Genomic DNA, 144,179 nt, shown 5'->3' on the forward strand with positions numbered 1-144,179 from the left:
AGCTACTTCGTTTTGACCTATGGAATTTGTCACTAAGATTTACACTGCAAGATTAAACCTCTTCGAAATCTTCATCTGTGTCTTCCATTGAGTCGCCTATCTGTGGATACTGCCCTTATGTAAGTTATTGCCATTCCATTGGGACTTGGGATAGTCTACGGATCAGTAATTACATAGCTACAGCAGCTGAAACAGAATAGTGTAATTTATTCAAGTGATTAACAATAAACAAACAGACCAACTATTGTAATGACTATGAATATATAGAGCCCAGTAGTGTTCAATTTCTATGTATACCATATCACAACACCTTTTAATACTAGGGGTTGACTAACTAAGCCTCATCGCTGGCACAAGTTTGTAATTACATGCATCCACTTAATATCCAGCATTGGCAGTAAGAATGGGTTTTACTGAAATAACTTTAAACAGGGCGCCTTTACAAGTCAGTTTGTCTAATTTTTGCCTTTCTGCTGCTGTCAACTGTACAAAAAATATTATTAAAACACTTGGGAGGTTATTTACTAATTACTTGGGCGGATGGAGATGCAAATATACATTCTTTAATTTTGTATAAATACATTTTTTTTAAAATTAATTTTCTCTGGTCCTGTGGATCCGTTTGAGTGCCGGTCAGCCCTGCTTCTTCTTCATAGGTTATTTACTAACAGTCATTTTTTTCTGGTTGGACTTTTGTGGTAAAAAACCAAAAAGTCCAAATTCAAAAACCCAGCATCTCAAATCTCTCAAGGTCATATATAAGTCAGTGGTAGATGTCCCTATCCCAATTTGAATATATTGTAAGTTTAGCCTGAAAATCTGAGAAATTCAGGGTTAATGGGCAATGACCTGAAAAAATTGAGCGATTCAGGAGTAAAGTCCAAAAAATTCATGTGATTCAAGCTTTATTTTATCGAGTTTTTTCTCAGCCCGACTTTTTTGAGTTATTTTATGTATAAATAACGTAAAATCGTGGATGTAAAAAAATTAGATACATTCAGTATTTAGTAAATAATCCCCTAGGAAAAACAACAGTTTAGTTTCAAATTGTTAGGATATATAAACTCACATGAAGCAATACATGCTTAAGCATGTAGTAAGTAAAAATGTTCTTTGCTGGAACACTCACTGTGGCTCATTTATAAACACTGGGCAGATTTACACATGGTTAGTAGCCCTTAGCAATCAATCAGCGATTCGCTCTTTTTCAGCCAGCTGCAGATAGAAAAATTGATTTGTTGCCATGTGTTGCTGTCAATGGGATTTTTGGCCAGTATTTATAAATGACCCAATCTGTCACAAGTCTAACATCAATGGGTACAATGCACTGCTTTGTATAGAGTGGTATAAAGGTTGCCTCCATTCAGAGCCGTATTATGATCCTATGGGGCCCTATGTAGTATAATAGTTTGGTGTTTTTTTAGCCCAACAATCCATAAACTAGTGTAATATATTTAATGTGTATGTTACTGGGACTACAAATAGTAACTAGCACTAACCTATAGCAGCTATTGCAACAGTTGCTGTCATGGTAACCGTGCTTTTGAAAACTAATTGCTGATTGGTTCTTATGTGGTACCTTAGTAGAAAACTTGCATCAAAGTGAAATCTGCACCATGATGGGAAATTTTTACACAAAAAGCCTCTCTGTATGCTTATGCTTCCCTGTGTCTGTGAACTTCTTTGCCCAGAACTTGGACAGTCCTAGTTTAATTATTTCCTAGCCTGCTTTGCAGACTGATGGCACACAGGGAGTTGTCTGCCAGTGTGTTTGACCCAGCATAGCTCAAACCCCATGGTGGAGAACATGCCCTATTTGCTATACAGTAGCTCTCCCACAGGGCATATTATTTTTTTCCACAATGTATTGTGGATGGAAGAGAATATATTCCTTAAAGGAATTGTTCAGTATAAAAATAAAAACTGGGTAAATAGCTGTAAAGGCTGTGCAAAATATAAAATGTTTTCAATATACTGTATTAGTTAGGCAAAAATGTAATCTATAAAGGCTGGAGTGACCGGATGCCTAACATAATAGCCAGAACACCACTTCCTGCTTTGCAGCTCTCTTGCTTTCCACTGATTGGTTACCAGGCAGTAACCAATCAGTGACTTGGGGGGGCACACGGGTCATATCTGTTTGCTTTTGAATCTGAGCTGCATGTCCCATGTGGCCCCCCTTAAAGTTGCTGACTAACTCAGAGCTGAAAAGCAGGAAGTTGTGTTCTGTTATGTTAAGTTAGACATCCAGTCACTCCAGCCTTTATACATTACATTTTTGGCTAACTAACTATATAAAAAACATTTTTTATTTTGCACAGCCTATCTATTTACCCAGTTTTTATTTTTACACTGAATTGTTCCTTTAATGGTTTACCACCTTGTTGTTATATAGTAGCAGTAGAGCCAATGTCATATTAATACCCTTGTGGAATAAGGTGTTAGATAAGCAGTTGTCCAGATAGCATATGTGTGCAAAACAGATTCTTTGCCAAGTTAGGATGAGTGGGTCACATTTTAAAATTTCTTGCATTTGTTCTGCCTAACATCTTTGTAAGACACGCTGGGATATCTGCCTCCTGGCGTGCCTCTCTGCCAGCTCATGTGCGCAAGCGCGCACTTTCGGGATAGGAGATCCCGACCTTTCATCTACATCTAAATGTAATTTGGAATTCTGTCTTGTTGTGCAACATCATATGTTATCAAGCCACATTCATGATCTTGTAAAACTAGTGGTTTATTTTATCTACAGTTCCAACATGACAAATTTTAGCCAAAGGCAATTGGGATTAATTCCTAAAGACTATAAGATAAGATACCTTGACAATTCCGTAACTGCGGAATAACAGTATTTTAATAAAAAAAAGTCCAACTAAACTAGAATCCACAATTGGACGTTATTCATTATTAAAAAAGCACAATTTAATTGGACATGGACAAACTCGATAAAACCTAGCGAAAATTTGTATGGTAAGATTTTTTCCTGAATCACTCAAGTTTTTTGGGCTTTTTCCAGAAAAGTTCACATTTTTTGCCTGAAATAGTCGGCTTTTTGGGCTAAATCAAGCGAAGACCACAGAAACTTGGAGGATGCAATGGAGGATATTTGGATTTGGACTTTTTCCATCTTTAAAAAAAGATCTTTAAATCTCAAAAAAAGTTTTTTCCACTAAAATTTGGACTTTATATTTAAAAAACAAAACAAAACAAATTTTTCGAGTTTTTTTCATTCGCATTTTAATAACCCCCTAAAAGCTGGCTTTTGGTGTTGTGTTTTTGTAGTAAAAACAGATGTGCCTCCCGGCGTGCCTCTCTGCCAGCTCTTGTGCGCAGGCGCGCACTTCCGGGGTAGAAGATCCTGACGCTGGTGTTTGACACCAAGTGTCTTGACGCTGAAGTCATGATGTCACTATTGAGCACTGAATTTGAATCTTTGGCGCCAATTCTTCTTTTATTTTAGAGGTAGATGCCTCCAAGGTGGGCATAGGTGCTGTCCTCTCCCAGAGAGTGGACTTCCAAGGAACTTTTCACCCGTGTGCTTATTTATCCCACAGACTTTCTCCAGCAGAGAGCAATTATGATATGGCAATCGCGAATTATTGCCAGTAAAACTCGCTCTGGAGGAATGGCGTCACTTGTTGGAGGGTGCTAATCAACCTATTACCATTCTGACAGATCACAAGAATCTAGAATATATTTCTTCTGCCAGAAGCACCCTCCAACAAGTGACGCCATTCCTCCAGAGTGAGTTTTAAGGTGGCCATACACGGGCCGATAAAAGCTGCCGACAGACCGTGTCGGCAGCTTATTGGCCCGTGTATGGGGCCCCCCCGACAGGACAAAAAATCCCGTCGGATCGCGGCCGCATCTATTCGTTGATGCGGTCCCGCGATCCGACCGCCCATTAGGCATCGTTAGGATCCGATCGTTGGGCCCTAGGGCCCACGATCGGATCAGCCCGATATTGTCCACCTCAGGGTGGGCATATCGGAGGGAGATCCGCTCGTTTGGCGACATTGCCAAACGAGTGGATATCTCAGTGTATGGGCACCTTTACTCTAGCAAAAGAAATATATTCTAGATTCTTGTGACCTACGCCCACCTCGGAGGCATCCACCTCTTAGATAAAAGAAGAATTGGTGCCAAAGTATCAAATTTGGCACTCAAGGCGCTCGGCGTCAAACGCCAGCATCGGGATCTCCTATCCCGGAAGTGCGCGCCTGCGCACACGAGCTGGCAGATCTCTCGGCGCTTCTTACAATTTCATGGACAGAGGACCCATTGACACCTGTTTGTAAATTAAAAATGAAAAAATAGCTTGTGCCTGGTATAAGAAATGCCTATTTGTATCCTCTTATACAAGGGGGCAGCTCATACTCTATATCACTGTAGCAAGACTAGCACATTTATATATAGGTGCATATGCTTTAAAGCAAAGGCAAAGCACTTAAGCTTAACCATAGTATAATTCCTTATGCAAAGAGCCAAAAAACAGTTGCATGGCCTGTCTTGCTTAATACTCATCTGGGGTTTTCTTTTAAACAGAGGTGTTCAAATGCACTAGTTTATTTATACTTTGCTTTTAAGAAGGAATGACAATTTAATGTCTTAAAAGCGGCATGTTGCAATATTAATACTAGTAAAAGTTTGATTAGATGTAGTAATAGGGGGTTATGTTGAGATATATATAAACACAAATCAGGTCATATGATTGATTTTGTTCTTTTTTGAGTGTTTAAATGAATCTTAGCAATATCAACTTTTATTCTCAAATTAAAAAATGCAATAAGTAATTCCACTTAATTACTATATAATTAAAGAACTGCTATTGAAGTATCTTATACCAGTGTCACATGATATGATTTTATTTAAGTTATAGATGTAGTTTAAACATAAAAGTAGGGTGGTGATAGGACTGTTAGCATCAGGGTGGATTGTTATAAGGAATTAAAACTTTGTCTGCTAAATAAAGCTTTGTGTTCAGGTATTTATTAGGAAGAAAAGGCTGGCATGGTGGGGAGCCCATAGGAAAGTTGAGCTCCTTTGTCCAGATAAACATAGAATTGAATAAGAAGGAAAATATACTTTACTGACATAGGTGGCAACATAAAAAATAACAGCACTTAAGGGGACGTGATTTAAAGTCCCATGTAATAACAAACTTGAATGACATTCATTTACTGTGTCAATGTGACAAACTTATAGAAATGTCTGTGAAAATAGTGACTTTTTCAGAAGGTGCCGCGGGTAAAATATCTGCCCTATTCTATCTGCCTTATTTCACTGCTATTCAGATAATGTGGAATAACTAAACCATAACTAAAGCATCAACTGGCCTCATATAGGCAATGATGTGGTGATATCTATGGAGGATATTAAGAGGCGATTAACTGAAGAGAACTAAACTTAGTTAATATTACCAAGGCCATGCCAGTCAGGGTATATGTGTGTTTGTAAATCTTTGGCAAGGTGATATATAAGTCTTACAGAGTGAGTAACTAATAAAAGATTGTGCACTTTGAGAATAATTAGGTATTTTTAGAGGGTTATTTATCAAAGTCTGAATTTATCTCAATATTTTATGCTACAAACTCCAATCAAATCTCTGTTTTTTACGCTTATTTATTATTACATTTCCCAGAAATTAGCTTTGCGTAAAAAAAAATCAGGTTTTCATGATTTTTTCGGATTTTTCACCCAGAAACCCGGGGTATTGCACAAAACCCAGCGCACATCAAAAAATCATTGGGACTTCTCCCACTGACTTATATGCAACCTCGACAGGTCTGAGATGCCAGATTTTCAGATTCTGACTTTTCCATCCTCGGGGGTTTAATAAATTCCAAAAAAAAGTCAGATTTTATAAAAAAATAAATAAATCTAAATCTTTTTGTGATCTTTGCATACAGAGTTTAGTAAATAACCCCCTTAATGTGGCCATATATATACTCTCATGTTTTAATTTTTCTGTTTATCTTTATCTATGTACTAAGACTGTCCCAAGTCGAACTTATTTGGTATTTATTTTCCATTTACTTTTCCCCCCTAGTTTCTATGAAAGTATTTCTGTCTCACCTTGCAAGTAGCTGTTGTTTCTCTGTCAAGCTGACGGGTTACTTATCACCGTCCTATATGCCCCCTGTTGCAAAAAAACCAAAAGAGAGCAGGCCTGTTTTTTCACATAGCCTTCACAGAGTTATAGGATAAGTCTGTGTATGCAATATTTTCTGCACAAATCACAATTTTGCAAGATGGTTGGTGAGTATAATATGCTTGGCTGAATATAATGGAAACTACAGATCTCAGAATCTAATATAAACATATAGAAAATTAGATATACAGGTATGGGATCCCTTACCAGAAACCCATTATCCAGAAAACTCAAAATAATGGGAAGGCAATCTCTAGTAGAGTTCATTTTAATCAAATAATTCAAATTTAAAATAATTTTTTTTCTCTGTAATAACAAAACTGTACCTTGTACTTGATCCAAATTATTCTGAATGAATCCATATTGGTGGTGAAAAAAAATCTTATTGGATTTATTTAATTTTTTCAAATTTTTTAGCAAAGTTAAGGTATGGTGATCCAAAACACAGAAAGATCTCCAAACCCCAGGCCCCAAAGATTCTGGATAATAGATCTTATATCTGAATCGGTTGCTCGGTTAGGTATATCCCATGAGTGAAAATAACTATCCAATATAAACTATCCCTAATCCTCAAAAATGCCTTGACACAGGCAATCTCAGAGAAACTTATAATAACTGAAGACAAGTTCATAGGCTCACTGGAGTCTAACCCACATGAGAGTATAAATGTTCAGGTTGGTTGGAGGTCATTCCTAAAATACTAGCTGCAGGCTGAACTGTATTTGCATAGTATTTCCTGACTTTTACATACACTTTCATGAATTATTTATAACTTTGCGTTCAGAAAATATTAGTTAACCACAGTTTGTGCTAAGTTCAGCCTGAAATGTTCAGTAAAAGCTGCCATTGATTGGCTGACTTTCTTGTGATCCTGTCAAAATCAGGAGAAGCTCATATAACTATACTGAACTTAGTAGAACTGGTTTATGGCAAGTACAGAATTCAATGGAGATTTAAAATCTTTAAAGCTGACACTTTTGCACCCCCAAGCTCTCAATTTCTCTTAATTGCAGATGCTAAAGGACATTCCAATACAAATTATCTGTACTAGTGTTATGGCAGTAAGCTAGTTACCTGACCCGCTGTAAGAATTTTTCAGTTTTAGCTTGTTAATATAACAATGTAAAAACTTCAGCTCTGGAATTATAGCGCTGTGTAGAGCTGTAAAAATGTTTTAAGGAATTTTGGCAACTGAAACCAAGAAAACAGTCAATTGTAAGCAGAGCAGAAAGGATTTTAAGCAAATAATTATTTTTTTAAATTATTTATCGTTTTCTCTGTTACGATAACAGTACTTATACTTGACTGTAACCGAACTGCATAAACCAATATTAGTGACAAATAAATCTTTGCATTTATTTAAGGTTTTAATCTTTTTTAGTAGACAAAAAGTATGGAGATCTAAAAAACAGTACAATCCCTTTACTCATTAGGTAAATATACCTTGGTGTGCATAATTTTGTACTGGTAGTGTGTTGAATTAAAATGTCTGATGTTCTAATTTTTCCATACAGTAGTTACTTAGTTTACAAAATAGAGGAGGCAAAGTTGCATACAGCAGTATAAAACTTAAATCAATTTCCTAGTAATCATTAATGTGCAGTGGGCAATTTTTATTTACCACCCAAAGGAAGAAATTAATGATTTTCTACTGAAGTCCTATATGTTCACTAATAGATACAATACTGGTGTTGTTCCTTTGCTGACAGTTGTTGAGTCAAGAGTTTTAACTCTCTTGAAATGTACTCAAGGTTTTGAATGGTGAATTGTACAGTGTGCTTTAAGAATCCATCCCTGTGATTTTCATAGTATGCATCATATATTCCTACAATGCTTTCACTGTGGGTCAGAAAACATTGAAAAAATACATTTATTATCTTTTACTATTAAACATCACGGGGCACATTTACTTAGCTCGAGTGAAGGATTAGAAGGAAAAATACTTCGAATTTTGAAGTATTTTTTTGGCTACTTCGACCAATCGAATTGGCTACTTCAAGGTAAAAATCGTTCGACTATTCGACCATTCGATAGTCGAAGTACTTCGACCACCTACTTCGCCACCTAAAACCTACCGAGCACAATGATTCGAACTATGGGGGAAGGTCCCCATAGGCTTTCTAGGCAATTTGTGATCGAAGGAAAATCGTTCGATCAATGGATTAAAATCCTTCGATTGAACGATTCAATGGATTTAATCATTCGATTGAACGATTTTTCCTTCCATTGTTCGGTCGAATGAATTGCGGTAAATCCTTCGACTTCTATATTCAAGGTCAAAGGATTTAACTTCGATGGTCGAATATCGAGGGTTAATTAACCCTCGATATCCGACCCATAGTAAATGTGCCCCCACATATCATGGCTTTCATGATCATAACTTTTTTTTTGAGAATTTAAGTTATATACAACTGTAAATTATAAGGATGTTATAAGTCACAGAGGAGTTCCATGATCAGGTCATGAAACTCTGAAGTGACTTCTGATATTAAACTAAGTACTATTTAATAAGTATGTATTTACAGTATTTATTGTATCTGATATACTGTTATATTTACATGATTATTGTGAATAAGATACTGTTATTAGCGACTTCAGTGGGTACAATTAACTAAATATGTAGAAATCAGATTAAATTGACATTTTGAATATTATTCAATAGTCCACAATAAAAGTTAATTGGGGTTATTTAGTATTCCCCCAGGCAGATGTGGAAGAGGCCAAACATGCAGGAAGGATACTCATTAGAGGATATCAGTTGGACCACACACTTGTAGGACTTTGAAGCGGTTACTGTGCACTGTTGCTTTATGAATCAATCTGTATGGTTGTTAGACTACAAACCCCATCATGTTTGATAAAACACTAGAGACATTGGAAAACTCATTCATGTTGTCAGTAAGTTACCAAAAGCTATATCTGATGGACACAACTTGGTACCTAACTCTAACTCTTAGTCCATACAGAGCATAGAACAGAGCCCTATAATTACAGAATTTTGCTTCCTTGATCACAGTTGCCTTAAGCTTAAGACACTGGCCCAAAGAGGAAGGATCTTAAGACCCGACTTTCCGATCCCACCTGATATATATAAGAACAAATGTTCAAAACTAAAGGAGCTTTTCTTGTGACTATAAAAGCCCTATTATATGATCAGACTTAAAAGAGGTATCAGATTTGTCTTTGGAAAAGAAAGCAGGGAGAGATCTTGTCAAAGGAAATACATTCATTAAATATCCTACGCAAACAGACCTGCCGCACTGAAGTCATGCATGGATAAGCACTGTGCAAATATTCAGTTCATAAAACATATGCAGAAATATTCTGGGATGTGTTGTATTTGTACAAGCTAAACAGTAGGTTATACTCTTTCTCATTCTGAACATTTTGGCACCTTCCAATAGGATTAGCAATTCTAATCACCAGAACATATAAAAAATTGTATTTTAATTGTTAAGCCGTTTCTTTATTGTTGAGATCATATAACTGCAAATATTTAAAAGATCCAAATTTGTGTATTGGTAGGGTTCTTGCAAATGTGATTGCATTTATCTTTAACACGTAAGTTTTTCTCTGTAATGATAAAAAGCCTTGTTATTAGCAAAGCAGAATTCTTACCTACCATTTTTCTGAATTTATCAAAATATATTTATGTCTAAAATGGGCAATCACTGATATTCATTATAAGGCATTTATCTTATAACACAGTTGCTGTGTAGCTGCTCTGCAGGGAAATGATCATACTTTCAAATGGCAGGAGGGAGCCCCCCCCACCTTACTTCCCAGAACTCGAGCAGCTTTGTTTGTTTCCCTATAGAGCAGCCGGCGACCATGTAGAGATTTGTATCCACAGACCCAGTGCAATCTGCATATTCTGATTATTAATCAGTCTTTCTGTATCAGCTACTATGGCAGAAATTATTTGACTTGTGCTGTCTTGATAATTTATTACGATCTCTAACATTAACTCCCAACAGACGTCCAGGCCACACGGAGCATGTGCGTGGTCTTGGTCTTGCAAAGATGTTTAACAAAGAAACAAGATGAATACCCCCTGCGGCCAACTTTGAAAACAAAAATCATTTGTTTAACTAGGTTTCTGATGCAGTAAGTTCATGTTTATGTTTAGTATACAAAATACAGCATTTTTAGCATTATTCTATTTTAGACTTTAGTTCCCCTTTAAGTGCCTCTTCTCTAGCGTTAACAACTCTAATTTGGACAGTCTTTCTTCATAACTGAGACTTTCCATACCCTTTACCAGCTTGGTTGCCATTCTTTGAACCCTCTCTAATTCAGAAATATTCAGTTTGAAAACTGGAGACCAAAACAGCACAGCAAATTCTTGATGGGACCTTATCAGTGCTCTGTAAAGTAGGAGATTGACCCCTTCCTCCCTCCCTCAAATCTATGCCCCTTTTAATAGAGCTCAAAACTGTATGTGCTTTGGCAGCTGCTGACTGGCATTGCTTTCTACAGCCAAGCTTATTATCTACAAGGACTCCAAGGGGGAAATTTACTAAAGGGCGAAGTGGCGAAAATTCACCAGCGTGACATCATTTCTGCACTTTGCGGATTTACTAACGGTAGCTGGCGTAAATTTGCTGGCGTAATTTCGCCAAGGAGATAGACACTGGCGCGAATTCTCACTCTAACGCCAGGCGAATTTTCGGTCTGGCGAAAGAGCATTACTACGCAAATTCACTGAGTTTTTGATTTTACTGAACGTTACCTCTATCGCCAGACTTGCACTCGCCACCTCAGACCAGGCGAAGTGCAATAGAGTCGATAGGAGTTCCTCAAAAAAAAGTTTTAAAATTTTTCTAAGTCCCAAAAAACACTGGCGTTTTTTCCTATTTAAAGGGTGATAGACTGAAAAAAATCTTTATTTTGTTTTTGGGGTACCCTCCTTCCGCCCCACATTTGCTAACATATGGCACCTAAACTATACTGTGGGCACATGTGTAGGGCATTATAACAACTTTATATAATTTTATTAAGGTTCCCCGGCCTTGTGTAGTGTAATGTATTTGCTGCAGCATATACGTCCATTGTACTTTAACTGCACACCGTATGCTAATTAGCCAATGCTAATGAACTTTGAACTGCTGAGTGTAATTTCGCTGGTGTAATTTCGCCAGCTTTCGGTACCCTGTGCGCAACTTCAGATCTTCGTGAATCTGTGTTGTCCAGGCGAATATACGCCTGGCGAAGTGTTGTGATGTGCGCGAAGCCAGCGCTGGCGACTTTTTGTCAGTTAGTGTATTTGCCCCCAAGGCTCTACTCCTTTTTCAAGTCCAATTAGGCATTTACATTTTACTTTTTCTTGCTGATTTCATAGAATATGACTAAAGGTATTAAACATTCTGAACACCTAAACACCAGTATGTGATGACAGAGGTAATATTGGCAAGCAATAATTGCATTCTCAGTTGACTACTGACGTAATGTTGGCAAGGCTGATTCCCACCGGAGAATCTTCTTGCATCTGGTAATGAAGTTTGGGATGTTAACTTTGGAGAGCTTTGGTGAGGAAAAGACAGTTCTAGGGAAAACTCCTTCCACTCCACTCCTTCACATACACAACTTTGCCCAGCTCTAGAAACCCAAAGCAACCAGATGTTAGTCAAAAACTTTGCACTTTTTTTTCATTTCTCCCATTGTTGGCTAGCAGACATGATTCTGAATAAATCACAAATCATGACATGATCAAATAGCTATAAAAAACTGGGTTTAAAGTTGTGTGGTATCACAAAACTAGAGATATAAGTTTCACTAAAAACATCGTCTGTATTATTCTGTAGTAAAAACACACTCATGGACATCATTGTTATTCCTTTATGTTCCAAAGAAAACAAGGTCATGCATTATGAGGGTCATCACCATTGCAAATAACCTTGTGAACAGGACGTGAACAAAAAAAATCAGAGAATTCTGATAGCATATGATCCAACCTATTTGTTTACAAAAATGAAAAGCAATAGCACATATACATGACAGGGCCATAAAAACAGATTGATTAATAGCTAGCCATTGTATAGTTAACAAAATAAATATTGAGAACACACTGAAACCATTAACATTTGCTATTGTTCTGTTTGGCTGAATCCTAAATTCTGTGCTTGTTTCAGAAATGCTTTGTCAGTGTCCAGAGATACAGTGTTCATCCCGCAAGATTTTTAATTATGAGAAATCTGATATGATTTATTCTATTCTATTTCCACTTTTACAAATACATTTTAAAGTTATGGAACTGTGTGTACCATGTGTATACTACTGACTATTTGTCTGTTATAGCAGCATTAAAGGAGAATTCAACCCTAAAGTTAAAAGTCCCCTACCCCCCTACCCTATAGAGACCCCCTCCCTCCCCCCGAGCCTAGCTGCTACCCCGGGCAAATGCCCCTTAGTCTCTACTTACCCTTCCGAGCAGATTCTGTAAAGTGGAGTTCAAGGCAGCCATCTTCAGCCGCTTCCCTAATCTTCGGAATGAGATCGGTGCTTCTGCAATTTTCGTGGGATTCGCCGCATACGCAGTTGTCACGAAATAGGAAATTGCTCCAACTGTGCATGCATTGGAAGATTAAGAGAAGAAAATGGCTGCCGTGAACTCCTCTGGATAGAATCTGCACAGAGGGGTAAGTAAAGACTTAGGGGCATTTGAACGGGGTAGCAGCTATACTGGGGGGGGAGGGGGGTCTATGTAGGCTAGGGGGTAGGGTTTGTTTAACTTTAGGGTTTAGTTCTCCTTTAAGCAGTGGCGTAACTAGATGTTGCTGGGCCCCACAGCAAATTAATTTTAGGGCCCCAAACATATCCAGTGTTTGTCCTGTTTTACCAATATATGTTCAAATTGCTCATCAATGAGAGCCTCATGGGGCCCCCTGTACCTCCTGGGCCCCCCTGCAGCCGCAGGGTCTGCTTCCTCTGTAGTTACGCCCCTGCCTTTAAGGCTTACACTACACAAGGCTTATTCTCGGCATGCTGAAAAATGCAGTAGATCCTGTGAAGGTGGCTAGTGAACATGAAACTAAAGTCAATTTGAAACTGGCAGACTAGTAAAAATATATCAGTGTTGTGGCTAGTGAGCTAAGAAGAACTTTATGTTGGAGTGTAGGATGCCTCTGGGCTGTGGGTGGCTTCCAATTTTCATAGGAACGTGCCAGTATCACTTGAACTAGGCACAAATGAAATGTGAATGGCAACCAACTTAATCCCCTTAAAGCTTAATATATTTGACTAACTGACATGTAGGCTGAGATTACAGGTGAGAAAACAAGCATTCGTCTCAAATGTGATGCTAAATTGCATTCCAGTCCACCCCTTCAGTCTGTCAGCCTTGGAAGATAGGTACCACCGTTTTTAATCTACTGGACTAGATGGCAGAGAGCCGCAACTTTAGGTATGTTGCAGTACACAAGAAAGTACATATATATACAATGGCGACTGCAGACCTGCAAAATATTTCATACAGATTTAGGTTTCAACTATACTTTTACCACAGAATAATGGTCATAAAATGATTACAATCAGCTGCACATTTCAACATTTTTCAGAGTGCATTGTGAAAGAGATGATAGATTACTTAAAGAATAGCTGGGAAACATTTATCCTATCTGGAATCAACCCTTGTTCTTAAAAAAAATTATTACCAAATATTGCAATATCACTTTCAGTACAAATGTGAACTATTTCTTTTGCCTCAGACTTGATACCAGTCAAGGTGGAATTAGACAATAAATCCTGGCACCTTCAATTGAAGAAAAAGGGTTACTTCCTTTAGAAAATATTTCATTTTCAGTGGTTCATTTTGTTTTTATTTCTCTGCCTCCCTTGGCCTAACAACATGCCACTGATAATCCAATTGTATGTGCTATTTCTAAAGCTCACAGGTTTATGACCTGCCCACATGGCTATCCTCGCCCATGGACAGGAGCGAAGACTGTTCAAATGGTTGGCTGTACCCAAATGGAAAGGGTGTTAAGAATTATTATTTTAGTCCACTGAGTTAAAGGGAATGGATTAAATTAGAGACACCAATGATACAACTAGTGTACTGGAGGGAAGTGAATAACAAGTGAATTTGCAAAGTGAATTTAGAAATAAAAAAGTATTAAAAAAAAGTTATTGTGACATATTGTAGACCACAGGTCTTTAAAGTTTCATGATTCAAACAACCAATAACCTTGAGGCTGAAGATTATCTCTGTATCCCTAAAACCATACATGGTATGCTTTGTTTTTGACTGTAGTGAACTCTGGAATTACTGACAGCATGCGCACAATAAACAAAAAAATGCATGCTAATGAATCAACATAACAATTTGTCTTCCCAAAAATACTTAGACAATGTAATAAGAATTGTATCATATGCTGTGAGCTCCTCATTCACCTGAAGTTACTGCATGCTATTGTTTTAAAAACACAAAAAGGACAGGGAGGTTCTACCCCTCCCAAAAAAACTTGTAACTTATGCGGCTTATCTATTTTAAGGTATACTACTTCTATAAACTATATACCCTGTTCTTCTTAGCCAGTCCCCAAGAAGAGTTCTTCTTGATAATGCTGCACCTCTTCACATTGAACAACTGCATCTTCCTAATAAATAAACTTGATATTGCAGGACTGCCTTTTCATCTGACATTGCTGTTGTCTGTTGCCACTAAAAGGATACAGGACATGCCTTCGACCCATGTCTCTACACCAGTTTTCACTTCCCCTCAATAACTGTCCCTATAAACCTATCACTCCTAAGTCTATTTCTAGTCCTACCTCTATCCCTTTTCCTATGTGTCCCCCTTATACCTGTCCTAACACCTGGCCATATCCCCATCCCTCTATCACTGACCATATACCTATCAAAAAATCTAGATACCTAGATGTGTTGCAGTACTCATCACTGTCTCTATATCGCTCCCTGTCCCTCAAAGACCAATGCCAAACCCCCCAACAGAAGCCTCCCCAAACTATTTCTCCTATTTTTAAAGCTCCCCTACTTAAAAAGACCTCCAGAGCAGGGATTTTTTAAGTAACCATGTGCTGAATGTTATAAAAAATGAATTTGTTTGACTTTTCTTAATTATTTTTAGACATTCAAACATCTTAAATATGGATTCTTTCAGGGTTCCCCAGGGTACACTGTATTTAACCTCTACCGCATGAACATTACATTTTTGCCCTACTCGCAAAAAAAAGGGAAACTCAAAAAACAAAAGTCAAACTTTTGTAGAGCTGTCCCAGATTTTATACATTTAGGAAAAAGAAAAATCTGCTTAGTAACTGTTACTTTCTGTGGTACTACTCATAAATATTGATTATGCTGTGATTTAATGCAGAAATATTTCTTGGGCATTTTTAGATTCATATTAATTATTTGGGGATGTTGCTTCTTGTATTACATTCCATAAACTGAGAATTTTCTTGCTGTTGCATACTGGGCTAAGCAAGATTGCTTTGGATTGTGAGAATGAATTAGTAAAATCTGTTGGGGTTAACATAGCCCATCATTATATTATTGGGTACTGAGATAAGTTCTGATTTATGTAAGTCAATACAATCTTAATTTTTGTTTAACAAAAATATTTGAAAGATGAAACACTTGTTTATACAGCTGTGCTAACAATTTCTTGTTCCTAAAACCCAATCGTTTTGTTATTCCATAATATTGCGTTTAACAAATGTGTTGGGGTGGTAGCTGTAGCACAGCAATATGAAAAATAGCAAAATGAAAATGCCTAAATGCTTTCACAAACCAAACATTCTGGATTTCACTTTATTACCTCTCCCATTTCAGAAGGATTTTGGAGTCTTAATGTGTTATTAAGAAACTGCCAGATGTAAAAAATCTGTTGCATCATTGGGAGCACAATGGAGCGGAAGGTGTTGAGTGCGTGTGTGCTTCTGCCTGCTCATATAGTGGAGATTATGCCTCAATGATTGAGCTGCCTCTCTGCCTGTGCTGGGATTCCACTGCAGCCTTTAAATATGCTGGTTATTTTTATCCTCCTACGTAGTATCTCCAAAGACCTGCCTACCAGACAACAGCCAAACAATGTTCCTCTTTAGTCGGGAGGGGAAATGGAGGCTGGCCAGGTTTCCAGCAGTCACATGGTGCAAAAATCAATGATTAAAAAAAAAAGTAGAAGAAAAATCCCTTCTTTCGCATTTTTTCCTCTCTTTCATAGCAGGCTGGTCTCCATCTAAAAAAACTCAGTACAGGAACATGGGAAAGGGGTGGGAGGCAGAGGGGGAAGCAGCTTGACATGAATCAGGACCCAAAAAACAACGTGAGAGGGAAAAAAACTAAGTAAACACAAGTTTCTGGCAAATCAGCAGCAGCAAGCAGAGCATTAAGGAAATGAGAGGCTTGCACTGCCCATCAGCCCATGAGAGGCGAGGTGATGTCAGACTGCTGTCCAGGATTAGTAACCCTTAAAAGCTGGTCATCTCACGGAGGAGCAACATTCGCAATAGCTTTTAATGAAAAAGGGAAAGGACATATGTTGTAGGCTGTAGGCTGTAGCCTCTCTAGGTTTTTACAGATCCTGCAAAAGTTATATTTCCACATTTCAGAACTCCATGGAAATAAGAAAATAAAACAAAACAGTTTTTATTTTCAGTAAAGGTGTCTGTTTTTAGATATTAGAGCTCATTTACAATGTACTATGGATATGGTACAAGTCATTAGCTATGGATATGGTGCAGTCCATAAAGCCCCGTAAACTTGCACTTGAGCTGTATACATAACCAGTGTTTCTTGAGGGGGTCTCAGACAGGCATGATTATGCACGCCAGGGCTCTCTGAAAATATTTTTGTCATGGGGCCCGGCAGGCTCTTGTTATGCCCCTGCAAATGACATAAGAAGTATTGATGTGTGGGCAGGCTTTGGGTCGACTGCCATACAAATTTTGAGGGCTGTGGGCAGGCTGAAATTTAGCCTGCATCCACCCTGCCCGTGAACTCCTAGTGCCCCACTTCCGTTGGATGCTTGCCGGCGTGCATCGCCTCCTTCTGTGACATTTTGGCGGGGTGGAGCGGGTATATAAATAGAAGCACACTGCGGGTTAGGGCTGGTGCGGGTTCTTGGGGGTTGGGTAAGGGTCATGGACAGGTTGAGTTTTTCTCGACCTGCACATCACTAATAGGAAAGGACATGCTAGGGGACTTCCACACCTTATGTCTGTGAATCAGTCCTATGGTACACTCTGCAAACTGGTGCAGTATTTTGTGGCAAATTTCAGATTTTTAAGCAGGCAAATATCATAAAAATTAGTTCTGCCAGACCACCCATCAAATTGACATCACATGCAGGTTTTTGTCATGTCACTTTTGAGTGAGCGGGTAGCAGATTGAAATGCAACAGAACCTCCTGCTGGTCTGGTTGAGCAGCAGGCTTCTGGAGTATAATTCTGGGTCTGACCCACATAACCATCAATGGAGTGAACCAGTCTTTACACCAAAAAATTAGTCACCCCATAGCTCAGACTAACTAATCATCAGGATGGGCTCTTAGAGAGAGAGAAAATATGTAACTCACCTTAAGATGCCATCAAGTTGGAATGCCCAGCCAGGAATCGTTTATTTATAACTGTAATCAATGTATTTACTAGCAGTTGTAAGTTAATTTGTCTAGGATACATTTATTATTTACAGAGATAATTGCTGTCCTTGAGTTAAACATTGTCTGTAAAGGGCAGAAAAAAAATTCAGAGCTTCAGTTTCTCAAATTGTATACAAGTGTTTTATTGCCAACATTAGACAATTTTCACCACAATTTGAAATGTATGCATTAAAAAGTTTAAAAATGTTCTATATGTATTCAAACTACATTTATTACATACACAGACATGTACTGTATATATCAGCATTGGTTCTGAAAACAACAATTTTATCTCTTCATTGTACCTTTTCTCCAAGACTGAGGCAGACATACAATATGTCTATCAGTGTAAATTTTTAATTATTTGACTATATGTGTGTATTTGTTGATGAATCAGTGACATTGGGCGAGTAGAAAACTTCCTTGTCCTTGTGTGACAGCAACTTGAATTGGCCAAATCAATGATTTTTAATTTAGTCAAGATGGTTGCTATAGTAGGGGTCTGGGGAATCTCCCTCAGGCCTAGCAGAACAGCAACAATGTTGCTTTTGTGTGCTCGGGTACAACACCTTTAGTAAGGGCAACTGTGTGCTTGAATAGTTTGAAACACTCAAGCAGTAAGTGTTACTCTCACAAGTCGCAAATTGTGTGTGGAGTTGCATTTTTGTGTCATCCCTGACAGCTTTGTAGCTTTTAAATATGTGTGTACATGTAGGTTTGTGCATGTCCATCTGATTAACTAGGTTACAAAGCAAATAGATCTTTCCTCAAAATTTTAGGCCAAATCACAGCCACCTTAATTTTCAGCCATTGTACTAATAATCATATTAGCAGTTTGGACCAGTAACATGGCATAGTAGATTAAATACACAAACAGATGCATGCTATGGTGTCCATTTTTTTTCAAGAATTACTTAAATTGCTAATTGTATTTTCTATTTTAACTGTTTGATATTAGAATGGCCCTGTAAGGAACTTACCCTGGTGGTCTAGCGGCAGCGGGGTCCACGCCGCGTCCTCGGCGTGGACACCCGCTGTGCTGCTTTCTTCCTGTGCCGGCTCCCAAGCGCGCACGCGCGCATGCGCACTCTGATTTAAAGGCGCAGGCGCGCTGACGTAATGACGTCAGCGCGAGAGGCGCGAAATTCAAAAGTATAAGAGGGGAATTTGGTTTTTAGCAAATTGCCCGTTGTTAGGTTCAAATTAGCTTGTTCCTGGGTGCTATTACTTTATTCCTGATATCTCTGCCGTGTTTGACCCTTGCCTGCCTGATTTACTACGCTGATCTCTCTAATCCTGACCCTGCTAGCCTGTGACTATTCTGATATCTCCAATCCTGACCTTGCCTGCTTTCCGACTATTCTACGATCTCTAATCCTGATTCCGGCCTGTCTGACTATTCTAACTGCTTGTGCTGGCCCGGCCTGCCTGTTCCTGGTGGCTTCCTATCTTCCAGTATCCTTGTAAACAGTCGTGCCCCATTGCCTGCCAGAACTTATGCCTTACACCTCTCGTTAAGTCCAGGTGGCATCTGAGTACGCCGAGGGCTCCTCCCGAGGCCAAAGGCGGTCACTTAACTGGTGAAGTCGAGCCCAGACCAGGGTGCTTGGCATCTGTTCTGGTGTAGGGTGCCGACCGTGACAGGCCCCAGTCAAGTAAGAATTCTAGAAGAAATATGAATGCTATACACAGGCACAGGGCCACCATTAGAATTCATGGGGCCTGTACATCAACATTTTCTGGGCTCCCCACACAAGTTATAAAAAGCCATTGACGGTGAGGGGCCCCCCTATAAGTTAAAAAAAACATTGGTGCTAGGGCCACCCTTACAAGTTAAAAAGAAACATTGGGGCCCCAGAGAATAGTTTTTAAAAAAAAAAAAACATTGGTGGCAGGGGCCTATAGAGTATTAAAATAATACCTTCAGGGGTTTAATAAAATAAAAAAAAACACATTGGTGTTCAGTACAACTGAACTTGTGGTTTCAGGACTTCAACTTCGGCTAATTTTGCAGCTTCAGGACTTCAATATCGGCTCCTTTCGTAGCTTCAGGTCTTTTCGCGGCTTCAGGACTTCAACTTTGGCTCCTTTCGTGGTTTCGGGTCTTTTCACGGCTTTGGGACTTTGGCTCTCCAGCTCTTCGAAACATCGGCTCTGTCAAGGGGGCCCGGCTATTTCGAAAAGTGCAGCATAGCCGGGCCCCCTTTTAGGCCTGGGCCCGGTACAGCAGTACCCCCTGTGCCCCCCCCCCCGAAGGCTGCCCTGCACAGGCAAATGAGATTCAATTTTAGTCATAGTTATCAGAACTGGCCCTCTGCCTGTATATAGGCATTTTAGGTTTCTTAAGCTGTACAAATAAATGATGTGTAGTTGTACATATGTATGTCAATATGCACATGTGTGTTTGTAAATGTGAAAAGTAGTAAACCTATAAACTCACCTAAGCGGTTGCATGTACCACCAATATAAGTATTTTTTTTAATTTTTTTTTTAGATCAGAACAAATCTGCTGTAATGTGTGCTACTTACATGTACAGAAATCTGCCAGACCATCCCTATTTAAAATATTATTGTAAGAAAAGTCGATTACTGGAAAAATTAGATGACATGACTGCCTAAAATGATCTAATTTCTCATTGTTATACAACTTGCTGGCATGCTTATAGAAGTGCGTTAAATAAACAGTTATTAAATGTAACATAATGTTAATCGTGTGCAGGTAAGAATGACAGTTGTTTAATATAAGCCATTCCATGGCAGTGAATGTTGACAAGGATGTGTTCTTTGCTTTTGTTGAACAGGTGTGAGATGGTTAATACTAAAGCCGAGACACTGTAAACTTCCATATTTGCTGATTAGAATGAGCATATATGTATTTTGCTGTCAAATGTTATCATTCTACAAATACTGCAGTTCATATAGTCATATTAGCACTGAAGATTAGAGATACAATAAAATTGTGCATTTGTGTCATCTAGTCCGATGTCCACATCAACTGGGAAAACACCCCACCCCACTGCAGAATTGTTCATTTAGGCAACCTTTTTCTTCGTCTATTTAAGCCACAATAGAGACCGCTATATATTATTTTCCTAGGCAGTTTGTAGGACATTGATCCTGTGGATTTGACTTGTCCTTGGCCAGAGTACACGCAGACCTTCCAATATAGTACCTTAGGGGTAATTGCAGCATGAGATGGATGCTTGCAGCAGAGAAAAGATGAAACTTGCACAACCTATGTCTGGCACAGTTATGCAGTTTGTGGTGCACCAGTGCTGCTTTTAAAAATTTAAAAGTTGGGTGCAGATTTATATATTCTTTTTGTAAAAGTTATAGCAAAACAGAGGGTTGATTCTGACACTGCATTTCATGAACTGTATTACTGTCTTTTGACCTCTTGGTCATTTGGCCACACCCCCTGCTTATTTCTTGGAATTCTGACAAATGCAACATCAGGTCAGTGACTCAGACAAGACAAAGTCAGTAATATTTTTATAAGTTAGGAAAGCATACATGTAGTAATATAATTAAATGTACATGTGCAAAATACAAAGTTCAAAAAGTTTTTTTAAGAAATGATTTAAATATTAAAATACTAGAGCTTTTAAAACTTTAAGACTGGCTCCCATGTAAGCATGCAGTACACTGAGTGAGCATTTATTTGCTTCCTTGGATATATTAATAGAACTATAACAGGGTGACTGTTGTGACCTTATCTATATAATTGTAACCTTGCTAGAAACTAAGGGGCTTGACTGAAAGCGTTTATTTACTGGCAATTTAAGAAAAGGCACTATAGGGCTCATTTGCAAATGCAATGTGCAAAGTGCCAAAATAGATGAAAATCATCATGCTCATCACTGCAACTTGCAAGCAAATTTACCAAAGCAAAGTTGCTGTGTCATAAGTTTGTAAGGAGCACGTATAGGAGCAAAGTACCTTTGGGTATAATAGTTAAGCTCGCAAAATGTGAATGCATTTTAGTGCTTTGCACTTGTGCTTGCATTTATAAAGGAGCTTTTCATCATTTTATTAATTAAGAGCTGTGTTTGCACAGACTTAAAACGCTAAATGATAATTCACCACACGTCACCAGGCTTTGCCATGTAAAATACGTCATTACACATTTTTTCTTAGAGGGACTTCCTTCGGAACTTACTTTCAAAGGTCTGAAGCAATGTAAAATAATGGTGGCAAACCTGGCGTTCATATGGTTTACAATAAAACACATAAATAAATCCGCCATTTATTTTACACAGCTTTTTTTGGTAAATTTCATCTTGCACGGCATAATACTGCGGAGCTTCAATTTTACATCCCCTGATTTTAAGTTTTCCCTCATTTTACATTGTTGTTTTATGGTCCAACCTATATTTTAGGCATAATACATTTGTAGGGGACTGGTAAATTAGTCTCCCAGTATTATTACCAGGCAGTCCCCTAATGTTATGGATGCCTAACTGGGTCCTAAAATACAGTTAGGAGGGGGGGACCTGTTCCTATTCCTGCTTAAAGCTATGGAGTAGTGACCAGTAGATGGCACTGTGCTGAAGTATAAAGTCCTGGGCAGCCATGTGCTCAGGGTCCATTTTGTGCTCGCTGTGCTTGAGCTGGCAGGCAGAGCTCCAGTGGAAGCTAGACAGATCAGGTCTAGTAAGGATAGGCTACTCACCTTAAGAGGTCACTCTAGGAGTGATAGATAGACAGGCTATTTAGCTGAGCAGCTTGAGGCTCCTCCGAGGATTTTGAGTGGAATTATGATCCCAGGTACCAGTTGCCTAGAAGTAGGGACTAAGGGGCCCATTTACTTAGTTCAAGTGAAGGAATAGAGGAAAAAAAGTTTGAATTTCGAATGGTCGAATATGGCTACTTCGACCATCGAATGGGCTACTTCGACCATCGACTACGACCTTCGATATTTCAAACTAAATATCGTTCAACTATTCGACCATTCGATAGTCGAAGTACTGTCTCTTTAAAAAATTCTTCGACCCTCTAGTTCGCCACCTAAAACCTACCGAGGCCAATGTTAGCCTATGGGGAAGGTCCCCATAGGCTTCCTAACAATTTCCTGATTGAAGAATATCCTTCGATCGATGGATTAAAATCCTTCGAATTGTTCGATTCGAAGGATTTAATCGTTCAATCGAATGATTATTCCTTTGATCGTTAATTAACCCTCGATATTTGACCTTAGGTAAATGTGCCCCTAAGTGTACAGACCTAGGGATGTGAGTTTCCCCTCATGTTCCACATAGGGAAAAGGCTAAAAGCTGGGTGTCCCAGAGCAGCTGCTGTGTACATGTTCTCATTCCTGTGGGGACAGATACTGACCAAAGGCGCTGTGAGTATAAACCTATCCACTGTTGATATATGATACTGCTTGCTCTGTATGTACACTCAATAGAGGATTGTTATTGCTCAATAAATTTGTTTTTTGGTTAAGTTATAAGAACCACTGGCGCCCAATTATTGCACCCCGCATAAAGTTACAGTTACACTACACCCTGCCTCCACATCGTTTGTCAGGGCTTACTCCCTAAGATTTAAGGTCTCATCCAGAGCACAGTATTGGGAGTGGAGCTCATAGTCAGAGAACGGTGCACTCAATTTACTATAGCACTACACATTTCAGTGATTTTACATTTTTCTTGGATTTTACACAGTTTTTTTCTGTTCTCCTGAAAACGTAAAATGGGGGTCCTACTGTAAATATGCCCCTAATTGTATGTTTATTCCTGAGGCTTGTTCATCATGTTTTTTTACTGCAATATAGATAATTGGAGTGTTAAGATGCCCAAGCAATCGATGATCTATTTCCTAATTACCGTATATACATCTAGGGGCCTATTTATCATGCTGTGTAAAAAGTGGTGTTGCCCAAAGCAACCAATCAGCAATTAGATTTCAACAGTTAGAAAATAAAAGCAAAGATCTGATTGGTTGCTATGGGCAACATCACCAGTAATGTTTCACTCCAACTTTTGCACAGAATGATAAATAAACCCCTTAATGTGAAGCAGTATAATGTCCATAGTTCTCCAGTTTAGCATTACAAAGGCTCTTGGTAATTTTAGCTTGATTATGTGTTCACAACTCACTTAAGAATGAAAACAGGGTAAGACACTAATTTACATGGTAGTCGTTACAAATGTCATTGCTAAAATATTTTACTAACATTTTCTTAATATCCACCCTGGAAGATGTGACTAATGGGTTCAGTGCAGCACATTTAAATAAATGTGGTCTCCATTTATTTTAAAAAGAATAATGATTTTCAAACCAACAAAAGAACGCACTGTTCATATTATGTTAAGACCTCACAATAAATGTAATATCATTCTGATTAGCTGTTATTGAGTCTCATTGCACATTTGGTGTGGCTAGATTAGTCAATTTTCCTTAAAAAGCCACAACATAAACATATTTTTAAGGGATACCTTCATTAAAAATGTATTTGAAGGGCATTAGAGATGCATAAAAATGACAGAAACATATTTAAAGTGATACCTGCACATTGGACACTAGTAAAGATCCAAATTACGGAAAAATTCTGGATAACAAGTCCTATACCTGTATTTCGAAAATGAAGAAACAGAAGGGGACTCTGCCCCATAGAGTTCCAGTGTATTTCTTTATGCACCATACATTGAAAGGTAATTAGAATAATTGTATAAATAAACCTTACAATGTTTATGCATGTTTAAAATGTTAGTAATGATACAAAATAAATGTGTCCCCTGAACTATGTAGTATTGTTTTTTTCTTTTTTAATATGTTCCACTGTATACTTTGTGGAATATGCATTTGCTGTGGTATAAAAACGGAGAAATAACAATACTCTTGTTATCAGTAAGAATCTGACCAAACATTAGCAATGTGGAGTTCATTAAAAACACCTGCTGGAGCTTGTTTTGAGAACTTTGCCATTTTGTGCCTCTCTTTCTCACTATCCCTCTAAATGACTTAAGGCTTGTGTTTAACTGCTTGCCCTTATTTTTCAAGGAAAACTTAAGTGGGTTACTGAGCTTTTGGTTTATTTTCAGAAGTGTCAAGTCAGTACAGTGCGTTTGCCTCCCTGTTCCTAACTGAGTGTTCAAGACTACCAATATTAAATATATAAAGACAGGTAATGAAATCAACCCCCTCTGAAAATCTTCTGTGTGTTGGTCATAAGCTGGCCATACACTATACAAGATCCACTCGTTTGGCGATCTTTGCCCATCAAGGCAGGGCTATATTCCGAACGTTCGGCCCTAGGGCAATGGGCTCTGCTGGGTCGATCGCCTGAAATATTAAACCTTCCCGATCTATATCGTGGCCAGATATCTATTGGGAAAACCTGTCGGAAGCCCCCATACGTGGTCAGATAAGCTGCCAAATTGGCGATATCAGCAGCTTTAATCTTCCCGTGTATGGCCAGCATTATTCATTAATAAGATTACTTGACAATCTGTTTTCTATAGCTGTAAAACTTGTATATATATATATTTTTTTTTCTTTCTAAAAACGTGTTTAGTTTATTCTATAGAGATACCTCAGCTGACTTGTAGGGTAGAATGTTTCAACCCTTATGATGTGGTAGTCAAAACCATAGAGACTATATATACAGAGTGCACAGAGGGGTGCAAAGTGCAAAAATAACATGTTCATGTTGCATACTGTATGTGCACCTTGCCCTTTACATTTATGAATTGCAATTCATGTACCCTATGAATACAGCATACCTAGGAATCCCCTCTCCCGCACCCTACACCCCTAATTTATGAGTCAATGAAACAGAGTTATGTGGGCACAGGCTGCAACAGAGTCTTTACTGATTACCTATGACAAGTGATAAGGACAGAACTACCTAGCGCTGGATTTTCTACCCAGCAATAGATGCAGAGTGCAGCCAGACCCTGGACATGAGCTCTGTTTGTATGCTTTTGCTTATATTCTATACTTCTAAATGAGACCTAGATTGTTCTAGCCTAGGCATGTTGATCTGAAATCCCAACATATCCTGCGATTCAAAAGCTGAGAAACATTTAAGGATCTGAAGTTTTTCCATGTCTTGGAGGGCTTAGGTTAGTATTGATTTGATTTGCGAGATGGCTCTGGGAACAAATAAATGCAAAGGACTATGACTTGCAGTTAGCACAGATAATGTTTTTGCTTTGGTTTCAACAAGGAAATTATTTGCATGGAATTAGTGGGCCTGTTTTTATTATTATCAGGTACAGCTATTTACCCAAACATGTCATACATAAAGCATTTGTCCCATGCCAGCGCTTAGATTCAGTATTCTTATTCTGCCTATGTTATTTTGAATCAGGTACAAGGACAGGGTACAGCACTACGGGGCACAAAGGTTAATTTACACCTGCTACTGAGCAGGAGTATAATGCAGGTATTCCTGAGAATCTGGGAAGGAACTCTGCATTGTGGGGAAAATATCAAACATTATTTCTAAAACAAACCTTTAACCTTATCCCTATTAATAAATAAGGCTCTATGTGATATTCATGTTTGTATGTGATATATTCCCACAGTTTGAATCACACCCTAGTATTTGTTTGTCTGTGGTATTGGACTCAACCTGGTCAGGAAAGGACTTATGTGGGGGCTAAAAAACTTTTGCTGAGGGATATGTCAGCACTAAACACTATAAATACAGCATACAAACAAGACTTGGGCCACATTCAGTTTGAGGAGTAAAATATATATCTTAATTCAGTAGTATTAGATTTTCCCACACACTTCAGCAAAGTTTTTTAAGAGACAAACCGTGACTTGAGTTTTTCTCGCTAAATTACATCTGCCTCTTTGTTCCTTCAGTGAGTTCATATTAAGTAGCAAAAGGATGGGAAATAATTATTCAGAATTCTCACATTGGATTGGTTGTATCAGAATATGTTTTCAGCTGAAACGTTCAAATTTAAATAAACTTCCCTCTTTCAATCCTATTTGGCACTGCTAAATATCTACTGCATTTAAATAAGATGCTGACAGGAATCACTAAATCTTGAGAATAATTTAGGGGGAAAAAAATGTGGTTTTCATATAGTTTTTCGGTTCTCTTGTAATATTTGCAATAGTTGTGCAATGTGTGCAGCTGCCTTTCCAGATGGGTAACAAAACATGAGTTTCATTTCCATTAATATCACAGAATTCCTTTAGTCGTGTAAACCACTAAGAAGCCACTTTAGAACTTACAGACCCAATGACTCACTATCACAAGCTTTAAATTATTTTCTATCTTCCTGACAGTTACCACTGGCTTCTTTTTTTGAGGAATATAAGGCTTTAAGTAATATTACATTGAAGGCTCCTTATTTCAGCATCTCAGATCTTACAAATGGATGTAAAGTAGTTTATTGTTTAGATTGCTTCCACATCATACTCTTGGGGGGTTATTTACTAAAAATGTATCCCATTTTTTTAATTAAAACACAGTCGACCTAACTCCCATCCACAAATTTAACTCCTTTATCAAAAGATCAGCTTGAAAAAGTCGCTGCGGGAAAATTCTTGACAAAATCATGTGACAATACCAATCATACAACTATTTCGAGTTGACGCCTGAAAACCGCAACTTTTTTTGAATTATTGTACGAAAACCAGCACAGATGAAGATTCTAAAAAACGTCTGACTTCTACTTCTACATAGCTGGAGTATTTTCAGATTTTTAGCACCTTTGGGGTTTAATAAATCTCTAAAACCTGCATTTCTAGAAATCGCACTGAATTAATTGTGTTTATTGCTGTATGGGATTAGCCTAAAGAGAAGCCCTAGAATGAGCAAACTGGTTTAAAGTCTATATTCTGTTACTTTACTAGCATAACGTAATGGAATATAGACCCTAAACTAGTTTCTGAATGTACATGTTTGCTAAACTTCTTTTGGGGTTAGGAAAATGTTTATTTTCCCATGCATGCTGTTGAGGTTCTTCCCATGCATGCTGTTTATTATCAATACAAAATATGCTTTTTGAACTGAATTAAATAAGTAATCCTATGTCAAGACTACTTCACGCTAAAAGAAGCACTAAATATTTACAAAAGGGAGGAATTTGACACAGAAAGAGAGGAAGAGAGACACAAAAGAAAAATAGCCATAGGAACACACAGGGGCTTATTTGCACCTGGGCAGTAACCCATGGCAATCACTGATTGGTTGCTATGGGTTACTGCCAGGTCCAAACTTGCCCACTGTTTATAAATGAGCCCCATAGTGTTGCAGAGCTTATGCATTCCAACACTGACCTGCTCCAGGGGTGACTGTTTCACCTTTCTATAATACTTTTATCACATACATTAGTAAATGTCATAAATTTGTTCAAAATAAGTAAGTCTTGACCTACTCTTTATCTAAATCAGTGTGGTAAATACTGCACGTTCAATTATATCAATTCACATTTTCCTGCCATGCAAAAACAAATAACCAATTAGAAAAGTTCCATTTACAAAATGTAAATGGACTAAGTGGATGTTCAAGTAACGTAAAACGCTCTGTATTTATTTATTCTAGCTCTCTACACCTATTACACATCTCCAGATTTAGTCCTCCGGCCGCATAATGCAGAGTTGAACTGAAGCCACATCTTCCATTTAACCAACATTTCTTTTCACTTTAACTTAACATCATTTTATATATTTATTTTAATGTGCACCTTTAAACTACAGCAAGATGTAAAAACATTGCACGGTGATATTGTAACAATGATTTTTGACTTAATTTATTAGTACAAGATAGAGTGTAATGTTTTTTGAGTGATAAAAAATATTATTGTATAGAGACCTACAAGCTAAGGTGCTGCAACTTAACCAGTGATTTTCCCATATTTATATTTTGCACACGTGAGGTTTGAGCTGCAATGCAGTTTGACTAGGAAGGTGGGAGCTCTATTACATAGCTGCCTGATCTGCCTCCCCTTTCATCTACAGTAGTGGGGAATCCTAATGCTTTTAGTAAGTAAGTCGACTCACATTGTAATAGAAGGTTGAGGAGATACAAGAGGGATCATTTATGATAATAAAGACTATGGGGCCCATTTACTTAGCTCGAGTGTAGGAATAGAGGAAAAAAACTTTGAATTTCGAATGTTTTCTTTGGCTACTTCGACCATCAAATGGGCTACGTCGACCTTCGACTTCGAATCGAACGATTCAAACTAAAAATCGTTCGACTATTCGACCATTCGATAGTCGAAGTACTGTCTCTTTAAGAAAAAACTTCGACCCCCTAGTTCGCCACCTAAAAGCTACCGAAGTCAAAGTTAGCCTATGGGGAAGGTCCCCATAGGCTTTGCCAGCTTTTTTGGGTCTAAGAAAAATCGTTCGATCGATGGATTAAAATCGATTGAGCGATTTTTCGTTCGATCGAACTATTTGCGCTAAATCCTTCGACTTCGATATTCGAAGGATTTAACTTAGATGGTCGAATATCGAGGGTTAATTAACCCTCAATATTCGACCCTATGTAAATCTGCCCCCGTGTGTAATGTCTATTAACAGTTGTAGTCATGCACTCCCAGGTGTCATGGAGCCATATATACTAAACATTCATAAAATAAGTGCCAAATGTAATGTACCTGATGTTTTTAAAAAATGTTTAATTAGCAGGGACAAATTCACTAATAGGCGCATTTTCCCCAGCAAAGGATCCGCCACACTTTGCACCACTTTGCATATTCGCTAACACTACACTAATTCACTAAAATGCATAGTTGCATCTCTGTAGCGGTTTCGCTAGCGTTAATTTGTCAGAGCGAGCATTTCATAGCGAATTTTGCTAGTGTTCAATTCTGCCTAGCAAAACTTTGTTAATACTTTTACACTAAGGTCAATTTGAATAGGACAGGTACGTATATGTCGTATAGACGCCTTTATTAGAGATGTTGGTGCAAATGCTTGAAGTGGCCACATATTATTACAAATGTCCAAGGAGGCAAAATAAAGACAAAAGAGATCCTCTAATGCCCTAGACATGAGCCTACCCTAAAACAAATGTGGCATGCCCCTTAAATAGTTGGAAAAAACGTTAACACATAAATCTTTCATAGTTAGGACTTTTGAAGGCAATTCCACTTTAAAATATGAAAAAACGCCAGCATTTCTTTAGAACTTTTATGACAATCCGGCAAACAGGATATGATATCACTGAAATAAGATTGAGGAGGATGTAGCTTCATCTTATCCGTTCACCAGGTCTAAGGTGGCGAAGGAAACTCTGGCGAAAGAGGTAACATTCTGTAAAATTTGCACTTTACTGAATTTGCGTAGTATTGATCGTTCGCCGGAGCGAAAATTCACCTGTCGATAAGACGCAAAACTGCGCTAGCGACGGTCTCTTTTGCTAGCGAATTGTCCTCTATGCCTGTTAGTAAATTGCGATGTCCGTGCGGATGATATTTCTGCGGAATTTTCGCTAGTGACTGCCACTACACCCTTTACTAAATCTGCCCCACAATCAGCAAATAGCAGAGACCTGTCAATGTAGAAATGTAAATGTATTCCATACACGTGTTGAGACACAAGATTTCTGCAGTCAATTTGTAATGCTACCACTTATTCTTTGTTTTGGAGGAGCCACATTTTGCTTTCATCAACTGGTGCTAAAGCATAAAGAATCTATGGGCGTCATTTTCACAGCGAAACATGGAAAAAAATGTCACTCATCACTAGAGATGAATTATTCCGTTTTTTTCCTTTGATTGCTTGTGCATGTTTGTCTATTCTCCATATACTGCAGACCTCAATCAAGAAAACCTCCTTCCTTTAAGCTAAAATTATGCTATAGAGGCAAAAATAAATGTTTTCCTCCCTTGCAAAATGTAAATGTATGTTTTTAAACCAAATAAGAATTGGTTCAAAATAACAAGCTTCCTTTTTTTTTTTTTTTGAAAATAATCTTTATTCAATTTTCAAGGAAATACAGAAAACAAAAAAAAAAGGCAATGGAAAGAGAAAAAAAAATGACAGTTGGCAATATGACAATATCCAACAAAATGCAGTATAAACAGGGATACACATTACGTTAGTACAGAGTCAGCATATCAAGTCAACATAGCCATAATGGAACAATTGCCCTAGGAAACTTCCCATGCCATGGAAGGAAGAAAGAAAACAAGGGACAGTAAAGATAGAGAGAGAAAGAAAGAAAAAAAAAAAAAAACAAAAAAAAAAAAATAAAAAAATAAAAAAATATATATATAGTCTCAACTCTTACAGCGAACCATCTCAAAGCAGTAACAGCCGTGGTGGTATACATTGTATAGGCATGATATAGGTAAGGTGGTATTTAGGTCAAGGGCTGTATTTTCTAAGAAAGGGCAACAGGACTGGAGTCAAATAGTAAGTCCTCTATATCGGAGCCACGGGTCCCAGATCCCATGAAAAGTATCAATCTCGTCACTAGCCAGCATGGTAAGCTTCTCCATCACCATGTAACCATCTAATCTGGACTTAACCAAAGGTATATCAAGAGTAGGTGTTTTCCATGCTTTAGCTATAATTTGTTTGGCGGCCGAAAAAATACGGCATATCAATTTTTTCACATATTTATTACATCCTGTAATTCCGCCGTGAAGCAGTGCCACTGCAGGAAGCTTAGTTAAAGTGAGCCCTGTGATGCTAGTGATCATGGTATAAATACGTGTCCAATATCTAATTGCTTTGGGACAGGACCACCATACATGTAGGTAAGATCCTACCTGTCCACATCCCCGAAAACAGGTGGGAGATGTAGCAGGATACCATGCAGAAATTTTCTCAGGGACCAGGTACCAACGGGACATAACCTTTTGAGAAGTTTCTTGAATCAAGATACTGGGAGAACATTTAGTTATATCTAGGAACCTATCTAACCAATCATCCTCCTCCAAAGTGACATGAAGCTCCCGTTCCCATTGCCTAATGTATAGTAAGTCCTTTAATGGCTGTTGATGAGCTAACTGATCATAGATTCTGGAAATGGCACCCTTATGTGGGAGTGAATGGAGGCACAATTGTTCAAACATAGTGGGGGGAGGTAAAGAGCGAGATTCATTTCCTATTATGGAGAGGAAATAATGTCGCATCTGGGCATACCGGAATATCTCGGAGGGAGGCATATGATATTTGGCTGTCAAAGTGGGAACATCTATAAACTTGTGATTCGGAGTCAGTTGGGCTATCATAGACAAATTGTTCATGTGCCACCACTGAAAAGTCGACCCTGCCTGACCAGGAAGAAACTCCGAATTCCGTAACATAGACAGGGCTGGGCGGTAATATGAGGATAACGGGTATTGAGACCGGATACTCCTCCATAGCGACAGAGAGTGGATCACAGTGGGGGGTAGTGTGAGGTTTGCGTTCCCTTTGGTCCAGATGAGATTGCTAAGTAACAGATTGCCAACCTGCGACTGTTCTATATCTATCCAAAGAGGAGAGTGAGAAGTGACATGCCATTCCGACATCTGGGCCAATTGTGCTGCGATATAATACAGTCGGAAATTTGGGGCCCCAAGTCCTCCCCTCCGTCTACTCCTATAAGTCACACTTGCTTTCATCCTTCCTTTTTTAACTCTCCTTAGGTCTACTGAAGCCAGAACCACTATTCCTCTTGAGGCTTAACCTATGTTTCAAGTGCATATTCTCATTGATCATGAACTGATGTATTAACATAGATTCACCACTTCCACAAGCTATATTTTGTTAGATAAACTGTGCCAAAAATCCAGATTATCTGCAAGTTGGCAAAGGAAAAAACCCTTATTATTATAAAAACACTTATTTCACGCAACAAAAAGCAAATGAACCAGTTGATTTTGTGAGCAATTTTAGATTGCAATATAAACACTGCATCAGCCTTAATGGAATGCTTATGGAAACCTGCTGATTCACACACAAGTGAGACTGGTTTTAGGTATTAAACACATTTTTTATTGTATAGGCAGTTTTATTTACTATACTTTTTATATTGTTTGACCCTTAAATTTATAGTCATGCTGAACTTACTTTACATTGTCAAAAGTATCTGGATACCTCTTACCCCACTTCTCTCTGCCTGTGTTTTGCAGGTAGACCAAGAGAAGCAGGTCTGCTCCTATATGCTTCTGTGTTTAGCTTCACTGAAGGGCACAGCATTGACCTGAGTGCAGCTCCATGTAATTGCACTCAGGCTCACACTGGGCCTGTCAAAAACAGGCAGAAAAAAGAAGCGCATATGCTTAGGGGGTTATTTATTAAAAGTGCAATTTTATCTCAACATTTTCTGCTACAAACTCCGATCAAATCAGCCCGTGTTTTTTTACACTTATTTATTATTACATTTTCTAGAAAATTGCTATGTGGGCAAAAAATCTGATTTTCATGTTTTTTTTTTTGTTTTTTTTTTCACCCGAAAACTCAAATTTCTAATGCCTTTTTGCCAGAAAACTCAGAAAACTTCGGGTTACTGCACGAAACCCAGTGCACATCAAAAAAATATTGGGACTTCTCCCATTGACTTATATGCAACCTCGAGAGGTCTGAGATACTAGATTTTCTGATTCTGACTTTTCCATCCTCTGGGTTTAATAAATTCCGAAAAATTCATGATTTTTTAAAAGTCTGATTTTATTAAAAAAAAATCACACATTTTTAGGGATTTTTGCATTCAGAGTTTAGTAAATAACCCCCACTCGGGTTATTTATCATAGTCCGATTTTACCTCAACATTTTCTGCTAAAAACTCAGATTTTCGGGTTTTTTACACCGATTTATTAATACATTTTCCCGAAAATTAGCTTTGGAGGAAAAAAATCTGATTTTCACAATTTTTTTTTCGGATTTTTAACCCGAAAACTCAGTTTCTTCTTTTTGCCGGAAAACTCAGAAAACTTTGGGGTATTGCACGAAACCCAGAGCACATAAAAAAATCATTGGGACTTCTGCCATTGACTTATATGCAACCTCAACAGGTCTGAGATGCCGGATTTTCTAATTTGATTTTCTTATTCGGACTCTTCCATCCTCGGGGTTTAATAAATTCCGAAAAATTCTTGATTTTTTAAAAGTCAGATTTTATAAAAAAATAACTAAATCTCAGCAGACCAAGGGACAAATTTACTAACCGGCGAGAATTTGCTTTGCTTTACAGCAAACAGTTCGCGAAGAGTAAATTCGCTAGGACAACACTAATTTACTAAAATGCGAAGTTGCGTCCAGGGCTCCGAAACGCTGGCGAAGTATTGCTAACATTACTTTGGCAATCAAACCAAAGATTTGCTAGCGTTAGCTAATTTGCATACGGCTGGAAATGATAAAGTTGCATGGACGTATATGTTGCAGCAAATCCAGTGAACCTTAATAAAGAAAATATAGTTCTTAATAATGCCCTACACATGAGCCCACTGTATAGTTTATGTTCAATATGTTAGAAAATGTATGGGGGAACCTGGTTACCCCAAAAAAAATTTACCAGACTTTTGCAGGCTATCACTCCGAAAAAAGGAAAAGACAACAGTGTTTAGTCATTTATTTTGCCTTGGGCACCAGGTCTGGTGAACCAATGTATACTTATAGCCAAAAAAAACCATCAACCCATAGTAGAGACAATGTTAGTGGATTACAGGAAACTGTGACACTTGATAAGTACAGATACATTTCAGTCAACACAAAAGTCTGATGGTTTAAACTTTGTATTAGAAAAATCCACATATTGTTTTGAAAGCATAATGAGAGCTATCAGTGAAGACCAGATGATCTTTCCTATTATTATTGAAAAACTGCATAGACAATAGAAAAGGTCTTTTTTTACTTAGGATGCCAAAAGCAGGATGATAAAGACGTCAATTCACACGCATTAGCATTGGTTGATACTTTGCTTATGTGGTATTCATTTTGTTCTGAAGTCTAGTAACATACATAGTAACATAGTAAGTTAGGTTGAAAAAAGACACACGTCCATCAGGTTCAACCTTTTAACTTTTTTTAACCTGCCTAACTGCTAGTTGATCCAGAGGAAGGCAAAAAACACATCTGAAGCCTCTCCAATTTGCCTCAGAGGGGGACAAAATTCCTTCCAGACTCCAAAATGGCAATCGGACTAGTCCCTGGATCAACTTGTACTATGAGCTATCTCCCATAACCCTGTATTCCCTCACTTGCTAAAAAGCTATCCAACCCCTTCTTAAAGCTATCTAATGTATCAGCCTGTACAACTGATTCAGGGAGAGAATTCCACATCTTCACAGCTCTCACTGTAAAACCCTTCCGAATATTTAGGCAGAACCTCTTTTCTTCTGAATGGAATGGATGACCTTGTGTCAGCTGGAAAGACCTACTAGTAAATAAAGCATTAGAGAGATAATTATATGATCCCCTAATAAATTTATAAATAGTTATTATATCTCCCCTTAAATGCCTCTTTTCCAGCGTGAACATCCACAATTTGGCCAGTCTTTCCTCATAGCTAAGATTTTCCATACCTTTTACCAGCTTAGTTGCCCTTCTCTGTACCCTCTCTAATACAATAATGTCCTGTTTGAGTGATGGAGACCAAAACTGTACGGCATATTCTAGATGGGGCCTTACAAGTGCTCTATACAGTGGAAGAATGACCCCCTCCTCCCGTGACTCTATGCCCCTTTTAATACAGATCAAGACCTTATTTGCCCTTGATGCTGCTGACTGGCATTGCTTGCTACAGCCAAGTTTATCATCTACAAGGACTCCAAGGTCCTTTTCCATAATGGATTTGCCTAGTGCAGTCCCATTAAGGGTATGTGTTTGTGTCATCTGCAAACACTGATACATTACTTACAATACCCTCCCCTAAGTCATTAATAAACAAGTTAAATAAAAGTGGACCCAATACCGAGCCCTGGGGGACCCCACTAAGAACCTTACTTCAAGTAGAGAATGTCCCATTAACAACCACCCTCTGTACCCGATCTTCTAGCCAGTTTCCTATCCACGTGCAAACGACTTCATTAAGCCCAACAGAGCTTAGTTTAGAAAGCAGTCGTTTGTATATTGAGAAAACAGAAAACAATTTGGCTATAATAAGTGAGTTGATGTTTATTCAGTGCTAACATAAGGGAAAAGCCATACATATCAAAAGCAGACAAATATTTCAACCAAAATTTGTTTATTCTAAAATACAATTTATATCTGTAAACAGTTATATAATAGAGCTCTTAGAATAACTCTGCTACAGGGAAAACAAGAAGTCATTTAGAAGCACTTTCTTTAAATGCTAAAGAGACATCAGCCAATAAGAAGCCAGTACTGGTGCTTGGTACTGTAATGTCGGCTGACTCATGGAATCAAATGCAGAACTTGGTCATCAGAATTTAGAGCACTGATATGGCTAAGATAAGCCTTCACACTGCTTCTACTGAAAATATTTTAAAAATCAACTACTGGTAAATAAATATGCTACTGTATTTTAAACTTGGGAAACTATAGAATAGGAATTCAGAAGCTGCTAACTTTATATGTATTTTCCTCCCGGTTGCTTTATATATCAGAAAGATGTACCAATAAGTCTTGTTATAACTTTAATTTATTATACTATCTCACACAGCACAAGGTGATCACAAGAAGCCTTGGAGCCATGACCTGTAGGCATGAGACCTGTTATTCAGAATGTTCGGTACCTGGGTTTTTCCGGATAATGGATCTTTCTGTAATTTGGATCTTCATACCCTAAAGGAGCAACAAACCCTTTACCAAAAAAAACCCTTTAAAAAAACCCATTGACTGTGCAGTTGGAGCAATTTATCGGTTTGCCGGTTTACCGGAAGTTGCCAAATCGCCGAAGACACGAAGGGGTAAGTAAAAAGTTAGGGGCATTTCCCCAGGAGGGGGGCAGCTAGGCTGGGGGGAGGCAGTAGGGGGTCTATGTGGGAACGGGGTAGGGCTTTTTTTGGTAAAGGGTTTGTTTCTAGTGATGGGCGAATTTATTCAGCAGGCACAAATTTGCTGTGAATTCCAGCGTTTCGCCACCGGCGAATAAATTTGTGGAACCGTGAAATTTCGCAAATTTTTTGCTGTTTTGCGGATTTCACAGGAAATTTGCAAAACGGGACAAATTTGCCCATCAATTTTGTTTCTCTTTTAAGTCTACTAGAAAATCATTAAATAAACCCAATTGCCTGGTTTTGCTCCCAATAAGGATTAATCATATCTTAGTTTGGATCAAGTACAAGGTACTGTTTTATTATTACATAGAAAACAACATTGATTTTTATAAATTTGGATTATTTGAGTATAATGGAGTCTATGGCAGACAGCCTTTCCATAATTCAGAGCTTTCTGGATAACAGGTTTCCGGATAACGGATCCCATACCTATACCAGTTATGTCAATAGTGAAAGGCAAAAATAGTCCACTTATACTTTTAAAGAACTGGCAAGCAATCCCAATTTGATTTTCCAAAAGCAGACACTTTGTGAAGCATTGTACTTTAGCTTGGCTTTGATGCACCTGTAGTTGTGTCACTTCCTAATGGAATATGTGCTCGAAGAATAACACACTGTCCCTGCAACTCTTCACCCACAGTGCTGGCATTTCTTTTACTTAATGTTTAAAATCTTAGTACTGCTTCGCGTAGTTTGAAAAAAAAGGAAGTTTTTCAGTGTCTTTGTATCGAAGCTTCCTTTGGTGGTCAGCTCTGTACTCTTAAGCTGCCAGTGTTTGTCATCATGACCATATTTTCTGAACAGTTTCTTCCTGAAAATGAACATAGAAAACATGATATGAGGTAACTTATAATGACTTTGCAAAGGGTAGATTAGAGGAACTGTGACTTCTGAAGAAATGCTTTTTATGTACACCTGATACATCAAAACCACACTGCTCTTACGCAACACTTTATTTTTAGTGTACAGTATTAACCCATCAAGTAGACATATACTCTCTGTATGCATTCTTACTTATGCTTAGTGATGACTGAGTGAATCTGTCCCATTTGGCTGAAAAATTCCCACACCTGTGGGAAAATTCACAAAGCGCATGTGAATCAGCAACTTTTTTCACGCAAAATATATTGAAGTCAATGGATGTTTATGCAGTAACTTTTTCTGTACGCAAATGCAATAAAGTCAGTGGGCGTTTTTTCATGGCGACTTTTTCTGTGCAAAATAGAGTGACGTCAATGGCTTTTTTTGCAGCAATTTTTTTTCATTACATTGTGGTCAATGTGCATTTTGTTGCTGCGTTTCTTTGCAATGAAAATTTCACTGTGGCAGTTTGCCACGTTTTTGTGAAAACTTTTGCCACACATCTATGCCTGCTGAAATATTTCACACATCACTCCTAATACTGCTTGTATTTAATGGAGGTGGTTATTATAAATTAACTTGTATTGTACAATACTTGTATTATGTATTGAAATCCCTTGTCTCTTCAAGTAATGCTGAAACTACACAATCATTTGCCCTCCTGAAATTTGTGTACAAAATAACATTATGCAGCAGCCCATGTCAAATGTTTGCTTTCATTGATTTTTCTGCAGCTAACTAATTGCAGTTACTGTACAGGTACAGATTTAAATTTATCCAGGGGGTTATTTATTAAGTTTTCAAGGGTAGTTTCAGTAAAAACTCGAATTTTTCAGGTTAAAAACAAACTCAAATTTTTCGAGATTTATTATGCTGCAAAAAGCTCATATCTGAAAATACCCCAGCTAAAACCTTTTGAGATCATGTAGAAGTCCATGTCAGAGGTCCTTTGAACTGTTGAAGATGTTTTTAGCCTTCATGATTTTCAGGGTTTTTTTTGGGGTGGTTTGCGCTCTAAAACTAGACCAATTTGAGCTGTTTAAGTTTTTTTTCACCGACAACATGAACAATTCAAGTATTTGAGTTTTCCCCATGATTGCATTAATTTGAGTTTTTTGCATTCAAGTTTTTTCATAAGTAAGCAAACCATTTGAATTGTGAGTTTATTCGAGGTAGAAAAAACCTCACAAACCTTACAAACCCAACCTTTGATAAATACCCTCCCCCCGTGTTCATGAATGAGTCTGATGGCATTACATGCATAACTGTAACCCTTGTTTCAGATGTACTTAAAGGAGAAGGAAAGGCTTGGTGCACTTGGGGGTTCCAAATGTTACGCACCCCAAGTGATTGCATTGACTTTCCTGAAACCCCGGGCCGGTGCTCCTATCAGCAGAAAACTCCACCTGCCCGGGGTTATACCAGTGAGCACCACAGAGTGATCCTCTTCCGTCTTCTTCTGTCTTCAAACAAAATAGCCGACTTTTTAGTTAAAGTTGACTTTTTGTTCTACTGCTCATGCGCAACCGCGCGAAGGAAAGAGGAAGACGGAAGAGGATCAATCCGTGGTGCTCACTGGGATGGGGTTTCAGGTAAGTCAATACAATCACCAAGCACCAAGCCTTTCTCCTTTAAAAAATAAGGAGAATACAGTGCAATGGCAAGGCCACACTGCACAGATAGAGGAGGAAGGGGTTTCAATAGGCAATCCTCTGAAAGGAGGGTGAGCTGCTGGCAACAGAAACCGGGTGGCACAGAGGCATAGGCAGCCCAAGGCCACTGATTTAGAGATTTTTCTAAATCAGTAGCTCAAGAAGGAGTTTACTTTTTAGCAAGTAAAGAAATACAAGGTTACTGAATATAACTGTTAGTACAGGGACTGGTCCGATTGCCATTTTAGAGTTAGGAAGGATTTTTCCCCTTTTGAGGCAAGTTGGAGAGGGTTCATAGGGCGTTTTTGACTTCCTCTGGATCAACTAGCAGTAAGGCAGGTTTCTCTAAGACATAAAAGGCTGAACTCATTCAACTTATGTTACTATATTAAATGGGCTGCTGGCTCATACTATGCTGTGGTATGCTTCTGCTGTAGTCCGACAACATTGCTACAGAAGATTTTTGTACTCTTTATTACAAACCTTAATACATTACATCCCTATTCTTAGTTCTTGTAGTCTTGAGTTTGATTCTGTTCAGGACATTATTTGCTTGGTATGTTCTCATAGTTGCATGATGGTGCTCCAGTTTTCTTCCATGGTCCAAAAAACATATCAGGGGCTAGGGAAATAAAATGTATTACAGTAGCAGTTGCAGTATTGTACAGTTCATTCCTGATTGTTGGGTTGGATGTTTCTGGCACCTTAGTAGAAGCACATGTGCCCTTCAAATGCACAGCAGAACCCTGTATGGAAATTGTGCATGCACTCCGTCTCTTAAAATGTCATAATGAAGAGATGCCCAGCGTGTCTTATCACCACAATTCCCAGCACCTTTCACAGCCATTCCTAATTTTAAATTCCATTACCTAATTGTAAAAATCTAGACTGCTTAATATTTAGAACACTGCAAATCATTTATAATTTGTTATTTCAATGAACAAAATTTCCTCTCTCCCCACGTAGCGTTGACAAATACGTCTGATGATGAAATATCTTAGAAGCCTGGTAGTACTATAAAATATGTGCCACATTTCTTATACCTCAGGGGAGGATTGCAAAGTGTCCATACACCCACAACATAAACACACAAATAACCACCTCACACTTAGGGAATGTCCAGGACACTATGCCATCGTGTAATTTGTTCTATTCATAAGTATCCACACTTGGATCAGCACTTATTCATCATTTCTATTTTGTTATTACAATTTTTTTTCATTTTTAACTATTTGCTTAATGTTTGCACACTGCTATTGGCTAATATCTGCTTTATCTCTATTTTAAATAATTTTGGGAGAGCAATCTGTTTTTTGTTTATTAGTAACACCACAACTGCCTTTTGTTTATGCAAACTCCTACTGCATCCATCCATAATCTGCCCCACACTCTCTCCTCATGTACACTATCCTATCTCAGACTTCTTTTTTGCGAACACATTCTGTTGTCTCAATCTTTAAACGTTCTTGCATGGATCCAAGTGTGAAATCCTTATTCTCCCCCTCCCATAATGCTTTATGGATTTTACTCTCTGTTACTTCCAGTAGATGCAGATGAGATTGCATTAAAATGGTTAGTGTTATGTTTTAATCCCTTAATTTATTAAAGGACAAATAAACCCTAAAAATGAACATGGCTAAAAATGCCATATTTAATATACTGGACTTATTGCACCAGCCTAAAGTTTCAGCTTCTCAATAGCAGCAATGATCCAGGACTTCAAACTTGTTACAGGGGGTCACCATCTTGGAAAGTGTATGCGACACTTAAATGCTCAGTGGGCTCTGAGCAGCTGTTGAGAAGCTAAGCTTAGGGGTCGTCACAAATCATCAAGCAGAAAATTAGGTTTGTCTGTACTATAAGCTGACGCTACAGGGCTGATTATTCAAATTTGACACTAATTGCACTGGTTTCTGAGCTGCCATGTAGTTATTATCTCCATTAATTACTAATCAGTTTTATATTGTGACATTTATATTCTATGTGTACTGTATATTGTGAGTTAGTCCCTAAGCTCAGTAAGTGACAGCAGCACAGAGCATGTGCAGTGAATCAGTAGAAAAGAAGATGGGGAGCTACTGGGACATCTTTGGAGGCACAGATCTTTACTGCTAAAGTGATGTAATTGCCTTAGGCTGGTACAGAAGACTAAAACATAATGTACAACATTTATAGCCTACTTTTTTAGTTAAGATTTAGTTCCCCTTTGAAAATTAGCGTAATCTATCTTCTCACCCCAACCCACAGTGGGGTGTCCTGACTGATAAAGTTGTTCAGTATACCATATCTCTTAAAAAACCATCTTCCCTCAAATTGCCCAAAATTATTCTATTTATGCCACACCATCCATTCTGATTGGGCTGTTTGGAAACAGTACTTCAGAAAAGTACTGTGAAATGTAACAGTTTTTCTATATTATATTTTTATTCTTGATGACCTTTAGTACAGGTGTTTCACCAAAAAAAGACAATAGGAACAACAAATAGGGGCAACAAAAGTTAGGAATGTGTAAGGCCACATTTGTAGAACAAGTACAGTGAACAGTGTTTCAAGTTGAGAACCCTTCCTCATGTGAAAAAATGTACAAATGATTGGGCCTAAGGTGTCCTTATACCCGGTGCTCCACAATCATGCCCAAATGGGTCTGGAGCTATAACAAAAATTTAACTAGCTCTGTTCAAAGGTGAACACAGTGAAAAATAGTCCACATTATTTGTCCATCAAAAAGTCCACAGATAAATAAGTCCATATTTTGTGAAAATCAACATTAAAAAGCTCCACGAATGATAGACATTCAAAAATGTGAATAATTCGATTTGCATTCAACAAGGAAAACTTAGAATCAGAAATTTGTACCTTTTTTCACCTGAAGAAGGGTTCTCACCCCAAAAAAACATTGTGCACTGTACTTTTTCATCAATAAATGTGGCTATAAGCCTTGCACCTTCCTAACCTGTGTTGCCCAAAGTGTTGCCCTATTTTATTTGTTTGGTGAAGTACTTCTAAAGCGATTTCAGACATCACCAGTGAAAATAGATGGAAGGAGAGGTGTGCTTATTCTATTATTTATGCTTTAGTGCAGGTGTGCTGCAAATATTGATTGATAATATCATTCATTGTGGGTTAGAGAAAAACAGAACAGTTAAAGGGGAACTAAAGTCTAAAATAGAATGTTAGAAATGCCGATTTTGTATACTAAACATAAACATGAACTTACTGCACCAGAAGCCTAATTAAACAAATGATTTATTTTTTCAAACTTAGTTGCAGGGGGTCATCATTTTGTAACTGTTAAACCATCTTTGCAAGACCAAGACTACGCACATGCTCAGTGTGATCTGGGCTTCAATTGGAAGGTTAAGCTTAGGGATCGTCATAAATGATCAAAACAGCACAAGTCAAATAATTTCTGCCATAGAAGCCAATACAGCAAGACTGCAAGAATACGCAGACTGCACTGGTTCTGTAGATACAAATCTCTACACACTCGCCGGCTGTTCTACAGGGAAACAGATACAGCTGCTCAAGTTCTGTGAAGTAAGGTGGGAGGTTCCCCCCTACCGTTTGAAAGTATGATTATTTCCCTGCAATTAGGTTTCTATCTGCAGCTGCCAGAGCAAGTAAAACAAGGGGGAATTTCACTGCATACAGTCAGGTTTCTTATAAAAAAAACAGTTTTTTTACACATTTTTTAATTAAAGTATATTGGAGATGGATAGTAAAAATGGGATTATATTTTTTTGCCTTTAAATCCCCTTTAAGCTGTATAGCAAACCACGAGTCTGCCAGATTGTAGGTGAGCAAGAAAATAAACTGGGGTCGATTATCTCAAGGGGTCTACCTTACAAGATACAAAGGTACAAGTATGCAAGGGTACAGTATACCCTTGGTTCATGCTTCTGTGTAACCCATAATGTTGTGTAAGTTGGGTAATTAAGATCAGAGCTACTGCGTAAAATGATGGAAGCTATTACAAAACAGCAGGGAACCATTAAAAACATCCCCCAGTACTTCACCACACTTCTTTTATTTTTGTTTTATCCATACACAATAAACAAGCTACTTAAACACTTGCCTATCTGTGTGATGAAGTCAAAATGCTGTTTTTTTTAACATATGAAACCTATTTATTGCCATTCCATGTGCTTTTCCATTGGGGTTCTCAAGCCAGACTATTAACTCCAATCATAACCAATTACTAGTGTTTATAAGTGAGCCCTGTGAAATCAATTAGGTCAGTCTTTTTTGAGATGGGTAATCACATTGAAGACCAGAGTAAAATGTAAAAACAGTCATGGGGAATTAAATCACAGAATGATGTAATTCCCTGAGGAAAGAAAGTTTCTGTTGTATAGTGTAGCAAGCGAGCCTCTAACCTGGAAATCCTTCAAAGCTCATTTTAAATTAAATAAGTCTGTGATAGAGGCCAGTATCCTCTGCATGCTGTCAGCAGACAACAGCCGTGTATTACCTGTGATTTCTTACTACATACAGTATGTTCTATATTCCTTTCTTAATATAACAATATAAATTGTTTTCCTAAATAATAATAAGACATTGCAAAGAAAACATATTAGACATTAAATCATGCAATACAGAGTAATCTATAGGTGCTATGCTATCATAATAATGTATGCCTGAATCCTCCAGGGTGAAAGCACTGTTTTATGCATGTTTTCCTTCATTATCAACATCTGAAGGTGCCTGAACACATTAGAAACTTCTACTTTTCAATCAATATCTTTCTATTATTAATAGGGATTTACTGTGTGAGTATAAGGACTGAACAGTAATCATTAGCTGCCTTAGTGTAAACCATTGACTTAAGGTGCACCTAAAAATATGCAAGGGTGACTTTAGATTTAATTTCCTTTAACAAAAGTGTAAAAAAAAAAAGTAGAGATTTCTTCTACTCCACTCCGCCACCAGAGTTAATGCATTTTGATAATCTTCAAGATTTCAAATCTTTATTCTGAAATTACACTTTTGGAACTAGTGCTATTACTATTACCATACCTAACGACTGTCCTGATTTGCACAGGGCAGTCCTGAATTTTTATTAAAATGTCCCAAGTTTCTCTTTGATCTGCTGATGCCAGAAAAAGATACAACGTTTCTGAAAGTTAAAGGGGAACCATCACAAAAATGAAGATTTAATATACTAATCATACTGAAATAAAACACTTTGTAAATACAATCAATTAAATATTCTGCATCGTTTCTGGAATAATCAAGTTTATGTTCACTATCCCTCTCTCAGCATCTGTCTCTCTTCATTCTGTCTTCTTGCAGCAGTTGGGTGTCAGTCATTGACAGTATATCTTATAGGGGGGCTTCCTTTCCTAGCAGATGTGTTAAAGCTCATTCAAATACAAACAAAATAACATCTTCTAGGCCAAAGGAGCCCCCCCTATAAGATATATTGGATCAAACTGTCAATGAATATCTGACACCCAACTACTGCAAGAAGACAGAATGAAGAGAAACAGATGCTGAGAGAGGAATAGTGAACATAAACTTGATTATTTCAGAAACAGTACAGCATTTTTAATTGATTGTGATTAGAAAGTTTCTTAATTCAGTATGCTGGAGCTTATATTGAATTTAAATTTTTGTGATAGTTCCCCTTTAATTAAATAAGAGTCTTTTGGCAGAGAGCCCAGGATACTCAGCACCTGAAAATTGATGCAATTGTAACTAATAAGATATGCAGGTCTCTTGGGGGAACTGAGAGTGACAGCTTAAAGGGCAAGTTCACCTGAACTGAAATAACACAGCACTTCGGCAGCTTTCAGGTGGCGAATGGTCGAAGTTGAAGTTTTAAAGAGACAGTACATGATAAGTTTTTTTCAACTTCCAATCGAAGTTGGACTATCCCCTAGTCGAAGTACACAAAAAAAATTCGATATTCGAAGTTTTCAACTTCGTAAACTCACTTCGAACCAAAATCTCTATATAGTGAATTTCCCATGATTTGGAGATTCCTTACTAATTTCATAAAAATCAATGATCCAGTGTCGTCTTTATTGCTCTTACTGATGTATTGGTTGAAGTTCTTGCTTTAAACAGCTCTTCATCACTTTTTTTTTTCTAAAATTCTCTGTGAATTACACCAATCAGTTGTGAACTATATAATCTGTCATTTCACTTTTATCCATAGAATACAGCCTCTTTTCTTTTTTATTTTTATCCATTAATTAGGTTATCCTCTTTGCCTGAAAAAATTCCAAAAGACATGCAAAGAAATCACCTTAATGTACAGCATATAGAGCAATTAGAGTCCATGAGATATGTGCCTTTGGCATTCAATAAACTTTTACTGGAAGTATATTTCCACCCCTTTTTTTAGTCAAAAGTGGGGCAAGGCAAAGCAGCAAATGAGCTTATTGACACAGCAAGTCCCCCCTCAAAAAACTTTCATTAAATTAACACAGTGCTCTTCAGTGGTCGGAATTTCCCAATGTATTCAAATAATTTGCCTCATTGATAAAAAGTGCATTCAAGCCACTTAATATTTTTATGAGCGGTAACAAACATCTCTGTCTTGAATACTAACTCAATAAACCAATTCTTACAAATTCAGCAAAGATTCCATTATTGCAGAGCAAATACTTGGATTATAGATGTTGCTTCAAGGATTATTAAATTGAATAGTGGTTAATATCTAATAAGTGCGATTATAAATTAGGGGACCCCGATAAAGATATTCATATATGTCAACAAATTTCTTGTTGATGTAAGTCAAAAAAACATATACTTGACTGGATATCGGCTTTTTAGCCTGTAAGGGACTGTACAACCTCTGTGATTTGTTAGATATTTGACTAACCAATAACTGCCAAAATTGGATAATAAGGAAATAGCAAGAGAAGCAGGCAGAGGCACCATTGTAAAACATTGCAGCTATAAATAAGAGCCAGTTTATGCATAAAACATGTCGGGTCATTGTTTATGGTATTTTGCTTTAATGGATGATAGAAAAACTTTAAATTGCGCAACAAAAAACCGTCTGACCTAAACTTGTAATTCTTTTCACAGGGCCCATTACAAGCTTTTAAAACCAGGCTGTTGCCACAGCAACGTAGAATATGTAGAAAATCCTCATTTAAGTGAATGAACCATGAAGTGAGCGGGGGCATCTGAGGTGCTGTACTGAAAACTCCACTTTGTATATTGCTGCTTTGTAAATCGAGTCAAAGCCTGGGCATTGAGTCATAATAGTTGTGCACATAATAATAATAATAATAAACTGGGAAAACCTGTTTTTACTATATAAAAATTCTAAGTAGAAAAATTAAAGCCGACATTGGCTGGGGAAGAATAGAAGTTCTTTTGAAACGCTGCCAAGACAAATCCTTATCCATCCAAACAGCAAAAAGATTAGAATTTATTCACAGTGTATGGTTTCCTACATGCCTGGAATAGTTTACATCTGTTGTTTTTACATTGTTGTGGAAATAAAATCTGTGCATGAAAAGAAATCCTTACTTGATGAGTTATATGATAATGTTGGTGGAGTTTCTAGTATCAAAATAAGTCTGTTTTATGCAATGCAAGAGCTGCCATCTTAATCCTTTGTAAGCAGTGCAAATATACCCAACACAGCTCAAGTGTAAATATTCTTACACTTAATCGCCTATTCTTTTGGGTGATACCCTGGATACTAATCTTCCTGCTCTACTTGTTGGAGCTTCAGGCTGCAGCACGCTATAACAAAGTCTATCTTCACACTAGCTGCTCCTACTAAGGCCCACCTCCACCTCAGGCTCTTCAGCATCGCTTAGACGAATGATTGTTACTCCACAAATTCATTAAAATGCGAATTTTACAGAATGTTACCTTTTTTCGCAAGTTTCATTCGCCGTCTTAGACCAGGAGAACTAATAAAACTAAGCTATATCCTCCTCAATCTTATGTCAGTGACATCATATCCTGTATGCCGGAAAGTCATAAAAGTTGTAAAAAAACATTTTTCATTTTTTATAGTGGAATTGCCTTCAAAAGTCCAAAATATTAAAGATTTTTGTGTTAACAATTTTTTTAACCAATTGGAGGGGCATGCCACATTTGTTTTAGGGTGGGCTCATGTCTAGGGCATTAGAGGATCTCTTTAGTCTTTATTTTGCTTCCTTGGACATTTGTAATAATAAGTAGACACTTCAAGCATTTTAACCAACATCTCTAATAAAGTCGTCTATACGACTTATATGTACCCGCCCAATTCCAGTTGACCTAAGCGACAGATTACTAACGAAGTTTCGCTAGGCAGAATTGACAAATTAACGCTAGCGAACCTTCGCCAGTGTTCGGCTGTTGAGACAACAAATTGGCTCCAATTGAAATGGCGTGAAGTGTGGTGGAGCATTTGCTGGTGAAACCTCGCCCTTTTAATGAATTTGCCCCATAGTCTTTTAATGCATCAGCTAGTAATTATTTGGATAACTTATACCATAACAATGTTGTTTAGGAGTAAATAAACTATATAATGAAGAATAACTGGGCATATGTTGATCAATGTGCATATACAACTCGCTATGGACTGCTTTGCAAATGATGTATAATCATATCAAACACTGTTTTACAGGTATAGGATCCATTATCCAGAAACCTGTTATCCATAAAGCTCCAACTTACGGGAAAACCATCTCGCCGTGAATTCATTTTAATCAAATAATTCAAACTGTAAAACACATTTCCTTTTTCTGTGTAATAATAAAACAGTACACTGTAGTTGGTCCCACCTAAGATATAATTAATCGGTATACAAGGCAAAACTATCCTATTGGGTTTATTTAATGATTAATTGATTTTTAATTAGAATGTATGGTGATCCAAATTATGGAAAGATCCCTTATCCGGAAAACACCAGGTCCTGAGCATTCTGTGCACGTCCCATACCTGTATAATGAGCACAATGACTTCTGCTCTAATGTGTTTGCATATATTGTGAGATTAAGGTTAGCAAGGATCATAAACACAGCACTGTCTTAGCACAAAACATGAGTCAAGGGCCACTTCAAACAGTTTTATGCAGCTTAGCTGGTTTTTATCATAAACAAAATTAACAGGTTCAGCCTGCTGGCTTCAAATCAGGAATAGCAGTCCTGCTTCAACACCCATATTGGTGTATACAGAAATAAAAATGTGTCCAGCACTTACATCATTAGCATTAGAGACCCACTGTTAAACATTCACACAAAGTCTCTTAGGAGGGAAACCTGGAAAGAGTCACAGAAGAAGGCAAATAATTAAAAAACTATACAAAATAAATAAGGAAGACCAATTGAAAATTTCTTAGATTTGGCAATTCTATAACATACTAAAATCTTACTTAAAGGTCAACCACCCTTTTATTTATAGGATTGTTTGACTTTCCCATTATTAAGGAAATTATATTTATAATAAAATAATACGATTGACTGTACTAAGAAAGTGGAAAAAAGCTTTGCAACAATTCACAGTGTACCTTTTAAGAGGCAATACAGGTATGATAAAAGTCAAATGAACAATGTTACATTGCAATATGGGATTTTTAGTTCTTATTTATGCACATTTTTACAGTTTATGACCTTTATAAAAAATTTTGTTCTAGCAACCACATAGGACAGAAAAGAGAAAGAAAGACTAAAACAAGACCAGATCGGGTTTTAAAAGGCAGGGCATATTTTACAAAAACTCAGACTTGGCCTGGAACTAGACATGACATGTTATTCAGTGGAACAGATATGAGGAGCTTTTATAAATAGGCATGGGGATAGAAAAGATTAAATGAAGTAATGCCATTACATTTGTATTATGAGTAATAGCTGACCTCCCTGCTTGGACCAATCCTGTGGCTGTTGAACATGACCATAGTCACACGTTATCAGATCTACATGACTTAAAATATGGAAGCAAGTGCTGGTGGGTGGAGGGAGGCTCAGTTATCCCAAACTGAGCTCGATTGGATGCAGCATTATTTTTACCATAGCTTTTTCAGTGATAACACAAAATGAAAGAAACTGTTGACTTAGACAAAAGCACTAAACACTGTTGCAACTGATGCCTCCTACATTTTTGTGTTACGTCTTTCATGTTCCTATATGTTGCTGTACATTGCCAACTATTTCTCCATTCAACATTCCTGTATCATTTCATCAGATAAGCTGACCCCACCAACATTTCCAATAAAACCTGTTGCAAAACATGTATAATTATTCCATAAGGAAAATACATTTCCATCACTAAGCATGATAAATTCTTCTTTAAAAAAGAAAACACATTCATCTTGCGTTGAAAGGGGAACAGGCCCCTGGCAACCCTTTCACTGTATGGGAAGTATTTATTAATAATTACAAGAAATGAGTCACCATGCTTCAGCAACTGACTTAGGTTAGTCATGTCAGCTTTACCAAAAGGTTATCTTATATTGTAACTTAACAGAACAGGGGGAAATGTGGGAGTTTGTTTTAGAAGTGGCTGCTTTTGTTGGTTATTGTTTATAATGAGTTTGAGTATATGTAATAAAGGGTGACGTGTCCATTCACTAATACATAAGCCAAATGAGTTCAGAGTGACTATAAAAATGCTGTACACAATAAGCTTAAATCTATTTGTGCTTATTTGCCATTGTGCTAAGCACCACTATAGAGGAAATTTATGATCACATGTGCAGTTGGCAAAATTGTATTTGTCAGTGGGAGCTGCACCCACTGCAAAATTGATGCAGTCGCAAGGGGCAAATTCACGAAACGACGAAGCGCCTAACGCTAGCGTAAATGTGCCAGCGTAGCGCATTTTCATTAATTCGCCGATTCACTAACGGACGCTGGCGTAAATTCGCTAGTGTTACTTCGCACCCTTACGCCTGGCGAATTTGCGCAATGGACGTAACTACGCAAATTCACTAACGTGCGCATTTTTCCGAATGCTACCTTTTGCGCCAGACTTCCTTCGCCACCTCAGACCAGGCGAAGTGCAATAGAGTAGATAGGGATTGCTTCAAAAAAAGTTAACATTTCTTCTAAGTCCCGAAAAACGCTGGCGTTTTTTCATTTTTTATGGGTGATAGGCTGAAAAAGATCGTAAATTTTTTTGGGGCTACCCTCCTTCCCCCCTACATTTCCTAACTCATGGCACCTTACCTATACAGTGGGCACATGTGTAGGGCAAAATAAAAATTTTATTTGCTGTTTTGAAGGTTTCCCAGGCTTGTGTAGTGCTGCTACATATACCTCCATTGTAACTTGAATTTGGCGCCATATGCAAATTAACCATCGCTAGCGTAACTTTGCTTTGCTTGGCGAATTAACGCTAGCGCAACTTCGCAACGTTACGCTTCCCCTGAGCGCAATTTCGGATTTTAGTGAATTTGCGTAGCGCTGGCAAAAATACACCTGGCGAAGTGTGGCGAAGCGTAATAACGAATCTTAGTGAATGTCCCACACAGACTTACGCATACTTGGCACAATTAAGCTAAAAAGTGTGGTTGGTGGAGTGATGTGTTCACCATATTATTTTGGTTCACTGCAGCAATTGTTACAGGCTGCTGTGGGAATCCTGGGGAGGTAGTGGTAGAGCCAGGGTTCCACTGTAACAATATGTGCTATAATATGTAAAACTCAGAAAAGGAAGCAGGAGAAATGCAGCAATCACATGACAATTTACAATGACATTTTTGTTGTGCCAGTGCAATCACAAGAAATTTAAGAGCATGTTATGCCTCCCACATGATATTCCTTAAGCTGCAGGTGCAAGTTGCATCCATTTGCATGTAGTTTACTAACTGGTATTGTAAATCTGTAAACCACTAATGTCTGCTTCAAAATTTTGCACCTGTGTGTGGAGATGCAATGGGATGTTTTACTGTAGGGAAAAAACTGCACATTGCAATAATTTCTATACACTTTGCACTTTTAAGCGTTCATTTATGATTAGAAGGTACATTGCAAGTTCAAATATTAAGGCAAAGCTGTGCTACACAAATACTTGTATACAGATGAAGCCACTTTGGTTTGTGTGTTTAACACAGAATAGCTAAACCCAGATAACTTACATCCCATTTAACACAGATAATTGCGTCACAGCATCTCATGTGAACAATGGTAGTATTGTATTGTTCTTAGAAAGGTTACATGCATTAAATGAGTTTAGATGACTTTAGATAATACGTTTTTTTCAGTTTATCTCGAGTCATGGCACATTTCACACAGGAATCCAAGTGGCTTCATCTGTACATCTATACATGCTCTACTGTATTAGGTGCAAGGTGACAAGTGCAGGACAAGGTGACAAGATGCAATTGTTTTGAGGAGAAGCTACTTCCAGCACTGCATCTACACACACAAGCGTGCATGGACAATGGCATGCAAAATGCGTATTGCATATTGCACTTACCATCTTATATAGTCCTATAGTCTTTATTAATGTTCATAGTTTTTGACAGGACTCATTTATTAACATGATAAATTGCACAAGTGCAGTTCCCAAGAGAAACTAATCATAATTTAGAACATCTGTGAGTAACTGTATGGGTATTATTTATCACCTATATTAGGAAAATAGCCCTCCTTACGCCTGTACATACTGCCTCCATAGATTGAGTCCTACACGGTGTGAAAGGATTTCAGAAAACTAGTAAGCTAAATAGTCTTTTCAAAAGGAAATATCACTGGTTTCCAACATTATAATACATGAACTTCATAGCTGACCATATTCTTTTCATTACTTTTACTATCCACCAGACTTTAAAACTATAATAAGATTAAGCTAAAGTTGTGACATCTGTCATGTTTTACAAGAGATAATATATTCCAGCCAAAATAAAGGCTACAAGGAACTGGTCTTCTGTTTGCTGTGAACTATAAGTCCCTGCTAATTCTAAAACAAATACCACAGTAGAGATAACTTTTGTGTTAAAAGGAATAATCCAAATAAAAATACAATTCAAAAGTTTTTAAAGGGACAGTATACCCCCTTGTTAAACATATAATCAATGCATATAATGCATATTTAGACTAAGAAACTTTTATTAAATTAAAATGATAGGCTGAATACATTTTCAATATTATTATTATTAATAATAATAATAATGATAATATTTATTGTACATATGTTGGAGGTGTATATAAGAATACACTGCCTATTAAGACAGGTATCCAACCAGTCCTCTAATGGTTCCAACACGCTTTTAAAGCCAACACTGAGCTATGTTGGAGAATTATTGTACTCTAAAAACTCTAATGATGAATGAGTCCAAACCCTAAAGGCTAATTCAAGTTGAACTTACAACTGGAATGTTTTCTGATTTAGGAAAAAACTCTAATGTGAAAAACTTGAATCAGTGAATTCGGGATGAAAAACCTGAAAACTCGAACTAATCTGGTTTTCAGCAGTAAAAACTTGAATCGCTCAAATTAATCAAGTTTCCTAGCGCAAACCCACTGGAAAAAACTAAACATAATGAAGGCTACAAACATCTGCAAATGGTTCTTCAAGTGACCTCTGCCATTGACTTCTACATGACCTTGCCAGTATTTAGCTGGATTTTCGAATTCAAGCTATTTTCAGGGTCAGGATTTTTTTTACAAAGGGATCTAAACTTTCCCTAAACCTTTGTGTTTTTTGCCCCTTTGTTCTTTATATAAAACTTTATTATAGTAGTAAAATTCAGCTAAATCTACACTTGAATAAAAAATCCTCCACTCTCTGGAGAGTTGGGAAATGTTTTGTAACATTGCCGGACTAGAATTCCCACTCAGAATTCTCCAGAATGTTATAAAGGGCTAAGGCATGATAAGAACTTCAGTCCAGGACCTTAATGATTGAATTGGATGACTAGATTAAGATGCACTAGAGGTAGAGTCCTGCAATGGGTCAGGTACATGAGGGTTGCAGCTAGAACTACAGTATCAGATGCTGGGATACATGCAGGTCATGGGTCTGTGAATAGGGGGTAGCAGATTATATCTTTATTTCTTAATTTATATTATCTATATTTTACTCCTTTAAGCATGTTTTAAATTTTTTTCTGCCCCTGCCCACTTCTGATGATGTCACTTCCAGTGCAACAGCACTTCATGTTTAATGGTGGTTGGCAGGTTTTGCACCATCACTTCTCCTTTTTCTTTTCTTGAGCACTGTGTTCCACTGTAAATTGTATGCCTTTTCCTCCATCCACATTCAGTTTTGTTTAGCCTTTTCCTCCATCCACATTCAGTTTTGTTTAAAGCTGTTCTACCCATGAAACACTTACTCATCATTCCATACATTGCAGCAATGACGCATCTACATCCAATCTAATCTGCATACACAATTAAATGTGGTGTGTATTTATAGCCTTCTCCTCTCCAATGCAACGGAATCTGATCCTGCATACGTTCCGCAATGTGAACAAGACTTATACCTGGAAATAACTCCAAAGGACTGGCTGGAACAATATTTGGGATAAAACTAGATTGTCATCGAAGAACACTGCAACCAAGGAATTATCATTCAAACAATTGACAAGATGGTATGTGAACCCTCAGTGGAAACCTAAAATAAAGGCAACCGCTTCCCCCTCTCTGTTTTAGCTGGTGTTCAGACACTGGCTCTCTGATACATATCTGGTGGTCTCGTCCCATTTTTAAAGAATTCTGGAAGTTACAGCATTCCAAAATCAGCACTCCATCTACTTCTTAATTTACCACTAATGGCTGAATACGGCAGTTTTTTCTGTGGTCCAATAGACTCTTGCCTCACTTTGGCTGAGGGACTGCCTTGAGTTTCAGCCCTGTTTAACAAAAATTCAACAAATCTTTACTCCTTGAAACTGTATCATGTTATGTCACCTACAGAATTCTTCTAAAATGCAACCATCCATTAACCAAAATGCTACCAAAGTCTAATTCACTCATCATTTCAGGTATTTATTACAGCAGTGATCCCCAACCAGTAGCTGGTGCACAGCGTGTTGCTCTCCAACCCATTGGATGTTGCTACCAGTGGCTTCAAAGCAGATGGCTATTTTTGAATTCCTAGCTTGAAGTCAAGCTTTAGATGCAAAAAACAATGTGTACTGCCAAACAAAGCCTCCTTTAGGCTATGAGCCCTCATAGGGGCTAACAATAGCCAATACTTAAACATTTTTGCATGCTTGTATTGCTCTCCACGGGTTCAGACATTTAATAATATCTTATTATGTATATACTTAGTATTCCATAATGTACAATTTGATACACTAGAAGCAACTGCCCCCTGTTCAGTTCTATGTTCAATGAAACATATCTGATTCTGTTGACTCATGAGCTTGCTCAGCCCCAACCTTGTGTCTCATATCCCCTTCTCAGTTTAGATTGTAAGAGCCATGTAGTTATAGTATCAATCCTTTTGTTGTACAGCAACATACCAATCTTTTTCTTTGTGTCATGAAAGACAATACTATTTCTGTAAACAAAGTTCTGTTGTTTGTCCTATCATATGCAATGTATTAGCCTGTGTTTTGTTCATGGCAAAAAACACTAGATTAGTCAAGTTCCCTTTATAGTGCAGAGCTCCAAGGCCATGAATTTTCCATGATTTTATTGCGCTGGAATAGTTGAGTCCCTAAACCCTAGCAGCCTAGGCTGAAGTCCATGTTTTTATAATGCCACCATCTAAAGCAATTAAATCGACTACAGTTTCATTTTATGCCAGAAACCTTTATAGCAAATGGGCATGTTAAATGTTATAAATTCCAAAGCCAAAACTGGGATATTTGTTTGCTAACATTCAGGCATGGGATATCAGCTTACCCAAAGAAATAAGGCGCCATATATTTGCTTAACTAGCAGCCAGTGTCCAGCATTTAGAAAGCTATTTACAAGCACAAACAAATTCAACCTGTTTTCTCTCAACAATTATCTGTGGTCTAAATTGCATTTTATGTCTAAAATGACTGCCAAGGCTGCCTTGGGTCCATGTGGGATGAACTTTGCAATTTACACCTTATTCAGAAAGTGGAACCAACCAGTGTTTTGTAGAAGGTGCAGATATAAAGAAGTGTGAAAAGACATTCTACCTTTTTTCCCCACAAACTTGACACGCACACGCGATTGGGTTTTGGTAAGTCCTTCTGTATAACATTATTGTGTAGCAGCTGTTTCATTTAGAGATTTGTATCTCCTTAAAACTTCTCCCCCTACTTCTCTAATGTAGATGACCAAAAGCTTAATTACGGATGCAAGGAAACTGACCAGCGAGGATGCAAGCAAACTCACCAATTAACATGCTGCTAACCAGCATGGTTAGCCATTTTGTCATCATCTTACAAATGGAAATTATTGTGTAAAATTGGCTTCATGACATTATAAAATAATTAGTAGGAAGGTTTTACAGCTTATATATATACTATGCATAGAATGTGCAATTGAGGCAAAAAAAAAGATCAACATAAAAAAACACAACTGTATTTAATTGTTATACTCATGGTTAGTTATCAGTTAGCCTCATGAGGTGGGACTCTCATTGGAGGATTCCTTTGCATTTTAATTGGGTTGCCCTAGAGAGCTTGCTGGAGAATTTTACAGTGAACTACAGGTATAGGATCCCTTATCCGGAAACCTGATATCCAGAAAGCTCCGAATTACAGAATGGCTGTCTCCCATAGACTCCATTTTATCCAAATAATCCAAATTTTTAAAAATGCTTTCCTTTTTCTGTGTAAAAATAAAACAGCAGCTTGTACTTGATCCCAACTAAGATATAATTAATCCTTATTGGAAGCAAAACCAGCCTATTGGCTTTATTTTTTAAATGAATTTCTAGTAGACTTAAGGTATGAAAACCCAAATTAAGGAAAGATCTGTTATCCGGAAAACCCCAGGTCCCGAGCATTCTGGATAACAGGTCTCATACCTGTATTACTTTAAACATACACTTTGGTGCATGCTGTAATTTGGAGTCCAGTAAAGTTTGATTGTGCGAACAGAGTTTACGTCCTATTCACATTATGTTTACACCCAGTTTAAGATGAATACTGCTCACCAGCTCTATGTCAGTCATCGTACTGTTATCTTATGGAAATTATAGAGTAATTTTGGCTTCATGGTATGTTATACACAGATCAGGCTAGGCCCTCAAAAAAGTTTTATTGAGCTATATTGCTTTAAGAATATAATCTGAATAAAGCTTCATGATATTCTCAGGGTTTAACCCTTGATAATATGTTAAGGCATGCTGAGATTTGCAGTCCAGCGTCAATCAAGTCGTTTGCTGTGAGTTGTAGACCAGCAATGCTGTGAAAAAACACAAATTAATACCACATACAGTGCCCCTTAATCCAACTAAAGCCCCAAATGTGAGCCATTCCAATTCATGGCACAACATTTTGAGGCAAGTAGTTGTGCCAAAAATCTATCTTCACCCAAATTACCATCCATTCAGTAATTCCTACTTGTCTACATTGGGCCTACTAGGGGATAGACAAAACCTATACTCCCGATCATTTCACCCCTATTGCAGCTTTATTATGGGCATAAGTGTAGCAAGAATTACTCATTGGGTGGGAATTTGGGGTAAAGTTGAACTTTTGGCGCAATTACCTGCCACACATTTTTGAGCAATGACTACAAAATTCTCAAAAAATCATTTGAATCAATTACAAAGGAGAGAGGAAATTTATACAGTTTACTTGTGGCTCCATGTGAGGAGTGAGCCAAAGCACCAGAGCAGGCTGGTAGTTTCTAAGGAAGGAGAAAGATACAAGAGACAATGTCTTCTGCTCCTACTGTCCTTGTTCATCTATTTATCATCTATCTATTATCTATCTAGTTATCATTTATCAATTTATCATCTATGTGCACATACTGTAAATATAATTGCATATGTTTTAAGAGATTTACTGTTCCAAAAATGAAATATAAAAGTCCCCTTGTTTAGATATTGTTTTGCCTCATAAAATGTTTAGAGCATTAAAGCATGTGGCCAGAGCATGCAACATCTGGGTGATAGAAACAAAAAAAAAGGACACAAGATATAAAACCGCAATCACATTTATGGGAAACTTTTAGTACATTTTCTTCCAAGGATTTCAATGCCTCTGTTATATTATGTTAAAGCAAATTGGATTTGGAACAATGCATTCTTTTTCAAGACACATTCAGATTCAAAATTCAGAGGTACTGGGATAGTGGTAGGTTTAAAGCAATGAACATTTCCACAGTCTTTTAATGAAGCCGGAAAGTGAAAAATATTTGCCATTTTTAAACAACTATTTATAAAACTAGTGAGGCTTAGTAAATCATTTTTTTTGTAGCAATAACTAATGCCTTCAGGGAGTTTTCTTTGTAGTTTTAGTTAGTAAGCAGCTCACATTCACACAGAAAAACAAATGATTTACGATTAGGCAAGGTTATTATTCATATTGCTATTATTTGATTTTTAGGCCATAAATATTTCTTTGCTGAACATGGAAAGCAGTGGCACTAGAAGATAGAATAGAATAACCTACATCTAATTACCTGGTTGAGAAATAGTTAAGGTTTTTAATTATAAATTTTCACATCAAACTAGGATAGGTTGAAGGACAGTGTATTCGTATTCGATTGGTATGCCCATATATGCCATCATTCATAGCAATTATACAATAGATAAATTAAATAGATACAAATCACAGTAGGTGTTGTGGAGTTCTAACCAGATGAAACATTAGAAAATGATCATTTAATGATAAAGAAGACAGTGTCCTAGTTATACAAGCCTGGTTTTATCCTCAATTTCCATACTTTATCATATCCTCTAGCAAAACAAGTTATCTGTATCAGCCATAGGATATTTTTAACCAGTTCTTATCAGATGGACAAGTCCATCTAACAGGACTTACGTTATCCTCCTGTCATTCCTTAATGCCAGATCATCTTTTACTCCTCAAAACACAGACCAATGGGGATTATATTTTTTAAAAACTAAGTTTGCTTTGTAGGTTACATAGAAGATAATGTTGAGAAAAAAGGCACATGTACATCAACTTCACCCATTGCACAAGAATATCCTGACTAACTTCTATCTAAACTAAAGGAAGGTGAACATAAAATCTGAAGTCATCTCCAGTTTGTCTCAAAGGAGGAGAAAACATCTCCCTGATTCACTGGAGTCGACATTAATGCACACATATGGAGCATATTTCAGCATATATATATGGATTAGTAAATTTACCCAGCATAAGATTAGTTTTGAATCAAGTTTTTCTCTGAAAAAAAACTCCAATATCAGGAAGACTATTAACTTCTTCAAATAGGTCAGGTGACCTCTGCCATTGACTTCTACATGAACTCGACAGGTTTTAGGTGGCAACCTATTGAATTCGAGTTACTTCCAGGGTAGGGGATTAGAAATCTCAGATTCAAGATGGAGGTTTTAAATGCAAAATCCTGGTGTTTTTTTGGAGGCAGGGAGGATATACAGTAGCTTTTACTACTAAATGTTACCTGCCAGACAGCACTAATAATTCTACAAGATCAATTGTTGTTAGTACAACTCTCTATTTTATGCCGTGCTATTCCTGCATTTGATGAGGAAACATGAACACAGTTTCCTCTCTGTTTATTCAAAAAGACATTTACGTACAAGTACTATAATTATATTTTCCCTTGAATTGGTTTAATGTAGCACCAGTCACAAATATTGTATTGACCATTGAGGTGTTTGGCAGCATGACCATAGACGTATGATCTCGTATCTTATTACTGTGCACATTATATATTTATTTACTTAATATTTAAATAGTAATGAGTAAAACCAGTGTATATGTTTCATTATATTAGACCCAAAACTCACAGTACTATGCAAAAATGATCCCAATATGAATAGTGAGACTGACTAGTGAGACGGTTAGGAACAGATTGTCACAAGATGCACACTAATCAGCTGTTGGGATAATGAAAGAGAAGTAACTATGGTAAAATCAGTTTCACATGGCTTTAATAACATGCAGTACATCCATTCCTAGATACTGTTTTCTAAAAAAAAAGTTCAAGACATGTGATAGTGCTGATGAATTAAAAAAGGTAAGGAAGTAATTGAAATAAAGTAGATGATGCTCAGGATATTACTAATGCCCTTTAAACAATACAGGGATTGCTGTATATACAGTATATTGCTGTGTATTCTAGTCCTACACTTACTTTCACAGCCTCACTGTACCCTAGCCTAATGGCTTAAAATTCAATGGTGAGCACAACTTTCCCTTTCCTTAAATCTACAATAAGGGGCCTATTTATTATTGCTCAAGCTTCAGCTAAAAACCAACAGTTGCAAAAGTTTTTGCTTGCTTCCAAAACTCTTTTTTGGGGAAAATTACAGGAATTGTACTTGGGACTTTTTGGCCCAAAATCTAATGTGATTATGGAAAAAAGACAAAAAGCTTGAGCAATCACAAAAAGGCCCCTTACTTTAGCCCTTGAGATTACTGTAGCCCTCGATATTATGCCTGTCCAATAAGACATACACGCCCCTTGTAAATATGATTTGCTATTATCTGCACAGGTAATAATTATATTTTCTTCAGATGCACTATTACTAAATAAGATGACTGCATGGAGCAGTCTTTGGACTGTTAGGCACAAGTTTAGATTGCAAGTAACAGATCATCTGTATGCATTTATAGTATATTTTACAGTGTTGTACAACAAAACAATACATTATTAGAACAGACAGGATACAATTAAACAATAGAATGTAAATAAGTGTAAAAATACAATTGCATTCAAGGTTAATTGAGAAGTGTTACAGGACAAGAGGAAATAGAATACAATTATTTTAGTTCTTACACAGGAAGATAAACAGATGCCAAATGTAAGTGATGTCTCTCTTCAGGACAATGGAATGAAAACCTTTTGCATAGCAAGTAAGACATTTGCTGTCAAAGAAAACAAACATTTGTACACTAATAAAAATAGGTCCAAGATGCTGACATTGATCATTTACATCGATCATTTTGATGTGGAGACTAAAAAGTAAACTATTTAAAATGCATTATTCATAAAGAGGAGTTTCTTTCATAATCAAAAAAATGTTTTATTGACTCCATAGTAATAATCTTTTTAGTATCCATACATGCTGTCATTTTTGCCTCTCATTATATAGAGAAAGGGGTAAGGTCATGTATGTTTTTTTTTAGCTACATGTCCATGCCTGTATACTGGAGCCTCAGTCTCTGGAGAGCTGGGGTAAAGTATTGTTGTTTAATATTGCTTTAAGCAACCCTGATGTTGCTGGACTACAGCTCCCACTATTGCTAAAATGTTGGTGCATGCTGAATCTTTTAGTTGGTGCAGTTTGAATTTGAACAAAAAATGTTTCCATCCTCTTTAAGGATCCATCTCTGTAGTTCATATATCACATCTTTCATCATGCATTTGCGTTGTGGTCCAGTAACAAATGAAGCAATTCTGCAGGTTCTGCAGTTGAGGATATATTAACAGCACATTGCCAACCACAGCAGAAATTAGGGAACAAGATTGTTTGGAATTAAAAAATGTATTAGAAGAAAAAGTATTGCAATGATATGTGAAGTATGGAGTCATAGTTACAAACACTGGCTAAATATTCAATCAAGTGCCATGATTCCAAGACAACTGACAAGATCTTCTTTGTTTTTATAAATTTACATTGTTTAGGACTATATTTTAAACAAAAGCTCTTTATAAAACAAGAAATCCTAAGAATAAAAGAGTATTGTAGCAAGTGAGCACTCAGTGACTAGATCTAGTAAGTTAATCATATGCAGTTTAAATTACAAGCAACATAAAATATTTTACATTTGTCAATCCAAGTCACAAAGCTAGCTTTAATGGTATTAATGCAATATGCAATCAAAACTTCATCTGGCAGGGAATTTCGCAACCTCGTTGTCTTCATCATAAAGAGACCATTTGCACTGTTATAATTGAAAGTTCTCTTCATCAAATAGGTGGCCTCTAGTTCTTTGTTCTAGGTATAGAACCTATTAGTGGGATTCTTGGGACCTGAAGTTTTGTAAATCTTTTAATAATTTGGATCACCATACCTTAAATCTGCTAAAAATCATTTAAATATTAAATAACCCCAACAGGATTGTTTTGCAACCATTATGGATTCATGAAGCTCATTTAGGAGCAAGTACCAGGTACTGTTTTTTACTACAAAGAAAAAGGAAATCATTTTTAACACTTAGATTTTTTTCTATAATGGAGTCTATGAGAGGTGGCCTTCTCGTAACTTTGATCCTTGTGGATAATGGGTTTCTGGATAAGGAATCACATATTTGTACTTGTAAAGCATAATCATGGTCTCTTGCAAGTGCCTTTTCTTCAGACAAAGACATCCTGTCTTTTTAACAGTTTAGTTGCAGGATTCCAGCTGATTTATATCCTTCCTAAGAACTGGCACATAAAACTTGTCCAAATATTCAATGTGAGGCTTTACCAGGATACTGGGTAAAATGGGGATCCTTCCCATGCAAATATATTTATGTGTATATTAGGGATGCACCGAATCCAGGGTTCATATGCAAATTAGGGGTAGGAGGGAAATTGCGTGACTTTTTGTCACAAAACAAGGAAGTAAAAATTGTTTTCCCCTTCCTACCTCTGATTTGCATATGCAAATTAGGATTCAGATTCGGTTCAGTATTCGGTCGAATTTTTTGTGAAGGATTCGGGGGTGCGGCCGAATCCAAAAAAGTGGATTCGGTGCATCCCTAGTGTATATATGAAGAGACATATATCTGTATAGATTTTTCATTACCACACAATTTAACAGATTATCAGATGTTTTTGCTCAACCATGGTCTCTCTTCATCAGGGGTCTCCAATCTTTTTTACCAGTGAGCCACATACAAATGTAAAAAGTGTTGGGGAGCAACACAAGCATGTAAAAGTCCCTTGGGGTGTCAAATAAGTGCTGTGATTGGCTATTTGGTAGCCCCTATGTGGACTGGCAGCCTACAGGAGGCTTTACTTGGCACTATACTTAGTTTTTATGCAATTAAAACTTGCTTCCAAGCCAGGAATTCAAAAAAAGGCACCTGCTTTGAGGCCACTGGGAGCAACATCCAAGGGGTCGGAGAGCAACATGTTGCTCACGAGCTACTGGTTGGGGATCACTGCTCTACATGCAGGATCGTGTTACATTTTGTTTGTGCAAACCTCATATCCCTAGCAACAATGCATTGATTTGTATAAGAGACTGGATTATGAGTAGGAGAGGGTCTGAATAGAAAGCGGAGTAAAAGTAGCAATGACAATACATTTGTAGCCTTACAGAGTAAAGCTGGAAAAGCTGGAAAGAGTCAGAAGAAAAAGGGAAATAATTGAAGAATGATAAAAAATAAATAATGAAGCCCAACAGAAAAGTTGCTTAGAATAAGCCTTTCTATAACATACTAAAAGTTTACTTAAAGGTTAACCATCCCTTTAAGGCTTAAGTACTTGACTATTGCTCTTGTTGATCACAAGCTGGTAGTATTTAGGAAAGTATTTACAGTAAACTTCTGTACACCTATCATTTCTTAACTTGTTTGTATGTATAACATTATAATTGCAATGAACATTTTGTTGTCTGAGATGTATTTACAGTACAGGTATTGGCGACTTTTCGCTAGCACTACTTCGGCAATGCAAGCAATTCAAAGCGCAGATGCGCCAGCATTAATTTCTGCCGAGCACAAATTCGCTAGAGGTCTTGTGCTCAGGATCATTTGCATGCCTTGGGAATTTTAAAGTTGAATGGACATCTTTATGTTATATGTTGCAGCAAACACATTACATTTCCACTCTTAAGTACACATGTCCAGGGAACCTTAATAAAGACAATAGGGTTGTTATAATGCCCTACACATGAGGCCACTGTATAGTTTATGTTCGATACGTTAGAAAATGTATGGGGGAAACCAGTTACCTCCAAAAAAAAATTTTTAGGACTTTTGCAGGCTATCACTCTGAAAAAAGGAAAAGACGCCATTGTTTTTTGAACTTAGATGCTTTCTCCACTTACATAATATGATGTAAGTAACAGTAGATTGAGGAAGATCTATGAAATCTAGTGCACTTCGCCTGGTCTGAGCAGGTGAAGGCCAGTCTGGTGAAAGAGGTTACGTTCAGTAAAATCTGCATTTTAGTGAATTTGCAGAGTAACATCCATTCGCCAGAGCGCATTGTCGCCTGGTAATAGAGTGCGAATGACCTCTAGCATCTATCTCTTTCGCTAGCAAATTGGCACCTGCGCCCATTAGTAAATTTGCAAAGTCCCTGTGGGTGTTAACACTGGCAAACTGACGCCAGCGTTTGCCACTTCGCCCTTTAGTGAATCTGCCCCCTTGTCTACTAAAATCTTTTTTTTTTTAATTTGAATTATTTGGTTAAAATGGAGTCTGTGGGAGATGGCCTTTCTGTAATTCTGAGCTTTCTGGATAACTGGTTTTCAGATAATGGATCCCATACCTGTACAATGAACTGCCAGAAGCTGAGGGGCTAACAAATTATGGCCAATGATGTAAACAATTACAGACAAGATGTTTCTGACTTTATCCCTGAAATTATAGGTGGGGCCAGCCTGAAAGTGAGTTATGGTGACATCTGGTGTGAATTTCTTAATTATAGCACTTGGTACCCTTAGAAAAACAGTAGGGTGAATATTTCACCAATGTTTTTAAATTTCTGAAAAAGCTATCTATTATTATATGAAAAGTTGTCAACCCATTCTCACTTGGCTTTGTGATTCGAGCCTATAGACAACAGTAATAACTTGACTTTATGGAATTGAAAGCATGAAAACGAGGTTCTCATCCAGTAAAATGTGCTTAAAATGTGCTTTTTTCATCAGACACTTCCTTTACTACTTGTAAATGTGCACTCCTGTCCTGAATAAGAATGTTTCCTTGCCCATTCCAAATTAACGAGAAGCATGTTTTCAGTTCAGTTATTTAGTTCATGCACTCGTAAGTCATTCTTGTATGAAACAGTTCCCAGAAAAAGCTTAACATGAAGTTTCAGCAGAAAAGTGTATACAACAACATTAAACAGCACAGTTTAAAGACATATTACTGACATATTACTGACTCAGACCTTCTGATTCAGTCTGTGGTTTTTCTTGTGTACTCCAGTATCCTGAATAAAATATTCAGTATGTTTTTTTCTCTTCACTAGACTCTTGTAAGATAAACAATACAAACATTTTGAGAATTTATAACTTTTAAAAAAATGCACCATTACAAAGTTATGGCAAATTATTGAAGCAGCCTCCCATCCCCCACTCTCCAGAATCTCTGGCTGGTGTCAGTGAGTGAGAAAGGTTTGAGTGACGAAGCAGAGTGAAAGTTGATTTGCTGTGACATGCCATGAGGCCAAACTCCCCAATAACAAACATGTGCAGGGGGCAAGTAAAGGAATGGAGCCAGGCTGGACTTGGTGCTTATGAAATTGCACTTGTACATATAACAGTAAAGAGACTTGCTCCATACCAGGAACAGAAACACATCTCATGCACATCAATTCTAACACCTTCTAAAAGCCCAGAACTACCTAAACTTTGTTTTCTTTTATTTTGGCAATTTATTGGATTTATTATATCTTTGAAAACTCACTTGCTTATAACTAAGATTATCAAAATGAATAACACACTGCAGCAACATTTCTGAGGTAGTATGGCAGCAGGTTGAAAAACAAAAGCAATTTTTTTCCATTAACAGATCAGAACAGCAAAAATAACTTTTAGACGCAATAACAGCTCAATGGCAACAACAAGACAGGAAACTGTGTGTGTACAAGCACATGGACTTCTACATGTTGGTTTCAGAGACACCTCTCTATTGGGCAGATTTACTAAAGGGCGAAGTGGCTAATGCTAGTAACATTTCACCAGCGTTGCCACCCGCAGGGACATTGCCAGTCTACTTATGGGCGCAGGCGCCAATTCACTAGCGAAAGAGACTGGCAATATCGGTCATTCACACTCATATCGCCAGGCGACTTTTCGCTCTGGTGAGCGGACACTACTCCACAAACTCACTAAAATGCAGATTTTACTGAACGTTAACTCTTATGCCAGAGTTGCCTTTGCCACCTCAGACCAGGGGAAGTGCTAAAAATCTTCTGTCACTTACATTATATTCGGTGAGACAAAAATGCATTAAAGTCCAAAAAATGCTGGTGTATTTTCCTTTTTCCAGCCTGATTTCCTGCAAAAGACCTTACAAACTTTTTTTGGGTAACCGGTTTTCACCATACTTTTGCTAACATATGGAACATTAATTTTACAGTGGGCTCATGTGTAGGGACATACAGTCGCCAGCATTCGGAACGAAACTCCGCATTTAAGTGAATTAGCGTAGTCTGAGTGCTTTTGCGCCTGGCAAATTGTATCGATGGGTGCGAATCAGTCGCTGGCAACAATTCGCCCTTTAGTAAATCTGCCCCTAGGTCTGTCTCAGTCAGAGCTCCCTGTAGACTGACTAGCCAGGCTTTAAGGCTTCTTGTTTAGACATCTGAGGCTAATCAGACCCAGTGAGTCAATGTATAGTATTTACTCTGCTACAGGGAGGGATTTTTTGCCCAGCCCATTAGACCTGGGGAGAGGTTCAGGGAGAGGCTGAACTGTGCTGGACAGTATTTGTAAGCAAAACAAAGGAAACCTCTGCAAAAATACTATATTTCTTCCCAGACATGCTGACTTGCATAAGCAAAGTGATTGACACTCCGTTCTACGGTTTTCTGTCTCACTATAATAAATAGATCCCCACTCAGTTTGTGTATGTATTCTTAGGAAATAGTTGTATATTCTGTTATATAGCTCGAATACATATAAAGAATGACTACAATGTGCTATTGCACAAACAGTAACGCAAACATTTATTTACATAAGGAAAATTGTAATTTTATGGGAATGTGCAAGTGGATGCTCTAGTCTAGAGTTATTGTTTAACAACAACTGGCAGCATCACCTGCTAGCTTACTTGGCGCATGTATGTATTAAACTGCTAGGCCTTTGTGCCAAATAACTCAATTGCTGCTGCTCAGAAAAGAAAAATTAAGTGATATCATAAATATACAAGAAATAAAGTTTGTTAGATTTTTAGACCTTCTTCAAAGTCTTTTCCAGGTTTTCTATCAAATAGGAAAGATGGGCAGGTAAGGGTGAAAATTTAAATGTCAGTCAAGAATGGTTGGACCACTCCCACTCCTCTCTGCTCAGAACAAAAACTAGGCCAAGTTAAATTAATAGTTCAGTATAAAAATAAAAACTGGGTAAATTGATAGGCTGTACAAAATAAAATAAATTCTAATATAGTTAGTTAGGCAAAAATGTAATGTATAAAGACTGGAGTGACTGGATGTGTAACATAATAGCCAGAACACAACTTCCTACTTTTCAGCTCTCTTGGTTTCTCGTGCATCCGTCATGACACAACTGTCGGATGAAAACACAAAATGCAGTGTTTGTATCCGACAGTTGTGTCGTGTCGGATGCACGCTGCAACAACGTCCGACATTCCTATTACTTACCTTCGATTTGGTGCATCTGACGTGATACCTGCTCTTCCTCACGTTGTGTCGGAACGGAAGTTGTCGGATGTCAAAATGCCCGTGTAGTTCTACCCTTAGACATCCAGTCACTTCAGCCTTTATACATTACATTTTCGGCTAACTAACTATATTAGAAACATTTTTTATTTTGCACATACAATCCATTTACCAATTTATTTTATTTGTACACTGAACTGTTCCTTTAAGCAGATTCCTATTCATGATAGTTCCCCTTTAAGAAACAGTACATAACTTTTAATTGATTGTATTTAGTTTATTATTTCAGTATGATGAAGCTTATATTACATTTTAATTTTTGAGATAGTTCTTCTTTAAATATTTGTAAAGCTTTATGCTAGATGGAACATGGTGCTTAATATGCTTGTGAAATGAATGTCCTTTTATATTTTTAAATTTGAACAGGAAATGGAAAAAGATACTAGAAATGGGTACTTCTGTGTACAGTTCTTCTTTTTAGCCCAGACAGAGCTTGCATGAAAAATTATGCAATGACACTAAAAATAATTATTGTATTTAATATTTAAGCCAGGGTTGCCTGGGCAAAGATTCATGTATATATTTTTAGTGGGGAAAATTTTTGTGAATCTGCACCAGAATTTTGCCATGTGTTCTGTTTCGCTGGAAAAAATTGTGTTTTTGTTATAAAAGTATTTTTTGCATTTCTTTCCTCCAGAAAAAAGCGATCCCAGCTGATCCAGGTATCCTGGTAGGGAATCAAACCTATATAAACATTCTTAACGTAACAAACATAAAAATAATTGATATTTGATTTTAACTTTTGCTGTAGAATGCACAGTTTTTAGAGTTAATTGAACAACATCTGGATCTAATATTTAAAAATGACTAAATGCACTAAATCAGGGCAGGCTTCTTTAATCCAACTGGTACAGTGGTTGCACACAGCACCCCAATGATTTCAGTAGGGGAAAAGGTGTGGCTGTGTGTGCTCAATGCTTCAAGCTTGCTTTATCTATCTTTCCATAGATACCCTCCTCCTCAAAATGAATCAGCATATTAATAAAGAGCATGTCAGGGAGCACATTGGGATTGGGATATACAAAGTACCATAAATAAACAGCATCAATAACACTAAAATTGGGCTGAACAGCCTCCCTAATAAAAACACATTCATATATATAAGTGTAAGAAGCCCAGAAATACAATTGTATAGAATCTCTTGAAAGAAGTAACCAAGAATCTGTCCTTGTTTATATATCAAAAAGAGTAGCTGTTTAGTCTCCAATAAGAATATAGCAAAATTGGCGGTAAGATAATTCATCAGTATCCACCCATCTTGTACTACTACAAATTCCACTTCAACATTCAGAGCTCCCAGACTTATCTCATTACTTTTTACCTGGTTACACAATGGAATGAAACGGAACCCCCTTGAGAAAGGACTTAGTGTCCGATACGTTGGGGTATTTTCCCACACACCAACTTGTCTGCCTTACTAGCCTGAGTGCTGTTGTTTTTTTGGACACTGTGTTTGGTATGTGCTAAATTATATGTTTAATGTCTTTGTATTTATACATTGTTGTAATTATATGCTTTAATAAACCATGTATTTGCTTACCTTAAAGGAGAACTAAACTCCCCAATTAGAAAAGCCCCTACCTACTACCCTAGATAGTTCATTACCCCTGAAAGAGTCCCGAACACATTGCTCACATATCAGTGCTGTAACGAATAGAGCTTACCCTGGTGGTCCAGCGGCTCTCCCTTGTGGGCTAGTGACAGGTGGGTGCGTCCGCCGTATCTCTAGCGGGGACACCCGCCGCGTGTGCCTTTCTCCCTCCTGTGCCACGGCGCGCACTTCCGGGTTTCATAGGCGTAACGACGCCGGTGTGATGACGTCATTGCGCAATGACGCGAAATTCAAACAGTATTTAAAGGGATTTCAGTTTACAGCACATTGCCCGTTGTTCGGTTTGATTAGTTTGTTCCTGGTGCTATTCCTATGTGAATCCTGATTGATCTTCTGGTGTTTGACCTTTGCTTTGTCTGACTATCCTGTACTCTGTATCCTGACCCTTGCCTGCCTAGGTATTCTGACCTCTTCCAGCTGATCCTTGCCTGTCTGACTATTCTATGCTCTCCAATCCTGTTTCTGGCCTGTCTGACTATTCTACGCTCTCCGATTAGCTTAGCTTTGGTTCTGGATTTAGGGTGCTGTTCGTGACAGGTGCAGAGTAAGCACAGTGGCGCTCTTGGGCACCACCTTTCGGATCTTTGGTGTTCATCTATAAGCATCTCTGTATTGGCGCATGCATAGTTGGAGCAGTCTGCCTGTTCGTAGCAACTGGGCATGTGCCTAAAGTGCCGTGAATTGCCGATGGGAAGGAAGAGGACCGAAGATCCGGAAGATGTCGCCCATGAGCTCCGCTGCACTTACTCTGCACCGATATGTGAGCAATGTATTTGGGACATTTTCAGGGGTAATTAACTATGCAGGGGGACAATCTAGGGTAGTAGGTAGGGGCTTTTCTCATTGGGAGGGTTTAGTTCTCCTTTAAATGTACTAATGTTGTGGTGTGCAGAGTAACTTTTGTACCTCAATGGAAATATAGTTAAAAGATAGAAAGCCACAGTAAAGAATTCACAGCATTGCTTTTAGCTTAGAAATTCTATCTCTGTTTCCTCTCGAACTCAAAATAAGTTTAAAGGGGACTTTTGTCCCACTGTGCATTCCACTCCGTGTGCAGGCTCATGGTAATTCATTGATTCATTTCTTTAGTAGATCTATAAAGATTCAGCTACTTCGTTTAGACGCCGATATTTCGTTAAGACGCAGCAATGCTGCTCTTTAAGTCAATACCGTTATGAAAAATGTATAATGAATATATAATGAATAAGAATTTAGCATTAGTGTCATTTTTAAAACAGAGTTAGTTTAACTTTTTTTCTTTTTAGTCTTGGAATTTGACTAGACAGTGAACATAAAGTGATTTACTATGAATGCAGAAATGGAGAAGCATGTGATATGCATGCAGATGTGTGTCTACCCTTGTTGAAATTTAATTAAATGAACTTATTAAGTTAACATTTACATTATTTCCAACCTTTGGTCTCCAAGGACTATTAAGCTCTTGTTACAGATTGGGATGCCTGACAGAGATACATGGGATAATTATGCAATCATTATGCTTGAAGTTGCTTAAAAAATGTGGGACTGTGTTAGTTAATTGATTCAGACATTTGTCATAATATAGCACATACACTTGATGTTCTTCAGTAAAGTGTCATTTTTTCCAGTGACGAGTAGTGGGGGTTGAACATGTTTTCATCTCCATGTATTTCATAGAAATTCTCAGTTAGGTCAAAGGGAAAAGAAAACAAGAGTTCTCCTAAAACAAAGAAGTCTCCACAGGAAAGTTGAAGCATAAAACAAACATTCTTGTGACTTATAAAAGGCAGGATGATTCATGTTTGTGTAGAATGAAGAGGAGATAGAAAGAACTGTGCTGACTGATGAACAAGGATTCTTACTGGAGATGGTTAGATTTTAAGAACAAATTCGCCCCTTCCAGTACATGATTATTTCATCTTAACCTTTAATCTCTAACAGACAGGAAGAGAAATATGTATTTTACTTAGTTATAGAATTTAAAGGGACAATGATACTTGTCTGTACATATATTAAAAGTCTTTTGTGGCAAAAATCATTAATCTGAATTTGGGAAACATTATTTTTTGAGATTGGAGATTAAAGGGGAACTCCACAAAAACATAAATTAAGCTTTTTAAAAAGTAAACATAATTTCAAGCAATTTTGCAATCTGCATAATTTAAAAAATATGCAGACTTTTCATGATTTTTTAATGGTTTCTGACAGTACCCTAAGCCTAGCCCAGTGCTCTCCTGCTGATCTCTCTGACTACTTTGCTGAGCTGGCTGACTACTGTTACTTTGTATCAACAGCCAGCTGTCCTTACTCCTGCATCCTCCAAACCCCACTATTCCCTGCCCAAGTGATTTCAATAAGGAAAGGAACATAACAGTGCAATTTGTAACATTAGTGTTTTAGTCCCTCCTTCCCTGCCAGGATTTCAAATGATGCAGAAAGAGAAGAACTGTTAAACAGCTGGATTTGAGCATAGAAAATGCCATTTATTCATTCTTTTTGAAGAAAGAGGTAACTGTGATGGATATATTAGGGGTTTCTGTGGGCCTCTTTATCAAATTTTGGTTTGGAAGCCTGAGTTCCCCTTTATAGTGCAAAAATTATTAATTAAAAATAGGGATGCACTGAATCCAGGATTCTGTTCGGGATTCGGCCTTTTTCAGCAGGATTTGTCCGAATCCTTCTGCCCGGCCGAACCGAATCCGAATCCTAATTTGCGGGGAGGGAAATTGCTTGACTTTTTGTCACAAAACAAGGAAGTAAAAAATGTGTTCCCCTTCCCATCCCTAATTTGCATATGCAGATTAGGGTTCGGTATTCGGTCAAATCTTTTGCGAAGGATTCGGGGGTTCGGCCGAATCCAAAATAGTGGATTCGGTGCATCCCTAGTTAAAAAGTATTATTTATTAAGTGCAAAAAAACTCAAAATCTCAAATACTGTATATCTAAAAGCTGGCAAGTTCACGTAGAAGTCAATTGGAGTTGAATTATCAATATGTATTTTACAATTTGAGTTTTCGAGATTAATTCTAAATTTTGCAGGATCATTGAAAATGATGGGTAGAATATGATTTTTACTGCATGCACATCGTTTTTTCAAGTTAATAATAAATATGTGCACACTGGAGATTTCAAATTAGAAAAAAATAATAAAATTAGATTTTTTATAAATATGCTTTCCTGTCTGTACAAAAACCTACAATACCCAAGATTTTAGTAACTACAGCCTCTAATGCATACTTTCACATTTATGTGCTGAAAGCTACCCTATATGTGTTCCCTGACAGGTGGATGCCATTCTTGTCAGTGCACAATAGGGATGTAGCGAACGGCGGAAAAAATGTTCACGAACATATTCGCGAACTTGCGTCAAAAATGCGAACGGTTCGCAAACGTCGCGAACCCCATAGACTTCAATGGGAAGGCGAATTTTAAAAGCTAGAAAAGACATTTCTGGCCAGAAAAATGATTTTAAAGTTGTTTAAAGGGTGCAACGACCTGGACAGTGGCATGCCAGAGGGGGATCAAGGGCAAAAATGTATCTGAAAAATACATTGTTGACACAGCGCTGCGTTTTGTGCTGTAAAGGGCAGAAATCACACTACGTCACTCAGGTGATGTTTCTGGACACGGAATGTGAAAAAGCTCACGCAGCTAGGTGGCACTTGGTTAAAGACTGGGCAAACAATGCCTGCAAGGGCAACGTATACAGTAGTGGATACGGAATATATTATTGCTGCTGTAAAAACATCACTCAGGTGATGTTTACGGACACGGAATTATTATTGTTATTTAGACAGAATGTGAAAAAGCTCACACAGCTAGGTGGCACTTGCATACCTCCCAACTGTCCCTCTTTTGACCACTCAACCCCCTGTCCCTCTTTTGTACTGGAAAGTCCCTCTTTTCTCTGAACTGAACAGCCAGAAAAAAAACAGTTTCTAACTTAATTAGCTTTTGGCAGAGAGCTCAGAACAGTTAACAGGTGCAAATAAGATACTTTGTAACAATTTTGACTCTGGTTGGTGCTGGTGGTGGTGAACTACTAGGAGGCGCAGCACACCAGTCCCACTCCCCAACACAGCTAGACTAATAGCACTGGGCTCTTACAGTAGCAAAGTAAAAAAAACAAAAAAGAAAATAAAAGCAGTCCTTAGAAGGACTATTGGGTTACAGGCAGCAGTCAGCAGATGAGAGATCAGCAGTAGGACAGCTGCCCACAGCAGCTACATACAGAGCACTGCAGTAGAAGGTAGATTACTAGCCAGCAAAGCTACCTAACCTAAAATGTCCCTCAAATCCCTGCAGAGTTCTGTCCCTACAATACAGAGCAGTATCAAGTAGATTACTAGCCAGCAAAGTTACTATCAACTGTCCCTCAAATCACTAAACAGCTCTCTCCCTACACTAGCTCTTCCAAGCACACACAGGCAGAATGAAAAAACGCTGCAGGGCTTCAGTTTATATATGGAAGGGGAGTGGTCCAGGGGGTGTGGGGGTGGTCCAGGAGGGAGAGCTTCCTGATTTTCTGCCATGTATCTGCTGGTCTGGGGTGAGAGGTCAAAAAAAAGCGCCAGCTAAGGCGAACCCAAATTGGCGAACGTCGCGCGACGTTCGCGAACATTCGGCGGACGCGAACAGCCGATGTTCGCGCGAATTAGTTCGCGGGCGAACAGTCCGCGACATCCCTAGTGCACAATGATAACAGTATCAATAATAATGTATTTATCAACTTATACAACTATGTATATGAGTTGATATTAGTTATACAACTAATATCAACTAATAAAGCAGAACCAGAACAAAAAAAGGTGGCATTATGGTTAGCATTGTTGCCATGCAGGGTTTGATCATACATGCTATTTGTTTATTCTCCCTGGTCTTTGTATCAGTCTAGGTCAGGACAACTAGACTGACTGCACTAATATCAATGATAAAAAATATGTGTAATATGTTGGTATCATATGAAAGGAAAGGCAATACAAGCAATCTTATTGGCAGTTAAAAAGAAAGAAAAAAGCACAGAAGAAAATGGTGAATGGAAAGATGTGGTTAGAAAGCATTCAACAAGAACATGGGGAGGGGAGATGAGAGAAGAAGGGGGTTTCAAAGAATAACTTAAAAGTAGAGCAAGAAGTCCAAGTGACTGTTAAGGGCAATGGCACATGCATCGATTTATCACTCCCACGTGTGACACATTGCTGTGTGTTCCATTTCCCTTAGACTTCACAAAAAAAGAAAACCAAAGATAAGGAAAGATGGATTAAGAATAAGGAAGAGTTACAATGTTGGGGAAATATGGTGGAAGAAAGAGGATGATGATAGAGAAAGAAAACAAAATTCGAATGGACTCATTAGAATCTATGTTCCATTATAATGATACACGGATCATAAAATCTATGACCTGCACACAACCCAATCCAGCTCTTATGTTACATGCAAAGCTTTCAGTGCTTCAAGAGTAAACACTTTGTTAAATTCAATGTAACTGCCAATTACAGAAATTATATTACAATAATAATGCACTTAGCATGTGAAGCTGGACGTTATCCAGTAGAAACTAAATTCTAAGATATTGTAATCTTTCTTACATAAAACACATTATCACAGTGACCTTATATGCCTTATGCCTTGTACAATGTACATATTGGAGAGATTATTCAATCTGGTGCTTTGCCAAAGGAAAATGGGAAATGTTGTAGTAGAGCGGCATGCCAGTGTTTGTTTTGCATATTTCCCAGTATATTTAAATATTTTGTTCAGTTTTAAATCTCCTCTGAAATTCCTTATGTCCTACAGTGTAAAAGTACTTTACACTATGGTAGGTTTTATTGTTGCTTAACAGTATTGGGCACATTTACTTAGATCGAGTGAAGGAATTAAAGAAAAAATACTTAGAATTTCGAACGTTTTGCTACTTCGACTATCGAATTGGCTACTTCGACCTTTGACAATGACTTCGATTTGAACGATTCGAACTAAAAATCGTTCAACTATTCGACCATTCGATAGTCGAAGTACTGTCTCTTTAAAAAAAACTTCGACCCCCTACTTTGCCAAGTAAAATCTACCGAACCTCAATGTTAGCCTATGGGGAAGGTCCCCATAGGCTTTCTAAGCTTTTTTTGATTGAAGGAATTTCGTTCGATCGATGGATTAAAATCCTTCAAATCGTTCGATTCGAAAGAATTTAATCGTTCGATCGAATGATTTTTCCTTCGATCGAACGAATTGCGGTAAATCCTTTGACTTTGATATTCGAAGTCGAAGGATTTAACTTCGACAATCGAATATCGAGGGTTTGCCTTGCCTTCTGTAGGGCAACAACATCTTAATATATTTGAACCTTGGTTCAAAATCTAATAACAGTTTAATGTATTCCTGTGCATCATTCAAAAGCCATTACATTATACTTATGTTATCTTCCAGGTTCTGCATATACAGTATGTTAAAAACATGTATACACTTCTTTGTTAACTAGAGCTGTGAAAAATGTGATTCAATAAGAAAATTCAGATTATTAACATGTATTTATATAGCGCCAACATATTGCGTAGCAGATGATTTCCTTTGAAACAAGTTGATGATTAAGGCAATATTTACCTAGTTTTTCAGTTTTATTTTATTTTATTTGCATCATTCTTATTAAAATCTCAATATGAAGAAACGTAAACTGCATTAACCTTTTGAACTGTTTGCCTTGCCACTTTCAGTCAATAATTATTACACTGTAACTCAAACATCAGTGTTTCTGGTGTGAACTGGTTTCCAGTTTATTAAGAAGTTATACTTCTGGTTTATAGGATCAGGGTAGAAAGTATTGTGTAAAGAAAATGATGCCAACAATACATAGTTGCTGTATTTATGGGAGATGCAGTGTGTTTTTCTCACCTTGGCTCACCTGGCCTACTAAATAAAAATCTTTTTTAGTTAATGAAATATGCTTTTTGGGTTAATGTGACAATGTTATTAAAAAATAAACCTAACTGAGGCAACATCACCTTTTAGGTTCTAGAATATTTTGTACAACCTCTAGCATCTGCTACCTGCTAACTCATTTCAGGGTCTCGTTTTATTAACAATCAATATTGATTTTGTGCATAGTTTCGAGTAAGAATGGTGTTTTTTTTAAAGTGCAAATATTTTTTCAGTGTCAAGTCAAGTTTAGAAAAGAATATATTTTCTTGTAGCTACATTCTTTTCTTAAGTGTGAATTTTAAATACTTTTTTTTTATTGAACTTTGGTTTTCAGGTACATGCATAAAGGGGGTTATTTACTAAAACTCAAATTAATCTCATATTCCCATCCACGATTTTATCTTATTTATCAATAAAATACTGTAACTTGAAAAAAGTCGGGTCAGAAAAAAACTCGATAAAATCAAGAGAACATCTGAATCATACAAATTTTTCACATTTAACACCCAAATCACACAATTTTTTTGGGGGGTTATAGTGCAAAACCCTTGATTTTTTTTTGGATTATCGAAACCCAGTGCAGACCATGATATCTTCAAATCGTAAAAGGGACATCTGCCACTGGCTTCTACAAGACTTTGGCAGGTTTGAGATGGCAAATTTTTGGATTCTGACTTTTTGCAGCTATGGGGTACCGTATGATAAATCTGGAAAATTAAAGGGTTTTTTTCCCACTAAAAATGTGAGTTTTTGCCCAAAAAAACCCATAATGTCACATTAGAGTCATTGTACATAGATTACATTGCCACAATGTAGTATTTTGTTTAGTGATTTTTAGTGATTTACCTTCAAGAGAACACACTGTTGGATGTGGTACCCCAAGAAATTTAGTAAGTTTGCTACAGTTAAAGGAACTTTTACTAAGATAATAATAAGTATAGACAAAAGGAGGGCAATAAGAAAGAGAGTAAAGAAAATAAAACCAACTAACTAAATCAGCTAGGTACCGGCCAGATATAAATAGAAGATGCGAAGATAAAAAGAAATAAAAGAAAGAAATAAGTCTTATAGCACTTTTTAATCCAAAATAGGGTTACATACTGTACATTTTTTCATGATACATTGTCATGTGTTAATGTAGGAGACAAAATCAAGTCCATCAAATCTGTCAATAATAAATATACTGTAAAACTTTTTTTTGTGACCGAAATAAAATACATCCCATCTTTTGCTAAAATTGATGGGACAATTCCTTGTTGCATTTATTTATACCAGACTGCTCAAATACTTCTGCAATGTAAGTCTTACTGGTCTATAATTTTCTAGTTATCAGCTTGTTGCCTTTCTAAAGTTCAGCCACCTTCAAGCAGGTGTTAAAGGTTTGCAATGCACAATTAAGACTTACAATGCAATAAACACCTAATGAAGAATATTACATTGCGACATGCAAATTTTCATTCACAAATTTGTTTCCCTTTGCAAATTTTTTTATATTTCCCCATAGATTCTTAACTTTACTCCGGTCTTGTGCTAATATGACCAATGAAACAGCAACAAAGTGATGGGCAAATCTGACCCGCAACAATTTTTTTCCTCTCATTGGAGTCTATGGGTGTCATTTTCGCGGCGAAACTTGGAGAAAAATTTTACTCATCGCTATTATTGACAGTTGTCTTTGTATTACGGAATTTGACTTCCTTAGCAGAGGTGCGTGGATTACACTGACTTATAGGTAACATATTTCTTTTTCAGAGTCCCTACACTTTACTTTTTATTTTCCAACCATTTATTTATTAGAAAAACGTTTATTTTTCTTAGTTATTTTTTCAGCTTGGCTAGCTGTACTAAAAAAATGGTATATTAGTTGAGATCACCTTAATATTACATCTTATGAATACAATACAGTAAAGTAACAGTGTTTCCAGCTGGAAAGTATTTCCCTCCTTTCATTTGCAGTTTCCCACAGTTTCCCTCAAATATGACCATTGCTAATCTTTAGTACTCAGCATATGCAAAGTATATTCCAAAAAAACAATATTCAAGTAAAAGTTGAAGGCTGCACTTATAAGTTCACTGCCTTACACTGTATTTGTCACTGTATCTGCCCTGCATCTATCAAGCTAGTTGTGTTACACAGCTCTCTCCCATCCTCAATTAGTTGATCTTATGTATGACAGGGGTCTTCAAGAAAGTTCATACTCAGAGGATTATTTACTAAAATACGAATTTATCTCATCATTTATTAAAAAAACACAATCAAACTTTCATGCTTGATTTTAGCTTATTTATTATTAAAATAATCCAAATAAATTGGATCACAGAAAAACTTGATAAAATCGAGCGAAAACCCAAGTCGCTCAAATTTTTCAGATTTTTTTACCAAATCGCTCCATTTTTTTTAGTTTTTGCCCAAAGATCCCAAAAAAGTCGGATTTTTGGGCTAAAATCACAGAAGACCCTGATAACAATTTGGAACAAGTGCCTCTCCTATTGACTTATACAGGACCTCAACCGGTCTGAGAAAGTGGATTTTTGGATTCTGGCTTTTTGCAGCATTGGAGCATAATAAATCGCAAAATATTCAAAAATTTCCTCTAAAAATTCGAGTTTTCTAGTGAAAAAAACTCAAATTTTTCAAGATTCTACTATTCAGACTTTAATAAATAACCCCCTCAATGTCCTACATAAATTCAATAAAATATATTTGAATAACATTAGAAAAGTATTATAGAAGAATAACATGTAAATCTTATAATGGAATGAAATAATCAAATATTTTCAATATAGTTCAAACATTAATATTGGGAGCTTGTAAGAAAATTATTATTATTCGGCAGATCAGCACAATAATTATAGGCATATTTTCTTTATAACAAGACCTTGGATAAACAGAAAATGTTGTCAGTTTCTAAAGTAGCCCAAGTAACATCTAATTAATGACATACTGGGGGAAGAAGTCCAGAGCACTAAGGGGCACAGTAGTGTGACACACAAGGGACAGGTAGGTGCCTTCCCTCAGCCACCCCTTATCAGTAGAATGCTGCTGAATCCAGGCAGTGTTGTATTCTTTGGGGCATCTGCAGGTCTAGCAACAGAGCAGAGAGAGCTGCTTCAATTCAGAATGACAGGAAGACTGATAATTATATCCTATTACATGAATTGCTATACATAGCTATATTATAGATTGTATTTATAATTCTATATTTATTATAAAGCTAAAACCTATTTCTTTACCCCAGTCACTGGGATCCTTTTCAAACACTAGCCATAACAACATGGCAGCCACTCACTCACTGATGTTTCAAACAACCATTCACAAAAAGCTTACTGTATCAACGAAAGCACTTTTTTAAATTTTGAACTGCATTATGTATGTGTATTGTTTTTTGTATAACTTTTATAGTTACAAACAAAAATGCTGTGCTAAAGTAGGGTATTTTCCTGCATATTTTATTCATTGTCAGGCACAGAGACAAATTAGATGCTGTAAAGATCAAGATCTGATATCACATGCTTTTACACTTTGTGTGAAATTATGTTTCTCAGTTTATCATTTGTCACCCAAGATGAACATAGACACATTTGTATTTTATTATGAACTGCTTTTGCTGCCAAAGATGCAGTATGTACAGAATGTTGGCTATTTCTGCAGAAATGTTAAAGCAAAAGATCACTTAAGGACTCCCTAACTCCAGGCCATCTTCATGTAATATTGGCTATGAGCCCATACTGTGTCATGCATTATTAAAGGTTTTTTTCCGTATTCTGTCTGTCTGAGTATAGAAAGTATACTAGCTTTGCATATCAAATGGGGACTTTGCATTGTAGGATTTACCTTCTGCTTCCATATGGTTATGGCTGACAGGGGCAGCCATAACCTATCTATCTATCTATCTATCTATCTATCTATCTATCTATCTATCTATCATCTATCTATCTATCTTTCTATCCAGGGAATATGTTTATTATGCTCCTGTATTTGAGTTGAAAACACAACATCACTGAACAACTTTTTTAACCAAAAAATATTGGGCTCTCCATTGGGCCCTTCGAGCTACATGCAAGACTAATATCTGGCCAAAAACCAGGTAGGTTTTAAAATCCCGTTGGACCACATTTACATTGATACAGTCCTCTACTGTTAGGTTGCCTTAGGCTCTGATTATGATCCAGCTGTTGACCTGGGGCTGAACCATTGGATCGACCCAATTTGGTCCAGCCTGTTAACTGTCTTTAGAGGGGTTACATAGATGGAATTTTGTCTCTTTTCAGCCCAAACTGTTGAAAATATATAGCAGTCAAATTGTGCAATTTCCTAATTGTATTTACAACCACCTTTCAGAAAACAACCTATCAAACCAGAAATATATGATGTAGTCTCTCATTAACAGTCAAACATAAACTATGTCCAAAGCTCCAACTATTTTAAAATAAAAAAAACAAAAACATAACCTCATCTAGTCTCTCAAGGCTGCTATTTTAAATATGCAATGTCAGTGGAACTTTAGTCATAGTCTATGCACTCCCTTGGTTTAATGTGTGTTGCTTTAGACTCTAATCAATTAAATCAATGAACAGTATTTTATGATATTTTCATATGAAAGTAGTAGCTGATCAATATAACATTCCACATTTTAACAGCTAATGATATTTTTATTTTATGGAAATACTTTTGGACTTCCTTCAGGGGTAGTTCAAATAAAGGAAAACAGTAAGCAGTAGTGGTGGAGAAAGTCTCCCTATAATCTCTGTCATTTGATCAGGCAGACAAGAGAGAGACAAGTGAGTTGCTGGCCATTGAGAGTTGCATAAAGTATCATCATCATCATCATTTATTTATATAGCGCTGTCAAGATACGCAGTGCTTTACTGCAGTTATAGCAAACAGGGAATAAATGGTGGATAACAAACAAGGATTACAGAGTACAATAGGGTTAGAAGGACCTAGAGATTAGAGTTTACAAACTAAAAGGTTAGGGTACAATTGAGACATTAGGATTATATAAACATTTTGTCATTTTTGATACAGCAGTGATTTATTAAGGTACATCGAATAAGTCTCTTTAAACAGATGGGTCTTTAAGGAGCGCTTGAAAGTTTGGAAAGAAGGAGAAAGTCTGACAGCTTGTGGCAGAGAGTTCCAGAGAAAAGCAGAAGCCGAGAGAAGTCTTGTAGACGAGAATGGGCAGAAGTGAACAGAGGAGAAGTGAGGCGAAGATCAGAAGCAGAGCGTAGGTTTCGTGAAGGAGTGTATTTGGAGATTAGAGATGAAATATAGGGAGGGGTTTCATTATTAAGGGCCTTGAATGTGAGTGTAAGTAATTTGAATTTGATTCTAGAAGAGATTAGGAGCCAGTGAAGGGACATGCATATGGGAGCAGCTGATGTTGAGTGGTGAGCTAGATGAATGAGTCTAGCAGCCGCGTTTAGAACAGATTGGAGTTGTGAAAGGTGACTTGTTGGAATACCTGTGAGGAGTAAGTTGCAGTAATCAAGGCGGGAGATGATGAGAGACTGAATCATTGTTTTAGTTGATTCTGAACTGAGATAGGGTCGTATTCGAGCAATGTTGAGCAGTTGAATACGGTAAGATTTTGCAAGTGTTTGAATGTGTGGTGAAAAAGACAGATGAGAGTCTAAGATAACTCCTAGGCAGCGTGCCTGTGTGGTGGAATGAAAGGTGGTGTTGTTTACGGTGAGTGATATCTGAGGGACAGGGGAAGATCATGGAGGAAATATAATGAGTTCTGTTTTAGAAAGGTTCAGTTTCAGGTGGCGCTGTGACATCCAGAGAGACAGCAGAGAGACAGTCTGTGACTTGGGAAAGGACAGAATTAGAAAGATCAGGAGTAGACAAGTTGAGTTGGGTGTCATCAGCATAAAGGTGATACTGAGAGTGAAAGATTAAATAGGTGGGTAAGTGCAGGAGAGAGTGTATCAGAGATTGGGTGGAGAAGGCGAGAGGGTATGGGGTCAAGGGAGCAAGTGGTGGATTTTGAGCAGGCTAGAAGTATTCTAACTTCATCTAGAGTTGCAGGGGTGAAGGAGTGCAAAGTAGATGTGAGTGGACTGCACGTTGGTCTGAGATTGTTGTCGGACGGTATGCTCAGCCTAATGAGATCAATTTTTTCATTAAAGAAATGAGCAAGGTCTTGGGCGGTAACATTAATAGGTGGGGGGTGGAGGGGGGCATAGGAGTGAGTTAAATGTGGCAAACAGCTGCTGTGGTTTGGAGGACATAGTAGATATTAGATAAGAGAAGTATTGTTCTTTGGCTAATGATAGAGCTCGGTTATAGCAGGAGAGCATGAATTTGAAGTGGATGAAGTCAGGATCAGTTCGTGACTTTCTCCACCATCGCTCAGCTGATCTACTACATCTTCTGAGGTACCGTGTTACACTAGTGTGTCAGGGTTGGGGTTTAGCTGGCCGGCTGTGACGGGTGGTAGAAGGTGCAAGGGAGTCAACTGCTGTTGAAAGGGCATCGTTATAGAGAGAAGCTGCCATATTGGGACAGGAGAGAGTATTAATATGAGATATGGATTGTGCTGATACTGTTGATAATTGTTGTGGTTCAAAGGCATTAAGGTTTTTGTACGTGTGGGTAGAGAGAGATGGTTGTGAAGGTGCAGATGAAAGCAGTATCTGAAAGGAGAGTAGATGATGGTCAGACAGAGGGTAGGGAGAGTTAATTAAGTTGGATGGGCAGCATGAGTGGCAGAATATAAGGTCAAGAGCATGACCCTCGATGTGGGTAGGTGAGTCGGTCCACTGAGAGAGACCAAATGAAGCTGTTAGAGAGAGAAGTTTAGAGGTGGCAGCAGAAGCAGAGTTGTCAATGGGGATGTTGAAGTCCCCTAAAATGAGAGCAGGTGTCTCACTGGAGAGAAAGTATGGAATCCAGGCAGCAAAGTGATCCAAGAAGGTGGAGTAGGGACCAGGGGAGCGATATATGACAGCAACACAAAGAGAGATTGGAGAAAACAAACGTATGCTGTGGACTTCAAAAGAAGTGAAGGAGAGAGAAGTCGGTGTAGTTAGATTTTGAAACCTATTATGAAGCAGTGTTGCTAGGAATGCTAGCATTAGTATGTGAATTGCTCAGAGGACACAGAGTGAAGCAAATATTTCAACAAGGGAGTTTTGTATTAAAGGCAGTGGTAAGTACAAGGTAAGAAGGCTCTCATTCATGCCTTGCATTTGAGAAGGGCTCCTTTTAGCACTTCTCTCGCTAACCAGTATTTTGATTCAATCATCAGTCAAGAGAAAGGCGCATTGCGTAAAGCATCATGGTTTTTGCAACTTGTATCCCCGTTAGTAAATGAACTCTTCAGTCTTATAAAGGCTGGGAACTGATAAGTAAAAATATCGGTCCCCATGACTGTGTTGAAAGTATAAGAGCTCTGCAAAGTTGTCAACTATTACAGCCTAATCCTGACATGTGAACTGTCTAGATGCTCTCTCAGTCTCTATAGAGTCCAGTTAATAACCCTGCTACCTAGATCCATGCACTGAATTCTCAGATGAACCTTATAGCTTAATATTTACATAGAGATAGAGAGAGAGAAAGAAAGAGTCAATGGAGAATGAGAGAGACAGAATTCAGCACTTTATTCCAGCAGTTATTCCACTATACTGAACACAATCATCGGAAACTAACTACAGTATGCCCCATCTTTAATCATAAACACACAACTAAAATGGGTTCCATATGTTACATTTTCCTCAGTTTCCTTGTGTTTTAACTCCATCTAAAAGAAACAATACTTAGCAACCTTCATATTTATGTCAAACACATTACATCAGCTTAACATTTATATGTTTTATACTCGTGCCATTAAGCTGCTTCAGACTAATCACGGTAACGTAAACATGGCCGCTATTATTATAAACATATCTGCCACGTGTTTTGTGGCATATTATCAATACCAACATAAACACTCTGGATACTGTAGCAAGCATGGCGCATGTCATACTAGGACAATTCCACCAAAACTGTCTTAATATGAACAGAAATGCAATTAAAATTACTGATACTGATATCTTAGACTCCGCTGGCCGTGATACAATACATACAACGTAGGCTAAATGTACCAAGCATAAACACATATTGCATGGTTTATTATTTTAATGGAGTCAGTTTCATTTATGTTAATTTATGGTATCTGAGTAAAAGGGCTTGGAGAAATACAAAATATGTCAATTTTATAATGTCAATTTTATAATGAATGTTTCTGGTTGGGATGAGTAAAACAAATCTGTATTGAAGCCCTTGGAGTCATATTAGGAAGTAGAGCTCAAAGGACTTTAGTGTTTCGATTTCTTTGGATTGGGTAAATGGTGAATATCCTGCTTCTGGAAGTTTATTATCTTCTACTCCCAATGTTTTGCCATGTATTCAGCTCTAAAATTGTGACAACCAAATCCTATAAGGAAAAGACAACAATAAGAAATCAAATCTGTGCTCTCTACTTTAACTAGTAGTCACTTAACTTTCATGCCTTCAGTTTGTGCAATAAAATATACATTATGATGGCACAAAAAGTTAATCGCTGCTTTTATCTAGCCCCTGATGCCTTCCCACAAACAGTGCCCTGTGTTGCTGGAACATAAGGCAACATTTAAATAATAACAAAGGTCCATCGTGTCCATTGTTGCTAAAGCCTTGCTTTGTGCTGGTGGTTGGTAGAATAAATGGCTTGGGTAGCTGTGTCAGCAATAACTCTATTAATGCCACTTTGCTCCCCATGCCAAATGCTATGGACCAGCATCTGCACACTACTTGTCTCTAGCAGCATGCCTCCCTACTTGTTGATAGTAAAAGTGTTAAACATATGGAATTCACTGCTAAAACAAAATTCTTTAGGGGTTTCAGAAATGTTTAGTTACTCTGTCTGTGTTGTTGCCAAGTTTCTTATTAGCCACAGATCCATCACTGCCACTGTTGTTACGTCAGTGAAGCATCCCCCCCCACCACCAAAAAATTAAAAAATTACAATGTGTGCTTTGGATCTTTGGCCATGAAATCTTTAAATGTTTTCAGATGTCAAGCTGTAGGATTAGCAATGAAAGTTTAAAGGGTAAAAGAAAAAAAGAAAGCTGCAGCAAATGGATAAACAATGAAAGAGTTTTACTTTAAGAGTAACATTATTTGATTGGCTGCATATATATAACCTTTTCCAAACTCTGATGACAATTTTCTGTTTTTAATCATTTTCAGCATATATTTCTGGATAGGGATCCTTTTATTACTGATCAGAAACATTATATTCAAATAGTTTTTTGGACCTAAAGCAAGCATGTACTCACTTACAGCTTGTATGTAGAGGAGGGAAAACATTTAAAGACACATTGGGGTAGAAATGTTTCTATGCTTGAAAATATAATGCAGCTATAATTGAAGATTATTTTTGCTTAACACAATGAAATGTGGGGTCTATGTTATAGCACATACAGGAGCAGTGACCAGCTCCATGTTGTAGCTCCCACCCTTTCCAGCTATAGTCAAGTGATCCCAGGGGTGGTCAATAAAAGGGCAACCATGTTTTAACTTTGAAAACAGCAAGTAAGTTGCAGGTAAAACTTGTGTAAAATGTATAATGAAGCAATTGAATTCTTAAGGAATCAGATGAAAGTTGAATGTAGGACTGACTATACCGGGGATGAATTTGACGTAGTTGGCCAGCTTAAATATATTGCAATATATGGACAAACAATCCCTGTTTTGTTTATAGGGGAGGGCATATTTAATAACTTAAGGCACAAAATATTCCAGTGTCCTTAATAATGTGTTGTGTGCAGATGACCTTCTTGTATTTGTCTTAATGTGGAGTTTTGTATGCTAAATGCAATAACAGCAATGATGTAATATGGGTCAAATTAAAGGGACATTAGGGGTCAAAAGAGTGAACCCTTAGTGCCCATTCAGGCAACACGTCTTCCCCTGGTCTGGCAGTGGTCTGCACTTTGCATCAGATGAAAAAAAATCTGACTCAAACCACCCTGTCCTTGCCACTTCTCCCATTGTGGCCTGAGTCCTCAACTGCTTACTCACTTCTAAATAATGAACAAGTTAAGGGAAGGGTAGGGGGTGAGAGGGAGTATGAATATCTTACAAGCAGCCTACTTATTGGCTGCTGTTGAATACTGTTAATGGCACATCGGTATTTCAGTACTCTATCACATCTCTCTATTCTAGGTCAATTGTTTCAACATTTGTTCTAGATTATACAATGAAGCAAGTAGCAACTTTTGCTCTACATTTTCTTTTGCTCTTTTCTGTGAGCTTGGCCAAAACCAGTAGATTGAGTTGATATGAACTGACATGCTTTCATTGTAGAGAACAATAGTGTTTAAACTATGTTTGATATAAGCATTTAATTATGTTTGATTTTTATGGTAAACAATTGTCTTGGCCAGTGCACTACTCTATGTTTTACACAGAAGAAAGGCTGTCTTGCAATAAGGATTTTTCAGAATGAAAGGCCCTTAAATACACAAACAGGGATCTGTTAATTATTGCTATGTACCTATTTAAATATTTGAAGATCTGGGTAAACAGTGACCCCCAAACCATAACCCTTAGCTCCTGGTCAGTGGAGCATGTTTAGTGTAATATATTCGCCACTTCCATTCCTTTTGTTCCATGTCAATCTGAGTTTTAAGAAAAGGGTTTTTAAAACAAAACAAAGGTGGTATGCAAGGTAGGACCCTAACAGTAAGCAGTTGGCTTCAGGAGTCCTAATTTTGGGTGGTGGTACCACGGGTTTTATTTACTAAAAATTCTCTATAAAATCGAGCAAAGACTCGAATCGTACGAATTTTTCAGATTGACGTCGTTTTTTTAGGATTATCACCCGAAAACCCCACATTTTTGGGATTATCGGGCAAAACCTAGTACAGATCACAATATCTTCAAATTGTAAAATCGACATCTGCCATTGACTTATACATGGGCTCGACAGGTTTGAGATTGCAGATTATTGGATTCAGACTTTTTGCAGCTTTGGAGTATAATATGGGGCCCATTCACTAAATTCGAGTGAAGGAATAGAGCAAAAATAGTTCGACCATCAAATTGGCTACTTCAACCTTTGACTACAACCTTCGACTTTGAATCGAATGATTCGAACTAAAAATCGTTCGACTATTCGACCATTCGATAATCAAAGTACTGTCTCTTTAAAAATTTCTTCGACCCCCTAGTTCGCCACCTAAAACCTACCGAGGCCAATGTTAGCCTATGGGGAAGGTCCCCATAGGCTCTCCAAGTTTTTTATGATCGAAGGATAATCCTTCGATCGATGGATTAAAATCCTTCGAATCAAACGATTATTCCTTCGATTGTTCAATCGAAGGAATTGCACAAAATCCTTTGACTTCGATATTCGAAGTCGAAGGATTTTAATTCGCCAGTCGAATATTGAGGGTTAATTAACCCTCAATATTCGACCCTTGATTCATCTGCCCCTAAATATCCAAAAATTCAATTGTCCAACCAAAAAAAAAATCGAGGTTTAGTTACTAACCCCCTTACTGTGTGTCCTGTAACTTATATTCAGTCTATGTAAAGCTGTTTCTGGGAGATGCTTGCCTTACCTTATAGCAGGAGCAACCCTAAGCACTCCTTATAGTTCACACCCTATAAGCTTGTACCTAGACAAATCCACATATACTCAAAAATTACTAGTATGCTTCAGTGGGATATGATACCTAGGGGCCTGGGATATTCTGGTTAAGGGATAAGAAATTTGGATCATCATATTTTATGTCTACTTATGTCTACTAAAAAACATTTACCGTATATACTCGAGTATAAGCTGTCCCGAGTATAAGCCGAGGTACCTAATTTTACCTCCAAAAACTGGGAAAGATTATTGACTCGAGTATAAGCCGAGGGTGAGAAATGCAGCAGCTTCTGGTAAGTTTCAATCCCGTTTTTGGATGACTATTCTTAGGCGCCGGCTACTATTCTAAGGCGCCGGCGAATATTCTTAGGCGCCGGCTACTATTCTAAGGCGCCGGCGAATATTCTTAGGCGCCGGCTACTATTCTAAGGAGCCGGCGAATATTCTTAGGCGCCGGCTACTATTCTAAGGCGCCGGCGAATATTGTATTGAACATTCAATAGGATGCACATCATCATCAGCATTATCGCTATATAATTCAGATCTTTTTTAGATAATGGGTTGCCAGATAAGGGATACCAAATTTGAAAAAACAGGTATGTTTTGTGCATATTTTTCCCTTTGAACCTTAGACCATAAGAATAACTTATGATCTATTTTTTTTCTAATGTTTTATTACATTGTAACTTTCTGGGCATCTAGACTAGCGTACTATACATAAGGTGCTGGAACATTTACACATATCTTTGTCAGTGTTACAAAATGTACTTTGGCATTAGTGTCTCTTTCATTTTCTAATCAAATTTAACATTTAAAATAGGAATAAATACCTAGATTTTAATACTGTGCTGGAGGGTACCCTTTGATATGGATTGCCATGTGGCTTAGAGCACCATTTCCATTTAAATATCCATTACTTGGGAGTCTTGTGTGCTTGTTTCTATGTTCTTTTTCATGCCAGCAAATTTCAATGCTGTCATATGACCAAAAATAAATGAAATAAATATTTCTAAATAAGAGATAGAAAGTCAGATTTACTTTTTTTCCATCCACTTATTTAGCTTGGTGACTTTATTTGTACTGGAGAGACACCAGTGCTTGCTTAGTATGATGTAGAAAAAGGACACAATCAGATTAAATGCCACAAACAGCAAATCAGAGAAAACAGAGGCATCTCATTATAAACCTGCCATTTGTCTACATGAAATTCCACCACAAATGGTGAACTACAACAAAGATACTAAGGTTTCTAGGCTTCTCTAGGCTTCAGCCTTTTATGGACAAAAGCAGAGCCAGAGGTGCGAACAAGGCATAATTGGAACCAGTGCTTTTTACAAAAAACATACTAAGGTGTAGAAAAAAATATCAACCCTTTTTTCTCCCCAGGGAAAATATTTATTTTTAATATTTCTTTCTCTGGACATCTCATAGACGCTTTTAAAATACAGAATTTTAAATCTCTATATGAATATAAAGGTGCATGCTGCTGCCGGAATCATTTTCAGTTTAGCAATATTTTCAAAACCAATAATCGTTCCCAACGTTTTAAGATGGGAAAGTGCTGGTGTAATTTCTAATTATAGCACTAGGAGCTGCCTTTCTAATACATACTAACGTCTTCTCCAGTCTCTGGCACTCAAATGAACCAGAAAATGAAAAAGAACAAACCAGCAAATAAACTTTTTAGCGAAATATATGTATAATATATGCATACAAATAAAGATATGGATTCATATATCCAGAATCCCTTTATTTTTTATGGTCAAGGTTTTTTGGGAAAATTTTTTAGAGGAAACAAAACACAAATTTTTTGAGATTTATTATTCCCAAAATGTGCAATAAAAACCTGTTGAGTTTATGTATACTGTAAGTCAATGTGAGATTTCCATTTTACAATTTAAAGATATCGTGATCTCCAGTGGGTTTTGTCCGATAATTGAAAAGTTTGGAGTTTTGAGGCGATAACCTGAAAAAAATTAAGAAATTCGTACGATTCAGGTTCTTGCTAAATTTTATCGCGTTTTATCTCTACCCAACTTTTTTCAGTTATTTTATTGCTAAAATCATGGATGGGATTTTGGTCAAGCTTTGTTTAATAAAAATTTGAGATACATTTGAGTGTTAGTAAATAAACCCCTTAATGTTTGAAATTTTTTATCAGACTTAGTGGGTTATTTATCAAAGGTCGAGTTTTAGAGGTTTGTGAGATTTGTTATACCTCGAATGAACTCACAACTTGAATGTTTTCCAATTTATGAAAAAAACTTGAATGTATAAAATTGGAATCAGTGTAGTCAGGGTGAAAAACCTAAAAACTCAAATTAATCAAATTTTCTGCAAAAAAACTCTAATCACTCAAGTTTTTGAGCAAAACCCACTGCAAAAAACTCGAACATCGTGAAGGCTACAAACATCTTTAAGGGTCCTTGGCCATTGATTTCTACATGACCTCAACAGAGTATTTTTGGATTTTTTAAAAAAACTAAAACATTTGAGTTTTTTTTAACCTGAAAATTAAAATTTTGACTTAAAAATCAACTTGACCTTTAATAAATTATCCCTTAAAGTTTGGCGAGCCAAATCACAAAAAGATTCCTTATACTGACAAGCCCATGTCCCAAGCATTCTGGATAATAGATCCTATATCTGTATAGATCTTACAGTGTATGTAATGCAGGAAACTATAGAGGAAATATCAAGAGGAATATTGAATTTTATACATATTAAATACATTATTCTGCATTTTCTCTTTGGATATAGCATGGAAGATACAGTATGTACTTGTAACCAATAAAATTGATTAAAGATAACTGCAGAGTGAAAACAGAAATGCCTTGAAGAAGAACTCAATAGATGAATTAGAGCAAATCAGTTATAAAGTAGATATGTTATCTTTAATGTATTGAAGGGGGCAAGGGGGAATAGCTCACTGAATAAAGTAAGAACATTTTATCATGGGGCAGGATAGTTAAAAGGTATATGTATGTACACATATTAAAACAGGAACAGATAATGATATCTTTGTCCCAAAAAAAAATCATATAGTGGTTTAATGTTTTGTCTATCTTCAGTGTCAACTAAAATGTATCTAATTTTATCATCTCTCGCAGTTTTTAACTGCTCATCACTTGTTTATATTTGAAATGATGTTGGGATCACTTCCTGTAAAGTGAAATAATAATTAATGCAATTAAAAGTAGATGAAAGTTGATGACAGAAATAATGTGTTAGAGTAAAAATGAGATGGAAATGATAGATTAATAGCCGTGCAGCACTTTCCTGATTATACACTATGCATGAAATGCAGATGAAAATGGGTAATTTAAGGAAAACGTGATGAAATGTGAGATGAGAAGTGATTCTAAATTTAGTATTAAAAGCAAAGTCACTTTTGTACAAGTATATAATCAAGTACTTTGTAGTGTGGAATGGTATTGAAACTTTCCTCAATGACGATGGATATGAAATCATGCAAGAAGTCAAAGGTATTGTACACTTGAACAAAAAAATTACAATTTAGGGATAAAGTTGGATTGCAGTTGGATCTGCAATCATCAGAAACCTTTGGCAATTCTTTAGAACAGAATAGAAGATAAACCTGATATTACTGCCTATTTTCTTTCTTCCCCTACCCTCCCTACTATATTCATCCTCTCATAGTTGTGAGTACTTTACTTTACTCTATTTAGTCCAGCAAACAATGTCATGTTTACTCTCACCTTCCTTACTGCTGTGCTTACGTGTTGCCTCAAACCATGATTTTGCTTACCTTTCATTTTATCATTCTGCTATACCCAGGCCATCTTTTATTTCTTCTGAAATGTATGATATTCTTCCATTCTGATTAAAACAAGCATAAATTACAACCAAATACTAAAGACCTTGCCCTCGAACTTATCTCGTATAAACTATACAGTTTCCCTACTGTTGAACAGACTTGTCCTTACTTACCTGGTCCAAATATCACCTTCAAGTCTATATTTCAACAATGAAAAATAAATTACTCACAACTATGAGAAGGTGTGTCAACAGAAACTGTCACCACTAAGTAGTCTTAGTAACCTTCTACCTTCTACCAATATATTTGCCAAAATCTTTCCCAGTTTCTTAGATTCCACTCTAGTGCCTTTTATTCAACTACACAGGTTTACTGCGGTGGAGGCTTTTTGACTCTCATCTCTCTTTTTTTATCCATTCAAAACCATGTAACAAGCATAGTGCACCATGGAAGGAGAAGCTTGAACTTGAATGTTGCCTTAAAAGTCCAATTATATTCATTCATTAAAATAGGCACTCCATCACATAAAAGAACCATAGCTTAATGCATTTTGTGGCTATCCAGCCACTTTCTCAAAAGCACATATATCAGGTTTAAATTAAGGTAAGTTCCACCCATAAAACCATTAAATCTTAGATCACCATAGAAAAGTATTATATATGACATAAGCAGACATAAGATAGCAAAAAGCAAAACAAAAATGTATCCATTCAAAACCTTGCCAAATCCTGACACTTTTATCGAACTGCATTACCTGAATTACCCCTATCATAATTGAGTTGGCCTCTTTAAACCTAGTTGGTGTCATATTGACAAGTGTATGGTGCCTGTCAGACCAATATCTGTGTACAAATCATTTAGATATGTATTAGCGCGTTTGAAAATCCTGTTGAACGAACACTGCATTGTCACGTTGATGCAGTCTTTGCCCAACAGGTCTCTGTAGGACAGTTTAAATGAGTGTATGAATATAGTCCATAGACTGCAACATTGCACTTGGTTTCTATGCGTACAAACCAACAGTGTGTATTGTGTCATTGCACCTTTCTAAACAATATCAACTTTGATAAATACAAGCCCATTTCCAAACAAACATGTAAAACCTGTTTGCCAGCATACATGTTAAGCAATGTTCTCAGGTTTTCTTTGGACCAGCAGTATGATCCTCCTGAATTAGCCCAGCATAGGTTGGCTAAATTGAGCGGAGATTCACCTGTTTACATTCCTCATCCGCTTCCCGACTACAAGATTTCTTATGTGCTTTTGCCTGTCTCTGTAATTTGCTGCCACAACCAGACTCACCCATTCCATCTAAACTTTCAAATGCTGCCTGAAGACCCACTATTTAAAGAATACTGACACATTGTGTGACTTTGCTCCCACAAGAAAACAGGACCATATAAATTCTGAGGTTTTTCTTAAATATGCTATTTTCCTGAGCATAAAAAAATCAGTAACAGAAAAAAACTTGTTGAGTTTCATTTTCTCGAAAAGTTATTTTTATCTTCAACTTGAAAATGAATAAATTGGGCTCATCTATTTGCTGTATTGTTGTATTATAGTTGACAAACTATACTTTTCTAAAGTATTTCGAAGTCAACAGAAGATTTTTAGCTAGGTAACTGCATGGGTTAATCAAGTAGTAAAATGAGACAGCAACGTTTAAAAAAAATAAATTGTTTAAACAGTTGGGATCCATGCACTGTCTAAGAACTTGAGATCTTTCTACTGCCATGGGACATATGCTAATAACTACACTGTAGGCCCTGATGTGTCCTGCACAATGACTGGTAATGTGTAGAAATGATTTTCTTTGTTAGCAGGCTATGTTCGTCAGTATAAATTATGTCGCGCTGTAACATAACTGAAAGTTTCATAAATTCCTGTATTGCTTTATTGAGTGTTAGATCATGTACAGCAAAAGGTTTAGCATTGATTAAGTGCTATTTCATGCTCCATCTGTGTTTTGCTAGTGACTAGTTTGTTATAATTATGGCTAAAGACACTGAGAAAATGTTTCATTATTTTGTATGTTATAAAATAAAAAGGCCAATACAGGGCTGCATATCTGAGCACAGCCTACTATTTGATGCACAGGTTAATAAAAATGGTTTTAATTCAGTTATTAAATGGTTTATGTCAATAGTTAGCATCGCACTTATTAATATTAATGGGGAGACTGCTAACAGCAGCATTAATATACTTCATAAAAACAGATGGCACTAGTATGACAACAGACTAAAACAATTGTTTTCTTCTCCAGTATATTTTGGGAGATCTCTTATTAATTTTTTTTTTTTTTGTTATTATTATTATTAGTAGTATAACTCCATGGTCTTCCACAGCACTTTACAGCGCAAGAATATAGTCAGCCGATCCCACCCATAGCCACCCTCTGTGTGCAGTGACAGATGAATCTTCTTCATTCCTGTCATTGATAAATTGCCCCTAAGCCTTTAATATTTATTGTAACTGTGCTTTGTATTTATTGTATATATTTACAATTTTAATGATCCCCGGTGCTGTTACTTTATTGTTCTGCTGTACAGAACCCTAATTTGCAGATGCAAATTTGGGATGGGAAGGGGAAAACATTGTTTACTTCCTTGTTTTCTGACAAAAAGCAATTTCCCTCCACAACCCCTAATTTGCATATGCAAATTATGATTCGGATTCGCTTCCTGCTGAAAAAGGCTGAATCCCGACCCAAATATTTGATTCTGTGCATCCCTAATTGTGACACACAGGTCATTATTTCCTCAGAACTCATTATTCTTAAAAAAAATTCCTATTGTTTTCTAATAACTTTAAGTTCCCTAGGAAAAGCCACCATTAAAAAAAAAGCCAACCATGTTTAGAGGCAATTATTATAGGTACATAGCATAAATATAACAATTGTCATGTAATGTTCTCTGAGATGGTTCCATTCATTGTAGGGCTCATTTACGACCACAACTGCAGTGCAGTCACTCAAAAACCCACAAACTGCATTCATTAAAGGAGAACTAACCCCCCCCCCAAAAAAATTCAATAGGAAAGGGCAATGGAAAGTAAAAAAAAGGACCACTTCCTTTCATTTCAAATGAAAATCATATCTACAGTATGACATTCTTTTTTTATTTGTTTAAAAGAGTTTTGTTTTTTACAGCAAAATTGCCATATAAATAATAAATAATAGCCATCTGTGCTATTTTTGAATTATATTTTGTAAACACCTCCACGACTTGTAAATTCTTAAACAATCATTTAGCTAACTGTATAACAAACATTAGCTACAATTCCCAATTCTATGGCATAACAGAGAGTGTTGAGAATAACAGAGGAAGGCAGGGCAACTAAGGTTACATAGCCTACAGCTGGTGGGAATCTCTGTCTATGCATAGATATGTTGAGAACTGGAAAGTTTGCCTTGTGTCTGTTCCCTGGTGACTTTTTTTGTAGTAAATAAATGATAACAGAGTTAGCAAAACATCTGAGTACCTCCAGATCAAGTTTCCCTGCAAATGAATCTGCAAGTTGGCTTCAACAAAGAGGTATCATTTCATACCTAAAAAAAATGTCTGTTTTATCTACTTGATACATTAAGCAATGCAACATAATGCACTAAACAAGAAATCTATCACTGAAAAAGCATATTAAAGGGAAAGTATAAAAAAAAATTAAATCTGTATTTGTTACTCAAATCAATGTGTACTAATAGCATTAAAAGTATTAACCACACAGAGATTACGGGGGTTATTTATTAAGGTTCGAATTATTTTTTCCTTGAAAATTTGTGTTATTGAGTTTATTATTTTTGGTCAAAACTCAAACTAGAATTTTTATGAGTTTCTTTAAAAAACTTAAATGTTTTGAGATTTATTATACCCGGACCCTGGATATTGCTTGAATCCGAAAATACACCATCAAAAACCTGTTGAGCTCATGTAGAAGTCAATGGCAGAGGTCCCTTAAACCATTTGAAGATGTTAATAGCCATCATTATGTTCAAATTTTTTTTTCAGAGGGATTCATTCAAAAAGTCAATTAATGCTACAGATTCAAGGTTTTTTTCCCCGAAAACTTGATACATTCAAATTTTTTTCTTAAATTAGAAACCATTTGAGTTCAAAGTGTCAAGCCCTCAACAGCATTTATTATCAGAGTGATAGAAATAATAAGTCAAAGCAAATAACTCTACGGCAGTTTAAAGGCTTCAAGTAACAGTGATCTAAACACCCGTTGTACCATAACCCTTGAAGTGCCTACTATTACGAAAGCTGGATATCCTTTAATAACAGAGCACTGCTCAACACTAATTCCATGTGCGTGAAAGGATATTATGGAATGCCTGAGTTTAAAATGATAATATCCGTTTACGTTTAAAAGCTTAAGAATCACTTCCAGTTAATGAGGTATTGGCAGTTGCTCTTTACATATGTAATGTGTGATGGCCCAGTGCAGGGTGGAGCAGAACTAGAAGAATCCACACAGAGATGCCAGACTGCAGGGTAGAACTTATTATTATTTTTATTATTATTTATTACTGGCTGTTCTCTCCACACTCCTCTGCTCCTCCCCTTCACTCCCCCTTCCTGTGTCTATGACCTTTCTCATTACTCCACCTAGTGCTAAGCTGTTAATGCATATGAACATTCAACATTTTTAAGAACATTACAGCCTACACCCGTTGACCACATCCAGTCAAGGCCATGGCCACAGTACCATTTAATAAAAAACAATAAAGAAATATATTTGTATGCTTTGCCACTGCTGTGACCACTGCTCTTGCTGTCAAAGCAAAATCAGCTCCCCTACACTGAATTGAGGTATAGGTGACCAATATAATAATCAATATTAACACTATGCAAATTAAAAAAATGTGTATTTTAAAGATCTCACGTAGCTGGATATGCAAAACTATACCGGACTGTTTTCAAAATTACATGTGGTTTCACTTATTCTCCTCTTACTTATCTTAAATTTAATCTCAAAGAAAAAGTTTACATAAAACAATTTAGAATTATGTAAGTAAATGGTTGCAGTTTTCCCTTCTGTTTTTAATCCACATTGTTTTCTTATCCAGCAATGCAAACAAACTGGATATTTATCGCACATATTTTGGCCTTTCAGAGGTAGCAGAGTTTCTGGTGCACAATAGAGTAATCCATAAAACGGATTTTTCAATCTTCTATAATAATCTGAAAGGAATGCATAAATAAAAGATAATGGTTTCATCTAGCAGCAAAGAATAGACTACAGGATGGCAACACAAGCAATGAAAAATAGTGTTTTTCCTGTGCAAAAAATGATTTGTTCCAAAATGTGGAAACAGCACGTGAGCCAAATAATAGTTTTGTGGCACTGAATATTATACAGGATTTGCTTTCTGCCTTCTATGAGATGTGAAGTTCTGGAACTGGTTAAGAACACTAATATCATGCCACATACAGTTTTAACATAACTAAAATTGGAAAGTATAATATACAGTGGAAACTGAATGAATCCATTATAGCTTATGTTATGATCACTATTCACTAAGACCGAAAGAGCAGTTATTTAAAGTTGTCTGTAAATATACTCTTTATGGCATTTAACAAGGAGTTACAAAGAACTAGTATATCAGAAATTATAATGCGACCCCTTAATTTGGGAATAATTCACTGGCATTTTCTTGAGCATATAATAATGGGCTCAATTCAGTTCAGTGCAGTAAACTGCCAAGTCGCCAACAGTCCTACTTGACAGTCTCCCAAGATTATATTCCTCAGTGATTCAGTTTGATGAGAGATGCTTTTTGGATATTTCATTGAATAGATGTGTTTTCTTTTGGACAGACTATGTGGCATTTACAGTATTTCTGTAGTACATGGATATTGAAGTGACGCAAGATATAATTTTCTAATTTTACTCGCTATCTTTTTCTTCGTTAATACCAGCTATGTATAAATATATGTATTTTAAAAGGACTATTTAATGTTCATCAGAGACACATTTGGCAGACTGGACTAGCTCACCTGTAGCACACATTCATAATCTTATATAGAGAATGTGTGTTGTTTTAAAAGAATAATAGAAAAAGCATTCCAAGCTTTGGGGACCTAAAGGGTTAACCCTTCCCTATTGTAGAGGCTTTCCCTGGTCTGTAACCTACTGTATGATCTGTGGAAGGGAAATATCACCTAGTGGCCCAGGTGTATTGCATGAATTCCTTGTTCCCTATGATATAAAATAGAAGGGGTATGAGCTTAGTCTCTTTCTGGACTTCACCATAGCGGGGGGTTTTCTGCCCCACAGCCTGAATTACAGGTAGGCCTCAGTATCTCAGGACAAGTGGTCAAACCCTAAGGTATTGTATTCATCATATGGTGAACTCAAACTTTCACCCATTGATTATTAAAAATATCATAGGAATGAATAGAACATTGTGGTCAGCTCTAATCTCACATTTTGAAAAATCTGTCCCGTTTGAGGGATATATGGAAGCCTATAAAGCGCTATATCTGGTATATTTCATTAAAACTCTGATTGGTACCTTTAATAATGTAGTTTATTTGCCTGGCCAATAGGTAGGTGGGGAAGGGGGACAAGTAAAATCTTTAAAATAATAAATCTAGTGATTAAGGGTTGTTAGAGAGGACAAACAGTATTTCTTTTACCAACTAAATTATTTCTCTTACAGCCCATCTCACACTTCATGTAAATCTAGGTTATAATGATTAAAAGACACATACCCCCCCCCCCACAAAACATTTAATCAGTGAACAGCCTCTTTGAAATATTTAAACACCTGCAACTCTGGATGTTCAAAGGTTAGTAGTAAGACTACAGTATCCACTTAATCACTTAGAATTCCTTATCCTCCTCTAACCCACTCGGCCCCTCCCTCAGGAATTTACTTTGTCCATTGGCTACTGAGCATGCTGAGTTCTTCACACCTCTGATCACTAAACACGCCCTCCAGTCCAGCAGACAATAACAAGATGGTATTGCTGGTTCCCATAGAAAGTCTGCTCTAGCTGTCTGCTCCTATTTCTTATACTAACCTCCTCTCCTGAGCTCAGCTTAACCACTACAGTGGTCAGTCCAAGCAAGAGTTTTTATCAGAATAATTTCTACCTGTGGAAGCCTCAGGGGCCATCCTGCCCATTTTGCTGCCTGTGGCGGCCTTTGTTTGGCTGCCCCCCGTCCCCACCCACTCACCTTTTCATTGCTGGACAGGGGGCGGGGGGGTCCACGTCGCGTGCACTAGATGAGCACCCGTGGCGACACTGCTGCCTGAGGCAAATGTCTCAAATCGCCTGATTGGCAGAGCGCCCCTGGGAAGCCTACATTCCTCATTGCATAAACTTTTTAAAGCTATTTGTTTTAGGAAAATGTGATGGTGCTGGCAAACAGGGGGGTATATGCAGTAATACAAATTATGCAGTTTGGTAGAGAGTAGATGTGCCCAATTTATATATGTGGTAGGAGAATGTAGGGTTACATGTCCTTTAAAGTCTCCATTATCCAAGTAGCATAACATTGTAGCTAGACTGATATCACTACATTGCCTCAAATTCCCTTTCCCCAACTGCACAATAATACAAAACTTTTGAATGTGTCAGGGTCACCTTAAATGGGATGTAGTCATTCCATAAAACTGATTCTTTCAAACCAACTAGCCTTCTAAGTAAATATTGCAAACCTAATTGCAAAGGCAAAAGGTATTAGAGCTGACATCTGTGTTAATGTGAACGGTCTCAGTCCCCTTTAATCATGCTGAGACATAGAGGGAAGGAGGGGGTAAAACAATGGTTTTGTTTTATTATGATTCCAATCAATGTAGCCATAGAGAACAACATCATGGAGAAAAAAAGTCTGTGTTGTAGAAACAGCTTTATTTGGGAATAGAAAAAATGAGTAACTTTATCCTTCATCACTTGTTTAACAGGTATCCGTGCCAGCACAGAAGCTAACATGTTTAGTTCATGATATATTGTTTAATTCTGCTTGTACATATCACTATTTTTGTTCATGTTTGCGAAACATTGGCAGCATTTCCTTAAATTCCTTTGAGTTGTTCTATATGCATATAAAGAACATAGTAACTAGAAGTCAGGACTTGCCTTTGTTTTATAAGTTTAACAGCTACCTGAAAGTACAGTCACTTAATCACCTCAAAACTCAGCCTGCACAATAAAATGGCACTATATCTCACTCACGCAGAAATTTGGCCGCTTGAGGTGTTTGGATATTGATAAGAAGCAATGTTATCAAGCAAGGAAATAGGAATTCTATCTGACCAATGTCACACATATCTAGGAGTGAAACTCAGTTGCATTTCCAGTCACTTATTAATTCTGAACAAATCTCCAATCGCACAAAAGTTTTGCACCTGTAGTATAGCTTTGTGTTATGTGCCATAAATGATAGATATCTGCTTGATAGAAACTAGTTTCCACCTATGTCAACAGATTCATTTGTTGAAAACAGAAAAAATATGCCAACAACTTAACTGATTTCAAGTTCTCTTATACTTTAACTCTTGTTGGTTTGGTCTTTATTTGCAATGGTAGATTTTCCTTTTTTTTGCTGAAGGTTTACTGACAAATGTTTAAATGTTCTGGTTTGTGTTTGAACATACTGGGCAAATTCAATTGAAAGGAAAATTGCTATTCTATTTCATAAATTCCTATATACTTCAATGGATTGTTTAAATTATAAACCAAGAGATAAGTACTCTGCACTTACAATGCCCAACAGGCTGAAGTGGATCCCCCTTATCCTTCAACGTTCCCCATCCATCGGAGATAGATCTGTATAGCTAATCTATTAAAGATAAGGACTGGCTAGAGATAAACATAATATGGCCCAGATATGGATATACTACTCTGTACCATTAAAGGAGAACCAGACCCTTAATTATAAAAACCCCTACCCTACATAGACCCCCCCCCCCTGCTCCCTCCCCCAGCCTAGCTGTTACCTTCGGGAAATGCCCCTAACTTTTTACTTACCTCTCTTTGCAGATTCAGCGTACAGGCTCACAGGCGTCATCTTGCGGCTCTCCAGTCTTCTTCGAGAAGTGCCGTATCGGCACATGCTCAGTTGGAGCAGTCTTCAGGGTTTTTGATAACTGCACATGTGCCGAAATTGCTGAGGCACCGGAAGAAGACCTGAAGATTTCCGAAGAACTCCGTGAACTCTGATGCGCTGAATCTGCAAAGAGGTAAGTAAAGAGTTAGGGGCATTTACAGAAGGTAACAGCTAGGCTGGGGGGGGGAGCAGGGAGGAGGTCTATGTGGCGTAGGGGGGTAGGGTTTTTTATAATTAAGGGGTTGGTTCCCCTTTAAATGCAAATAATAATCAGGGTCAATTGCAATATTCTGTACCATTATGGACACTTGAGTGTTTTTGAAAGTGCCATATCTATGTTGCAGTACTAGCCATACTCCTATGTTTTATACAATTGAAATCAACATGAAAACATTTCAGTGATGTATCTTGTACTCATCCTGAGATCACAACTGAGATGAATGCAACATAATTATATCAAGCATATCAGGGCATACAGTTTAACAGATGATCAGCATTCATAATCCTCATGAGATTGATACATATTTGTAATATACACGGGTGGTAAATTATCCAAATGTTGTGAACTGTTCCTAAACATATTGCAATAGTTGGTATTGGCCACCTTAGTGTATGAAAAGGGAATATAGTACATAAGACGTGTGTATATAGTACTGTTTAGTATTCGGAGCTACAAGAAATAATTTAATTCCAGCAATGATAGCATATAGTAGGTATAGGATCCATTATCCAAACAACTTCAAATTTTTGCATGACCATCTTCCACAGACACTATTTTTAGCAGATTATTTTAATATAAACGATCTCCTTTTTCTCTGTAATAATAAAATAGTACCTTGTACTTGATCCCAACTTAGCTCCATGCTAACCGGCAAAGTATGGTGATTCAAATGACAGAAAGACCCCCTTATCTGTAAAGTCTTATATGATGTATATAGATCTTATACCTGTATTACTCAATATAATGTACATTTCTGTATATCCATTGCATTAAAATATACAATTTATAGCCTTGAATAGCTAATTCTTTTGGCTAGTAATTATTTGCACATATTTGGCTGGGTTTAGCATTATTTTTTTTTAAATATATCAGTTGGCTTTATAATCCAAGCCCTATCTTTTTGATGATAAATCTTGGTTATATATAATGAAATGCAGGTCTTTGTGTGTATTTAAAATAAGATCCATTTGATAGATTCCATGCCCTTACTTACAGACAGAGGAAATTAATCATATTCTATTCATGTAACTTATTTTTCTTCTTACTACATTTTTGTATAGCTTCATCTTGTCTGTCTTTTCATAGTGTACCATAAAGTTTGTAATAATTTTAAAACTCATCCCAGGATTTGAGTTTTGACAAATATTTAAGCTTAGACCAGTCTGGATCAAAACCCCTTATATTAGAATTTACAGCACTGAGAATATTTTTTAAATGGCAAAAAACATTTAACCATTGCATTACCATTTTCAAATGCATTATAGGATTTGGATCAGTGTTTTGAATTATGGGCATGAAAACCTCACCAAAAAACCTGTCAATAAAAACTATAAAAAAAATAGATACAAATTAACAACAAGGTTTATTGAAAGAAATAATTTTGGTACTTACATTCAAAGCTTTACGGTCAGGAGCAAGGGGTTTAAGAGACAAAACTCATGCACTTTTGCTGTCCTGCCTTTTGAGGTCCAGAGGTGATGTTTCTGGAGGGTTATCAAATTATTTGAATTGTCTAGAATGCAGAAGAATAAGCTGTATTGTGTATTTCCTTGAACATTTTTTACGGTACATTAAGTTTTCATGTAACTAGGCCCTGACTCCTTACTCATCTAACTGATCCACCATTATGGTAGGCATTAAAGTGCAGCAATATACCAAGGCATATATACTTCTAGTGAACATCTGGCAATATTTGCCATGATTATTCATCTGGGATGTAAAAAAAAAAAAACTGCTTATTTTGAGGCTAAATTGTTGTCATATGAAAGTACATATTTTTGCAAATGTCAAGAAAAGGTTTATATAGCCTTTAAGCACTGCTTACCAGTGGAATTGTACTTGGCAGACCTGCCTGTTGGTAAATTTGCAATTGACCTGCAGAATAATGCCTGTACTGTGATTCTAAAGGTCATTTTGTCAGTTCTTGTGTCATTAAAGGAGAATTCAACCATTAATTAATAAAAACATAAAAAACCCTACCCCCCAACCCTACATAGACTCCCCTCCTTGCTCCCCCCCAGCCTAGCTGCTACGCCTGGTAAATGTCCCTAACTCTTTACTTACCCCTAGGTACACATTCAGGCTTAGTTCTCATTTAAACCAAGAAACTACTGAAAGGAACCTTTCCTAGGTGAGCTTTATATTCCTCCAACTTTTGTGTACTTTACAGAGTCTTGTATAGAGTTATAAATGATCTTCAGGTTATCAAAGCCAGTGATCACTTCTCTATTCCAAACGGATCCTCAGACCCTCTGCATTGTTAGAAAAGTGGATGTGCTTTTACATTCTTTTTGGGGCAGGGATTGTCTTCTCTGGTGACAAATGTTCGGTCCATATGCTTGTTTTCCTCTATGATCCCCATTAGGGTTACATTATATGATTCTCACCACAAAGAGTAAGTCACTCTTAGGATAGTATCCAGGCAGCTATATGTAAAGTATACATAAATATAGTGTATTGTAATACAGAGTATCAAATAATAGATTGTGTACTGTGAAAGCTGTTAACAATGTTGGGGGACCTATGCCAATACAACATGTTACTATTTAACGATTTTGTCTTCCATTGTGGCAGATCGCATACCATCCAGTCCATGACCTTTACCCAGAGTTATAAAATCATTCTACAAATGCAGTAATTCTCTATCCGTGTTCTATAATCTTTGTTATTTGATAATTTATATACGTTAATAGTAGATATCTACAGCACCAATATCTACAGGCTCGAATCAGTCTGTTAGCGCACACACAGCAGATCGCAGTACAAAAATGCATACTTTTTTTGTTTCTTTGCTGCAGTCCACTCTGAGTGGGTGCTGACAGTCTTATCCCATGGCTGTCAGTGCATACATATGAGGCAGTGCATACATATGAGGTGTAAAAAGCAGTGGATCGGCTCTTCTACAAGAACAGACATGTGCCATTAGCCTTTGTTTTTTTTGGTGGTTACTTTAAAAATGAAATAATGTATGCAAATGTGAACCTAATCTACATTGGCTACTCTTGGTACTATCAGTACAAAATGTGTCTCATGAGTCACACAGCAAGAATCTCACTTCACTGGATCACAAGGGTGTGGTTATCATTACCACTTTGTGTTACCAAATAGACCTAACAAAATGTTATGTTCTTAGTAATAATTCATGTTCTACCTCATTTATTCTGATACTTCACAAAGGCTATTTAATTGTCCCATCGGTTTCAACGTATTTTCCTTCAATGAATGCAAGTTACGTGAAGCACCTCTTAGTAACGTCTTTTGAAATAAGTCTTAAGAGGATTATATGGGTTTCTCGTTGTAATGAAATACTTGAGGCCTTTTTGCATACCCCTGAGTTGTATCACATAAACAGTAACTGCAGATACCTTTCAGCCATGCAGTAATACCTACTGATGACTATAAAATAAAAACTACACAGTGTAGATGAACTAATACTAGGATTAATGATTGATCGGTTTTGTTTCAAATGATTAATAGTTGGTTAGCTAGGTGACCAACATGAATGCAAAATATGCTAATTACCCTCTCCCACTATGTAGGATTTGATATGAGTCATAGCTAGAAAGTCCTGCTAATGATTTATTACATGTGGCTCTCTCAAATCCCCAAAGATTTTGCCCAATCACATATATCAGTGACATATTATTTGCCAAAGGTTGTATGTGAGCCCATGGAGCCTTAGAAATTGCCATTATAACTTAATTGCAATGTAACTGTTGACTCTTACCATCTTCCATACCACTCATACATATATATCTATGCCACCTAGATATACAGTTATATTAGAAACAATATTTCCAAATTACAACTATAGCTCATTTATCAATACTGGGCAGATTTGCACATGGGCACCAACCAATTAAATGTTTGCATTTATTGTTCTACCTGGCTGATTGATTACACAATTTGCCCAGAGTTGATAAATCAGCACATAATTTTTTACAAAATCTACTGATATTAAACAATGCCATTTTAGTTAAAGATGCAGGGCAGCATTGCAGAAAGATGACACAAAAGTGTGTTCCAAAAAAAAAAAAAAAAAAAAAATGATATACAGTATATATATATATCTCGGACCCAGAGCTATAACTGACATGTAGTCTAAAAACAAACATAGCTGCTGTAAAGACGCCAGAAATTATTCCATAAATGTTTAAACCGACAAAGTCTAGTACATTGTAGGCACTTGTTCTTGTAATCCTGAATTTAAATATACATTTTTGGAACGTCTCACAGAGTTATTATTTTGAAAGGTGTACAGCACTAATCCACATCAAAGAATGTTGTAGAGTGCTATCCAAACTAAATCATTTTCCCCACACTCTTTCATTTACTTGTACAGAAGTGTATGTTGGATGCAGTCTTAACATAGAATGTAGAACTATAAATTTAATAAATTGTCACTTCAAATAGCAATGGCAATGCCAACTAGAATGTAACTATGAGAGCTTTATATGAAAACATGCTAGCCCATGGGGCACCCTGCAAATGTACTAATCAGTGTGCATATTTACTACATTTTCTCCTGTTTTCAACGTTTGCCTTAATATGTTGTGTATTTTCACAACATATGTAATTTTTACTAAAACTTTTAAGCACACTGTTGCTAGAAAAATGTGGTGAATTTACTCTTGGTGTAAATTCTTTGTAAACACTTAGGGGCACATTTACTATTGGTCGAATATCCAGGGTTAATTAACCCTCGATATTCGACCCTCGAAGTTAAATCCTTTGTCTTCGAATATCGAAGTCGAAGGATTTAGCGAAATTCGCTCGAACGAACGATCAAAGGAATAATCGAAGGATTTTAATGCATCGATCGAACGATTTTCCTTCGATCCCAAATTGGCTAGAAAGCCTATGGGGACCTTCCCCATAGGCTAACATTGGTGCTCCGTAGGTTTTAGGTGGCGAAGTAGGTGGTCGAAGTTTTTATATAAAGAGACAGTACTTCGACTATCGAATGGTCGAATAGTCGAATGATTTTTAGTTTGAATCGTTCAATTCGAAATCAAAGTCGTAGTCGAAGGTCGAAGTAGCCAATTCAATAGTCGAAGTAGCCAAAAAAATACTTCGAAATTTGAAGTATTTTTTATTCTAATCCTTCACTCGAGCTAAGTAAATGTGCCCCTTATTGTATTTCCACCTTCAATTGTAGTGGGGAAAATTCTCTAGAGAACTTATATGTACCATAAATAAATTATTTATTTGTAACTCTATTAGAATCAAGGAGATGGCTTACTTATATAATAAGATGCAAACTATATTTATAATTCTTTACACAAAAATGTGCAAGAGCAACATGAGAACATAGCTGTCCAATTGGAATTGTGCCCCCTCCAAGTGAGTCCTAAACATGTGCCTACTCTGCCTACCCCTAGTACAGCCTGATTCAAAACCATGATGAAGAAAGAAGTATATGAATTTGAAGTTATGGAATTACAGGTAGGAGAATGACCTGGCTAATATCCACCTTAAATAAAGCTTTGGAGTATTAGTAGTTTTCATCTAGCAAAGAGAAAGTCTAGAAAAGTGATTGTTTTAGTGTGGGCCCATAGCTAGAAATGTATCTACTCCTAAAACCCAAATCTTATGCACATGCAATCTTATTACAGCTTAAACTTTACCCTAAAAATGAATATATCTAGAAATGCAATGCTGAACTGACTGCCCCTAGACTAAAGGTTCAGCAATGATCCAGATGATCAAAGGTTATCTTTTGAGTGTCAGTGACTCTGCACATGCTCAATGTGCTTAAGCAGCTATTGAGAAGCTAAGCTGAGGGGTTGTCATAAACCATCAATCAGAAAATGAGGTCACCTCAGGCGACAACAGCACAGGGCATGTACAGTGAATCAGCAGAAAAGAAGCTGGGGAGCAAAATTTCTAGCCTATGTCTTGGTTAAGGTTTAGTTTTGTTCTCATTTTTTCAATTGTTTTCTTTTTTTCCCAGGCATATTAACACATCTGCTTTTGATTAAATATCAGAAAGAAAAGTAATATATCTCCTTTAATGACAGGTTATGGGAAATACATTCTGTTAGGAAACAATTTATGTATCCTGAGATGTTAATAAGTAGAAAAAAAAAGGCAAATCAAAATGTACAATTACGGGGCCCATTTACTTAGCTCGAGTGAAGGAATAGAGGAAAAAAAACTTCGAATTTCGAATGGTTTCTTTGGCTACTTCGACCATCGAATGGGCTACTTCGACTACGACTTCGACTTCGAATTGAACGATTCGAACTAAAAATCATTTGTCTATTCGACCATTCGAACATTCGATAGTCGAAGTACTGTCTCTTTAAGAAAAAACTTCGACCCCCTAGTTAGCCACCTAAAAGCTAAGGTCCCCATAGGCTTAGCAATCTTTTTTACGACAAAGAAAAATCGTTCGATCGATGGATTAAAATCCTTCGAATTGAACATTTCGAAGGATTTAATCGATCAAATGAATAGCGCTAAATCCTTCGACTTCGATATTCGAAGGATTTAACTTCGACAGTCGAATATGGAGAGTTAATTAACCCTCCATATTCGACCTTAAGTAAATTTGCCCCTACATGTTTAAAAGCTCCGGTTCTAGAAACTTGAAATGCAGGGAAGTGTCACATTTGCCTTAGCCCTTAATGCACAGTAGAATTCCCAACTTGTAAGGGGTAGTATACTCCATTGTTCAATTGCAAAAAACAAACTTTGAGTAGCTTCAATATCCCTTTTTGTCCTGTTTAGTTTAAGTAAAAAAAAAAAATTTTTTTGTGATTAGGCAAAAAGTATGTAAAGAAGAAGTCACATTCTTGTAACTCATGTTGAACAAGGGGGTAAACTCCCCCTTTAATTAGCAATTGTTAGATTTTCAGTGACTGATGGATTTTGCTTTGCCAATGCAGATTAAAGGGTTAAAAAGTACTGCAATGAAAACATTAGACAGATTGATCTTATTTGCAATGGGTAGCAAATGTTCCCACCGCTTGCTATCTCGTGTTCATGTGTCAGTTTCTGTAAGAACATGTTTTCAGTACCTTCTGTTCTCTGTAGAATATCCTATAATATCTATTAAAAAAAAACTTGGCACAAGAAGACATAATTCACTAATAATAAAGCTAACAAATGGAGCCAACACTAGTTCTATATATCAAATCATCAGTCAATGTTTGTTGAGATTTATAGCTGGTGATGCAAAGTCTGTTGCAATATTACTTACTGAGTCTGAGTTTTACCTGTTTGTATGCCTACCTGTATTTGGATTGCTTACTTTAAAGTTAATATATTGTATATGTATAGGCAAGGTACAATAAAACTTACTGGCTATGGTTATTCTGTATAGGAAACGACCTATTAGTGTAAATTCATATCACTATGAGCATCCATGATTCCTCTGAGCAGGTAGGGGTAGGCAGAAAAGGCACGTGCCTAGGGCACAGTACTGGGGGGATAGTACAAAGGGTTGATGGGACATTGGCAGAGATTGAGGTAAACCTCTCAAAGGATTGGCGCCCTGGCCCAGTGTACTTTCAGCAAGTAGGAGCAAATAGAGGCCTAATACATTGGTACTCCACAGTGGATTTGAATTGATTCGTCCTTTATAATTTCCATTTGTATAAATTAACATACAGGCCTGATATAAATGCATTTTTAGATAGTATTACAATCCACAGACCAACTATCACTTTGAACTGGACCTGCTACTTCGTGTAACACAGTCCATGTGTGTGGGCACGTGCACATTAGTCTGTTTTGTTAGAACGCACTGTATTTCCCACTGTGTGACAATCAGGTATTTCCCAGTCCAATTACATGGCAGCAGTCATAAAGCACTTTACAAGTAAAAACCCACTAGTTAAATCATTTTACGAGCACTGGGCAAGTTTATGAGGATAGCTGAAAAAATGAAAAGTCAAGTAGAAGAAAAATGTATTCTATAAAAATGGTTTGTGTTCAAAACACTGCATATGGACACTGTGAGCAGGAATTTATATAAATTATTTTAATCTTCTTTTTATTATTCTACTTCCTTTATTATCCTCTTTAGATACTTAAAAATATAATCCTGATTTCTTTTTCTACCATTTTGTTACATAATCCATTGATTGTTTAATGCTACAGAACAGTATTTTTGCTTAGTTTTCTCTTTCCAATCCTAGTAAGAAAGGCTTGGCTGCATTTATGGGTAAGGTTTATGGCTGTGAATCATTAGCTCACACTGGTTATATTAAGCTCCATGGGTTCCATTTTGGGTAGTAATTACTGTCGTTGCTCTTCCAAGTCTCAACCTGATTTGCAGTTTAACAAGTATTGTAAGCTTGGTGAGCAGATCTGAAAGCTTGTAAAGCACAATACATATTTGCTTATGAAAGGTTGTTCTAATTAAAACAGTATAATTGCAGTGTTAAATGCCATGGAAGATTAGCAATTACTTGACTCATAATGTAACATAGTGCTTTACTTCATATGAGGATGAAATACAAAGTCTGCATTCATGGTGACAAATTAAAACTCAAGGAAGGGAAGTTCTCATTGTAAGATCATTTGAAAAGTGCATCTGGTGAATGGACATGAAATAGAATAAAAAAGTTTAATATCCTCTATGCAATTTTGGGATGTTTTTATTTGTGTGCCAAATTCGACATAGAATTTACAGCAGTTAAAATTTCTAGTTTGAGCTGCTTTAGTCAAAGCTACCCAGGATAAGTGAGATTATAAAGCTTAAGAAAATAGTATCTTGCTTTCTTTATATATACGTAATAATTGCAAACATTAAGGGGCCTATTTATGAAGCCTTGATTTTTCCTGGTTGAGTTTTTTAGAGGGAAAACTAGAATTTTTAGAGGGAAAAAACCCTACATTTTTTAGAGATTTATTATACCCCAAAGCTGCTTAAAATCAGAATCCGAAATGACAGCATCTACAACCTGTCGGGGGTTATGTAGAAGTCAATGGCAGAAGTCCCTTTTATGATTTGAAGATGTTTCTTGACATGCGCTGCTTTGCTTATGATAATCCGGGGCTGTATGGACAACAACTTGAAAAAATCATAGGATTCGGGGGTCAAGTTCGAAAAAGTCATTTGATTTGAATTGTCCCATAATTTTGTTGAGACTTTTCCTGCACCGACTTTTCCGAGATGATTTTTTGATAAATTAGAGCTAGATCAACTTTGTTTTAATAAAAAAATGGGAAGATTTGAGTTTTAGTAAATATCCCCCCAGATGTATGATTTCATAAATGTCATTTTGATAGATGTGCACTTTGATCTCTCGTATGCCTACATTATAACAGCAGTACTTAATTATTATATGCAAACAGGAATTTAAGAAAATTTACAGATGACAACCACCCTCAGCTTTCACAATGGATGGGCAACTGAAGACAAAATGGGGTGGATACCGTTCTGGTACCCTGCCCAGGAATAGTCTCAATTCTGGGTCCTATTTCCATAAGCATCCCAATGCATAACTGTGATGAAACACCCAAAATTGTTACCTTTGAGAAGCCAAGCTGGGAAGGGATGTGCCTTGCTGCTAAACTTCAGGCAATTAATCTACATCTACCATACCACTTGTCCTGCACATTAGATAATATTACCTGTTTTCATCCATTTCTTCTACCCTTGCACAAAGGCTACTCTTCAGGTCCAAAGCATCAATGCATAATTTATCTGGAAAATATTATTTCATAGATCAAAGTATTTTTCCTTTTAGTACTTAACAGTACACAAGTTTTGCATGTGAAAATCAATCTTTACTTTAATATTTAACTTGACTAACCTGCTATAGAAAGCAGATGTGCCACATTTGTCTATGACACCAGTAGACATACAAAAATGCAGTGAAATATACATACATATAATACTATATTAATACAGACATGGACTTTTAGTAGAAACATAATGCTATTCTATAAAATAAAGACAAAGAGGCACACAAATCACTTATAGGCAAGTGAAAAGAACTTTCTCCTGGGTCAGATTCTTACTATAAGATGGCAATGAACCAAATGCTATCACAGAATGTAATAAGGGTACAAAACTAGACACTGGCAACCACTGCAAGGGCACTGGCACTTTGATAGCAACCAACCATATTCATTGAATTGAAAAACCCAGAATTGCAATGAGTTGACACAAGAGAAACTTGTGGCTTGTGACAAGCTGAAACAACCTAAATCACCCTAGAGCCATTTCTCTTAAGCTGCATTGGAATTTTATATCTTACTAAACAATGTTGGGATATATTTATCCGATTACTGTCACCCCATAATACTGATTTTCAACATGCTTGATTACTTTTTTACATTTTTCTGTGCAGATTACTGTTATACTAGGGAGACTGTTTTAATATTTTAGCTGTCTGAAAACGAGATATATGTCAATATACATACAGAAAAGACAGAGGATAGGAGCACACAGAGAAATGAAGAAAGGTTGGAGTTGACAGTTGCCTCAGATGAAATATCCTATATCACCCCTTTGTGAAGGTGCATAGGTCAAAGTAAGATGCTATTTATTATTTTCTGTGCAGATTACTGTTATGCTACGGAGACTGTTTTAATATTTCACCTGTCTTAAAAAGAGATACATGTAAATATATGAACAGAAAAGGCAGAGAATAGGAGCACACAGAGAAAAAAGTTTGGAGGTGACAGTTGCCTCAGATGGAATATCCTTTGTGAAGGTGCATAGGTCAAAGTCGGATGCTATTTATTATTCATTGTCAACTTTCTGCACAGCTACCTGTCTGCATAAGACTGAAATCCTTGCTCAGGTTATCGTAGTACTACTTTAAATGGGGACGCACTTGAAAACCATGTGGTTGAAGGGTTTTCTGTGGCAATTAATAAGGCATGTTTTTTAAGTATCGTACTTTTAAAGGAGTGAATTTTTCACTTAATTAGATAATCAGTATGCTCTGTTGGATGGAGGGCAAATTGTTCTATGTAAATCATAAATCAAAAACATTAGAGTAAATCAGTGCTAGCAGTCAAATATATTCCATGGTTTTGAGGAATTACACCAGATGAAAATCTGAAAGGCAATGCCTAATTCAGTACAGTTATTCAGGCTAATACTCTGAAAAAGAATCCCATATAATAAAGTTGAAGTGTCTCTGCGTCCAGTCCCTGTGTCCGTGGGATTGCGCTACTGCGCATGTGCCCCACGGACCTCTAGCGCCCGTTAATTTAATCTGCTCGGCTCCTCGCCAATGGGGAGAACGCGGCTCTGTCCCAGTACCGGGGCCGAGTGCTTTTTATTGAGAATGTGGCATCGCTCTGAGGCACAACTATCCGGGATTATACCCAGATGAGCAAGCTGCAGAGCACGTATGGCTCCCGCGGGCTGCAGGTCCTCGCCTTCCCCTGTAACCAGTTCGGACACCAGGTGAGTGGGAACAGAACAGCTGCATGGTGCTTATTGGAGCGGGACCAGGTACACTAACCGGAAATGCTCATTTGCTTCCATGTTGGAAATCCCTTGATTCAGTAGGAGGGATGCGCAGATGGAGTTATACAGTTCTACTGCACTTCTACTGGCCCAACTCCATGGCTACATTGGCAGCAGTGTTGTAGCTGTGCCAGACTGACACACATGGCACAGAAGTGGCAGTTTGTAGCTTTTTCATTCCTGCCACTTCCTTATGTACCTCTGGTTTCCCCCATGTGACTGGGCTGTTTGGTAGAGTCTGACTGGTATACACAGCCCCTCCACAGCTGAGGCAAATGCAATTTGGTTAGGTGATTTGTTTTGCCCAGCACATGCCACAGTCACACTGGTTGGATACACCTCAGGGCAGACACTTTGTGAGGCAAATTCTCCCTTGGTGTGTTTCAGCCAGAAGGCAGCCATTCAGTGACTGGAATTAAAGGGGAAGTAAAGTCTAAAATAGAATAAGGCTAGAAATGCTGTATTTTGTATCCTATATAATAAAGTTGAAGTGTCTCTGCGTTCAGTCCCTGTGTCCGTGGGATAGCGCTACTGCGCATGTGCCCCACGGACCTCTAGCGCCCGTTAATTTAACGGGCTTAATGTCTAGTTATTAAATAAAAACAATGTCCCCCTCCCCACACACACTCAATCCACTCAACCAGATAAATGATTTACTTAGGTACATACTTTGTTTCTACAAATGAACTGATCCAATCAGCATTTGTAGGAATCTGAATATTTCCTGAGGAGCACTCATTAAAAAACGAAAAAAAAAAAAAAAATATATTCAACTTGGCCATAACTTGGATGAGGTGGCACCAAAATGTAAAGGTGAAATAACTCAACATAACACAAATAATTCCCATAACCACCACAGTGGGGTTTATTAAATTTGCCCAGGCTGACCTATGGGTTACCTGACTGATGAGATGGACACTGTGCTATTTGGATATCTGTGGGTGTGGCTAAGTATCATTGTTCTGTTCAGTGGATCTGAGGGGAATTGAGTTGGAGTTGTGGTTCCAAGCCAATACATGGGTATGAAAAAATGAACATTTGAGTCTGGCTTTCATGCCCTGGAAGAATGGTCAAAATGGGCCAAAACTGCTCAACCACTTCTAGGTATGGCCAGTTTTAGACTTTGAAACAAAATATAAGATTTAAAGCTTGGACAAAATACTCTAAAAAGGTGAATATGGACAAAAAAATTTTTTTGCGGAGCATTTTCTTCAAATTGTATTTCACGTATGATTTCTGCTTTCATCTGTGAGCTGTTACATAAATGCATCTAAAATATGTTTCAGTAGCAGAAGTTATGTAACAGCTGCTTTATTCATACCATGTGATATGATCTGCCAGATAATGTGTCTGAGTCTGTCTCCATATCCGCATGCTGTCAGGTCTAAGATTGCGTGACTCTTTCATGATATCTGTCAAACGACAAACTTGACGGGCAAGTTTCTAACCTGTCATTTGAATTATTCAAATAAAAATAAAACCTGCTCTGTTTCAGCACATGCTATTATTATGCAGTATATACTACCATGTACTGTTAATGTATTTCAATAATTCTAATATATTACACATTACATTTTAGCAAACATTTATTTGGATGTGATCTATTTCTAGCCTTGTTTTTTCTATATTTGCAATGAAATATGGTTTCTTTCAAACTTTGATATTCCATAAAAGCAGAATATTTTATCTCCAGATACGATTCCAGATCTTTCAATAGACTACTATAAACTTTTCATAAAATATACCAGTTGTTTAGAATTGTTTTCACATCGGCAATGTGGTGCAATTACAAGGTATACTGACATACAAGCAAACGGCAGTTTTCTTTTACAATCACAGAAAAGTTAAAAAAAAAAAAAGCAAAGAACACCCATATATGTGTCTTCCCACCACATAACAAATGTAGCAATGAGAAATTGGTATGACTAAAGTATAATTTAATTGTAGTCATTAAAAGAACCAAAGTATTAAAACACTTGCAGAAACAAAATTGTGCACCAGCCTAGTGTGAATGTGTCCAATCAATGCAATTGAGTATCATGATTAGAGGTAAATACAGTAAATCAGCAGTTGAAACTAGTCTAGAGCAGCAAAGATTCAGGTGCACAAAGTACACCTCTACTATTAGAATATACAAGACACCAAATCAACAAAAAAACTACCCTGGTGTATATCTAGTTGCCACAATCATTTGCTTTCACCATTCTCCACCAATGATTAGCCACACTGACAATCACAACTGCAACTTAAAAACCCAAAAACCAGTTCTATTGATTAAAATACATTTTTTTTGGCAAGTGAAAAAAGCCTGATTTTACCCAGTGCTAGAGCTTTGTTAAAGGCTATATTAAAGGAGATTTTCATTGGCAGGTGAGAACTTCTGATGATAAAAAATGCTTGAGAGACATCTACTCAGCTGCCATATGCTGTAAAGGATTACATGATTAAATGGGAATCATCTTCTTGAGCTGAATTATTCTCAAGGCTGAGAGGTTAATAGGCAGCCATATATTTAATGGAATGCTCCACTTTCCCCCCAAAACAAATAACGTTGACAAGGCTCAGTCTGTAGGTAGGATATTTTTATTTACTGGAAGGCCCCGAACTCACCAAATATGGACCTATAGAATTCACTTATATGGGCGTTTTCTTTCGGGGAGATTGTCGCCCGGCGACCAAATCTTCCTGAATCTGCCTGTGTACTCCTGCCCTAAATCTCCCCAAAACTGCCCATGTGCCCCTTCCATTAGAACGTGACATTTACTGAGAAAATGTCTGTTTCTTATTGTTGTTAACAGTGCAGCTCGTGCATACCAACCTCTCTTTTACAAGGGCCTTATAACATGATGGTGCTCTTCATATGTAAAAAACTGCAATCAGTTTTTTTTAGAACAGAAACTGTTTATGCACAATGTTCTTTAAGTCCAGCTCATCTGAAAGGGTTTATTAGGTTAGAAAGTCTATATAATAAAGTTTTATTCTTTTTTGGAGGATATTTTATAGAGATCAAACCAGCATGCTTTAATTCCACTGAGGAAGGGACTCATATGAATAATTATTATCCTTTTTGATACAGTGCTGACATAATGACTTTACAGTTATAATATATATATATATATATATATTTTACCACTGCCCAAATGGAGCTTACACTCTAACGTCCCTATTTATGTCACACACATATGGTCAATTTATCAAGAGCCAATTAACAGGCCTGTATGTTCTGGAGTGTGGAAGGATACCAGAATATCAGGAAGAATCCCCCTTTTCTTCCTGCTGATATTGTTTACTTGTAATCAAACTTCAAAATTTCTCATGCAAAATCTGGACCAAAATGTATTAATGTAGAGTGTAGTGGCTAAATAAAGTTTTAAGTCAACAAAAACAATTGAGACCTATGCAAATATTAGAAATTCTGTGTTTTATTACCTTGCCTAACAAGCAACTCTTATGATGTCATACAATTGTCCCAAAACCTTTGATTCTATCTTAGGTGTCTAGAGCACCTTAATACCTTTAGGAGCACCCCTTGGCAACATTCCAGGTATCATTGTTACTTTTTAACATCTGACAAAGATGTTGCCATTTCTCTATTTAATAATGAGGAAATAAACTCAGATACGTCTAGTTAAAAGAAATGACGTACAATGCCAAACAAGAGCAATCAAAGGATACAGTTAGTTCCAGTCTCCACAAGTGATGTGTCAGTATTGATATAATATAAGTAGAAGTGAAATAATTGTAAAGTGTAATTATATAATATGTACTGTATCTATGATCCACTAACAACTAGAGTAGCCACTTTACCACTTTAAAAGTGTTACATAATAAATGGAAATGCCAGGTACGTACAAGAAAGCAATTGGTTCATGAAATCTAGAAAAAGTCTATGGGGCACATTTACTATTGGTCGAATATCTAGGGTTAATAAAACCTCGATACTCGACTCTCGAAGTTAAATCCTTCGACTTCGAATATATCGAAGTCGAAGGATTTAGCGCAATTCCTTTAATCGAATGATCAAAGGAAAATTTGTTCGATCGAATGATTACATCATTCGAATCGAACGATTTTCCTTCCATCCCAAATTGCCTAGAAAGCCTATGGGGACCTTCCCCATAGGCTAACATTGGTGCTCGGTAGGTTTTAGGTGGCGAAGTAGGGGGTCGAAGTTTTTTTAAAAGAGACAGTACTTCGACTATCAAATGGTCGAATAGTCATACAATTTTTAGTTCGAATCGTTCGATTCAAAGTCGTAGTCGAAGGTTGAAGTAGCCAATTCAATGGTCGAAGTAGCCAAAAAAATACTTCAAAATTCGAAGTATTTTTCCTTCTTATCCTTCACTCGAGCTTAATAAATGTGCTCCTAAATGTCCGTTTGACAAGTAATGCTAAGCCATTTCTAATATTTTCCTTAAAAACATTTATGTATTTTCCCAGATAAACCCCTTAAATAGGTTTGACCATTGACAACTAGTGATGGGCGAATAAATTCACCTGTCGCTGCGAATTTCCACATTTCACCGCCGGTGAATAAATTCGCGAATCACCCGCGAATAAATTTGCGAATCGCCCGCGAATAAATTTGCGAATCGCCCGCGTAAATTCACTGGTGAAAATTCAAAATTGGTTGCGGGCATCAATTTTTCGAGTTTCACGTTTTTTCCGCAAATGTTTTGGAGAGAAATTCGCCCATCACCATTGACAACCATAGTGTATAAACAAAGCATATGCCTTTTTCTCAAATAGGTTTGAAGACTGGCAGCGATGACAAAATGTTTGATAAGATAAAACGATAAAACATATAACACAACAAAGTGTATTCACCATGAATCAAGAACTATTATTAGTGTAGTGTCGTTGCCACAGAATGTCTTGATTTTTTTGAGTGTTTGCTTTGACTCTACCTGAGCTTTATTATAACTTCTGCTAAATAATTGCTTATCTGCTGCTCCATTTCCCATTCGAAGCAGCATAAGTGACTGCAGCAGCTGTGATGCCAAGAGGTTCTATAACAGCTGCAAAGCCAACAGGGGACTATTAAAAAGCCTGGCAATGCAAACTCAAGTCAATTATCTCAAGTGTCTGGACTCTACTCATGCAGATTTAGTGAGGTGGCGAAGCTGTACATTCACATAAAGCATTTGACATACATTTTTATATATTTGGTTTCTCCCTGTGTCTCTCTGTCTTATTCTTTTTAGTCAAAAATACTTACTTTGTTTTCTCTTAAAGGAGAAGGAAAGGTTTTTTTAACTTGTGGGTGCCAAAAGTTAGGCATCAGTGATAGGATGTACTTACCTGAAACCTCGGGCCATTGATCCTATCAGCCAGCCCCGGATTCTTCTAGCGAGCACCACAGAGTGATCGTCTTGTGGTTTCTTCTTTTTTCTTGCGGCTGTGCTGCCATAGTAGTGCAAAAAGCCAAACTTTAACGAAAAAGCTGGCTATTTTGTTCTACTGTGCATGCGTCTGCACCGGGAAATATAAAGATAGAAGAAGCTGGAAGATGATCGCTTTGTTGTGCTCGCTGAAAGAATCCAGTGTTCAGCACGGGGTTTCAGGTAAGTACATGCGATAACTTGCTGGTGCCTAACTTTTGGCACCCCCAAGTTAAAAAACCTTTCCTTCTCCTTTAATGAAAACTATATGAACTGTGTGGATACCACTTCTCTAATGTGTTTTATCTACATTGACAGTATAACCAGTTGTGGGAAAAGTCTCAAACACTTACATAGCTTCTACAAAAAAGGAACCAGATTTCCATTGTGTTCTACCATGTGAAGAAGGCAAAATGATGCACACTTGCAATTGCTGCAGTGTACCGAATGTACCTCCAAGTGTTTATTATGAAGTACAAATAACCAAATGTGTCAAGCCCATGAAACGTTTTGTTATTTGTACTTCCTTCTCTGATAAGTTAAGCTTCAATTTATTGAAATTGCCTTCAAAGGTTTCAGGTTTTTAACATTTTTTTACCGCAGGACAATACTGTATCTAATAATACTTACACTCACTTTATAGCTGCACTAATGGCTCAGCTCAATCTAGTCGGTGGTTGTCTCAGGATATGATTCATAGGGGCAAATTCACTAAGCACCGAAGCGCCTAATGCTAGCGTAAATTCGCTAGTGTTACTTCGCACCCTTACGCCTGACGTAACTATTTAAATTCACCAACTCGCGCATTGTACTGAACACTACCTTTTACGCTAGACTTCCTTCACCACCTTAGACCAGGCCAAGCACAATAGAGTAGATAGGGATTGCTTCAAAAAAAGTTAACATTTTTTCTAAGTCCCAAAAACGCTGGCGTTTTTTCTATATTATGGGTGATAGGCTGAAAAAGATCGAAATTTTTTTTGGGGCTCCCCTTCTTCCCCCCTACATTTCCTAACTCATGGCAACTTAACTATACAGTGGGCACATGTGTAGGGCAAAACAAAAAAATTTATTTGATTTTTTTAAGGTTTCCCAGGCATTTGTAGTGATTGTACGTATTCCTCCATTGAAATTTGAATTTGGCGCCGTATGCAAATTAACCATCGCTAGCGTAACTTCGCTCTGCTTAGCGAATCAACGCTAGCGCAACTTCGCAACCTTACGCTACCCCTGAGCGCAACTTCGGAGCGCTGGCGAAACTACGGCTGGCGAAGTGCGGCGAAGTTACGCCTGGCACAACTACGAATCTTAGTGAATTTGCCCCATAAAGCTTTAATAAAAATTAATGTAAACAAGGCTCCAGGGCCTGATGGCATACACCCCCGGGTTCTAAGAGAGCTTAGTTCAGTTTTAGACCAGCCCCTATTTCTGATTTTCTCTTTTTTTCTCTGATTCATTTTCATCTGGTATGGTGCCTATGGATTGGAGAAAAGCTGATGTTATTCCAATATTTAAAAACGGAATACGATCTCAGCCTTAATCACATTCAAAATTTTGTCCTACTGAATGGCATTACGAGCAGCAATCAGCATGGCTTTATGAAGGATAGGCCATGTCAGACAAATTTGATTGCTTTTTATGATGAGGTAAGTAAGATGCTGGACAGTGGGGGGGGCAGTAGATGTGATCTATTTGGATTTTGCCAAAGCGTTTGATACTGTGCCCCACAAACAACTGCTTTCTAAACTAAGGTCTGTTGGGCTTAATGAAGTCATTTGCACATGGATAGGAAACTGGCTACAGGATCGGGTACAGAGGGTGGTTGTTAATGGGACATTCTCTACTTGGAGTAAGGTTCTTAAGGGGGTTCCTCAGGGCTCGGTATTGGGTCCACTTTTATTTAACTTGTTCATTAATGACTTAGGGGAGGGTGTTGTAAGTAATGTATCAGTGTTTGCAGACGACACAAAACTATGCAGCCCAATTAATTCCATGCAGGATGTGGCATCCTTGCAACATGATCTTGACAAACTGGCAATCTGGGCAGCTAAGTGGCAAATGAGATTCAATGTTGATACATGTAAAGTCATGCACCTGGGATGTAAATATATCCAAGCCACTTATACCCTTAATGGGACTGCACTAGGCAAATCCATTATGGAAAAGGACCTTGGAGTCCTTGTAGATGATAAACTTGGCTGTAGCAAGCAATGCCAGTCAGCAGCATCAAGGGAAAATAAGGTCTTGAGCTGTATTAAAAGGGGCATAGAGTCACGTGAGGAGGGGGTCATTCTTCCACTGTATAGAGCAATTGTAAGGCCCCATCTAGAATATGCCGTACAGTTTTGGTCTCCATCACTCAAACAGGACATTATTGTATTAGCGAGGGTACAGAGAAGGGCAACTAAGCTGGTAAAAGGTATGGAAAATCTTAGCTATGAGGAACGACTGGCCAAGTTGGGGATGTTCACGCTGGAGAAGAGGCGCTTAAGGGGAGATATGATAACTATGTATAAATATATAAGGGGATCATATAATAATCTCTCTAATGCTTTATTTACCAGTAGGTCTTTCCAACTGACACAAGGTCACCCATTCCGATTAGAAGAAAAGAGGTTCCGCCTAAATATTTGGAAGGGGTTTTTACAGTGAGTGAAGATGTGGAATTCTCTGGCTGAATCAGTTGTACAGGCTGATACATTAGATAGCTTTAAGAAGGGGTTGGATGGCTTTTTAGCAAGTGAGGGAATACAGGGTTATGGGAGATAGCTCATAGTACACGTTGATCCAGGGACTTGTCTGAGGCAAATTGGAGAGGCTTCAGATGTTTTTTTTTGCCTTCCTCTGGATCAACTAGCAGATTAAAAAAAAAACTAAAAGGTTGAACTTGATGGACGTGTGTCTTTTTTCAACCTTACTTACTTACTTACTATGTAAGTCATCAAGTCTATATAAGAATTAATATATAAGAATTAAAAATGAAATGCCAACAAACATCAATATTAAATAATAATAAACATTTAGAAAAAAATAAAATGGGTAAAACATGGAAAATATTAAATACACATCTGAAAAACACTTTTTGGTTAAAGCAAGCAAAGGCAGTTAATATAGAATATAATTCCCACGGTTTCAGCTACATGAAATGCTGAACCAATAAAAATAGTGTGCAGGCTTCTTAATGTAAATAATTATAATAAATAGATCACACCGCATGTCTGACCTTTTTTAATCTGTCTCCTGCAGACTCATGTGCTCTTTGGATAGCTGAAAGCTTGTTGAGCGACATGCCAATGAACAATGAAATAGTAAAATATAATGACAACTACATATCAAGGTTTGATGTTACTTAGTCTCCGCGAGGAAATTTCTATCATGCAGACCGGGTGGTCATTTAAATTGCAAGGCAGGAACATTTAAAAACATGAAATTTTTTGGTTTCTGCCAAAGAGTATTCCACAGTATGAGGTAGCTAGCTGAATTTCTGTTAGGATCTTGATTGAAACAAGCTGCTGTCCCATTGGTGTTCATTGGGCAACTAGCCAGTTCTAAAGTGATGTCAATATATTTTTTGTCTGTTAGTGTTCTGTCCAAGCAACTTTAAAAACACTCCAGTTCTGATATATTATGATTTGCATGGTGTTTTTTTTCTTCTTTTGTTGGACCAAATAACACATTCTTTTTAATTTAAACAGTATAAATGATATTTATCTGCTCTATCTGACTATACTACAGTTTGCAGATGTTTTTATGTTGTGGGCTGAACAGATATACAACCAAATGGTCTTAATTCTATGCAGCTAGAGTTGCAAAAGGCACAGACATATACACAAGAAAAAACACACGTATGAATTAAAATTGTACAATATGAATTAATATTGTAACAGAATTCTTTGCTGATTAATTATCTGTGAGCTGTTGATGTTGCATAAATTTAAGACTGTTGGAAATGAATCATAAGCCATCTCTGGGCCTTGGTTCCATTGATGTGTGTGTGTTGCTATCATACATACAGTAAATGTAAAATGTAAAACACTCACTCTCACTATTTTTTGTTGCAGTATTACTGCAAAAGTCTTGGGCAGCATCCGGTAGAGAGAAGGTTGTGTATCTGTGGGTTTATTTCAGGTTTACCTCTTGTTGGAACTCAAGATTTTCTCATGTGGCAAGTCTTTTCCATCTGTTTATACAATACCGATATAGTTCTTCATGCTGACTACTTTTTTTTTATCTAGGCTAATAACTTAGATCCTAGCTTGTTACTTTATACTGTATCTGTTCTCTCCTGTATGTAATGCAGGACAAATAGAGCTGGTGGAAGGATTTTGAGGCTTGCATTCTGCAGCTCTCAAACCCATTTAAGAAATCTGCAGTTTAGACCAAACCAATGGAGCCCTCAATATGTATGATGTTTTGATAATGTACTAGGCATGGTATCTGTACTCTGTAACATGCTATATTACAATAGTGTTTGGGTGTTTATAACCTGTTTAGAAAAAAAATCTGATCACAACAAGCACCCCAGTTGCATATTGAATTGGGAAAAACCTATATTTTATTCCATTAGTAGTTGGAGTGCACTTTTAATAATGTCGCCTTACGAGAACTTACCAAAACCTTACAAATATGTAAATAGAAAAATTATTATTCCATACCTTATTCCCAAATATAGCTATGTAGGTGGAAAAATGCCAGAATTATCTTATGTAGGAAAGCTTACACTATATAGAAATAAAAGAACACATTTAATTAAACCAAATGGCCTTCAGTTATCCACAGAATACTATAACTTCATAGGATGCACTAAAAAAGGTAATGCACTCCACCTCTAATCTATTCTTAGAGAGAGACAATATACATGCTGTTAATCTCTTTTATGGTGGCAACACTGCTGAGGACCCTTTTATTTACAGGTATAGGCACATCTTTACATCTACAGACTTCTGTAAAAGCAAGTACCAAAGAAGTCCAAAGGTTAGACCCATCTGGCGCACCATGTTTAATCTACAGCTAGATGCCTTAAATGGAACCAAATGATCAATTTAAGAGAATTTGGTTTTTATCTCTTCTCTACATGACTATAATGAAAACAAGTAATGGCACTCAAACAACTTGGGCTCATTTCTTGACTTCGCAGAACAAATTCAAAGCATTTCCTAAAGTAGATTCATGTGACACAAAAGGGAGCAATTTTAGCTCCATCATCAGACTCTACTCTGTCTACGGGCTGTACAATAAAAGTCATACATACAGTGCATAAGAAAGATTCCTTAGAATTTGGCATGAAATTATACAGTCTCTGAAAAAGTAAACAATAAAGAGTTTGAGGTTTTTCAGTAGATGGGAATTATGCATACTAAATGAGTCAAGAGGGTTTTAAATGGTTTCAAATTCTACGTTACTATGTTCAGGTTAAAGAAAAAATAAATAAATTCTACTATTTCCAGCCGAATGCAATCGCCCATATGGGTTTTCATATATCTTGCAATATCTTGGAAACAAACACACTTCACAGCTGAAGAAAGCATGTGATCAAGCTTGTTAAAAAAAAACAGCACGTATTGTATATATTGTGTAGATCAGAGTGGAAGGGAAAGGCTTGCACGTGTCTTATTCTGCACCTGAGAGCCAAGAGAACTGAGTTTTGCTCAATCCCAAATAATGAAGTGATACTTGACTAATTCTATGACTTTATTGCCAGGCACTGTTGAGAAAGCAACACAAATCTCAGTAAGATTTTGACTTGGAAGAGAGGAATATTCTACTTAAGCTCAAATATTAAACATCTACTGTAGAAGGATGTTTGGTTCCTCTCTAATACTTATTAACGCACACGTTTCCAACACACTGGCTGCTCTTTGTAGCAAAACTTTTCTTCCAAATGCTAATATAGACTTGTGGGGAATGTAAGAAAAGGTGCACAGTTTCACCATGTTTTGTAACAGCCTTCAAACAGCTGTCAAAAAAATGCTTACTAATGACTGGTTGCTGTTCGGGCAAGTTCCTAAATGGCTTACTATGTATTACTAAAATAGATCAAGTGTTTTTTTTACTAGAAGTAAAAAATTACATTCCAATTTTTGCCTTTTTTTCATGTGTGACTTTTATTATATTCCCCACATAGGGGTATATTTAAAGTTAGAGGTTGCCACAGTCCTCTAGAGTGAAACTCTGCCACTCTCCATTCATTTCTATGGGATTTTGAAAAGAGTATTTATCAGTTTTTATCAATTTTCCACCCATTGATAATTTACTAAGCAGTGAAAATTCGGCAGTGATTGTTTCGCAGGCAGCTCAACACTTTGACAGGCGGAAATTCGCTCAGACAACGCTAATTCACTAACATGCTAAGTTGCGTCCAGGGCGCCGAACGCTGGTGAACGATGCGCTACCATTAATATGGCAAGCATAGAAAAGTTGCGCTAGCATTGGCTAATTTGCATACGGCGGGAAGTTATAATTGAATGGATGTATATGTTGCAGCATACATTACACTACACAAGCCCAGGGAAACCTTAATAAAATAAAATAGAGTTGTTATATTGCCCTAAATATGAGCCCAGTGTATAGTTTATGTGCTATATGTTAGGAACTGTAGGGGGGAAGCGTGTTACCCCAAAAAAAATCTATGCTCTTTTGCAGCCTATCACCCTGAAAAAAGGAAAAAAAAGCCAGCGTTTTAGACAACAAAATTTTGAGGAACTCCTATCTACTCTATTACACTTCGCCTGGTCTAAGATGGCGAAGGTAAGTCTATCGCAAGAGGTAACGTTCAGTAAAATCTGCATCTTAATGAATTTGCGTAGTTACGTCCTTTCGCCAGAGCGCAACTTTGCCTGGCGATTGAGTGCGAATAAGCGCCAGCGTCAGTCTCTTTCGCTAGCGAAGTTATGCCTGTGTCCGTTAGTAAATCGACAAAGTAGCGAAATGACGTCACGCTGGCGAATTTTCGCCCATCGTTAGTCACTTCGCCCTTTAGTAAATTTGCCCCTTAGAGTGCAGTTCTTAGTGGTGCAATGGGGCTTTGTACTTAACTCAGTGTAGAGTTGCTCTAATTGTAACCAGCTTGTATCTTATAAATGTAAATCTTTGTAAACATACATTCTGTAGAGAAAAGTATCTTCTAAAATCCTTGGAAAATGACTGCTGGGAATTATTACAATTTTGCAACCTGAGAGTTTTGAGAGGTTAGTTAGATTTCCTGCTATGACCAGTGTAACATCATTGAACAAGAAGTTACAGGGACTTTGGTCCCTAGAGGAAACTAAGGCAATGATCAAGTATTCACTTCTCGCTGGCTGTAGTCCCTGTTTCAAGGATATGGGTATTTAGAAACATTAAGTTAAAAGTCACCTTGTTACAATACCGGGGAGTATGCATTCTTTGCAGCTACAAGAATATGGCTCTGGGTTATAGTTAGAATCCATTTTCACTAGCATTAATATATATATATTCTTATGGTGAAAGTGAAGCTTGGCAACTGTCAATTTAACTTGCATTAAGTAGAATATATGAAATGTAATGCTAAGTGTTAGTTCTAATGTCTGCTGATAGTTTCTGCATGTTTTCTAATACATTAAATAACTGTAATACTGGGGAAAGTTTACTATGTAGAAAATGAAAGCAACAGTCCACGGAATGAGTGTCTCATATGAGAATTGTAGGACAAGTCTCATTTTCCTGTCTGGATCTATTCACTCTTATGACAAAAACGTTCCATGAAAAAGAACATAAACACACTAGATTGCCTGCTGCTATGAAAAAAAAACTGAAGTTGTTATTCATCTGGAAAAATATTTCAGCGACCAAAAAGCATCAACAGAAATAAATATGCTCATTTCTCTAGAGTGGGAATCTGGACAAAAATTAGACTGTTGAATATACTAATTACACATGCATGAAAAAAATTAATATATGCAGAAGGTTAATGCAGATCAGCCTTAGCAATTATATATAAGGTCAGCCAAAGTGGCTGGAGGTGGAAAGATCATTAAAAACAGAGATGCATGACCTTAATTCTGGTTAATTCTGGATAATGGTTGCTCTCTCTTGAAGTGAGTTAAAGATCTTTGTTTTGTGAAACAGGTCAGATATTTAAAACGTAAATAAGGGGTCATGGAATGCATATCATATAGAAATGCTGAAATCTTGCCCCAACATCCCCATCCATGAATGCTTCTCATTCCAGTGCCCCGGGTAGCAATATGTCTGCCCTTGTGAAATTCAATTACAGATATGGGATCCGTTATCTTGAAACCCATTATCCAGAAAGCTCCGAATTACAGAAAGGCAGTCTCCCATAGACTCCATTTTATACAAATAATCCAAGTCTTTCAAAATGATTTCCTTATTCCTCTGTAATAATAAAACAGTAGCTTGTACTTGATCCCAACTAAGATATAATTAATCCATATTGGAAGCAAAACCAACCTATTGGGTTTATTTAATGTTTACATGATTTTCTAGTAGACTTAGGGGCAAATTTACTAAAGGGCAAAGTGACTAATGCTGGCGAAAATCCGGAACTTCGCAGATTTACAGTCGCTGGCATAATTTCACTAGCGAAGGAGATAGACTCTAGCGGGACTTCGCTCCCTAATGCAGGCGAATTTACGCTCTGGCGAATGGACGTAACTTCGCAAATCCACTATGATGCAGATTTTACTGAACGTTACCTCTTGCTCCAGACTTGCCTTCGCCACCTCAGACCAGGCGAAGTGCAATAGATTAGATAGGAGTTCCTTAAAAAATAGTTGAAAAAGTCCCAAAAAACTCTAGCTGGGTGATAGGCTGCAAAAGAGCATACATTTTTTTGGAGTAACTGGCTTCCCCCCTACATTTCCTAACATATGGCACATAAACTATACACTGGGCTCATGTGTAGGGCATTATAACAACTTTGTTTTATTTTATTAAGGTTCCCGGGGCTTGTGTAGTGTAATGTATTTGCTGCAACATATACATCCATTCAACTTTAACTTCCCGCCATATGCAAATTAGGCAACGCTAGCACAACTTCGCTTTGCTTGGTGCAGTAACGCTAGCGCAACTTCACCTACGTTCGGTGCCCTGGATGCAAATTTGGATTTTAGTGAATTAGCGCTGTCCTGGCGAATCTACACCTGGCAAAGTGTTGCGATGTGAGTGAAGCCATCGCTGGCGAATTTTCGGAGGTTAGTAAATTTGCCCCTTAAGGTATGAAGATCTAAACTACAGAAAGATCCATTATCCGGAAACCCCCAGGTCCCGAGCATTCTGGAAAACAGGCCCTATACCTGTATAACAATGACAAACTAATTTCGCTGGTAATCTGAGGACTTTCAAATCCCCTTTAACTTGAATACTTGGAGCTACTTTGCCAGCAAAATTCTGTTTTCTAGGAGGGGGAGAAACTATTTCTGTTCAGTAAAGTGAGAGAAGTCTGAGAATCCATTCATAATCTGGTCAATGTTGTTGAAAGCCATTGAGGTAATGGGATTTCAATTAACGAGATGGATTTAGCTAAGTGCATTTAACTTATGCAATAATGTATTTTCAGTCTGAGCAGCCTACTAGTATCCCTGATTTGGTAGAGAGGTTTACACATATTTTTAGCCATATAGTGTAGCTTAAAATTACTGCTAAATAAGGTCCATTGTATACAATACTAGAAGTAACTCACTGTATTATTTTTTACTGTATTCCTGCAGGCTTTATTGGTTTGTCAAACTCTTCATAGCTTATACTGAGGAAAATGCAGGATTACATTTATTATATTAATCTTGGTTTATTTTGCAAAATTTGCTCACAGTTCTAGAAATGCACTTAAGGGAAGCCATTACAGGTTTGTATTTCCTTATGGCTATTTAAAAATCGAAATTAGATCACAGTTATATACATGTTCCCCAATTCTCTATATAGGGCAGAAGCTTTAAATAGACAGAAAGCTTTTGATTTCAATACCCATGAGAAATGCCTAGCGACAATGTTATTTTTTCCCTAGGTATATAAAAAGAGAAATATTTTTACAAATGCTTAAAACAGTAGCCCAATTCAATCGTCAATGTTTTGGAACAAAGCATGATGAAAGATGTAGTTCAGCAACATCTGGGCTGCATGCTTTAAGCAATATTGCTCAAGAAAAAGTTTCTATGCCAGGATTAAGATCCTACTGTGTGAAGTCCACCTGATCTGTGTAAATCTAGATCCTTATTTTTTTGTTCCTTTCTGAGACCAGGTAACTAAGCAGCAGTATGTCCTTCTTCCTCAAGTTTAATAACAATGTTATCTCTGTATGTTAGATAACAGTAAGATAAGTGACAGCATGCTGTTAGCAGAATTCTTAAAAGTCTTGTATTTGTTATAAGGTTCAGTCTACCTACTTTGGAGCACTAGGATGTGCTGTGAGACAGCTTAGTTCTCCTTTAAAATGTGTATGGGACTGGTAAAATAGCAACTTTTTTTTCTCAGGCAGTCCCCTAGATCTTAGAAAGCTAAGGGGTCCTTAGATATAGAATGGACCTAAGTTCCTGTTCTTATGTTAATGCATGCCTCTGGCAGTTCAGAGACTAGCCAGAGGGTATCACTGTTCTAAAATATTTACGCTGGTGCACAAAGGTGCAGTGGGTCTTTTTTTTCCCTGAACCCTAGATTTGAACTTAGGTTAAGTAAGTGTAAGAATATACTCTATTATAGGTCACCCTATATGTGACAGATACACTAGGGCTAGCTATACGAGCAGCCTGAAGCTCCGCCAAGGAGATTTCGCAAGGATTAGAATCCTGCATGCCAGAGCAGGGACCAAGTTAGACTAAACTAGAGGAGTTTGCTTTGATTCAATTTGAAAGGAATCATGAAAGCTAGGGGGGGGTGACACTTCTCAGTTGACAAAATCACATTGACTGACCCCTGAGGGGCAAATGCTTTAGGCTATATTTGTGAGTATATGCCTAACCATTGTATCTTATTCTCTTGCATAATTCTTTCAAGACTCCTGTATCGATTTACTGTAGTTAATAAAGGCTTCTTTTTTTAAGTTAAACAACCACTGGCATCCATTTTTATTGAAATATAAGAAGTATCGTTCTATTACACCTTGCATCCAACATATATGAGGGCCCAGACCTTATGATTAAGGGGTCTACTGCATAGATTCTATATAAAGCAGAACCATTTAAAGTCCAACATCCATGACTTCACCATGGAACATGGTGAGGAGAAACTGCATGCCTCTGTAAGCCTAGGACATTCTTCAAGTATCATTCTTTGTAGGGCATTCTTCTACTTTCATTGGACTAACCCTGTCAGCCAAAACATTAGCAGTTCGCTAAATATTTTATTCAAACGTTTACAATTTCCTTGAACCGTGTATGTAAACAATTGCAGATCTCAAAAACACAATGTCACAATAATATGGAGATACTTTAAAACAATCGCTGGATTTTATTTATAGGACACTGGCAGCATTAGCCATACTAAGCATCAAAATTTACAAATACATTATGCTTAAATATATTATTCTAGAAATATTTATACCAATTGTTTTTGGGGTGTCTAATTACTAGTGTTGAAATTTCATGAAAAGTGAAACAATCTGTGAAACTCTTATGGAAATTCTTGACATTATAACAAAATATCCAATATGCACCAGTTTTTGGGTGGGGTGTCCCTGCCCACCAAAGAAATATTTGCTGCTGGATATAACAGCAATTGTACTGTATGTGTGGCTCAGATTCAAACAACTAATAATGAGATTTTCCACTGAATTCTTAACATATTGCCAAAGTAATTCTAATTCCAAAAGTTAAGAAAAAAGTCTTAGCTTGTGACCTAGATACAAATTTCTTTTTTATGAGGAGCACAAAACTCCATTAACTGCCTTGTTTGAAGGACACAAACGTGTATTTTGGAACATTTCGTTGTCCAGAGTTTTTCCTGAGGCTGCATTGTCTGTGGGTCACTTTCCTTTGAGTCAATTGGGAAGTGCTGTGCAAATTCACAGCCTGCCATTGCTTGCTAGAGGACATGCCACTCACAGCTTTATTCCGAAGATGAAGAAACTTAATATTCATATTTTTCTTCATATGTATGAAATGTATTTTATCTAAAACATATGAAATATTACAATAGAAGGACAATTCCATATACAACATGCACCTTTACTATGCCAGTTGTCACCTTTCAGAACTAATATATGTAAAATTTAATCCATTTGGCTCCCTCCTTGTAATCTGTTTTAGTTGTCAGGGCTCAGGAGTCATCCCTCCTCACCCTTATACACTTACTCACCCTAACCCTTAAACTGTAACCTTAAGGTTAGGGTGCAGTCAATATGAGAACACTGCAGTACAACCAGTCCCTTTTAGAAGTTATCAATGAGGTTTCACCTTTCTTTCTATCCTATCTATCCTCTCAATGCCTTATTCCTTTTCTCTCTAGCTTGCTCTCTCTTTCTCCTCCAACCTTCCCCCAGGCCAGCTGAGGGGGGTAGGATTTGGGGGTGTTTAGTGCCTCTTTAATTTCCTGCCAAGCCAGTTAAGGGGGCATAAGCTGTTTTGACTGATTCCAAGCTGGACTGTAGAATGTTGTCTGATTAATGTCAGATTAATTGGGTAATAATAATTAATTTTTATTTTTTGCAGCTTGACTGCTATTACCAGTTGCCATGCAGAAAACAATTAAAACATGGTTTACCCATGTATTGCTGAGCTACATACTCCACCATACTCAGATGTATTATCAAAAGTTAAAACATTCTGAGATCTGTAGTCAAGCAATATCTGGAATGGTTTCTTAATGCAACATTGTCCAATATAACGTTTTGCCTACTTTCCATAGCCAGCAGCCCAACTGATGCAAGAGAACCATGCTGAAAGCATTAGCCTAGCAACATCAGCAATATTGTTAAAGAGGGCATATAACTGACTATTTCATTCTCTTCTATACTTACAAATGCCGTTCTCTTTTTAATGTTTTCAACAATTACAATGTAATCAGATGGTTTAGTGCAATTTAGGTGTTTGATACATGCATGGGATGTGTTATCCGGAAACTCGTTATCCAGAAATCTTTGAATTATAGGAAGGCTGTCTCGTATCTCTCCATTTTAATCAAATAATTCAAGTTATTTCCTTTTTCTCTGTAATAACTAATCAGTACCTTGTATTTGATCCCAAAAAATATATAATTAATCGTTATTGGATGCAAAACAATACTTTTGGGTTTTTTTAATGTTTGAATTATTTTTTTAGGCAACCTTAGGTACAGTATGATCCCTTCTCTGGAAAGAATTCTGGATAATGGATCCCATACCTGTACTTCATTTTATTTTTAACGCCTTAGGCAACAATTCTATGACTTCCTCTATAAAAAAGTGTCATACTGTACATACAGTACCAAGAGGGTGGCAGATATTTTATATTTTTTACATATTATTTAATCATTTATGTGATTGTGATAGCACTAGTGATGGGCGAATTTATTCGCCAGGCGTGAATTTGCGTGATTCACCGCCAGTGAATAAATTTGCGAAAATTCGTTGGTGGCGAAAAAACGGACGCCAGCGTCAAAAACGGGCGCCGGCATAAAAAACTAATTTTGCGCCAAATTCGCGAATTTTCCGGCGAAGCAAAATGGCGCAAATTCGCCCATCACTAGATAGCACTAATATATTGTGAAGGCTATGTGTACCCAGGTAGGTCAGGCTTCTCATGGGAGGATACACCATGCTCTTTATGTGCCAAACAGAAAAAATACAGTGAAAAGTAAATCTCACAAAATCACAATATAGAAAAATGTCTATCAGATCCATTTGAGGCTTCCTTTGTGTTTTCTTGCACATCTGTACTTTCTAGGGTAAATGGCCTATCAGTATGACAATATATTGCTTTTACCTAAAATCTCAGTTTTGTTTGAACAGTGCATTTGATTGAAAAGTATGATCCTTGAAAGTAAAGCCAATGTTTATTTGGGAACCGTGTTCTAGGCAACACACTCTGGCAGAAAGTGCCAACAAATATTTTGGTTCTGTCATCGCATGTGTACATTTTAAATATTGTTTCGTCCTGGCCGTCATAACCTGCACGTGCAGCAAAGCTGTGCTTCTTATGGTATATAACCTCATGGGTGTAATAAGTTCTGATGTTGCTATCAGCAGTTTCTGGCTCCAATTATGCTCAGATTCCCCTCCACTTGGGATATCCGCCTTGCTCTCATTTCTTTGTTTGCTTCTTTTTCCATCATGTGGACTCAAGCGTACTTTAGGTCAGTATGGAGCTTTAACCCTCGGGCAGCAAAGCAGGACCTCCTTCTCTTTGGCTTTATTCAACCTGCTTTGTATATCTTGGGAGCATATACATATTACTCTATTTTCCTGAAGCATGATAGGCTAACAGGTTAATCCAGCGTATGATAAAAGTCCATTGCATTTCTAAAACAGAGCCAAATCCTGAAAGTGTGATGTAGTAATCTGGTTTGTTAAACTGTCTCTGGAGTCATGTTGACTTAACTATAACAAACTATATGGAGAAATGTAATAAAAGCCATACGTGGAAAAATAAAATCACAAAGATAAAGAATCTGGAGTTCACACTGTAATACTGTAACAAATATTAGACTGCAAGTTTGAATGGCACATACAGGTTTTTGACAACTGCCTGAAAGTTTCATATTATATCTTTAAAAGCTCAGTTTTACTACATTCACTGCATGTTGGGGCAAAATAAAATAACTTTTCCTCCCAGCAGCGACTGAGGCACTAAATATCTTTGTGGATTCATAAAATGTACTTTATGTTTTATCTCAACATCACCTACTATGTTTCATTATTACCAGAAAGTTGGGGTGATAAAACTGTAGCAGTTGTTTACAAAGCAGTTGCTTAGTGGTCAAAACAAAAAAAATTTGGCTACAACACAGCACGAACCAAATAGGGTCAATATAAATAAAACAGCTAAAAATTTGCTTTTGGTCAAGTAACTCATAATAACCAGAATCAGAAACTTACTTTAAAACAATGATCTCCAACTCATGGCTTATGAGCAACTGCTTCTCACCAAACCCATGGATCTTGCTCCTAGTGGTCTCAAAGCAGGTGCTTAGTTTTGCATTCCTGGCTTGAAGGCAAGCTCAAGTTGCATAAAAACAAGGTGTACTGCCAGACAGAGCCTCCAGTAGGCTGCCAGTCCATACAGGGGCTACCAATAGCCAATCACAGCAACAATTTTGCTCCATCCAGGGTAATTTTGTATGCTCATGTTGTTCCCCAACTATTTTACATCTGAATGTGGCTTATGGGTACAAAAGGTTGGGGAACTATGCTATAGCAGTTTGATAAAACAAATGACCGATTAGATGATAAAGCACTGGAGCAAACGTTAGTACTGTTCTCCAGTGATGGTTATATGGGCAGGGTTCAATTTTGGGAGGGGGATAAACTGACTTTTTTAGTTAGAAACAAAATTGTGGCAGTTTAGCAAAACAACGAGACACTGGCTCCCCGTCAGTAGTTGTAGTGTTGTAATGATGTTTCTGTGGGTTCCAATGAGGGTCCTTTCTTACTTCCCTGTCTGATTAGAGCAGTGATCCCCAATCAGTGGCTCGTGAGCAACATGTTGCTCTCCGACCCCTTTGATGTTGCTCCCAGTGGCCTCAAAAAAAGGTGCTTATTTTTTAAATCCTGGTTAAAAGCAAGCTTTGGTTGCATAAAATCCATGTCTACTACCAAACAGAGCCTCCTGTAGGCTGCCAGTCCACATAGGAGCTACTAATAGCCAATTACAGTCCAAATTTTGCACCCCCCAGGAACCTTTCTCATGCTAGTGTTGCTCTCCAACTTTCTTTACATTTGAATGTGGCTCATGGGTAAAAAAGGTTGGGGAACCCTGGATTAGAGCATAAACATATGATTATTATATTGTTTTTTGCTTCTTTTTAGCTTAAGCTGGCCATATACTACAAGAACCAATCGTTTGGAGAGGTTACCAAATAAGCGCATCTCTCTCCAATATGTCACCTTGAGCCGGAGATATCTAGTCAATGTGATCATTTGGCCCCAGGCCCGGATTTGTGGTGATGTGCAGGACTTTGTCCTTGCCTATGCCATATAAATTCCCTAAATACTTTAAATCCGTGAAATTGAACGAAACTTACTGCAAGCTTCAAATCCACTTATGTGACATTTAACTTTTTTGGTGTTTCAGTGTGTTATATATTGATTGACTAATAACCTCTGACATGATATTACAGATAACAACATAACAAGGTATCAGTCAAGACATCTTTGATGACATATCATATTATCTAAAATGCTTTGTAACAAACCTGAAGAAAAAATGGCACAGTATTAGTGATCGGCAGAAAATGAAATTACCATATGCAGTCTTATTTCCAAGAATACATCTGGTTTCACTTTTAAGTGTCAATGAGTGCTTGCAGACTTTGCTGAGGTTTACAGTATCTTTGAAAGAGGAGCAAGAATTCTGCAGCATTGGTCACATCTAGTGATGGGCGAATCTGTGGCGTTTCGCTTCGCTGAACAATTGGCGAATCTACTGAAAAATTCACAAAACGGCAAAAAATTAGCAAAGTCGATGGGCATCCGAATAATTTTGACATGCATCAAATTTTTACGAGCAAGACTATTGCGGTGGATTTTTCTCTGGCGAATTTTCACCACAGTTCTGCTTGCGGCAGAAATTCGCCACCAATCCATGCCTGCCGAATTTATTCGCCCATCACTAGTCACATGTGAATACTACTATAAAATCTGTCTTCATGCTACAATTAGCACTACCTATATTTGCAGTTGAACAAGCATGATGAGTAACTTAGAAATCATTAATGTAGATCAATATTTCTCTGGTTATTGGTCCCACATTAGGCCCACTGTACAACCAGGACACCATTCACATAAGCTTCAGTTAACTGGGAGAAGATTCAATGTGAATATGATATATTCTTACATAGTTTCATTGTTTACTGTCAGTCAGTCATTTATCTAAAGAGGCAGAAGAAAGATATATGTAGAAATAAATTACCTTGAACACAACACTGTATCAGACCTAAGGAGAACGCTGACTCTAAAGGATCCATGCCTCTGTAGTCATCCCCTACTTTTGTATTTGGTTAATCCTTGGTTACTTCCATCCCTGCAAATATGGAGGACTGCTCATGATACATAAGAGCAGTGGTCCCCAACCTTTTTAACCTGTGAGCCTCATTCAAATGTAAAAATAGTTGGGGAGCAACAAGAGCGTGAAAAAAGTCCCTTGGGGTGCCAAACAAGGGCTGTGATTGGCTATTTGGTAGCCCCTATGTGGACTGGCAGCCTACAAGTAGCTCTACTTGGGACTGTAATTAGTTTTTATGCAATTAAAACTTCATTTCAAGCTTGAAATTCAAAAATAAGCCCCTTCTTTGAGGACCCTGAGAGCAACATACAAGGGGTCGGAGAGCAACATGTTGCTCACGAGCTACTGGTTGGGGATCACTGCATAAGAGTATAGTTCCATTGTATGTAATGCTGCTAAAGGCCCAGGCTGTTCAACATGACAGGCTCATCTGTTGCTTTATGAGATAGGGATCTCTCTCTCTCTCTCTCTATCTATCTATCTATCTATCTATCTATATATATATATATATATATATATATATATATATATATATATATATATATATATATATAAAACATATACTCAAATATTTGAAATCTGTTTCTAATCTGCTCTGAATGTTTTAGTGCAGTTGCATTGGATGTTTTACAACACTTTCTGTAAGGCTAGGCATGCCAACTTGGCAACCGATTGAGAAATAAATCATAAAAAGACAGCTAAAGAATACGACTGTATAAACACATTTTCTTTTGTGTCCAGCAAATAGATACAGTATGGTAATGTATACTGAATTCAAGAGTAGCCAAGAGTTACAATAGTTACAGATGGAAGATCTTTGATACTATATACAATGATGGTAGTTGTTACTTATACAGCTGCATTGAAGGGCTTTGAGTAAATTGATCAATTGATCACATACAGGATTTCATACCTTAACTTAAATCATGGATATTTAGGTATGTATAGCTTTATTTATAAAGCACTTAATACCCAACACTGTACAATTTTATAATATAGAAAAGGACACAGGGACAAAAACTATAAAACACACAGAGATTAAGAACCATGTGGTAAAGCACAGTAATAAGAAGTCCTTGCCCTGTAGGAATTTAAATATGTGATTATTTATAAAATAAAGTGGACATTCCTCCAACAATCTTTGTATCTACTGGCCATGCTTACATACAGGCCATGCACCAGAATGTTGTCAGTTTTTTGCCAGTACTAGAACACTACAGCCTGCCAGCACTACTTTTAAGATGCCCAGCAACAACAGAAATGATCAACTGCATTGTCCAAGTGCCACATAAAAAAAAGTCTTCAATTGCCATAGTTTTGGTGTTTTTTGGCAGTTTGGGTAAAGTTGTCTATGTTTTATTAAAAAAAAGTGATCAGATAAAAATTTAATTAAGTATATTATGTATTAAAGTCAATAATTACCTTCTAATTTGGCTTACTATATTAGAAGTCAACTCAGTGTTATGTGGCCTAATCTTTCAATTTGTTTAATGAACTCCTAGCAAATTCTGTAATATTCTGAGGATGCCTGTGTAACACTATTTTGGACTATTTACACCAACAGGGTTAATAACCAGCTAGTAAACTAGAGCATGGGTTACACTTGACTCTAACACTGACGGTAGGGCCTTCGCAATTTGGATGAAGTGAAGGTGTGGTGTAGTGCAACTACAACTCCCACAGGCTACTGTGCATGAACCGATAAAGAAATGGGAGCGCCAGGAGGTTCTTGCAGTGTAACAGAACAAACTTTTATCTGTCAGAGACAAATGATCCACAGGTTTTGTACTTTCAAGACACAGAGGCCCCAGCAGATAATCATGACATGGCTACAACATGTCCCTCAGCACAGTGGAACTCCCTGAGGCGCTAGCATAACACCTGGATAGATACACCCTCAGGATCTCAGCAACATGACCTGGATCCTCACACATTGGATTAGGGAACTCACTAGCCCTAATTCCCTATTAGGCTGTGTCCCTAAACTACAGGCCAGTCTTGCCTGAGGGGAGAGCTACCTCCTTGCTATTCATCCTAGTTGTAGGCAAGCTGCTCTTGCTACTTAACCTACCTATCTTACTCTCCTAGAGAGTACTATTACAGGTAGTATTCTATATCTAGCTGGCCTCACAAGGTACCTGCTCCCCAACGTATCTCTCTCTAGAGGTACTGGTCCCTCTAGGCAACGTGGCTTTACTGGGCCTTGGTGTACCCAGGCTCGCTGGAAACATCCAGATGGATCAGCAATCAGAAGCCATAGAGGAAGATCCACCCTACACTTCCTGATCTCACTAGTTGCTGGGCAGGTGCCCATGTAGCTAGTTGTAATTTGCATAAGTTGTATTATTGGCCAAGAGATGCTGTGACCACATCCTGTCACACTTTGGTATAGTGAGTGAGAAGGGGATGGCTCTTCCTCTTTGGCTCCTGGTGTCTGCCCCATCCAGATGTTTCCAGGGAGCCTTGGTACACCAAGGCCCAGTAAAACAAGTTTGCCCTAGAGGGACCTGAACCTCTAGTGTGGAAGTCAGGGAGCAGGGACCCCGTGAATGAGGCTAGGGATAGTGGCAGGTATATAATTGTTATAGACTCTCTAGGAGAGTAAGACAGTGAGGTAAGATAGAAAGAACAGCTTTGTGCTTCAACAAGGAGGTGTAGCAGGGAGTAGCTTCCCAGGCTGTAAGATTTGCCTACAGTGAAGGGACCACAGTGGATATGGTGTCAGGCTTTAGGTTCTCCTCCCTGACCACTCCTCTGGGTGGGATCCAGACCACGTGTGAGGTATTTCTGCCTGGAGGTGCTGTAGTGCCTTGACTAAATCCTCAGGGAATGCACCTGCATCTATCTCTGATATACTGTCTGAGCTGTGTGCCTATATATTCTGCAAATGCCTCTTTACTGATATAAGTCCCCTGTGGATCATTCGTCTCTGGCAAATAAAGTTATTAGTTCTGTTTGATATGCAAGAACCTCATGGCGCCTGTTTCTTTATTGGTTAAAGCACAGTGGCATGTGAGAGTTGTAGTTGCAGTACACCATACCTTCATTTCTTCCACTTTGTGAAAGTCCAGTGAAACCCAAGCTCTGATATACTAGCTGGTTGTTCACCCCGTTGGCCTGAATAGTCTGAAAATGTGTTACAATATGTTAGTACCAACCGACCTGTGAATATTGCACTACCCTCAGATACTGCATATGTCCTTTAAGGATGCAAATACATGCCCAGGTGTTGAGATCACTACTGGCAAAATAAACCAAACTTATTACTGTTTAGGAGAAGATGGGGGTTATCTCAGAGTGGGATTGGCAGATTTTATAGCAGAGGGGGTTTCATACAAAGGAAAAGGCAAGAAATGCAAGAAACCATGCAGTTCCTCTAATTAGGATTCCCTTACTAAAAACAGCAGATGGACTTGCACATGAGAAGTTCCCTTTAATGAAGGGTTTTAGACTCTTCTCACATTTGATCAAATATGCCACATACAAGCAATCTTCAAAGAGTTAAACCAGACTGTGAATTTAAGTGCCCCAGGCACTCATTTTATTTTATCAATATTCTGGCATAGTCAAAATGGACAAGTCTCAGCTGCTATGAGCTACTTTTATTATCCCATATTTGTCTCTTTAACTGATGTTATATTTATGTTTTTCTTTATGGATGACTGAGGCTTGACAAGAACTAAATATTCCAAATTAACAATATTTATGTTCTCCCAGGTCTGCCAAAAAGTATTCGACCACTCAAGATCAGAGCGCCTTCCAGTAATGTGTCAAATCAGAATTAGAAATGGCAATGTGTTTTATAGACCTCTATAGAATTTGTTGGTCTAATCCAGGGGCTTGTTTATATGCACTATTGCCATAAATAAATAAAATTAAAATATTCAAAAGATATTTTTGACACATACTGTGGGAAGAAATGAACAGATGCGTCTACAAATATTAAGATGAACAAATGGATTTGAGTGTAAAGTTATCAGTGAATATTATTTTAACTGTTTCTCGCTGGCTCTCAATTTAATTCTGAGTTTAAGAAATGCTAATGTAGTTAAATCAGGAGTAAATTAATGCTAGGGCATTAAATGAGACTAATTTAGTATGGAGCCTACATAAATTCCTGTTCCATCTTTCTCAATGTCATCAGTAGGGATGTAGCGAACGTCGGAAAAAAAGTTTGCGAACATATTCGCGAACTTGCGCAAAAATGCGAGTGGTTCGCGAACGGTTCGCGAACCCCATAGACTTCAATGGGAAGGCGAACTTTAACATCTAAAAAAAAAATTTCTGGCCAGAAAAATGATTTTAAAGTTGTTTAAAGGGTGCAACGACCTGGACAGTGGCATGCCAGAGGGGGATCAAGGGCAAAAATGTATCTGAAAAATCTGCCTGTGTGTGCTTGGAAGAGATAGTGTAGGGGGAGAGCTGTTAGTGATTTCAGGGACAGATGATTAGAGATGTCGCGAACTGTTCGCCGGCGAACTTGTTCGCGCGAACATCGGGTGTTCGCGCTCGCCGGAAGTTCGCGAACGTCGCGCGACGTTCGCCATTTTGGGTTCGCCATTGTTGGCGCTTTTTTTTGCCCTCTCACCCCAGACCAGCAGGTACATGGCAGCCAATCAGGAAGCTCTCCCCTGGACCACTCCCCTTCCCTATAAAAACCGAAGCCCTGCAGCGTTTTTTCACTCTGCCTGTGTGTGCTGAAGAGATAGTGTAGGGAGAGAGCTGCTGCCTGTTAGTGATTTCAGGGACAGTTGAAAGTTTGCTGGCTAGTAATCGTTTTGATACTGCTCTGTTATTGGAGGGACAGAAGTCTGCAGGGGTTTGAGGGACATTTAAGCTTAGGTAGCTTTGCTGGCTAGTAATCTACCTTCTACTGCAGTGCTCTGTATGTAGCTGCAGTGGGCAGCTGTCCTGCTTCTGATCTCATCTGCTGACTGCTGCAATAACAGTAGTCCTTGTAAGGACTGCTTTTATTTATTTTTTTGTTGTTTTACTACTACTACTACTACTACTACTACTACTACTACTATAAGAGCCCAGTGCTATTAGTCTAGCAGTGTTGGGGAGTGGGACTGGTGTGCTAATCTGCTGCTCCTAGTAGTTCAGCAGCACCAACTTTAATTTTTTTTTTTTAATATTCATTTTTTTTTTATTTTACTTTTTTTTATTTTACTACCGCTGTAGTAGTGTATAAGTTGACCTTTTAGGCATTATTTGCCCTGTAGGCATTATTTGCACACTGTTTTCTTCAACCCGCCATCGAGCTGTGTGACCTTGTTCACATTCTGTCTAAATATCCATAATATTACCGTCTCCAGAAAAAACACCGGAGTCACTTTTTTCAAGCAGCCATAATATATTTTACGTAATCCGTATCCACCGCTGTAGTAGTGTATACGTTGGCCTTGTAGGCATTATTTGCACACTGTTTTCTTCAACCCGCCATCGAGCTGTGTGACCTTGTTCCCATTCTGTCTAAATATCCATAATATTACCGTCTCCAGAAAAAACACCGGAGTCACTTTTTTCAAGCAGCATTCATATATTTTACGTAATCCGTATCCACCGCTGTAGTAGTGTATACGTTGGCCTTGTAGGCATTATTTGCACACTGTTTTCTTCAACCCGCCATCGAGCTGTGTGACCTTGTTCACATTCTGTCTAAATATCCATAATATTACCGTCTCCAGAAAAAACACCGGAGTCACTTTTTTCAAGCAGCATTCATATATTTTACGTAATCCGTATCCACCGCTGTAGTAGTGTATACGTTGGCCTTGTAGGCATTATTTGCACACTGTTTTCTTCAACCCGCCATCGAGCTGTGTGACCTTGTTCCCATTCTGTCTAAATATCCATAATATTACCGTCTCCAGAAAAAACACCGGAGTCACTTTTTTCAAGCAGCATTCATATATTTTACGTAATCCGTATCCACCGCTGTAGTAGTGAATACGTTGGCCTTGTAGGCATTATTTGCACACTGTTTTCTTCAACCCGCCATCGAGCTGTGTGACCTTGTTCCCATTCTGTCTAAATATCCATAATATTACCGTCTCCAGAAAAAACACCAAACAATGCCTACAAGGTCAACGTATGGCAGTTGTTTAAAGAGAACAGTAGATTACTAGCCAGCAAAGCTACCTAAGCTAAAATGTCCCTCAAATCCCTGCAGACTTCTGTCCCTCCAATACAGAGCAGTATCAAGCAGATTACTAGCCAGCAAACTTACTATCATCTGTCCCTGAAATCACTAACAGCTCTCCCCCTACACTATCTCTTCCAAGCACACACAGGCAGATTTTTCAGATACATTTTTGCCCTTGATCCCCCTCTGGCATGCCACTGTCCAGGTCGTTGCACCCTTTAAACAACTTTAAAATCATTTTTCTGGCCAGAAATGTCTTTTCTAGATGTTAAAGTTCGCCTTCCCATTGAAGTCTATGGGGTTCGCGAACCGTTCGCGAACCGCTCGCGTTTTTGCGCAAGTTCGCGAATATGTTCGCGAACTTTTTTTCCGACGTTCGCTACATCCCTACAGATGATAGTAAGTTTGCTGGCTAGTAATCTGCTTGATACTGCTCTGTATTGGAGGGACAGAAGTCTGCAGGGATTTGAGGGACATTTTAGCTTAGGTAGCTTTGCTGGCTAGTAATCTACTGTTCTCTTTAAACAACTGCCATACGTTGACCTTGTAGGCATTGTTTGCCCAGTTTTTTTGGACGCAGCCACTGAAGCACAGTTGCCAGAAAAAATATGCCATATAAATGCTGAAAATAGTAATTTTTCGCCATACGTTGACCTTGTAGACATTGTTTGCCCAGTTTTTTTGGTTGCAGCCACTGAAGCACAGTTGCCAGAAAAAATATGCCATATAAATGCTGAAAATAGTCATTTTTTGCCATACGTTGACCTTGTAGGCATTGTTTGCCCAGTTTTTTTGGTCGCAGCCACTGAAGCACAGTTGCCAGAAAAAATATGCCATATAAATGCTGAAAATAGTCATTTTTTGCCATATACGTTGAGTCAACGTATGGCAAAAAATGACTATTTTCAGCATTTATATGGCATATTTTTTCTGGCCTCTGTGCTTCAGTGGCTGCGGCCAAAAAAACTGGGCAAACAATGCCTACAAGGTCAACGTCGTTGACCTTGTAGGCATTGTTTGCCCAGTTTTTTTGGCCGCAGCCACTGAAGCACAGAGGCCAGAAAAAATATGCCATATAAATGCTGAAAATAGTCATTTTTTTGGTCGCAGCCACTGAAGCACAGTTGCCAGAAAAATTATGCCATATAAATGCTGAAAATATAAATTTTTTTGGTTGCAGCCACTGAAGCACAGAGGCCAGAAAAATGATGCCATATAAATGCTGAAAATATAAATTTTTTTGGTTGCAGCCACTGAAGCACAGAGGCCAGAAAAATTATGCCATATAAATGCTGAAAATATGCATTTTTTTGGTCGCAGCCACTGAAGCACAGTTGCCAGAAAAAATATGCCATATAAATGCTGAAAATAGTCATTTTTTGCCATACGTTGACCTTGTAGACATTGTTTGCCCAGTTTTTTTGGTTGCAGCCACTGAAGCACAGAGGCCAGAAAAAATTAAACCAGTAGGGTTTGCACCCTAGTTTGTAACGGTGGCGGAGGGAGGAGGACGCTAAAGGACAGCTGTGTGTGGAGTCATGAGGCTTGAAGAGAAGGACAGCTGCATAGAAGTCAGAACAAGTCTTCCGGCGTGCAGTAACCCTCCGAGATCCACCCCTCATTCATTTTAATAAAGGTCAGGTAATCGACACTTTTGTGACCTAGGCGAGTTCTCTTCTCAGTTACAATCCCTCCTGCTGCACTGAAGGTCCTTTCTGAGAGCACACTTGAGGCTGGGCAAGACAAGAGGTTCATGGCAAATTGTGACAGCTCTGGCCACAGATCAAGCCTGCACACCCAGTAGTCCAGGGGTTCATTGCTCCTCAGAGTGTCGATATCTGCAGTTAATGCCAGGTAGTCCGCTACCTGCCGGTCGAGGCGTTCTTTGAGGGTGGATCCAGAAGGGTTGTGGCGCTGCCTTGGACAGAAAAACATTTGCATGTCTGACGTTACAGACTGGCCAAAGGGCTTTGTCCTTGCAGGTGCGCTCGTGGCAGGATTACTGGCACCTCTGCCCCTGGAATGTTGATGAGTTCCTGAAGTGACATCACCCTTAAAAGCATTGTACAACATGTTTTGCAGGCTGGTTTGTAAATGCCGCATCTTTTCGGACTTGTGGTATGTTGGTAACATTTCTGACACTTTATGCTTGTACCGAGGGTCTAGTAGCGTTGCGACCCAGTACAGGTCCTTCTCCTTAAGCCTCTTGATACGGGGGTCCTTCAACAGGCATGACAGCATGAAAGACCCCATTCTCACAAGGTTGGATGCAGAGCTATCCATCTCCGCTTCCTCATTATCAAGGACTGCATCATCCACGGTCTCCTCCCCCCAGTCACGTACAAGACCAGGGGTCCCCAAAAGGTCACCACTAGCCCCCTGGGAAGCCTGCTCCTGTTGGTCCTCCTCCTCCTCCTCCACAAAGCCACCTTCCTCCTCTGACTCCACTTCTGGCACCTCTCCCTGCGTTGCAGCAGGTGCCTGGGTTCGTTCTGGTGATTCCGACCAGAAATCGCGCGCTTCCAGCTCCTCGTCACGCTGGTCTACAGCCTCATCTGTCACTCGTCGCACGGCACGCTCCAGGAAGAAAGCGAAGGGTATTAGGTCGCTGATGGTGCCTTCGGTGCGACTGACCATATTTGTCACCTCTTCAAAAGGTCGCATGAGCCTGCAGGCATCGCGCATAAGCACCCAGTAACGGGGGAAAAAAATCCCCAGCTCTGCAGATCCAGTCCTACCACCCAGTTCAAAAAGGTACTCGTTGACGGCCCTTTGTTGTTGCAGCAGACGTTCCAACATAAGGAGCGTTGAATTCCAGCGAGTCTGGCTGTCAGAAATCAAACGCCTGACTGGCATGTTGTAGCGCTGCTGAATGTCAGCAAGGCGTGCCATGGCTGTGTAGGAACGTCTGAAATGGGCCGACACCTTTCTGGACTGGGTGAGAACGTCCTGGAATCCTGGGTACTTGGAGACAAAACGTTGGACTATTAAATTTAACACATGTGCCATGCAGGGCACATGTGTTAAATTGCCCAGTCTCAACGCTGCCAACAGATTGCTTCCATTGTCACACACCACTTTTCCGATCTGCAGTTGGTGTGGGGTCAGCCACCGATCGGCCTGTGACTGCAGAGATGACAGGAGTACAGATCCGGTATGGTTTTTGCTTTCCAGGCACGTCATCCCCAAGACAGCGTGACAACGGCGTACCTGGCACGTCGAATAGCCTAGGGGGAGCTGGGGGTGCACAGGTGTGGAGGAGGAGAAGGAGGACCCAGCAGCAGAGTAAGAAGAAGAAGAGGAAGAAGACGAGGTAGAGAGCGATGGAGGAGTAGAGGTGGTGGCAGAACCGCGTGCAATCCGTGGCGGTGACACCAACTCCACTGTTGTTGTTGAGCTACCCATTCCCTGCTTCCCAGCCATTACCAAGTTCACCCAGTGGGCAGTGTAGGTGACATACCTGCCCTGACCATGCTTGGAGGACCATGCGTCAGTAGTCATATGGACCTTTGGCCCAACACTAAGTGACAGAGATGCGGTAACTTGGCTCTGCACATGTTGGTACAGGTGTGGTATTCCCTTTTTAGAAAAAAAATTGCGGCTGGGTACCTTCCACTGCGGTGTCCCAATTGCTACAAATTTGCGGAAGGCCTCAGAGTCCACCAGCTGGTATGGTAAAAGCTGGCGGGCTAAGAGTGCAGACAAGCCAGCTGTCAGACGCCGGGCAAGGGGGTGACAGTCAGACATTGGCTTCTTACGCTCAAACATGGCCTTCACAGAAACTTGGCTGGTGGCAGATGACTGGGAATGGGAACAGGTGGTCAAGGTGGAAGGCGGAGTGGAGGGTGGTTCAGACGGGTCAAGGAGAGCAGAGGTAGAGCAGTAAGATGCTGGACCAGAAGGAGTGTGGCTTTTAGTTTGCCTGTTGCCTTTGAGGTGTTGCTCCCAAAGTGCTTTGTGCTTGCCGCTCATGTGCCTTCGCATAGAAGTTATACCTATGTGGCTGTTGGGCTTACCAAGGCTCAGTTTCTGACTGCACTCATTGCAAATTACAATGCTTTTGTCAGAGGCACACACATTAAAAAAATCCCACACTGCTGACTTTTTGGAAGTGTGCGATCTGGCGGTAACAGTAGAAGTTGGCGGCATTGGCGGCAATGGCGGGTGCGTTGGCCGGCTGAACACAGGTGCCGATACATGTTGTTGCCCTACTGATCCCTGC

The sequence above is a fragment of the Xenopus laevis genome, chromosome 1L (assembly GCF_017654675.1).
Source record: "Xenopus laevis strain J_2021 chromosome 1L, Xenopus_laevis_v10.1, whole genome shotgun sequence".
Lineage (NCBI taxonomy): Eukaryota > Metazoa > Chordata > Amphibia > Anura > Pipidae > Xenopus > Xenopus laevis.